At 39.1% G+C, this 144,179-nt stretch overlaps 6 protein-coding genes and 1 long non-coding RNA gene across 7 annotated transcripts in view; 4 read left to right on the plus strand and 3 right to left on the minus strand.

Annotated features, from left to right (window-relative positions):
* Positions 1 to 5,014: 5,014 nt before the first annotated feature.
* On the minus strand, positions 5,015 to 20,930 carry tes (testis derived transcript (3 LIM domains)). The gene is made up of 7 exons (XM_008410633.2): positions 20,717 to 20,930; positions 16,947 to 17,032; positions 13,762 to 14,242; positions 10,738 to 11,364; positions 8,176 to 8,391; positions 7,922 to 8,080; positions 5,015 to 5,750 (listed from the first exon to the last, which is right to left on the minus strand). Exons 1-7 carry the CDS (start codon positions 20,741 to 20,743, stop codon positions 5,559 to 5,561), a joined length of 1,788 nt encoding a protein of 595 aa, XP_008408855.2. The 5' UTR covers positions 20,744 to 20,930; the 3' UTR covers positions 5,015 to 5,558.
* Positions 20,931 to 30,346: 9,416 nt separating this feature from the next.
* On the plus strand, positions 30,347 to 44,237 carry cpa5 (carboxypeptidase A5). The gene is made up of 11 exons (XM_081607610.1): positions 30,347 to 30,499; positions 39,345 to 39,426; positions 39,539 to 39,673; positions 39,765 to 39,869; positions 39,973 to 40,074; positions 41,029 to 41,127; positions 41,212 to 41,322; positions 41,419 to 41,509; positions 42,150 to 42,349; positions 43,062 to 43,146; positions 43,914 to 44,237. The coding sequence occupies exons 1-11, from the start codon at positions 30,375 to 30,377 to the stop codon at positions 44,099 to 44,101; spliced, it is 1,323 nt and encodes a 440-aa protein (XP_081463736.1). The 5' UTR covers positions 30,347 to 30,374; the 3' UTR covers positions 44,102 to 44,237.
* Positions 44,238 to 45,198: 961 nt separating this feature from the next.
* LOC103465629 (carboxypeptidase A1-like) lies at positions 45,199 to 51,683 on the plus strand. Its single transcript, XM_008410632.3, has 11 exons — positions 45,199 to 45,540; positions 48,439 to 48,520; positions 48,612 to 48,734; positions 48,857 to 48,952; positions 49,115 to 49,216; positions 49,346 to 49,447; positions 49,531 to 49,641; positions 49,816 to 49,906; positions 50,284 to 50,483; positions 50,618 to 50,702; positions 51,408 to 51,683. The coding sequence occupies exons 1-11, from the start codon at positions 45,473 to 45,475 to the stop codon at positions 51,593 to 51,595; spliced, it is 1,248 nt and encodes a 415-aa protein (XP_008408854.2). The 5' UTR covers positions 45,199 to 45,472; the 3' UTR covers positions 51,596 to 51,683.
* Positions 51,684 to 53,397: 1,714 nt separating this feature from the next.
* cep41 (centrosomal protein 41) lies at positions 53,398 to 62,708 on the minus strand. Its single transcript, XM_008410630.3, has 11 exons — positions 62,550 to 62,708; positions 62,203 to 62,266; positions 60,574 to 60,621; positions 60,376 to 60,437; positions 60,121 to 60,196; positions 59,554 to 59,698; positions 57,050 to 57,213; positions 56,912 to 56,979; positions 56,696 to 56,810; positions 55,263 to 55,478; positions 53,398 to 54,384 (listed from the first exon to the last, which is right to left on the minus strand). Exons 1-11 carry the CDS (start codon positions 62,580 to 62,582, stop codon positions 54,266 to 54,268), a joined length of 1,110 nt encoding a protein of 369 aa, XP_008408852.2. The 5' UTR covers positions 62,583 to 62,708; the 3' UTR covers positions 53,398 to 54,265.
* A 642-nt stretch (positions 62,709 to 63,350) lies between these two features.
* poc1b (POC1 centriolar protein B) lies at positions 63,351 to 101,142 on the plus strand. Its single transcript, XM_008410629.2, has 12 exons — positions 63,351 to 63,666; positions 64,570 to 64,654; positions 65,876 to 66,047; positions 66,182 to 66,361; positions 67,914 to 68,021; positions 68,125 to 68,240; positions 68,741 to 68,874; positions 69,596 to 69,664; positions 70,397 to 70,555; positions 70,687 to 70,764; positions 99,605 to 99,850; positions 100,896 to 101,142. Exons 1-12 carry the CDS (start codon positions 63,652 to 63,654, stop codon positions 101,052 to 101,054), a joined length of 1,521 nt encoding a protein of 506 aa, XP_008408851.2. The 5' UTR covers positions 63,351 to 63,651; the 3' UTR covers positions 101,055 to 101,142.
* Positions 101,143 to 111,532: 10,390 nt separating this feature from the next.
* On the minus strand, positions 111,533 to 113,913 carry LOC103465625 (uncharacterized). The gene is made up of 2 exons (XR_014087747.1): positions 113,586 to 113,913; positions 111,533 to 111,727 (listed from the first exon to the last, which is right to left on the minus strand). It is a non-coding gene; the product is annotated as an uncharacterized LOC103465625 (long non-coding RNA).
* A 28,250-nt stretch (positions 113,914 to 142,163) lies between these two features.
* The window catches only part of dusp6 (dual specificity phosphatase 6), a 5,740-nt gene continuing 3,724 nt past the window's right edge, over positions 142,164 to 144,179 (plus strand). The window contains exons 1-2 of the mRNA XM_008410626.2: positions 142,164 to 143,284; positions 143,485 to 143,922. Of these exons, the coding sequence (XP_008408848.1) occupies positions 142,882 to 143,284; positions 143,485 to 143,922 (841 nt within the window). The 5' untranslated portion in view covers positions 142,164 to 142,881. The remainder of the gene's footprint in view (positions 143,285 to 143,484; positions 143,923 to 144,179) is intronic.

Genomic DNA, 144,179 nt, shown 5'->3' on the forward strand with positions numbered 1-144,179 from the left:
AAAGCACACAAACAAGTCCACCTGTAACTGGCTAAAAAGAGCAAAAATTATGCTTTGGAATGGTCCAGTCAAAGTCTGGAGTGAAAGAGACTCCCCTCCAGTGTTACTGTATTACATCAGTTATTCAAAGAAGAGGGGGCCTGTAGCCTCCACAGTGACGCCTGTGCTGCTCTTGGCACAAAGTTTGGGTAGAAAATATGAGAACCAGAAGAAAATCCAAACAATAAATACATGACTGAGCTACTTATGGGAGAGTGGCCAAATATAAGAACATTATCTCAATTTGACTTAATCTACTGTGGTTTTGCATGTGTGTGTGTGTGTGTGTGTGAGAGAGATACCCAAGAGGAGTGACCATGACAGATTGTAGGAAAAGGGAGAAGGCTGTAATGGGTGAAAGGAGGAGATGAGTGGATAAAGCAACAATGCTGCTCTGTGTAGGAGCTTTTGTCTTTTTCCTGACATATTGATCAAATTGGAGTTGCACCCAGATCTTCACAAAAGATAAAAGTTAGACTGAATCCTTATGTAAACCTAAACTCTTAAGAGATATGTGGAAACACACAGTCTAATTTTCCAAAATGAAGTGATTAAACAACAAAGGCTTTACTGCTTGTACCCCCATACAAGCAGTAAAGGCTGATCTGCTGGATGTTATTCTAGCTGGATTTGATTTCTGTTCAGTGTTTCAACCGTTCAGTGAAAATGGTTGGTTTTCTGAAACATGTCACCTGACTGACATATTTCCTATTCCTATTAGCATTAATGTCAAGGCTTTGGCAATTCTATTAATTCCAAATATATAAAAATATATTTAAAAAGGTTGTTGATCACCTAGGATTTAATTGTCAGTTGATTTGAGGTTAAGAATTTTGAAGCGGTTTCATTCATTAGTCCATCCACTTTGTGCAATGCAGCTGCACCACTCTTACTCACAGCCTGTCAGCTACTATCAATACCTGCTTTTGCATCAACCATATAATTGCACAAGTTGATATGTCAAGACTAAATTTGCTTAATGAATTAACAGGGAAATTTATAAAAAAAAACAAAAAACAAAGCTTTGGCACTGGGATGGTGTGTTTTTATTAACCGTATCAAAATGGGTTTATCTTGCAAAACTGCAATGAAGACACTTATTTCAGATCACATGATCAACAACCGGATACCGTCACAAAGAAGACAATGACAGGAAATGGTAGGAGGATGATGGCAAGGCATGTTTTTTAATAACTTATTGTTAAGTTCATTCATGTGCTATTTTAATTGAGTTTCTTATTTAACGGGAGTTAACGGGAGTTTCTTATTTAACACTGGAGTTGCGAAATTGCCTTTTTCAACATTAGCAGAATATTGACTAAGTGTGCCAACGGTAGCTGCATTTCCATTGACCATAAAATTGCGCACATTGGAATTCCAAAAATAAATTTGCTTTATGGAAACACTCCAATTTTGGAAAAAAAAAACAACAACTACATAACACCTTTAATAAAAATATTTTGGGTTTGGATGAGATGGAGGATGTTTTGGTTGTACCAAAATGTGCTCAACAAGCAGATGTTGACAGAGAAGACAAAGAAGATAACAGGAAGTGGATATTTTAATTGCGTTTCTTATTTAATGGAAACACTGCAATTGCGAAATTGTGTTTTCTCGTAATGTGTGTAGTGGAATATCGACAAAGTTCTGCACACATTTTTAATGTTTAAACATATGTAAACATTTGTTTAAATAGTTTTCATGGAAGACTGAAGACTTGGTGGTTCCTGTGTTATTCAAAAACATCTGAAGCTGAGGTTTGAGTCGTCTGCCACTCCAAGAATGTTGTTACACATAAAAGTTTCTCTTGTTTTTTAATATTTCCTAAGCCCTAAACTGCATCACATCTAAATTCACGCATGAAACCTAGTCACCATTTATTAGAAGAGTTAGTTTATGTCACTGGCTAAATGTTAGGAAAAAATCTCTCTAAAGTTTTTACTCACCATGTCCTACTTTTGTTGCATAGTGGTGGAACTTACTGCTGCTGTTGTTTTGCAACAAGAAGGTCCTGGATTCAAATGTCCTTCCTAGATGTTCTTCCTTCCAAACATGAAAAGATCACAATAATGTTCATCATGCATAAATGACTCAAACAACTCTGATAAAAGTTTCCATATTTACCCAACATGGTTTTGGATCTTAGTAGAACTGGTGTAAAAAACAGTTAATCTGAATGTACTTCACTAACATGTTACCTGGTGATGTAAAGCTCCACATACCAGCCTGAAAGTAGGCGGAGCCAAATTACTGTTCATCATGTTTAAGGAAATCTTGGGAGCAAAAGGGAAAACATGTTCAGTAGCTTCCTGCATGCCCTGCAGCAGATACCTGTTGGCTAACAGCAGCAGCTGCTCTCAGGTTTTACAGCTATCCCTTGCCTGAGTCAACATGTTACCTCGACTTTCCTGCAACATTTGGACTTCTGCAACATAAACCCAGACATACCTTGGGATCGGTTTTCTCAGTTCTGGAGGCCGCTGTGCTGGGCTCCAGGTATAAAATCAGGAAAGAGTTTACGTTTATTGCTGTTGTTCCACAAGAAAATGAAAATCCAAAAAAACTTACCAAATCCATTCCGGTTTATCTTATCTGTCTTCATAAGAGTCTGACTCACTGTTTCCACACTGGCTAGGGTCTGCAGAGATGCTGCCCTAAAGGCATCCTGGGATGACTTAGATTCTCCAAGTTGATTTGAGTGTTTTTGTAATCCTACTGCAGTCATAAGAGATGTGGTCAGTGAGACCCTTCACAAACCTTTCTACAAGGTTTCTATTTTTGTGTGGTTTTGGGAACTGACGGTCTGATGGGACCATCCCCCACTTCACCATGAGAGGGTTAAGAAAACCTGGAGGATTATTTTGTTTTTCAAGATTAAATCCATGTTAGAAATGTTACATTTTATGTAACCTCCAGAAACAATACAGCACCCGGCTCAACTTTAGATCATAAAGGTGGTTGAACAAAGATGCTTAGCATGATGCAAATTTCAGAAGAGTCACAATGCAAATTAAACTGCAGCTCATCGACATTCAAGCACAAAACAAATCACATGCAAATCTCAGAGTCACAAAAGCCTTTTCCCATATTCTAATGCTGATAACTATGCCAAGATCAAAGCCAACTCTTCTATTAGATCAAAACAGAGAGCGATGGTGAAAACAGTCAAACTTCCAGCAACAGGATGACGACAGGGAATGACAACAGACTGAACTCGGAGCTGGTGAGGCGACTCGCTCTCATCAACCAATGGAGCTGTGGTTGAAAGAGGGGAAATAGCAGAGCACCTTTTAGGTGGCTGCCGTTTCGGACAATGGCCTCCTGAGACATGGAGCTTCCTTGAATTGTACGCAGCTTCCACATTGTGACATTTTTTCCACCTCACCATCATGGTTACTGCTACCGTTTCCAGCAGGGAAATGTCAACACTCTCCCAGTTGTCAAAGTCAGGCTGCTGTCAAACTCTTTCACTGCATGTTGGTGCGTCGGAAAATGTGTTTTATGTGGGTTTAAACGTGAAGAAACAACGCACGTTTGAGAGACATCAACTTCCATTGCAGCTAGATACTACATCTCCTGTGGCAGACCAATAACTTGTATGTTACATGTGCATTGAGACCATGTGTGTAAAATTTCCAGGCGTCTGGCAATGAAAGTTTAATGCTCTATAAAGAGCGCCCTCAAGTGGTCAGATGGTGCTGATCCTCTTCAAATTAAACAAAACTGTTGTGAAATGTTTCTGCAGTGAAAATTGCCATTTGTGCCGCTACCATTTTAAGGATATTAATAAACATTTCCAAAGGTCAAAGGTCAACCAGTTGGTCCAAATTTACACAAAAAAAAATCAAGCAAATTTGTTACCAACCGTGCTACTAGTATTTCAGCTGCATAAACCAGCATAAACATAGCACAATTCATTTATATCAGTTTTGTTTGATAAGTTAATGTGGGGTTAGGTGAGGAAACTGTAAATTAATTTTTTTATCTCAATACTTAACAGCACAAATGACATTTTTTGCTACACAAATGTAGCACAATTATTGACATCATGTTTTGTTTGATTTTGTAAATGTGAACCGCTTTATTTCATGAACTCTGGAAAAAATATCCTTGAAATTAAAGCTGCACAAATAAAACGTTTTGCTGCACAAACGTTTGACAACTTCACTTAGGTGTCACATGTTTATTATAACTAAAGCAGGTCAGGTTAGCGTTAGTTGGACAGCCTTTTGGCTTGAGTGAATATTCATCAGTGAAGACAGAAATTCTGCACAGTGTAGCATGAGCTAAAGTACTGGTATTACTGGGTTGCTGCTGTGACATTTAAACAGCTCTTGTGTTAATTTTACATCAGTGGTGCATATGTGTATAAATGGCAAAAGTGTCACTCTCTTGTAAGACCAAATGATAAAGTATCAGTTGTATAGACCAGTGTACACACTGAAAAGGCAAGAGATACATTGAAGTGTACGGGGCATGTTAGTGGTTAAGGATGATTGAAAAAAATCCAACTTTGGCGATGAGGGCCATTCTTCAACTGAGCACAGGGAAAATGTATGTTGACAAAATCTACTGTCTGAAATGAGCTGGTTGCCTGTTATGAGTCTAAGTTTGCTGTAAATCTTAGAATGATGAGTCCTCTAATGTTAAAAGTTATAATGGAAAATCCTTACTGGTTCCATTTTGGACAAAAATTTAATTAATAAAGATTGTATTTCACTTAGCAAAGGGCCTACTTTAGTATCTAAAGGTTCACTGTTGAATTTTGGATCCCAAATGAGCCTACTGCAGTAATACTACATGGAGCCATAAAAATGTCCAAGTCAAAAGGAGTATTAAAAAAAATCCTTAAAGTTTCTATGATTTCCTTAGAATGTTCTATTCTGTTAGATTCTCAGTATGTGATTAAGAAAATATCTCTCTTCAAAGTGTTGAGGTGAGGGCTGTGTGCTGTCAGTTAAAGCTACAGGATACATGATTTTACATCATTTTTATTAATTTGGTTTGTCCAAGAATAAAAAAAATAAACAATGAAACATCTGCACAATGTGGAGTACTACAATGAGAGGCGGAGTGCGGGATGAGACAGCAGACAGGTGTTACATCAATTCTGCAGTGATTTTGTAAACCACATTCACATGTACAATGAGTGACATGAAAAACACATGTTACATGTGCATTCTAAATCAGAGATGTGGCAGTTCAGTAATGCTTAGAGCCAGAACACGATGCTATCGTCTACATTATTACCACTTTCTAGCTCAGAATTGGGAAGATAATGTAAACATATGTAATGGTCGTTTGGGGGTAGAATATGTCAAAATATGGGCCGGACTTTAGCAAAAAGTAGAAACTATAAACGAAATCAGTGCAAGTCAACCCCGATCCCTTACCCTGAATTGAAGACACTGCTGCAGTAGGTTACTATATTAAAGGGAAGAGGCACACTAATATGTTAACCCAACCTCAAGCCATCACTGTCCCCTGTTCTCTCTGCTCTGGAAGACAGATAGGACGGTCTACGCCATGACTTTCTTCTTGCACTCCACGGAGCAGAACAGGCAGTTCTTCACTGCCATGAAGCGCTGGCCAATCAGGCACTTGGTGCAACCAGAGCATTTGAAGCAGTCCGGCTCGGCGTGCCAGTGGTGCTCGCCGTAGGAAACCCTCTGAGCCTCAGGCTCCACCGCCTTCTGGCATGAGGCACATTTCTGTCAAGAGGAAGGATATCATAACGTCAAATCCCAGTCATCTTCCTTCAATATTTCACATATTTGGTCAGATCAATAAGTCACATGCAAAGGACCAATCCTAATGTTTACGAATGAGTGTAGCATGGAGGCATAGTGGAGATTCAATCAGTTATTACTGTATGCACAATCATATAAAGAGAGTTTTAAAGTTGATTCCATCTGTGCAGAAGAGTGTTAAAAAAGTATAGCAATCATTATGTTACTATTAACAGTAATTAGTTTCTCCCACCTGACAGTAAGTGGTAATTCCCTTTATGTATAAGCTCTACCTTCAATATTTCGACAGTATATAAAATAATATGTCTTATCCAGTGACATAAAATCAGCTCAATTCTGTTTAGATTATCCAATATATGTTTTTTAAAAAAACACTCTTCTGATTTGCTGAAGTGAATAAAACCCAAACAAATCAGTCAAAACCTCAGAGCTTCCATTCTGCTGAACTTGGGTTCTGATCTGGGAACAGCTACACTGGCAGCAGAAAGCATGACGTCTGTTTTGTTCATTAAACTGCCTCATACTTTAACATCTTCCTGTTTTTGTTAGTGCTAAAAGCTTCGGCTGATGATCACAGTGTTGATGTCGTCATGGTGCATGATCTTTCCTTTGATAAACACTTTCATTGATTTTCTATTTCAGCTGCCTTATACATTACTGATTTACACATGAAACCTTTACAGGTGACCACATTTGTAAACAAAATGTCAAGCAGTATACATACAAATCGATAGCTTTGTGAAGGTCAAATAATTCTGCAGGTCATCCTAAAGACATGATTCTATTTAAATCTTAACTAAAGCTGATTGGAACCATCATAATGGATCGTCTGTTTTAAACATCAACAGGCTTCATAAAGCACTTTCAGTTCAGTAAAAAATTAATTTTCTAGTTAATGGTTTATAGATTTAATTGCTGAACTAAAACAAAGTTTACATAAAGAGTCTTTTATTTTATGCTCCTTAAAACCAATTTGAATCAAAAGATCAGAATTCAAAGAAAAGCAGATTGGTATCCACCAAGAAAAACCTGACTGGTTCATTGTAGAGTTTATAGATTCCTTTCCCATCACATATTTACATTATCTTGTTTAACACATTCTAGTTCTTGGAATGGCTATTAATGGACTAGGATCTCCAGATTAAATAATTACATTTATTTAAAGAGACGGTATGTGTTTTTCAGGCATATAGTGCCATATAATAGTGCAATCTAGTAAATATGTTAACTTCACTTGTTATAAAAAGGCATGTCAATGTATGTATATCAAATTATGACTTAAAAGATATCTGATTTCATAATTTTTCATCTTAAATTGGACCTCCGTCTCAGGCCCAGTTTCGTTTTAGACTGGTGCCTTCAGGAAGTTATCACAACTCTATTGACCCTTTAACAATGTTTTACCAGTGTTTCACTGACAAGTCTCTCCTATAATGAACTCAGCAGATGCTCAGTTCCAGCAGGTTTTGCTAATTACTGCTGGCTAGTCTGAAGGAGCTGAGTGGAGGGGGAGGGAAGGCTCTGTGAGGTGGAAGTTTGGAAGCTGCAGCTCTGAGGAGGAGCTGAGTCTCCAAGCAGCTAGATCCAAGCAGGCATTTTGCACAGCTGAATGGTTGACATGGAGATTAGATGATTTCTCAAACATGCATGAAAGAATCAAGGCAACACCCCAAGTATATTTATATTGACAAAATAACATTATAACATGATGTAAAGCTAAAAAAAAGACTATTCTACATAATACTGCCCCTTTAAATAGTCATTTAATGTAAATGTTACAGCCTGTTAAAAGGTTTATAAAACGGTGCTTCAGTCACAAGGAGAAAGATTTGGAGCCGTTTAAAGATAGTAGAAAGACTATGAATATGGCTCCACTTAAAATAGCCGTTTCCTCTGGTCTCTATTACAAACCAATTTTATTTAATTAACCATCTGATGTAAATAATATCTCCAAATAACCCACCATAAAAAACACAAAACATGTTTTGAAGTCCTGCAGTGGATTGTTAGAGCAGCCATTGACTAAAACTTCCCAGAATTCCCCAGGTCTGTGTGTGTGTGTGTGTGTATGTGTGTGTTCCAGGTTAAAAATGACAACGTCTCCTGGAACAAAGTCAGGAGGCCAGACTCACCACAGCGTAGTTTTTCATGTAGCAGGGTTTGCAGATGGGCTTGTCGTTCTCCATCACATAAGTCTCTCCAGCTAGGATGCAGTCACAGTCAAAACAGCAGAAATGCTTCAGATGCCAGTTCTGTCCCTCCGCCTGGGTGTATTCATTACTGAAGATCAGCTGTGGATACACACACACACACACGCACACAGGTGTCAGCTCCTTTTTAAGCAAACATGTACGTTTCCAGACTAAGATCGACTGGTTGTCATCACCTCATCACAGCCGCCACATCGGGGCTTCTCGCTGTCTCCATAGTGACGTCCGCAGAACATCTTGCCTTTCTTCCAGAAGTAAATCATGTCTACCAGCAGTTCACTGCAGGTGCAGCACACAAAGCACGCCGGGTGCCACAGTTTGTCGTAGCCGGCCCGCTCGGCGTAGACGGCTGGCTCGCCCAGCAGCATGGGTTTCTTACAGTGATGGCAGGACTTGAAAAGGAAAGGAGAAAAACAATTGTCAAGGTGATGTAGCAGAGTGAAAAGGAAATATTTCAAAGCTCCTGTAAGTTAAACTCACAGGAGCTTTGTGAGTTTAACTCTGCATTATTTCAAATTATTAGAATTTAAATGCAAGACAATTTATTGAAACAAGCATGAATTAATTTGCTTGTTAACTTAAATGAGCTTCCTAGCAACCTAAAGTCAGTGTTATTTTTGTGAATGAGAACATTCTATTTTCGTCAATGACCTTTTACTTTGTTAACGAAAAACCAGACAAAACTGACATTTTATCTCAGAAAATTAATCAAATGAGATTTAATTGTAGTTTTTCTCTCCGAGGGTGAGACACGATGTAAAATAGATTAGACTTACTCTTCCTATCTATGAGTTTTGGCTTTTAACAAAAAAGTCAATTCAAATCAAACTGAAAAAAAAAAAACAGATGAACAAGTCTATTTATTTCAAAAAGTAGCTTCAGTTCAAAAAGTAGCGTTAGTTCACATAATAAATCTTAACTGCGAAAAGAAATGCATTTCCTTAAAGATGTAAGAAGTCAAACAGGCAGTCCTGCATGACTTCATTAGTTAGTCAACTATAACTTGAATAAATCTAAAATATTACACAAAGAAAGATTTTTTGGACTTTTAGGGTTCAGATCAAAATTAATACATTCAGGCTATTAAAAGGAGGCAGAAAAAGTTTTAAAATAATCTCATGATCCTGGAGAGCAGCATTGTCAAATTGTTTTACCAAAACTGTATAATTAAAAGATCTCCTTCTTCCACTTTTTATTTAATCAGAAATGCAAAAGAAATGAAAGCTAAAAACACGGCTAATAAAAGACAAACACATTTTACACTTAAAAATATTTCCATAGCATCATTTGACTAGGAGGGAGGGTCATATATGTACCTTTCTTGAATTCTAGTCACAGACCACACAAAATCATTCTAAGGTCACAAATGGCCCACAGACCGCTCCTTGGACATCCCTCTATAATATGTTTACATCCAGAAAAAAAAAAAAAAAAAAAAAAAAAAAAACTACAAAAAGGAAGCATGCTTATTCTAATCAATACTGCTATGACTGTGTTATTTAAACATTGTGCCTCTTATGAGTGCAGCAGCAAAATGAGCACACATTGCCCTGCTGAGCTTGTGGAACCATGAGGTTCTGACTGACTGTCCATGATGATACTGAGTATCACAAAGAACTGACTCACAGGCAGAGTCACAGCTCCCCCTAGTGTCCAATCTGGGAACAACATCAGTAGTCTCATATTACATACTGATCACACTGTGGAAAAACTGTGCAAAGGCTGTGTAGGCTTGTATTGTAGAACATAAGATGAGTGTTAATTCAAGAGTCAGAAATTGCTGAAATAGAATAGCTGCTAGCAGCAACAGTAATAATAATAATAATAATAATATTCTTGCTCAAGTTAAAGTGATGACATGATAAACTGTCAAGGTAACACCACTGCATTCTATCCAGAGTTATTTGACTTCTGTGTATTTGTTTTATTTATGCAAAATTAAATTTTAAAAAGGTATATATTTTACATCAACATATGTTTTGTGTTATAATACTTGAAACAAGTTGGAACAATTACACTAATTAAACTTAGAAGTATTTTTTTTAACCAAAATGCCTGTTATAGAGCATTTACCTTTGGAAATCATAAAATCCTGAATTTGAGTGGTAAGATTTTTTTCATACCATATAACAAACATATTTTAGTCATAAGATGAAAGGTTAGTCAAAAGACCAAAGTAAGCCTTTATTTATAGGAAATATTTTTATCTTGGATAATTTGAGGTATAACTGAGCCTGTCACAATAAGCAATAAATTGTATAACAAATTAAAACAAACTCAATAATTTCCATTTTCAGCCGTTTTTCTCCTGTTTTTCTTCCAAAAACTGGAAGATAAAAGTCTTCAACCTGCTATTTTGGTCTCAAATACACCCGTTTTTGATGGACTTTTTTTTTTTTTACAGACTTTTGAAATTTTGTTGTTTCCGCAGTTTTGTTTTGTTTTATTATTATTATGGATATTTAAATTGACTTCCTATTCCAGTGTTGAATTTTAATTAAAATTTAAAGTTTATTGATCTTTCAGAATATGTTCTTGTATTTTTATACTGTTACATTACTTGAAAATGGTCTCAAAACAGCAACATTATTGTTTATCGGAACAACGTCTGGGACAATTTATCGCCCAGGTCATTTATTACCGTAACAGGTGTTACGGTAATAAACACCTGTTTATTACCGTTTACTGTATGACACTGCTGTATGAGTAAGGGAAATTTTAAAAAACAAATTCCTTACAAAGTTCTTCTGTGGCAGTCCGGAGTTGATGGCTCCAGCACTGGCAACGGTACCCAGTGACCCTCCGGCTGGTCTCAGACCAGCAGACTGATCAGTCCCTGACCCTGGAGTGGCTCCAGCTCCGGTTCCAGCTCCGGTTCCAGCTCCGGTTCCAGCTCCGGTTCCAGCTCCGGCTCCGGTTCCGGTTCCAGCTCCAGCACCGGCTCCAGCTCCGGCAGGTCCAAATCCACCAACACCAGAACCCATAAGAACTGGTGCAGAATTGGCACCACCAGCTCCAACACCTGGTACGTTTCCAGCCCCTCCAACACCAGCTGCTCCGGGACCAAACCCAGCCCTCCCCGGTGTACCTCCAGAACCAGCCGCTGTTGCACCCGCTCCACCTGCCTGAATCTGAGCCACCTCCTCAGGCAGCAGGACATCTCCGACGCCCAAGGCCTCGTCCTTGCATTTACGGATGTACTGCTGCATCTGCTTCACCTCCGCAGGGCTCAGCTCATGGCACTTGGACGGGTCCTGGTCGTGCTCAGGCAGCTGGCGATCCATCTGCTGCCGGCGGTAAGCGGCCCCCTGCGTCCCGGCAACCGGACGCTTCTCAGGTGGGAGCAGTTCAATGTAGCGCACCGCCTGACGGAGGGGAGAGAATTCAAATCTAGTTCAAGTCCTAAATGTTTAAAGAGGGATGATTAGAAGACAGATCTGGGAGAAAAAAATGAAAGAACCAATCAGAGAGACTCTAGAGAAACTGTTCTGCCTTGCAGGACAGAAAACCACAACATGGCTCTTTCAGATACAACTCTAGACTAAACAAAGACAACTGGAGTAAAAGCTTAGTAAGAATCATAAGAACAGTCATTATATTTTATCGAAATATTTTAAAATATTTGTAAATAACACACTTCCAGACATAAATAGAGCAAAACATTTAGGACCCAAACTAGAAAGAGGTGACTTTCAACCTAAGTTTTGTGAGAAATTTACACAGAGAGAAAAAACATAAAATAAACAGACCCAGGGGAAACACTGTTTATTGAGCATAGTAAGATGTGTTTGATCAACTGATTAGAGATGTGAATATTTCAGTGATTCAAATCCAATTTGTATATATTATGTATATACATAATTCAATTCTCAAACAATTTATAATTTAAAAACAAATTTTTAGTATTGAAACTGCCGAGAGATTCTGTTTAAATTATGTGACTGACGAGAGGAAAAAGACAGTGTAAGCAGAGCTTTTATTGAAAACAATTCTATAAAGTTTCATATGTTATAAAATTCCTAATTTTTACTTAAAAATAGATTTGTGCATATTTTTTTTTAAGGTTTTATCAGCTCTAGTGGCCTTTATTTGATAGTTAGTTGACAGGAAAGTGGGTAATGAGAGAAGGGGAAGACATGCGGCAAAGGTCACCTGGCCGGGAATCGAACCTGCGACGGCCATGTCGAGTACCGAGGCCTCCATATGTGGATTGTGCTTATAGATATTTCATTTTGTTTTATAGAAATTCATTGCTGGCCCAAACATAATGATAAAGGCTTCGATCACTTGATTATTTTGCGATATATGAAAGCACAGTCCATAGTTCGATAAATGGTTACATCTTACTGATTTTATTTTTTAACAAACTCATTTGTGGGCCTGATTGAAAACAACATCCTCAGCAAGCATAATGTAGATGGTACCGATATGCCTAAGGTTGGCAGAAATGTAATCATCTGAATTATGCTGTCAATAGTAGCCTAAGCAGCTGAAAAAAAATATATATATATATATTTTTTTTTACCTCAGAATTTGTCATTTAATGAGGGTGGTCTCTTCCCTCATTCTGCTATGTCTCTATGTGGCCATCGTGGGCTACTATTGTGTAGCCCATGATGGAAAAACTCACAAAATCTGATAGGCCAATACAGCATCCTAGAGTCTATGTAGGTGTACATTTCTACTATTACTGATTAACTTTTTATAACTAACAAACTAGACACGAGTGACACGCTAAACAAACCCCAACATATACACCAGTTAAGGTTATAGCCCAAGTCTGTAACTTCAAATTACAGCTCCTATTTGCCTCTCATAGACAGACAGTGTAGACATATCATACATTTTCTGACTCCTTAGAGTCTGTTAAGTATTTTAGTCATTAACTCTTGTGTCCCTGATGTCCCTGGATACCACTGGGATGAAAGAAATGTATCTAGTTTGGTCAAAAGGTGTGGAAAAATGTGTATTTATATTTGGTTTAACAACCTCTGATGACATCTGTGTTGTTCAGAGAAACTCAAAACCTGATTCAAATGGAAGCCAAGAGTGTCCCCTTTAATATGATACCAAACATTATATTATAGATATTTGACAAATGCCCATACCATGAGCCTAAACCAGAGATACACCAGCTTAGCTGCCTGGCTATAAAAAAATGTAAAAGAAATATTTAAAATACAATTTTACAAAAAAAATTAAACTGACTAAAAACAATTTTTGAGCATTTTGATTCGATTCAGAATTCTGAGAACTGGGAATTGTGATCCGTCATAGTACTGAATTTATTCATCCCCTCAAAAACTGCTTTCCTGCACTGTAGTGAAAGAAGTATACCTCAAGAGACCACAGAGTGTCGCTGTCGTGCTGTAAAAGTTCAATTCCGAACCAACCCTACAAACCAAAAACACCATTTTAAAAAATTCCTCCAAGTCTGACTCTGACATAGTCCCTGTGACCACTAACTTTTCATGGTGTTGCTCAAAATGAACTGACACATCATTTAACTTCAAATGGAATACCTCCAAGCCAGATGAAGATGAGACACTTTAATGAGGAACCACTTTATTTACTGCTTTTAGTAAAATCTGGTTTGTAAACCATTTTAGAATGGCTAGATGGATTATTTGCTGTATTTGAAGAGGTTTTCTACCTTTCTGAAGAATGGGTTCAAGTTTCTTTAGAGACCGATAGAAAGACTTTTCTGAAACTGACCCCCTGAATCTAAACAGAGAAAATTAATGAGAGATTCAAAGTCTTACCAGATGCTTGTTGGCCACTGGTGGTGCCCACTCATAAGTGACGGATCTCATTGGAACATCTTTGGGGACTGGAACTGCATTGGCCGCTGTAACGTTAGCAGTAACCGGCACCTTGTTAGCCTTGACTGGAGTGACGGTGACATGTGTGGACAGAACCAGAGGCTTCCCCTGGGCTTGTGCTGGAGAGCCGATGGGCACCGGCCCTGGAGAGGTCACAGCAGGCTGTGCGTATGCCGCTGTGGGAGAAGGAGGTACCATCGTAGAGGAAGCCATAGGGGGCACTGTGTAAGCAGTGGTGGGGCTGGGCAGAGTGATGGTCACCATGTTGCCCTGGTAGCCTGGGATGCCATCTGTTTTCAGTTTGGCTATGAGGCCTGTGTACTTGGTGTCTTCAAACAGCTTGCCAACCTTCTTGTTCTCCTCAGAGTTCATTGACACGTCGTGTTCTGTGAGGCCGCACTTACAGTTCCTACAAATTTTCCTGCACAAGAAAATGAGTGTCTCGTCACGTTAAAATCTCCCACACACTTCAAAGTGCTGCAGTTGGCTTTCATTGATGGGTGACGAAAACTGCATCATTTTATTCGCAGAGATGAACTTGACACCAAGCCTGGATTTAACTATTTCAACAGAGATCTTTGTGAAGTGTTGTATGACTGGTCACAAAATTGTTGCTGTGTTTTATGTGGAAATGCACTAAGACAGCAAGTAGGTTTTTGTAAGAGACATGGATAATTTTGAGAAACGTATATCTGACACGGTGAGGTATTGTGTACAGTTCTGATTCTTCCCTGAATAACTACTACAGTAATTAGAGATGCACAGATCTGTATCGGTCCTGATATTGAAAAATAATTCTAGACAGGGTGTGAAGTGACAATGTGCCCAATCTCTAAGGGCAAACCTATTCAATTTAATGCTTTGTGCTCAAAGTGATTTCATGCTTTATTGTACATTATATTTAGAATTCCTAATTGCACTTTCTGAACCATTTGAAAGGTTTACTGCAGCTTATTTTACATGTTTGACCAAGGTAGTCAAACTATTGTTTTTGTCAATTTCAGTTTACATGTTTGACCAAGGTAGTCAAACTATTGTTTTTGTCAATTTCAGTTTCTAGATTATTGAAAATTGTGTGTCAATATGAACGTCCAAAAATCACGTGCCAACTGCGCGTTGACAGTTTGGGTTCTGACGCCTTCATACTACACTTCAGGGTTATCTCACATGTTTCACTTTAGATAATATGGAAAATCTTATGCTAATTTGAAATGAGGCCGCAGAGCAAACAAGTGTATTTTCCCCCAGTAATTAAGATTATTTTACTTCTAAAATATAGAAAAGCATATTTCTTGGACTTTTGAAATAGCTAACTTCACTCTATTAGTGTCTATTTAAACAGTATATAAGCATCAACTCCTCTGTGATATTGTTCAAATCACAGCCCCTTTAACAAGCCTCAACACAGATATCTTCATGCTTTTAGTCAACTCTGACATCATTTATGACAAGGCATGCTTGAGCTTGAACATACCAAACTTTAGCTGTGAAGAGGAATAATATATCAAATTGAACTGCGATAGCTTTTTAAACAGTTTGACGAGCAAGGAGACAAAAAAAAAAGAACAAACATTCTAACTTGACGAGTCTTGTGACTCAAGAAAAGTAGCTCTAGTTGCTGTGAGAAGTATGCCACAAGTCAATAGTTTTTCTGACGACAAAGTTTAGTGATCCAGCCAGGAGTGCTACAGTTTTATGAGCAGTGGTCTCACTCCATGGGAATGAGTGACTTTAATAGTCTGCACAGTCAGAAGTCCCAGCTAGCAGCCTGAAGGGCCGTTTTTAACCTCTTACTGTGGCTGATTTGTAGCTTTAAACAAAAACCCAAACCAAGCTATTGTCCAGAGTTCGAAATTTACACCAAAGCCGTCACTTTTGTTAAAGCTAAACTAAAACGACATAAATCTCTGAGGGGTGTCTGATCTCCATAGCAACGGGACACAATCAGGCTGTGAACTCCTGCTGCTGCCAGAGCATTTTAATTAAACCAAGGAGGAATGACATCACACTGACTCAGTGAATAAAGCCTTTTGTTTTCCTTTTATTACATCTATTAAGCCATGGTGAAATATGCAGCACTATACTACTGAGTGACCATAGAATCGTTGGAAAGATGTCTGTCATAAATTCCCATTTCCCACTTTAAGTTTTGCTAAGACAATAAGTGAGTTGATTTGCATTCATGACTGTAAGTGAACCACATATGAACAGACACTTTACGACTATGCTTCGTATAAAAACAAAATTGTGTTTCATGCATCAACTGCCTAGTTCAATTAGTATATGCTATAAACAATAAAAAAAAAAACAACATATGACCAGAAGTGGAAGACTTTTAGGTCGACTGGTGTGGACCAGATGCTCAGAAAATAAAAAATTCAATGAACATGCCATACTTAGACATCAACTATTCAAGCTAACAAACAACACTCTTGTGTGGAAGAGAAGAAGGCTCAAAGTCAGATATTTTCTACATTTATAAGGTCTTGGAAAGCCAACCCTGAACAACACAGAGATTAAAAAAGTCATTTAAATAGAAACTATTTTCAATTGAGACATGTTGGTTGTTCATTCAGACAAATTAAAAACGAGATAAACAAATAACAGGAAAGCTAACACGTTACAGCAACGCACAGACACCCAGCCATCTTACCTCTAGTGTCATGAACTCAAACTCTGCTTGCGGATAAAATATTTGAGCACAGTGTCAAAGATACAAAATATTTCAAAGACGGTGCTGGGGTCAACATGATGAACGTGGACAAAAAAAGTGTGACAAAAAAACCCCCTGATATTTACGTCAAAATATTTAGTATTCTTACACAGAGAAAAGTAATTCTGCTGTGTCTTACAGGTTTTCACCAACACTGAGTATAAGTAAAACCTCATTTTGCAGTGACTGTTTCACTCACGAGGTTCAACACCATTTCTGTTTCTAACCCAAATAATGAAGCAAAAAATATTTAACCAGTTAGCTGGTTAAATATTTGACCAAATCAGTCAAATTTGGTCAGAGATCAAGACATTAGAAATTGTGATTCAGTGAGGAAGCAGGACATTAAACTCCTCCGCTCACTGTGCTTGCTCTCGTCATGCATCACTGTCAACAAACAGATTGTGCAAACCTCCAGAAGTGCAGCTCGAATCCCTCGCATTTGTCCTTGCATTTTAAGCACGCCGCTCCAGCGCCAAACTCGTGGCCGAGAGTCACCTGGAAAAGAGAAGAAAAAAAAACATCATTAATATTTAGACTTCACTTGATATTAGGTGAATTTAAAATGACTCTGAATAAAGTTTTACTGGACACAGATTCCAAAATGAACACATTTCTGACATAGCTAGTAAGATTTTAAATTGCATTCCCCCCCTCCTGATAGAGGACGATGATTTATATTTCAGAGAGGTATTTTGAGATGACGTGGAAAAAGTGTCTCCTGGAGGTTGGGAGTGAACTCTTGGGAGTTTTGTTGTTTCTGGAAATGAACACAAGGTGCTAATCCTGGAAGAGAGAGGCAACTCTGCAGAGCTCGATTTGGTAGCGTCTTTTTTGACCTAAGCAACTGTTGATCATGAGCCTTACATTAATAAACAGACCTGCTACAGACTGATAACTTTATCAGTTAAATTTCCCCCCTTTCCTCCAGACTCTAGGGTCTTTGACCTACCTCAGGAAGTGACAGGGCGTTTGCAGCCAAAGAAAAAGAAAAGATCTCAACCCGACTGAAGAAAAACAATCTGAACTTTTATCCCTTTAAGCCATCTCTACTCTTACATCTGTTTTTCTTTTAGAACATGTATGTCAGCCAATGGTCATATGCACCTTAGCCCATTACTGCTGTTTACTCCCATTTATGGGTAACTATTCAATGAAGCTCAAAGCCTCATGGGAGCCCAGCAGGCACCCCTGCTGTCAAAAGGCATGTTTTGACCCAAAAGACACTTGCTGGTGAGGAATGCAGACAAGAGACTGTTTGCAGCAATGGCTTCCTCCTCATGGGAGAGTTCAAGCAACAGCTGCAGAAACTGCAATTAGATTTAAAACTGTCAAACAGACCACTGGATCTAGGAGAGACTGAATTGTACTTATGAGCTTCAGATCCAAGCAAAACTTGCAGAAGACCAAGCTAACGGGTCAAAACATGTGGTGGTCTAAATATTTATCTGAGCACAGTGAAAATGAGTAGCTGTTGGAAGGGTGTGTATGCATCTGCATCCCCGTGCTTTGTTTAATGAGTGACTCTGCATGAGGCTAGACTCACAGGGTGATTCACTCTACAAATGATTTACTCCACCTACAGTAGAAATGATGACAAAGTGTATAACTGAGGGTCACTGGTACAGTTTATACTGCTGCAGAGGAGTCACTGTTCTTCCAACAAAGCAACTTCTGCAGAAAAACGACCTATGGTTCACCCCCATCGTCATGAGTCCCACATTCTCAAGTTTTTATGTGTAAGAAATTTGAAAATATCGTCTCCTTTTCTTTCCACTTGACAATGCTGTGCTTCTTTATGTTGCTCCATCGCATGAAATCCCAACACACACACACACACACACACAACATGTGGAACAAGAACTGGGAATACTTTTGGAAGGCACTGGAAATCTCAGCTTGTGTAGCTGTGTAGTAACCGTAATGTTTAATACTCAAACTACATCATATGGTTTCTGTGTATTCAACTAGTTTCATTTAAGGATGCACAATACTTTATTTTTGGTCGCTATCCCATATACCGATGTAATAAAACTCATTTGGCCGACAACAGATGCCAACACCAATATTTTTCTTCCTATACCTTTTTACTGAAACTATATGACTTTCTCTACTGTGGAATTAAAATACTTCATTATCTTTATCAATTTGGCCTGCTGTCAAATGCAAATGGTAAGAAGAAGGCTGAAAATGATGCAACATTTTCAACTTACACAGCACAACATCAGTAAATTTGATGTTGTGCTGCAGGCATCATTGTCCCTGGTTTGTCATATAAAAACAACAATTTATCGGTGACTTATTTTGACGGAATGGCCAACGTCCGATACTAAATTTTACAGCTAATATTGGCCGATACCGATGCACAACCATAATATTGTGCATCCCTATTTCCTCATATTTCCAAACCATCTCAAGCTCTGTCTGATTGGATCTCAATAGTCAAGTCATGCAGCAGATTCTCACTTAGATTCAGGTCTGGTATTTAACTGACCTTTTTAGCATATAAATATACAGTAATGTAAATTATTCAACTGCATTTCTAGATCAGGGGTCTGCAGACTGAGGCTCTTTGGACCTTCAACAATGGTTCTTAATAATTTGGCTAGAAAAGTGCAGAATCAATACATTTTTAAAACATAGATAACTGAAGATTTTAGCTGTTTTTTTTTAAGTTTTTTTTTTTTGCATGGAGTAAATACTTTATTAACAGAATGCTAAATCTGGTGGTAGGGGCACCTGGAAGTCTGTCAGCAGCCCACAATGTTTTTGGTTTTCTGTTAATAAATTATTACAAAGATTCAGAGATGCACAAGCAGACACCATGATTAGAAAATTACAGTGTGTGAAGTCAATGAGCAGGTGGAGGGGCGGCGCAAATGGTGTGCAGCCTCTTTCACCAAATTCCATGGGTCAACTATAAACCTAAAAAAGCTATTTAAAATAAGTGTCAGTCTGGTGGGGGCCAAGTAAAGCCTGGTGACCCGTCAGGCTTATAGTACACTGGGAAACCCTGGAGTAACACAAGTATGAGTAATATTTATTGTTTTTTCACATCATTATGTTGGAAATGCATGTGTCCTCTACGTGGCTTGTGGTAAAATTTAACTGAAAGTTTAATGGCTGTATTTCAACAATGAATTTCTGCCTGTTCAGCACATCTAACTTTACTGTCTATAGATTCATTCACAAGAGTTACAACAAGCCTCTTGACTGTTTCTCTGATTCATGTTCTCCTTCCCCGTTTCAATTTTAAGATGGAATATTACTCCCTAAAAGAGACAAAACAGGAAAGTACTTCACAACCTAACTCGGCTATAAACGTCTCTGCTAGTTTTTCTCCTCTTTGTCTTGATAAAGCTGCTTCCACCAATGTTCTCTAACAAACCTCTGAAACCTTCACAGAACAGGTGGATTTACACTGGCAAATTACACACAAATTGACCTTATTTACTAATCAGATGACTTCCGAAGGTACTAAAAGATTTAGATTTTATTCTGGAGGCTACACGATAAATGGCCCAAATAGAAATGCCAAATGCATTTAATTGTATTTGTAAAACTTTTTTTTTTTACTTTGTTTTCCGATTTACTTAAAAATTGTGCAATATTTGCCTTCCGACCTAAAACGACCTGCACTGGAGTTTACTTTGTTTGTTGTACTTTTAAAGTTGGAGAAATGTGAAGTTCAATACCTTCAAATGAAAACATACGTCTTTAACAAACGGGTTAATTTACTTTTGTGACCTTTTTAAGCCTTTAAAATGTTGTTTTCATCCACACTGAAACAGGAAAGCAAGTTGAAGTGATCTGTAAACTCGCCATCAGTCACGCAGTCAGTTCCCTCACGAGCAACTTGAGCAGGAAGGGAAAGTAACCGCTTTCTGACAACTTCGAAAGTCGCTTTCCAACTCTGTGAACTTAGCCGTACGATTTTACAAACGACATTTAAACTAAGAGAAATTACTACAAAGTGGTGTTAGGTGTATCTGAGTAAGAATTTTCATTTGTTCCAGTCTCAAAGTTTGAGTCAGAAACGCCTCCTAACTAAATGAATCGTAACCCATTGGATCAGTACGGCGGGGTTTTGTCGCCACCTGTTCGGTGCTCGGCGCACCTTTCAGGGCGTTCCCAGCTGTTCTCACATGGACAGAGGAGACTCCACGGGACGGGACAACTTACCTTCTTCATTTCCTTCTCTATCTCCATCTTGCTGTCTGTGTGTACGAGGCGGGTACTCTGTCTGAAGGAGCGCTCAACCAGACAGGCGCCGATAGTAACAAACCGGGACAGAGAGATGAAACAGCTCCGCACCGGTCTCCTCTCTGGCAAGTCCTGCTCGTGCTGAGCCACACGTGTGTCAAGCGGGGCACAATCACAGGCACAACTTCCGCTCAAATGTTTCAGAGAAATAAAACAAGTCTTTTAATCAATTACGAAACAAAATTATCGAATACACGGGGTTGTTAGATATATGAATTACTAATGCCCACACACAGCGGCAGTTTGATCAAAATAAAGCAAAAGTACGTCATTTTGTGTGAAAGGTTTACATTTTGTGATAGTGTGGGAAACAGTTATCATTCATCCCAAAAGGACCAAAAAGGTTTTCTCTTCAAATTGTACAACAGAGACTCATAGTCTTAGTTCAGTCACTGATGCACACACTTTTCCATTGGTGTAACGCAACTAAAATTAAATTAAACAAAACAGCGCATAGGAAATGTTAATGATGACAAAAATAGTTTAAATATTATTTATAATAATATTATTATTGTTATTATTGCTAAGAAAAATAGTAGTGCATAATTTAGTAGACAAAGTATTTAACAAGTTTGACAAATATCTCAAAGAGTTACTATATCACACTTATTTTCTTCCCTAACTATTTTGTTTCTTATTGTGAAAGCCAGATATTTGTATTTCCGGTAGCATCTTTTTATTCTTGAATATCCTTTCTTCCAGGGGTCCCGTTCACTTTTCTTCCAGGGATTGTGAGAGGAGTGCTTCCGCTTAGCCAGATATGTATCTAAACCTATCAGGAGCAAAGACAGCCCCAGAGGGGCGTGGTCACAGCGTGACAAAAGGAAATGACTGTCCCCTGATATACGGGATACAAATTTATTTCCAAAATCTGACTTTTTAAAATAATACCAATGCATTTGTTGGCATGCTGACAGCTGATTTGCAGATTAAAACTAAACTAACTCTGTTCAAAGAATTCTACTTTTAAAATGCAGAATCAAATATTCCAAAAACCACACACCACAGCTGGTGTGTTTTGTGATGTTGCTGTTTGTGGTCGTTGTTACAGCTCACAGTCCACGATAGAAACATTCTGGGGAACAGCTGCTGGGTTGCCTCAGTGACAGGAAACAATGGTGGTTAGCAGCTTCCTGTAAGGGCTGTTTCTGGCCCTGTCAGAGGAAATGATACCGTCACGCCCTGACAGATCATACATGGTGTTATCTGTTAAGGAACTCTGTTCAATAAGGAACAAGATGCCTGGCAAAACTCAGATGAGTGTGCAATGAAGTGGAGAAAAAAACAATACAGGATTTTTCTTTTTTTCCCTTTTTTACAAAACAAGCTGAAAAGTATGTTATATACCATACACTTTACCCTGAATACAATTCCAGAGCCTTCAAAGGTCACCCAATTATGAAACAGAGTCCATCTGCGTGTGATTTCATCTGAGTATAAGTGCAACTGATCTGTGAACGTTTTGGAGATTTGTTGGAACGCATAAGGGAATTAACAGAATCCCAAAGACCAAGGAACTAATCAGGTTAGAGGTGAAGTTGTACATAAATTTAAAGTATAGACAGGTCATACAATGGTTTCCAGGTTTTCAATGACTCAGAGCATTGTTCAATTCATCATCATCTGATATGTAAGGAGTATGGCTGAGAAGTAACCAAAAGGCTAATAGAAACTTCCGAGGAGGTGTAGCAATCCAACATTCAGGCAATGTAAGCTATTGACAGGTCAACTATTGTTAAGTTTGGGGAAGAAAGGAAGGTGCACAGTCATTGTTGAAAGACTTCTGGAAGTTAGAAATCGGTGTGAAGACACGCTATCTTTATCAGCAGCCTTCTTCACTAAGCCCACTCTGTGTCATCTGAGATACAAAAGATCTTGTTAATTATTGGGTTTTATCCAGAAAGACTAAAGGAGAAACCTGCCACAGGCAGGGAAAACTGCATTAGATTAGATGTTTCGGCAGACACTCATTGTCTGGGATGTGCATGATTTATCCATCCGTGCAGAGGGGGGGAGGGGCTGGGGGTGCTTGAGCACCTGCCCTTTTTGCTCCTTGCCCCCAAGTGCCCTTTTGGTCATATATATATATACACATATATATATATTGGGGGGTATTATTATTTCCTAAGCCCTCTTCTGACACATAAAAACATGTGCTAAAATTCTTTGCTTTTTTGTTTCTTTTTTGTACAACATAATAAGCCCTCTGGTCACCTTGTTACCTTTGACCTTTTGCCCGTGACGCATGACGCAGTTGCCTCTCGCGCAGTGAGATAAGGCGGCTAACTGGAGCTCAACGTAGCGAACGTTCCAGATTACAGAACAGTTTTTGGTGAATAAAGTGGAGTAGACTTGCTACTTGTCAGATGACGGAAAACGTTGAAGTATCGTTTCTGCTTCAGCACAGAGTAGCGGTTTAAGCAGAGAGGTAATGAAATACAACAGACACTGACAGGCCTCTGCCTTTCTCTGAAGAACTACTGAGCGGGAGGAGACAGCCAGGTGAGGAGAAACTGTTCTTATCTATTGATTCACTATTTTTATTATACAGACATTAGGCTGTTGTTGTTGTGCTATTAGCTAGCTGATAGCTAACGACGTTGCTAGCAAAGCTAGATAACTAAAAAGCTTCTCTTTAGTATTTATTATGCAATAACGGCACATCGCCCGTCCAAAACCGATCATCTCCATAATGGATATATGTCCGATCTTCTAATTTCCTTTGCTGCATAACGTACATTGTATTCATTCAGGCGTTAGGTAAATGTATCTTGAAGGAAAATAACACTTAAATAAAAGTCCAACAAGGACATTAATTTAGAATTACAAATAACTCACCCTGAATTACCATGATGGATATAATGAATGTAATAAAAGTGACATTAATGAAGGGGAAAAAAACTCAATCCAGACTTTAAGTAAGTTTAGGGTCTGGTTCACAGAGTATGAAGTTAAATTTGTTTCCCAATTATTCAATGGGGGAACAAAAACTAACCTCAGTTAAGTAAAATAAAACTGTAATCAAAACTTTTGGAATTGTAATGATTCCTTTAAAAAAAGTTTTGTTTAAAATACTTTTTTTAATTAAATAACTAATTTTTTACCAAACATAAACATTTATTTGCACACATCATAAATCTTTTGTTGTGATTTTGGGCCCTGCTCAAGACGTCATGTGAGAATCACAAGCAAAACTTTGAGTCACAAACAAAACCTTAGAATAGCAAGAAAAGATTTCTGACAAGCACAAATAAGTTTGTTTTGCAAAAAAAGTTAACTTCATGAGTCAAAAATGTGTGATTAAATTTTTTTTTTAAGTTTATTTTAAGCAAAACTCAGTAGGCTTTTCTCATGGTGACATGCATTAACAATTCAATTTTTGCTTTTGTTTTTTTCTTTTTTCTGCAGTTCCATGTTAAAGTTTGCTGCAGCTCTGCTTTCCTGATTGGACCATCTTCATCTCCACTGCAAGTGCAGCAAACAGGCAGCTCTTTTATAGATTACAGTCCACTAAAAGGTTGCATTGTTCCCTTGTTTATATTTTTAATAGTGTAATTATGTAAAGACAAAATATGTCTGGTGGTCCAGCTCTGATTTACATATCTTGCTAAATTGCGGGTTTGAATATTGCAATACTTTCCTATAACAAAATAGACCTGCAGAAAGAAATTACTAATAAAATATCTTACATAGGCATAGTGTTATGCTCTATATGGAGATGTTTGTTTGGTTTGATTGCATATGTCACATTTTTGTAATTTATCATTGTTTATTAAACTCTGGAAGCTGAGTGGCTTTGTTAATATTCTGTTCTATGCGGTTAGATGTGCCCTTTATTTTGTTGTTGAGCACCTGCCCCTTTAGTGGTCTCTGCACGGCGCTGGATGGTGTGTTGCAGCTGTAGACAGCAAGAGCATTCCAGAGGGCAGGGAGTGTGACACCGAACACTCTCAGTCTGGTGTGAGGAACAGAAAGCAGTCCAGCGTCAGAAGAGAGACGTGAAGTTGAAGACAGTCACACAGATGTGTATGTTAGAAGAAGAATTATGTAATTGATCCAAAGGGAGCCTTGGACTGTTGCCATGGTGCCAGGTGGGCAAAGTTTTGTAAATATTAGAGTCGCCCAAATAAGACGCAGATAAAGGGATTCAGTGGATGGAAGCATTAAAGTGTTTCTGCCATCTGGCATTTGGAGATATGAGTAGATAAAATGTGAGTGTGGAGTCCAGGTTCAGGAACACTGATGTGGGATATTTCTAAACTTCCTGAATGCTGTGTTTATTTTCTTTTTCTTAGTTTGTCTGATCACAACCAGGAAAAAGGCTTTAATGCTCCTGCAGGTTGTCTGAAGACATGCTTCCTGTCCCGGCAGTCCAACCTTCTGGTGCTGCTGTCATATCTATTTTTCTATTATCTATCCTTCGGATTCTGTCATTGTTCAGCTTTTCCTACAGGCAGCTTTTTATTTATTTATTTATTTATTTATTTATTTATGAACACATGGAGCTAATTGCTGTCTGGTTCAGTATTCAGTCACAGGAACTATATTTTATTCTAACTATTGCATGCAATGTACATTTAATTATGTTAAAATGTTGCTTGTTGATAATATGTTTGGCACATTTACAAGGTTATTTATTTTATATTTCTTACTTTTTAACCTTTGGAAAGTGTCTTTCTTGCGCATATGAAAGTATGTTTTTTATTGTACAAGGAAACATGTTTATACTCTGCTGATGAATAAAGTTGAACTCGAATTCTTCTGGTTTTTTCCTCACTCCGGCCGTCTCCCTTCAGAAACAAGCTTACATATCCACAGTGCCTGTGTGTTTTCTTCAGCATGCTCACTACACACATCTACTCCCTGGTTCTGCATCACCACTGGATTAGAAATGTGGCTCAGAGTAACTAGACTAGTCATTTTCATACGTCCAAATAATTTTTATGACCATCTGGAACCCTGTATCATTCATGGTCCCCAGAAAGCGCAGCCTTCAGTTAGATAACCTGTAGTGTTGCAAAGTCTAAAATTAAACCCGTCTTATCAGCTTGTGACTGCAGGTCATGAGGACTTCCTGTTTTTGGCGTTTTGCTAAGCTGAAGGTGTTGATTGAGGGAAATCTTATGCCTCTGGCTTCAATTTGGTTTAGGAGAAAACTAAGCTATTCGTGCTGCAGCTTCAAACATGAACAGAACGTCAGCTCAAAGTCGAGGCCTTCAGGATTGTCTCGGTCGATCAGGTGGAACTTCGCTCTCATCTTCATCTGTGCGCAGAGACGAGGACCAAGAATACCTTCTGCTTCTCTAAGTGAATCCTGCAGCTGTTTTATTTATTTTTTTCCATCACACTATTTACCTATCGTAGCTTATCAGCTCGGCTGGCTTAGTTTGGGGAGAAAAAACGCAGGGAAAAACAGGCAAGAAGAAACCTAAGACAGATTACATTGGAAAGGATGCCATGCCAAGGATTCTCAAAGATATGTAGACATATTTTTTTTAAATTTATAAATAAAGACATCTCTGTGAGCAAATTGCATATCAGAGTCAACCGAAAGTTGACTCGGTGTTTACATGTTTTTAAAAGTTTAAATGAATATGAGGCTTAATTTAGCCAAAGAAGCAGAAGCAGAAAGACTCAGCAGAAGTTGACATGCGATATTTATAACATTAATGCTTTTTGATGAGTTATTTATTAAGATATCTGTGAAAACATGTGAGCATTAAACATGAACCCCATATGGCAAATTACTGTCTACACATCAACCCACCAAGATCTAGGACTGTGTGTGCTTTCTGATTGTACAGAAGGATTTCCAGAACCAAAGGGGCGTGGCTTCCAAGTTGCAGGATTCACCTAAATAAAATTTGTGGGATTTTCCTTTGCGATTTTCCTGCTGTGCTCCATCCTCAGCATGTTGTTACCTGTATTAGATTCACACTGATCAATATACAGTATTTTGAAATTATTTGAAATGAACCAACAATAATTCATGAGTAGTTATTCCATTTAACAGTGCGCTAAAATGTCAGAGATTTAAAGTGGGGCTGAAAATTCAAACATTTTCTCCCTTAGGATAAAACATTCCATCCTGACACTTTAAAGGAGAACACCACCTCCATCCAGAAATATCTGTATAACTCATTTTGGAACTGCCTCTGGTTCAAAACGAAAACCTAGTGGTTGAAACAGTAGGAAAGGTTTTTAGAGATTTTTGTTATGAACTGCTGTGGCTGTGAGCGCTGACTGCAGAATCAGACCAGGAGACACCGGACCGGCACCAAGAAGAAAGTTTGACTGGAACATGGCCGGTCCATCAGTTTATGAGTCGGGTGAAGTATTAACCGTTTTTACAAAATGTTTTTCTAAATAATTTAATCTTTATAGTACCATCAAAGCTTAATCTTATCTGTGTACATAGAAAGAAAACGTTGTTTTCAGGTGGATTCTTGACTCAGGTTGTTTTCTGCTGGGTCTAAGATTCAGAGACGTGACTGACCAGATCAAATTTAATATTTATTTACAGTTGAAACCATGCATTCTGTTTGCTAAATGTCAGAATGCATAGTGAGAACATTCTGTAGAAATTTAGACTTGGTATAAAAGTCTTTTCAATTTAGCATTTAGCAAATGGACATGATTTTATTAATTCCAACAAGAAAAAGAAATTCGTCTTAAAGTTCAGAAAGTGAGGAAAAGTGTCTTTGTGTCTTTTTATTTAGTCTATGTAAATGTTTTGTCTGTACCTAAAATAATGTCAAATCCTTTTGGAGTTAACCATTAATTAGTTAGATTTGATGTTCTTGTTTTCTGTGCTGTAATTAATCATTTGAATCATCAGTATAACTAGTAATATGTTAATTATGGGTTATATTAGTAAATATTTTCAATTTTTAAAAAAAATTTCTTGAAATGTCAAGATATTTTTACTATACCTAAGTCTTGACATTATCTTGAAATTCATACAATCTCCTGGAAGCCATATCAGTAGAATTAATGGTCCTAGGTTTTTGAATTGTTACTTTAATGTATAAAAGCAAACATTAATCATCAGTAGTTTTTAATGTTCATAATCAAGTGGTGAGTTATGCAATTAAAAAACACAGTTAACTAGTTCTTATCGAGTTTGCATTTCTGCTGACTCAGACTGTTTAAAACACTTTGAAGGAATTTGAGTTAAGAGCATTGATGCTGTTTCACTGAATATAAAGAGAGGAAGCTGAGAGACTGTGTACAGCAGTGATTGAATATTGAGCAACACTTTGTAGCAACTAGTGGCGCACAAAGGTCCACCGGATCGTTGCGTTGGTCCTGCGCTCTCCGCAAACAAAGTTATGCGGACATTTAAGAATGTGAAACAATGACTAAATATTTCACTGGAATATCAGATAGAAAGCAAATAAAGGTGAAAAGATAATGAAACTAAAAGTTCAACTTCTCATTGTTCAGTAAAGAAAAAAAAAACCTTTTTGATTTCTGGAAATGACTTGAGAAGCTCTTAAAAAGAATGAAGGAAGGAAACATTTTTGCTACTTCAGCTGTCGGAAAGCAGAAAATAGCTTGTTTGTTTTGTGAAAACAAACAAAAAAACTTCTCCAAAAATAGGGAGTTGAGAGCAAACGGTATCTGCAGGGAGGTTTGGGAACAGCAGCAGCCGGTGACACTCCTCTGACACAGGGCAAGGTCGAGGTGAGCACACATGATGCTTCGCCTTAAAAGGCTAGCTTTGGCCCTGACCAGTTTCACACAGTTGGTCATGATGAGGGGCCTGATCGCATTCGCCGCGCTGTTTCTTGCCGTTCTTGCCAAGGAGACCTTTGAGGGGTGAGTCTTCACAGCATCACAGGGAACAATGTATTTACCTTTAGAAGTCATTAGAAGACCTGAGCACTGGTATCTCCACTGCTGGCCAATAAAAATTTATCTGATGTAAAGGAGGTGCAGTTTACATAACATAATGATAGTGATAAGGTGCATTCCATTTCTGGGAGGTCAACTATGTGTGCCCAGCAGGTGGAGATCTTTTTAAAAGTTACAACACAGACTGCGCAGTGCACAATATTTTATTAAACAATTTCCTTAAAACATTTCTCTTTTTAAAAACGAGGCTTCATGCCCACTACTTGGTCCCTGGAACAAAAGGGAACACATAAGGTAAGGACGGACAAGTTCAATTATTCCAAAAGAAATGAACAAAACATGCAATGCAAAAGAAATTAGTAAATCAAAACAAATTAGTAACTTCAATAACACACAAATACCAACTGTAAAAGAAAACACTTCAAACAATGGAACAAATCGTTGTCGTCCAGTTCCAAATGCCCTTCAATGGTTCCAGTGGAGTAACGCCCCGCCCACACAGCCTGCCCAATCCGCAGCAGGTTTAGTTGAGAGCAGCCCAAACAAACAATGGCAAGACAAGACAAGACAAGACAAGACAAGACAAGACAAGACAAGACAAGACAAGACAAGACTTGGGATAAAAGTCTTTTCAATTTAGCATTTAGCAAATGGACATGATTTTATTCATTCCAACAAGAAAAAGATATTCGTCTTAAAGTTCAGAAAGTGAGGAAAAATGTCCTTGTGTCTTTTTATTTAGTCTATGTAAATGTTTTGTCTATACCTAAAATAATGTCAAATCCTTTTGAAGTTAACCATTAATTAGTTAGATTTGATGTTCTTGTTTTCTGTGCTGTAATTAATCATTTGAATCATCAGTATAACTAGTAATATGTTAATTATGGGTTATATTAGTAAATATTTTCAATTTTTAAAAAAAATTTCTTGAAATGTCAAGATATTTTTACTATACCTAAGTCTTGACATTATCTTGAAATTCATACAATCTCCTGGAAGCCATATCAGTAGAATTAATGGTCCTAGGTTTTTGAATTGTTACTTTAATGTATAAAAGCAAACATTAATCATCAGTAGTTTTTAATGTTCATAATCAAGTGGTGAGTTATGCAATTAAAAAACACAGTTAACTAGTTCTTATCGAGTTTGCATTTCTGCTGACTCAGACTGTTTAAAACACTTTGAAGGAATTTGAGTTAAGAGCATTGATGCTGTTTCACTGAATATAAAGAGAGGAAGCTGAGAGACTGTGTACAGCAGTGATTGAATATTGAGCAACACTTTGTAGCAACTAGTGGCGCACAAAGGTCCACCGGATCGTTGCGTTGGTCCTGCGCTCTCCGCAAACAAAGTTATGCGGACATTTAAGAATGTGAAACAATGACTAAATATTTCACTGGAATATCAGATAGAAAGCAAATAAAGGTGAAAAGATAATGAAACAAAAAGTTCAACTTCTCATTGTTCAGTAAAGAAAAAAAAAACCTTTTTGATTTCTGGAAATGACTTGAGAAGCTCTTAAAAAGAATGAAGGAAGGAAACATTTTTGCTACTTCAGCTGTCGGAAAGCAGAAAATAGCTTGTTTGTTTTGTGAAAACAAACAAAAAAAACTTCTCCAAAAATAGGGAGTTGAGAGCAAACGGTATCTGCAGGGAGGTTTGGGAACAGCAGCAGCCGGTGACACTCCTCTGATACAGGGCAAGGTCGAGGTGAGCACACATGATGCTTCGCCTTAAAAGGCTAGCTTTGGCCCTGACCAGTTTCACACAGTTGGTCATGATGAGGGGCCTGATCGCATTCGCCGCGCTGTTTCTTGCCGTTCTTGCCAAGGAGACCTTTGAGGGGTGAGTCTTCACAGCATCACAGGGAACAATGTATTTACCTTTAGAAGTCATTAGAAGACCTGAGCACTGGTATCTCCACTGGTGCCCAATAAAAATTTATCTGATGTAAAGGAGGTGCAGTTTACATAACATAATGATAGTGATAAGGTGCATTCCATTTCTGGGAGGTCAACTATGTGTGCCCAGCAGGTGGAGATCTTTTTAAAAGTTACAACACAGACTGCGCAGTGCACAATATTTTATTAAACAATTTCCTTAAAACATTTCTCTTTTTAAAAACGAGGCTTCATGCCCACTTGGTCCCTGGAACAAAAGGGAACACATAAGGTAAGGATGGACAAGTTCAATTATTCCAAAAGAAATGAACAAAACATGCAATGCAAAAGAAATTAGTAAATCAAAACAAATTAGTAACTTCAATAACACACAAATACCAACTGTAAAAGAAAACACTTCAAACAATGGAACAAATCGTTGTCGTCCAGTTCCAAATGCCCTTCGATGGTTCCAGTGGAGTAACGCCCCGCCCACACAGCCTGCCCAATCCGCAGCAGGTTTAGTTGAGAGCAGCCCAAACAAACAATGGCAAGACAAGACAAGACAAGACAAGACAAGACAAGACAAGACAAGACAGCAGAGCGTCCAAAGCGCTGCAGCTCCAAACACAATCAGGTGCCTGAAACAGAAAACCCATTAATGGTGAATCCAGATAAAAGAAATCAAAAGCTAAATAGCAGGTAGCTTACCCAGGGGTGGAAACACAACCTAACCCGGGAGGAAGCGGGTCACATATGGAACCCAAGTACATAAAAAAGTCCATGCATTGAAAGACAAAATCTTTTTCCGTTTCATAACTGTAAAGAAAATATCCTCTTGACTACCAGTAGTTAATTTTTGTCCTCTCTAAAGGACATTTCTAAACTTGAATATCTCCCACCCCCTTCATTCTACTGATTTAATTCCTTTTGGTATCTGGAGAGGACATTTAGGGCTTTTCAATGATATCACATGTGAAGTTGTGGGACTTTTGTACGTACCTTTTTCTAATTCATAAAAATGCTGTTCATCAGTAATAACACATTTTATGGGAAGAGACAAAGTAAATGCATAAAACTTTTTATTGTGCAAATTTTGGTTTAAAATTTTGTTGTAATATTCTAAATAAGTCTTTCAAAACATAAAGCATATTAAAACATTTAATAAGCATATTAAAACATTCCATGAATTATTTTGACTGTATTTATTGTAGTAGGCTACCGTATTTTCCGCACTATAAGGCACACCTTCAAGGAATGGCCTATTTTAAAGCTTTTTTCATATATAAGGCGCATAGAATAATCACTTCCATTTAGGTTGCCAATTTGTTCCGTACTCTATTATTACACATCCACATTTATAAAAGTTGTCCCCGAGTACATTATATAGTAGTCTGTCTTAGTCATTGTTTCACTCACGGTGTTGGTGTTGTGATATTGTGATATTGTGCCCAACTGCTTTCTGGGTAACACAGACCAACCGACACGCTGCCGCCACAGTCTCTGTCTCTCTTTCAATATATAATTAGAGGCATGCCATAGCAATGCATAAGTGGAGCAGTACTGACTTGCGAAGCAAGTCAGTACTGCCTCCATGCATTGCATGGCAGGCACCTATTGTTCTACACCCAATAGAACGCCTCTTTATTAGGGGCATGCCATAGCAATGCATAAGGAGAGCAGTACTGACTTGCGAAGCAAGTCAGTACTGCCTCCATGCATTGCATGGCAGGCACCTATTGTTCTACACCCAATAGAACGCCTCTTTATTATTTATTATTCTTCCATCACCGTTAATGCGGCTCGTACCGCTGCGTGCCCACCCACAAAAGTGGTATCAAATCGTGCGGCTCGAGGCCGGCATTATTGCTATTATTTTTATTGGGGATCGGAGTTAAAATGATTACATAAATTAATAAAAACGAAAAAATTTGAGATTTTGTGTCTCACAGAATCAGTAATCTTTCTCTATGAAACACACACACAGGACTGTTTATGGCTGACTCAAAAACCCTTTTTAAATCCCCCTCACAGGCATAAATATCGCCCTATTGGTCTGAAAGTTGGTCATAACATAGATACACATGCATGCTCATGTACAATGTTTACAAAAATTTGCTAGGGCTTATGCTTTTTGTCAGGGTCCTTCAGACTGACGCCTGGTGTCTCCCAAGTATAGAAACTGTGTCTGAAGAGGATTTTCCCGCTCTTTGGCTCTCACAGCTGCAGGGGATTAATTACCATAGCAACAGAAGAACACAGTGTCTGGAACTGCAGCTCCCCAGGACTGCACTGTAGGGTTTACTGGTATTTACAACTGCTTGTGTTTTCAGCATTATACTACTGATTCAAGACTATAACCATTACACATATGTCCCCCCATGTTAAAATCTGACATAAATAAGAATAAATAGTTGATTAAAAGTCTATGGACAGAAAATAACGTCGCTGCTCCTTTAAGGAACCAGCGGCACAGACGCAGCGCCTGCGATGCTACAGATCACAAACCTGACAGAGAGAGCAGAAGAGGATTCGTAGGAAAAGAGCGGTGATGCTCAGCAAGGCAGGTCATTAGCATTTGTACAAAAGTTAGCATTTCACTGTCTATGACTAGTGCACTAGCACTTTTACCTAAAGTTAGCTTTTACCTAATTTTCTCATTAATTAGACATGTTTAGTATACTGAATAGAGTAGTAAAATTAAAACAACATGGTCGTGTTGCTCCACATGCTACTGCCAGCATTTAAGCTAACATTAGCATATTGGCTAATTTTAGCTTATGCATCAATTCTAACATAATGAATGGTACAACTACAGTTTATTAAACATGCTTCTGCCTCTCCACAGGTTATTGACTACGTTGCAGCTTTCTTTAGCATTAATGCTAATTTTTAACATCATAGCGCTGCGTCAAAGCCGACGGGCACACTTTGGCATGCCCCTTTAAAATTTCTGCAGGAATTTTCTAGTTATTTATTATTCTTCCGTCACCGTTAATGCGGCTCGTACCGCTGCGTGCCCACCCACAAAAGTGGTATCAAATCGTGCGGCTCGATGCCGAGAAGGGAGCTATTACTTTTATAGGGGATCGGACTTAGAACGGCGACGTAAAAAGCGAAAAACGAGCGAAAATTCCAACTGCCGAACCCTAGAGTGTAACTAAAACCAACTGCCGCTTTTCTAGAGTGAGGAACAGGGTGGAATTTTGACCCAAAAATAATTTTGAAATCGCTCTCATGGCCGCAAAACTTGTGCTATTGGTATGAAAGTTGGTCAGGAGATAGCACCGCATGTCTGCTCTGGTAAAATGTTTTCAAAATTTTTCTAGGGCTTACGGTTTTCTTTCCAGATGCTTCAGAGCAAAGTGATGGGACATGACCAACTGACGCTCCTCCTCAGTGTTTAATATAGGCTTTTGAAAATTTACTGAGCTCACCACACACCATATTTCTCTCATCAGTGCAATTCCTGTGAATTACCTACAGATATGAATCAAAGGACTATCGGAGACGACAAGTAGCCCTCTCATACGCTTCAAACGGTTTTTGGATCGGCATAACGGTTCCTGAACTGGAAGGGGTCGTTCAGACTGCTTTTTTCATTAAAAGTGACTGGGTGTTCTCAAAGTTGCATGAAGTGTCTCTCACACACACACAGCAGTTGGCAGAGGCTTGATCGCTATGGCAACTGCTGGTTTGGCCTACAAGGTCTCTGTAGTTCTAAACATGGTGGAACACCTTAATACAGAGGGCAGAGCAGAAGGTCAGAACTACAACATGGCGGATCATTCAGTTATTACAGAGGAGGGCTGAGCTGGAATTTAGAGCTACTTGCTGTTTTGGGCATTATATTGGTGGATTAACCAAACCACTGTTACACAATGGATTAGTGTGTCTATTTAAAATGAAGCTTACTGAAAATTTCAAAATAAAAGCCCTGACATTTTTTACATCAGGTTATTGCTCTTTTGGGCTTTATGGGACTGGTTTAAACAAACCAGAGTTGCACATTGAATTAGCGTGGTCATTAAAATGAAGCTTACTGAAACTTTCAAAATAAAAGTCTGCCTATCCCTCTAGTGTTAGTGCACCGCCGAAGGCGGTGCAATAATATTAGCCTTTTTTATGTTATTTGTTCTGCCTTGCGCAGCAAGGCAGTTCATTAACATTAGCACAAACATTAGCATTTGAGCCCCCTTGACTACATGCTTCACACGGTTTTCGGATCACTCTAAAAGATCCTGAATAGGATTGAGATGTTTGGACTGCTTTGTTCAGATAAACTAACTGCTTCAAACCGTTAGAATCTGTTTATCCCTTTGTGTCTCACTCACACGATAGTTGAGCTGCTCTTTAGAACTACAATGACTGAAGGTCAGAACTACAACATGACGGAACTCTCAAATAGCACATAGTGATGAGCTGGTGTTTAGATCTGCTTGCTGTATGGGGCAGTATAGAGGTGGATTAACCAAACTACAGGTACACATTGCATTAGTGTGGCTTTTTGAAATGAAGCTTACTGAAAATTTCAAAATAAAAGCCCTGACATTTTTCACATTTTATTGCTCTTTTGGGCTTTATGGGACTGGTTTAAACAAACCACAGTTGCACATTGAATTAGCATAGTCATTAAAATGAAGCTAACTGAAAGTTTCAAAATAAAAGTCTGCATATTCCTCTCGTGTTAGTGCACCGCCGTAGGCGGTGCAATAATATTAGTGTTTTTTATGTTATTTATTTCTCAGGATAGTGAACTGCCTTGCGCAGCAAGGCAGTTCATTAGCATTAGTACAAAAGTTATCATTTCACTGTCTTTGACTAATACACTAGCATTTTTACCTAAAGTTAGCTTTTAGCTAATTTTCTCATTAATTAGACATGTTTAGTATACTGAATGGAGTAGTAAAATTAAAACAACATGGTCCTGTTGCTCCACATGCTACTGCCAGCATTTAAGCTCACATTAGCATATTGGCTAATTTTAGCTTATGCATTAATTTTAACATAATGAATGGTACAAGTACAGCTTAGTCAACATGCTTCTGCCTCTCCACAGGTTATTGACTACGTTGCAGCTTTCTTTAGCATTAACGCAAATTTTTAGCATCATAACGCTGGCTCAAAGCCGACGGGCACACTTTGGCATGCCCCTTTAAAATTTCTGCAGGAATTTTCTAGTTATTTATTATTCTTCCATCACCGTTAATGCGGCTCGTACCGCTGCGTGCCCACCCACAAAAGTGGTATCAAATCGTGCGGCTCGAGGCCGGCATTATTGCTATTATTTTTATTGGGGATCGGAGTTAAAATGATTACATAAATTAATAAAAACGAAAAAATTTGAGATTTTGTGTCTCACAGAATCAGTAATCTTTCTCTATGAAACACACACACAGGACTGTTTATGGCTGACTCAAAAACCCTTTTTAAATCCCCCTCACAGGCATAAATATCGCCCTATTGGTCTGAAAGTTGGTCATAACATAGATACACATGCATGCTCATGTACAATGTTTACAAAAATTTGCTAGGGCTTATGCTTTTTGTCAGGGTCCTTCAGACTGACGCCTGGTGTCTCCCAAGTATAGAAACTGTGTCTGAAGAGGATTTTCCCGCTCTTTGGCTCTCACAGCTGCAGGGGATTAATTACCATAGCAACAGAAGAACACAGTGTCTGGAACTGCAGCTCCCCAGGACTGCACTGTAGGGTTTACTGGTATTTACAACTGCTTGTGTTTTCAGCATTATACTACTGATTCAAGACTATAACCATTACACATATGTCCCCCCATGTTAAAATCTGACATAAATAAGAATAAATAGTTGATTAAAAGTCTATGGACAGAAAATAACGTCGCTGCTCCTTTAAGGAACCAGCGGCACAGACGCAGCGCCTGCGATGCTACAGATCACAAACCTGACAGAGAGAGCAGAAGAGGATTCGTAGGAAAAGAGCGGTGATGCTCAGCAAGGCAGGTCATTAGCATTTGTACAAAAGTTAGCATTTCACTGTCTATGACTAGTGCACTAGCACTTTTACCTAAAGTTAGCTTTTACCTAATTTTCTCATTAATTAGACATGTTTAGTATACTGAATAGAGTAGTAAAATTAAAACAACATGGTCGTGTTGCTCCACATGCTACTGCCAGCATTTAAGCTAACATTAGCATATTGGCTAATTTTAGCTTATGCATCAATTCTAACATAATGAATGGTACAACTACAGTTTATTAAACATGCTTCTGCCTCTCCACAGGTTATTGACTACGTTGCAGCTTTCTTTAGCATTAATGCTAATTTTTAACATCATAGCGCTGCGTCAAAGCCGACGGGCACACTTTGGCATGCCCCTTTAAAATTTCTGCAGGAATTTTCTAGTTTTCCAGTTAGTATCCAGGAATTCTCCATGGTGGTTAATGCTATATCTTTGGGCACCTTAATGCTGTTTAAAAACACTAATTATACTCTGTCTGTTCCACCTGGTATCCCTGATCCAGCCGAATCATCTGCGGGAAAAATCTGTTTTTCACTGGAGTTTAGGAAAAGCAATGAGAGAATACGCAGGTTGTTCCAAGAAATTATTGTTTCTCGTCTAGTTATAACATTTTACTGGAGCCGTTATATCCCATATATTCACTGGAAAACAGTTTGGATGATCCCCTATAAATACTTAATTGTAAACAAGGTGAAGGAAGTGTCATTTAAAATTCTCCATAAAATTTACCCTGCTAAGCACTATATGGTAAAATTTAAAAGAGACATTAACACTAATTGCAGTTTCTGTGAGGGCCATCCAGAAACTGTGACACATCTCTTTTGGCTCTGCCCTTTTACACAAAGGTTCTGGTCAGACTTTAGCAGGTTTATTAATGACCATATTTTAAAGAATTTTTCCTTATGCTGGGAAAATGTTCTATTTTGTTTCCATAGATTCCATAGAAAGGATGCTAAACATTTCTTTATAAGAAACCTGCTAATACTCTTTGCTAAATTTTATATTCTTAAATGCAAATTTGCTAATAAAACACCTTGTTTCTCTTTTTTCATTAAAGATATGGAACTAATATAATCAAATCAATAACAGACTCTACAAATGAAAAGGCTCTAAGGACAATTTCAATATGTACGTCTTTGCATGTTCTTATCTAATCACCCCTGGCTGTTTTGCTTGGCTGTTGTATTGTATACTTCATTATGTTGTTTTGATGTATGCCAATTTCATTTAAATAAAGTTCTTTGAAAAAAAAGTATCTGTCTGTCTTCCTCCCCCCTGGCTTTAAATGTATCATCAAGCTTTATTAACAAACCAGCGTTCTGACAACTATCCCAGCATGCACCGCGCACTTCTTCTTCTACGGGGAAAATGAAGTCGGCGGCTGCTTACCGTAGTTGTAAGACCTGTTGTGGCTCAATATCCATCCATCCATCCATCTATCCATCCATTTTCTTACACCTTTGTCCCTCAGAGGGGTCAGGAGGGGTGCTGGTGCCTATCTCCAGCTAGCGTGTTGTGGCTCAATATTTGTCCTTATATAAGGCGCACCGTCGGCTTTTGAGGAAATTGAAGATTTTCAGCTGCGCCTTATAGTGCGGTAAATACGGTATTTAAAAGTTGAAAATTTGTCCTCTGTAGTGGACACATCATATTTCAAAAATAAAAACGTTTTTTCCCCAAAAAATGTTTTCAATATTCTAATTACCTTACAAAGACTGTGGGATTTTAAAAAAATGGTGATTGGACAATATTTTGTTTCCTGGTAGTCAGGAGGATATTTCTCTCCTATGTACTTAAACCTATATACGTTGTTATATTTTACCTTTCATTTAAGCATTTTCTCCAATATTGGAGACTAGAAGTCCTAAAGAAGCTTACATTTTATTTCACTGTATGACCTGAAATGTTGGTATGAGCTGTTTCCATTCATGTTAATTTTGATTCACATTTGGACCAGTTAATCTTAAATTATGGCAGGTTATGACCTCCAACTTCTTGATTATAGGTGTGATTTACTGTCGTCATATAACCAGATTTTCTTACAGTAGGTGAAGCTTATAGTGCATGTGAAATTTTCTCATCTGGGAATGATTGATTAGTGGTTGTTAATCTTTTTGTCCTTATTCAGAAACCAGGAAAACTTAGAAATATTTCATAGGCTACATTGAATTTAAATGTTGAGGATCAATTAGTATTTGGATTGATTGAGGATACCAGTTGGGGTTGATCAAATGACCCTGCCAAAGCTGAATTTCTAAGTTTTTGTTTCAACAAAATTTAAATATGCCAATAGGAGTTATGATGTCCCATTTTCAATGTATATTTTGGGCTAGAAAAAGAGAAGACTGGTTGACCTTATTAAAAAAAAAACAGATACCAACTGTTCAGTAGGCAGGATTTTGTTCAATTAAGCATTTTTCTTTCCATACCTAAAGTTTGCTCAGCAATGCAGGACTCTATGCCGTTTGAAAAGAATGTAATCACTGCACATACTAAAACACAACTGTCCCTGGTATTTCACATGCCTTCTCCTAGATCAGAAGTTGAGTATAAACCTTTTTAAAGTTTGAGAATGCTTGCGATTGCAGGGAAAAATAAAAACCCTCACAAGTCAAAGTGCATTAAAGGCATCCAAAACTTCAATTTTCTTGTAATAGTGGAGGACCAAGAAGACTCTATTTCATGCAAATGCCATCACTCCATACAGAGAATAACTGAAACATACATCTAAATGGTTGTTTACACTGAACTGTAGCTCAGTTTTGTGATTATGTTTTAGTAATATTTCTGTTTTTCTGCTCTCATTTATAGACACCAGGTGCTTCGCATCGTCCCAAAGAATGAGCTCCAGCTGGCTCTTCTTAAGAACCTGGAGGAGTTAGTGGAGTTTGAGGTTATTTATGTTCTATTGATATTAGCTAGACATCATATTTTTGGTAAAGAGTATCCATATATATTCTGTGTCTTCAAACTGTATTTGTACTTCTTCTAATGTTTCATTCCAGCTGGACGTCTGGATGGGGGTGAGTGGTGTGTCCTACCCTGTAGATGTTAGAGTTCCTCCTCACACCCTGGAGTCTTTCAAGAGGTACCTGGACAGCCATGACCTTGAGTACTCTACCATGATTCAAGATGTCCAGGTACAAGACCTTGATCACTGATCACTAATCTAGGATCACTGAATCATTTTTTTAGATGTAACGTAAACATGAGTTGTATTTGCTCTCTAAGGCCGTCTTGGACATGGAGAGGGAAGAGATGGAGTCTGCTGCTCGCTTCGTTCAACCAAGGAACACTGACAGCTTTGACTATGCCAACTATCACACTCTTAGTGAGGTTAGTGCGCACATTTTGCACTAAGACGATCGTCATCTAGAGAAGCCAGTACTCAGTGTTTTGAGCTGATACATGGAGATTGAATATTTTTCCATTCCTTCAGATCTACAGTTTCCAGGACATGCTGGTTGCTGAGAATCCCAACTTGGTCAGCAAGTTAGTGATCGGTCAGAGCTACGAGGGCCGTCCTCTTAATGTGCTCAAGGTAAAGAATCATCTAGGGGATTTACCTAGAAATGTTTAACATCTCCTCATGAAAGGTTCTCAGAAAGTGAAGTAAAAGTGGTTGAACCGAAGTAGCTGATAGACTGGCTTGTAAAATAATATTTACTCCTTGAACTGTTTCACACAATGCCATGTTACCCCAAAAACTTTCATTGGAATTTTGTGTGATAGACTAACTAAAAGCAACAGTTAATTTTGAAATTGAAAATATTACATCCAGATATTCAATGAGTGCACCAACTAGAGGGGCTGCTGCCTATCTCCAGCATTTAATGTGCAAAACACAATCTTAGACACGTTGCCTCTTTATCCTAGGGTAACACTGACACACACAGATTAAAAGACTATTAATGTTGACTCTCCAGCCTAAGAGCAAGTGATGTTCATTTATGTAACAAGCATCAATTTGGACTGTTGGAGAACAACTTAAGCATGCACAAAGAAAAGTTGAAACTTCATGCAGACAAATTCTTGGTGCAAGACAACACTGCTGAAAGCTCTGCCGCAAGTCATTGAATTCCTGTGAACTGTAGTTTGCCTGTAGTTTTAGCAATAGTAGCTGTGGAAGTGAATGATTCAGTGCCTGTTGGCCACGTTTCCAATTTTTGGATTGACATCATTAGCCACTTCATTCAACTCAGAGACGCAGAGATCCTGTGTTCAGAGGAGGGCATCTGCCTACAGGACAACTATTGGTCAAATACTTAAAAAATCTGGTCTTGAGAGTGAAAAGATGAAAGATCAGTCTAAGTCCAGATCCAAGTCTAATTGAGATTCTGTCACACGGCTTGAAACTGATGTTCACAGACACATCCTCGACAATCTAATTTAGTTTAGGTTTTAGTTTTCCAGGAATTGTAATGTTCATCTTCTGAAGTTTCAAAACAAATATTCTAAAATGACTGCTACTCTCCCTGTCTTCCCATGGCTTTAGTTCAGCACTGGAAGCAATCGTCCTGCCATCTGGATCGACACTGGAATCCACTCCAGGGAGTGGGTCACTCAAGCCAGTGGGCTGTGGTTCGCCAAGAAGGTGCTTCATTTTTGTCCCTATGGTTACCGAACACCTGAATGTCAGTGTTTTCATTGACAGTGTCCCCCTGGCTTTTGCCACTAGATTGTGACAGATTATGGAAAAGACTCCGCCCTCACTGCCATCCTGAACAACATGGATATCTTCCTGGAAATTGCAACCAACCCTGATGGCTACTACTTTACCCACACCTCTGTAAACCAGTCAATTTTATTTACCATGACATCTTGAGAGAAACCTTAGTCATGGACACCAAAAATCCCAAAACTCCAACCATCCATATGTTTTCAGGACCGTATGTGGCGAAAGACAAGGAAGCCCAATCCTGGAAGTTCTTGCTATGGAGTTGATCCCAACAGGAACTGGGATACTGGATTTGGACGTAACGTCTCTCTGTTCTATCCATGTCAACTCAATGCATTGTACAAAAAGTTATGGTAACTCTTTATTTGACAGGGTGTGCATAAGACTGACATAACACTGTCAAGAACATGAAGGAGTCTTTATGAATGTTTATGACAGTTGTCATGAAGTATCATTTGGTAAATAATGACACTTTTAATGCAAAGTTGCTCTAAAAGTTGCATTGAAAGCCCATTAAAATTGACAACGTTGCATTAAATTGTCATTATTTACAAAATCCTGCAAAGTTGGCGCTTTTAATGGACTTTTAATGCAACTTTGCATTAAAAGTGTCATTATTTACCAAATGAGACTTCATGACAACTGTCATAAACATCATAAGGACTCGTTCATGTTCATGACAGATGTCATGTCCTGTTTATGACAGTGTTATGTCAGTCTTATGCACACCCCTTCAAATGAAGTGTCACCAAAGTTATTTGTCACAGGTCATTTGCCAATGCTACCACCAGGGGGTACCCAACAACAATATTTTTCACATCTGCATTGTTGAACTGTTCCTCCTGTTCAGCTGGTTGCCATCACAAATAGAGAATCAGCTAATTTGATAATGACTTAAGGTATCATCAAATTGTTTGTGTTTGTCATGTTCCTCCTAGTACCTGGAGCCAGCAGCAACCCCTGCTCAGAGACGTACCATGGCCCCAGCGCTCACTCTGAGTCTGAGGTTAAGTCCATCGTGGACTTTGTGAGGTCACATGGCAACATCAAGCTCTTCATCTCCATCCATTCATACTCTCAGATGCTCTTGTACCCCTACGGCTACACCACAACTCCAGCGAAGGACCAGGCTGAACTGGTATTATTGGTTTTATTTTCCACAGAATATGGATGTAAATTATGCTGTAGAGTCATCCACAACAATTAGTAGAATTGGAAAAAAATGCCTAAAAATGGTCTTGGAGTACAATAATCTCACACTAATATAAACTTTAATACATTTAACTTTCATCTAATTATTTCATTTGGTATGAAAAAAAAACCCCTTCACTTATACTTTTAAGTAGTTCAATACGTTTCTAACAATTCCTATGAAGTGCATACAAAAAAAGTCTTATTTTAAACTCATTGGTATGCCTAGAAAGTTTTAACTAGCAAACTTTGACTCCTTTTTCTCTGCAGCATAAATATAACCTAAAACAACAAGCAATTTTGACTAGCAAGTGACAAGAGAAACGTGTTATTCCACGCAAATGTGTGTAGATCTTCATAAGTCTGGAAACGGTGACAATAAAGTTTTGATTTTCCCAAATCAAACAAATCTACTGACTGGCTCTTTACCATGAATGATCAGGAACCAAGAGGCAGTTGCACAGAAGCACACAAAAGTGCTTTCTGTTATTCACTCCACTCAGTGAGAAGGAGAACAGGCATAAGGGGTGGCGGGCCTCACTCACATTGTCTGGGTCCACAAATAATTTGCCTCTCCACTTAAACAGCTCAAAATGTAACTTGATTATTCTTTCCTGTATATTTATGTTAGTAAGAATCCAAACAATTTGTTTTTGCAGCACTCTCTGGCAGAGAAAGCAATCACCGACCTGGCCTCCCTGTACGGCACTCGCTACAGATATGGCAGCATCATCAACGTCATCTGTAAGTTTTAGCATCACAAAAAACAGATACGGACTTTTATCAGTCAATTTTTGATTTTTTTTTTCATTTAAACATATAAACAGTAGGTTAAAGATATACATTTTATGAAAGATAAGCAAAAAAAACCCATAAATCTACCGTATTAAATTCCATTTTTATGTATTTAGTAATAGGAAGAAGCTGCTCCTTTACGTTGGTTTTACTTAAAGTATTATGTAAAATCAACATTTTTTGAACTTTACATCATGTTGAAATGTTATCAAGAACATTCCTGGGGCGCTGCCTTGATCCTTTCGTGGATGCTTGAGAAATTCTTTAATCTCCCGTGGCAACCACTCAGCTGTGCAAAATGCCTGTTTGCATCTAACATGCCAATAATGGCGCAGCTCCTTCTCTGAACCGCAGTTTCCAAGATTCTGAGCTTCTGCCTCACAGAACACCCATCCCCTTTCAATTCTTCCCTCAGCTCCTTCAGACTAGTCAGTAGCAACTAGCAAACACCTGGTGGAACTCCTCCGGGTGTTCCACCAGGTGTTCCTGAAGGTAGTCATCACAACTCAGGTAGAGTTTCAGAAAGAGCAGGCGTTTCTTAAAGAGACAGAGCACCATTTCATAGTCATAAGTACAAAGTCAAATTTCTTCTAAGTCATATTAGATCTGTATAGTATTTTTTATAAAATCTGAAGTTAACATAGCTACTGGTTTGTGGTACTATGCCTGGAAAATACATAATACTGCCCTTTTTAACGTCTTTATTTTAATCCCAGACCAAGCCAGTGGGTCTACTGTAGATTGGACGTATGAACAGGGCATCAAGTACTCCTACACCTTTGAGCTGAGGGACACCGGTTTCTACGGCTTCCTGCTGCCTGCCAAGCAGATCATCCCCACGGCTGAGGAGACCTGGCTGGCTCTGATGGCCCTCATGGATCACACCTACAAGAATCCATATTAATGTGCCAGTTTGTTCAGGACAGGACGGAATTCCAGCTGCTGTCTCTTTTTCAGTGTAATCTTTGAGGTGAAAACAAAATCTTAACTATATTAAAATAGAGAGATAAAAATAAAAGATCACAACAAAAACAAACAAATCTGTGTTTCTTTCCAATGCATCTTAGTTTAAAACTTGAGTTTGAGGTTATCAAAGTGTTTTGTTATCAAAGTGTAATCCTTAGTAGATGATGGCATGGTCTTGTCTTATCAGTCTACAGGCCAGATTCCAGAATCTTTAGAACAAATTGCGATAAAATGCATTCAAAAACAGGTTTTGTGTCAAATGACAAGAAGCTATTGAAACAACATAGCACTGAGTGATTTATTTAAAAATAATTTGGAATCCTTATTGACTAAAGTAACATTTCTGTAAATTATGACATGCAAAGTTCACTTTCGGAAGGACTGTTTGAGTTAGATTAGATGAATTGTTGGCGCGCCACTAAGATCATAATCCGCCAACAGGATAATAGTTGGGCTAATTTTCAGCTTAGTGCTTGTCATTTAGCGTTTTTGCTAACATTGTAAATATTTAGCACACTAAGCTTGCTCTATTTTAATTTTCAGAATTAATTAATAAAATTATCAGCTGCTTAGAATTTTAATCTCCTAAATCTGACTTCAGTTTTCTGAGACCAAAAGTCAGAATTCTGAGGAAAAAAAGTCAAAATTCTTTCTTATTTTTCAGTGGCCCTGATCTGCTTCCATACTATGCAGTTTTCTTATAATTTCATTCATGTAAAACATTTAGGTCTACATGTTCAGTTTCAGTTGTACTCGCCATTTAGCTTGGTTGATGATAAATATGTATCAGACTGGGATGAAAAACAGCAAGGTTGCTGTGATATCTGCATATCTCACAAAATTTATTTTGAGTTTTATGAAATAAATTCTAAACACACGACCACTGTTAAGAGACCCATCAAAACAAGTAAGACAATAACTCATAAATGGAACACTTTTCATGCGATTAATAGCTATTATTTATTTCTTTATAATACAGCACCTTCATATAACTCCCAAGCTTATATATTTTATATAAATATGAAAAAAATAACGCAAAGGGGAAACAACATTCAGACCACATTTCTTACAGAATATGCAGATGCACCTAGGAAGGAAGTATGTTATGTTGCTCTTTGAACTAGCTTCCTCTTTCATGGGAAACTGGACGCAACATATGCTTGTCTAAAAGCTTAAACTTCAAACAGCGTGGTGCAATTCCCACTGGCGAAACTCAGATGTATTCCTGAATATGGACTGAGGACGGATCTGACCCACCACAGTCTTTAAAAAGCTGTTTGGTCCGAGAGTGTGTTTGAGTTATTCCATCATGATGAAGCAGCTCGTTGCGTTTGCTGCTCTGCTTGTTGCTGTTCTCAGCAAAGAAAACTTCCATGGGTAAGTGAGCCAGGAAACCTTCTTCTGACCATTGACTACACTGAGTCAGACGCAATCTTGTTATTTTTGCTTTATTGTTACTAATGTGCAAGAAAGAAGGAACCCAGAGCAAAGTCTGCTTTGTAATAATTACATATGAATGTGGACAATGCTGACAACATACAAGTAATCAGTAATATTGCTTCAAAATGAGAAACATGTATTAAGCAACCATCAGTGATGTTCTAGATTTTTTAACTCCTCTGTTTGCCTCAATTAAGTGATAATTTCAAGTAATTTAAATGAAGAAAAAAAAAAGAAAAGAAAAATGGGTTTTAAATTTTTAAGTGAATTATGATAAAAAGAAAAAAATCAGTGTCTGGGTTGATTGGAATACCCCACTTTTATTAAAATTGCCAAAAATATGCATAAACATATTGAGTCGGAAGCACCTTATTAGAACCTCATGACTCAGCATTTTGAAGGAGGTTTGAACTGTTGACAATTATTTTGGTCTGCACCTGAAGAAATGTACTCCAAGACCCCTAAAATCTCACCAAGGGGCCTACAGCTGACTCATACTGCTGGTTATATGAAAGTCCATGTCTGCACAGTCAGAAACAGACTTTACAAGGAGGAGAAAACTTTTGCTTTGTAGGAAAAACATGAAGCCAGAAAATAATCACAAAAACTGTAGAAAAAGACTCCTACTGGAATAACGTTCATTGGTCAGATGAGTCTAAAACTGAATTATTTTCACACAGAAACAGAAGACATGTTTGGTGGACATATTTACTGCTGATGGTAACCACGTCAGTTGGTTACCATTTAAAAGTGTAAATGGTAACCAACTGCAGGAGAAAAATGACTTGCAGGTGTACATCGTGCATCCATCCCATAGCTGTAAATAACTCATCCTGTGGTCCAAGACATGAAAGGCAGAATGACTGAACGGTGGTGCTACTGTTTCACTTCTTACTCTCTAGCTGCACTTCCAATCTGTGTGCACAGCACTTTGTCAATATTCCACTAACATAAAACCCCCCAATAATTTTGCAATCGCAATGTTTCCATTGAATAAAAGACAATTACAATCATGCATGAATAAGTTTGTTCAAGCAATCACCTCATCCTACCAGCAAAACCTTTTTAAAAATTGGTGTTTCGATGAAGCAAACTTATTTTCAAAATGTCAAATTGAGTAACTAATATCATATGGTCAATGGAAACACAGCTTCTGTCTCCAAGCACAGTCATTTGTCCAACTCCTGGCAGTTGGTCAGGCATTTGTCCTAATATTTAAAAAATATCAATTACTACTCATTGAGAAAAAAAATCTATCTTAGTCTTCATTAGAAGCTTTAAAAAAATGCTGCACCATAATTCATGGAGGAAAAGTAAAACTGTTTTCCCAAAGCAAAATTTCCAGCTGTGATCTTGCATGCTTGCAATTCACAAATAAAGACAAAGATTAAAATGATCATTTCATAAGTTCTATTACTCTCTACTTCAAAATGAGAAATGTACATTATTAACCTTTGTGAAAAATAATATACTAAGTATATATACTAAGTATGTTAGCATACTTGACCTAGACTAATCATCAGTATACTTCAAGTTAGTTCAGGACTAATTAACTTGAAACATGTAATATTTGTGATCAAATTACATTTAAAATATACTTAGAATGTCTTCTAAGTATATAAGCATTACATATTTTATATATTAGTACTGTGATCACAGTATGCTCCAATTAAAGTTTCTGTTTATTATAATTGTTAATTAAGTTAACTTTTTACTTATCCATGTATTATTATTCTGTTTTAACACTTTGTACATTATATGCTTCATACACACTACAGTCCTACAAACATATCAGGCTACCAGTATACAAAAGGATCAAAAAAGTTTTTTTCCCCTTTCCGATTGAAAAAAATTACTTTGTGTATTCAATATATTCACATTTTTTCAAGAGTACAAAACTTAAAAAGATTATCAGAAAGTTGATCATGAACTCTGTCAAGAGACGTAGGTACTCCAACATACAACGAGATGCAAAAATGTCAATTAAAGTATTAACTCTCTATTAAACCAACATTACTATTACTGTTTTATGTATTGCCTGTGATCTATGTAGCCAGACAAAGAGCTTTCCTTCCAAAGAAAACATGCAAGCGTTGGTAGAGTTTGCAAAACTCTGCCACAAGAATGTGGAAACATGGTTTGGTCTGATGAAACCTACGTTGAACTTTATGAAAATAATCCTAAAAGCTATATTAAGCACAAAACACAGCTGCACACACAAAATGCTGGTTCAAAGTCTTCAGGCTTATGGTAGAAAGCTGATGATGAAGAGGGACCTGGTATTTTAGTAAAAAATGAGAAATTGGTGTGTTTTGATGAAGCAAATTTATTTTCAAAATGTCAGATTGAGGAAATACAGCTTCTATCTCCACACACACCGTACTCTTTGCATCCTGCAAGATGTTAGTTGTTAGGCTAATTCCTGGCAGTTAGTCATGCATTTGTCCTAATGTTTAAAAAAGTATCAATTACAACTCAAAAAATGTATCTTAGTTTTCATTAATGGCTTTAGAAAAAGATCCTGCACCATAATTCATGGAGGAAAAGTAAAACAAAGAAAAATTTCCAGCTGTGATCTTACGTGCTTGCAATTCACAAATAAAGACAAAGTAAAGACAAAGATTAAAATGTTCATTTCATAAGTTCTATTACTCTCTAAGAGTGATACATAGCTTTTCAGGTAGTAAAAACCCAATGTCAGAGCAGCTTGATGAAGGTAAATGTTTTTTCAGTGTCCAACATCTGCAAAAGCAGAGGCACACAACTTATCTTTTTTATGTGCTTCCACCTCAGTAAGTAACTTGCTGGAATAATATCACTGTGTTTCTTTTGTAGGCATCAGGTTTTCCGGATTGTGCCGAAAGATGATGTCCAGTTGGCCCTTGTCAGAGTTATGGAAGACATATTGGACTTGGAGGTTATTTTGCAACTGAAACTATTAATTTGACAGTACAAGTAAACACAACACAGATTTATGCAGCATGTGAAACATCCGTGTGTTTTTACAGCTGGACTTCTGGAGATGGGTGATGCCTGTGGACGTCAGAGTTCCCTCTCACAGCCTGCAGGTTGTCAAGAGCTACCTGGAGAGTCACAGCATCAAGTACTTCGCCATGATTAAAGACCTACAGGTACGCAACAAAACTCGGCATTATGTAGTGTAACCTTCTATAGGGCGAGGTTTGTGAAACCGCGTTGGTGTTCCATCACACTCTTTCTTTCTGAGGCATCATTTAACCAGGTTACATTGCAGGCTTTGCTGGATGAGGAGCGGAGGCAGATGAAGTCTGTCGCTGCTGCTGGAAACACTGACAGCTTTGACTACACCAACTACCACACCCTCAGTGAGGTTAGTTTAAGTTCATTATCAGTGTATACGTAAAGCTGAATATTAGACGGAAAATGTTTATTATTATAACATCTGGTTTTGTATTACATCATAAAATTGTAATGTCAAACATTCCAAAATTCAACTTCAGAGTCAGGGTTAATCTTTTTGACTTCCCTTCAGATCTACAGTTTCCAGGACATGCTAGTGGCTGAGAATCCAAAGTTGGTCAGCAAGACGGTGATCGGTCAGAGCTTTGAGGGCCGTCCACTTAATGTTCTCAAGGTAGAAGACGTTTCAGAAAATCTAGTCTCTTTCTAAACCAAACCATGACTTCAAATGGAAATGGAAATCACAAATTATCATTTGCACTTTGTTGTTCCTGAGTTCTTCTTCTGCTTCTTGTCTCTACAGTTCAGCACCGGTGGAAGCAACCGTCCAGCTATCTGGATCGACACTGGAATCCATGCCAGAGAGTGGGTCACTCAGGCCAGTGGCATTGTTTTCGCTCAGAAGGTGGTTTGATCATTTCAGTACCTGTTGCCTCTGAGCAGAAAAAAAACGCTGTAATATTTATTACTGTTGCTTTTTGTTCGCAGATTGTGACCGAATATGGAATGGACTCTGCTCTCACTGAAATCCTTAACGAAATGGATATTTTCTTAGAGATGGTGGTGAACCCTGATGGATACCACTTCACCCACACCAACGTGAGGCGGGCACACTTAGACATAAACTATAGGACCCTGTTGTTCTTTAGACAACTGAAAATATGCTTCTTTTTCGGAACTTTATCATTTCACTAACATGTCAGATCAGGTACACATAATCAGAGAACAACTGAAAAAAAAGAGAATATCAAACAGTTTCTCTGTTGTTTCCAGAACCGAATGTGGCGTAAGAACAGGAAGCAGAATCAGGACTCCAGCTGTGTTGGTGTGGACCTGAACCGGAACTGGAATGCAGGGTTTGGAGGTAGAACTTTTTGTCCATAAGGAAAATTCAAACAATTGGTTATGAGCAAAACTAAAAATTTTGTTGCACTAAAGCCAAACTATTACAATCAGCATAAGAGATGGAAAATGGTGGTTAGTAAATTAACTTAACTTTCATTTTAAAGACCTACAGGTTATTTATTTTATATAAATTATAAATTATTCTTCTAACCCTGGGCAGCACTTTGATCAGCGTTAATGTTATGTAGTGTCTTGTTAATAAATTGGTGTGACATTCCTTTCGATCTCATAAATTCCATGGTGCATTTTTAACTTAATTCAAATTAATCTGCATAAAAAAATAATCTCAAACTTTTTGTCTTTCCTTTTTTGTTCTCTGATGCTTAAAACATTTAGGACGTGGTTCCAGCAACAATCCATGCACAGAGATCTATCATGGTACCAGGGCTCATTCTGAGCCTGAAGTCGAGTCCATTGTAAAATTTGTGGAGTCACATGGCAACATCAAGGCCTTCATCTCCATCCATTCCTACTCACAGATGCTCTTATACCCCTACGGTTACACCAGGAAACCTGCCAAAGACCAGGCTGAGCTGGTACAAACACTTCTGCTCTAGTCCTTTGCACAGAAATCTGTTATTCTTAATCAAAACAAGAACATTTATATGAGACATCTTGCATACCTTTGAAGCTCGTTTGTTTGGTAACTATGGTCAATTTCAATCTGCAGGACCAAGTTGCTCAAAAGGCCGTCACTGCTCTGGCCTCCTTGTACGGCACCAGCTTCAGATATGGGAGCATCATCAAGACTATCTGTGAGTCCCCAAGACATTTGGCCACAGTAAATTTTATTGTGCATTTGCCAAAGCTTATGTAGTTTTTAAATATAAGAGATTATGTCCTCTTTAGCATGAGGTGCTGTTTGTAAAGTTACACAGTAAAAAATTAACAGCAATTTCTAGGTTTGGGGAAAAAAAGTAGGAGTTCATGTTTCAAAGTCATATTTTCACTAAATATTTAACTCAGAAGGTAAATATTTAGTATGAAAACCTAGTTTTTAAATTAATTATATAGTTATAAAGATAAATATTTAATTTGCAAACCAGATATTCAGTTTCATACTAAACATTTAAGTCTGCGGTAAACATTTGGCTACCGATCTAAATATTTAGTTAGTAAGCTAAGTATTTAGTTTGTAAAAAAAGAAAAAAAAGTTTGGCTTGGAAATTAAATATTTAGTTTGGAGAATAAGCATTTTGTTTGCAAAATAAATAATTTGGAACCAAATATTTAGTTTACAAAATAAATATTTAGCTCAGACTTAAACATTCAATTGGGAATTCAATACTTAATTTGGAAACTAAGTACTTAGCTTCCTAACTAAATATTTGCAAACTAAATATAATTTCAAAGTTAAATATAGTTGAGAAACATAACTAGATTTGGGGAGCCAGAGTGACATATTCTGGTTCCAGGAAATCAGACAACAATTGTGTAAAGTACCTTTGTTTTCACTGCAGACCAATCTAGTGGGGGCTCCATCGACTGGACCTACAACAGGGGAATCAAGTACTCCTACACCTTTGAACTGAGGGACACCGGTCACTTTGGCTTCATCCTCCCTGCCAATCAAATTGTTCCCACTGCCAATGAGACATGGCTGGCTCTGAAGGTCATTATGGATCACACCTTCAAGAACCCGTACTAAAAGAACAGAATGGAAGCCTTGAGGCCTCCATGATGTTTTATTTGCAAATATAAGACAAAGACAATAAAAATGCATATCAGAAAATGAAGGATCATTGTCGTTTTACTTGTGCAAGAAGTACTGTGAAAATGATTCTGCATTTTAGATCCGGTTTAGTTAAAAATATATAGCGACATGGTGTTAGTAAATGTGTCATAATAAAAAAGTCGGTCTTCTATCACCTCAAGAACATTTCCAGGATTGAAAGAGCAATGCCCCATAAAGATCTTGTGCGATTCATCCATGCATTTACCTTCAGATAAAAATGGAAAATCGTAAAGTGTATTTCTAATGCCATCATGGTACGAATTTGACCTCAAAAGACTGGTTATAGTAAAATAGCATTCACCTTGGCCACCAGTATAAACCTTTATCTTTTAACCAAGCTGCTCTGACCAGAAATACTTTCAATATCTTTCACAGGGCAAACATCCCCATCTTCATTTCTGGCCTAAGTTATAGATATTTCTGCAAATAATCATATAAATTGTTCAGTTTTATAAACATTTTAGCTGACGGTTAGCTTTAGCCACCAAGACATGCTACGCTTGATTTCTAATAAACAAGATGAGCATCGACTACAGGATGTTTTCCCCCAGTAACATTTATATGTATAAAATGTCACCAAAATCACTCTGTCCCTCTAAAATCTTTCAGAAAATCGCAAAAGTGTATTGAATTGTATCGTTTGCTGAATATCACAATATATATCATATCGTAAACAGAACATCGCGTATCGTGAGATTATTGTATCACTACAGCCCTAGTAGCCAGAGTGACATATTCGCGTTCCAGGAAATCAGACAATTGTGTAAAGTACCAGGTTGTTTTTGTCAGTTTATTCATGGCTTCTTCTGGTTCAGTCAAGCTAATTTATCTTTGAGCGTAACACACCTGGTTTAGGCTCATAGACGGCGGTATTTACAGAAGCTTGAAACAGCTTCTGTAAAGGGGTCGGCTTAGAAACCGACCCCTACTTCTTCCCTCCTGACGTGTTGATAAAATTACCCACTTTGCTTGACTTCACACTACATGATTTATATCACTATGCCACAGCGTCTCCCTTTAAACCGGAGCAATATTAAAAACGTACAGAAGACGAGACACCAGTCATTTGTCACCTGCTAGTCATTATGTCTTTCCTCGTTAAAAATTATACAATAAAATGACAAGTTTGGTTTTCACTCTTGTCTGTTTGTGCAGCCGACCGCGCAGCACCCTGTGACCTTTTTTTTTTTTTACTGCGAAATCAATTAAATAAAAGCAATTTTATTTTATAAGCAACCACATGTGCGTTTTTGACACGCTTTACTGGAGCTCAGACTTTTTTTACGTCCGTCATTTTGGAGCGGGGGGAGTTTCGGAGAGTGACGTCACGTGCAAAGGGTCTCCGTTTGTTCGGTATTCTTTCTGTGTACTCCGGTAGCCAAGCAACGACATTTCGTTGTCAATACATTTGTGCCTTAGTGCAATGACAATATAGTAAGTCTAATAAATAAATCCAAGTTGTAAGAGATTAACTTTTGATTTCACTTACAAAAAAATTATAATTCAAACCTATCCTTATGAGGAGTAATGTCAACGTCAAAGCAGATAGTCTGCTCAATGCTGAAATAAGATTCTTAAAGATTTTTTTTCACATTGTGTTTATTATGCAATGAAACAATTATGTACCAGGAAGAAAATAAGTCAAATTCATTATTCATGAATAAAATTATGCAACGACTTCATTTAAGTTAAACATCACTTGTTGCAACAAAGGCTTCAAGAAATTCAGATTTTTAATAAAATGTGCTCTGCAAAGAATGAATGTGAATGTATTTACAGAGAATAGAACTAAAGACAAAAGTGAACAAACGCACAAAGGCCCCAGATAATGAATACTGCATGACGGAAAAGGCCTTTTGTCAACCTGATTCTCAGTCAGTCAGTCAGTGTTACTCCAACCACAAAAACAGCTGCAGCTATTGCACATCACGGCTAGTGGTGTATGTTTATGGAAGTGTGCTACAAACCACTAAAAGAACAGCTAAATGTTTCTAAGCAACCAAGTCAGGCTCTATTAAAACATATATACAGCTCATATGATACAGTAATTCACAGCATTTTCCTAATTCCCTTCAACACTCGTTAATGAAACCGTTTTAGAAAGGCCAAATCTGAACAAAGAAAAAAAAAACTGTTAGAATCTTTACAGATTAGAACTAGAGTGCAGAATTAGAATTAGAGTGCAAACACGCCTTTTTCATAGATGAGGCACAATGCAAAAAATAAAATAATTAAATTCAGAATAGTAATTTAAACAGGTAAAAGACACCGTGGAACATTTTGATTATATTTTTACAGCAAATTTCATTTTTAAGTCTATATATGAGTACTCTACCTTATCAGTTGTGGTTGGGATGGTTTGTTCCAAAATTGCAAAAAAGCTAATTTATTTGAGGAAAAAAAGGAGCAGTAGTGATGAAAATGCAGGAACATTGGAAGCCAATGTCCGCCTCTTGGAATCGGTTTGCTCACTGCAGCCAGAAGCGTCAACACAAATTCTGAGGAGGATTTCTGATGGAGGTATGCTTGTTGTTTGAGGAGGAGAGGCGGGGCAGAGGGGCAGAGGGGCAGAGGGGTGGACGGTCATTTCCAGGGTCTGGTTTTCTGAACTCTGGAGCTCTTTCTCTCGGCTGTGGAGGAACTCTGATGGCTGGAGGCCGTGGACCGGCCGCTGCTGGATGATGTGCGACTGGACAGCTGACCTGCAGGATAAAAAAACAAAACAAAACATTAATTGAAGTTCCTTTAGGCAAAAAGTTGTTTAATGCCAAATAAGTTTTTAAGTTGGCATTAAACCAACTTTTTTAAGTTGGATAAAAAAGTTAAACATTAAAGTTGTTTAATGTTTAATGAATTTGACCTTTAATTTGAATTTTATAGAGAACCTGTTGCAAATTTTACAGTAGACAAGGCTTTTTACATTTTGGCAAATTAATAAATGCACAGGTTCGTTTTTATCCGACCATTATAGATAGGGGTGCGTCAATAAATCAGTTGGAAAAGAAATTGGTCCCAATTTCAGTCATTTGGGGAGATTGGTTGATGCTTACATGAGAAACTGATCTTATACACTGACCTTATCTACACATAGTCACCATCCTAAAATAATGGCTAAAATCAATTTATGCTAAAAGTAATTTTGGCAAAAAAAACCAAAACAAACAAAACTACACTTTTGGCAAAAATGACTTGGGCCATTTGTTTTAGGAAGGTGACAATATGCAATGGCTGCATTCAACAACATTTTAACCTGAAACAGCAAAAATAATTCATAATAATATGAATTGGTACCAGGTAAAATTGGAATGGGTACACACCTAATTAATGGCTCAAAAACTTAAAATAAATTGATACTCTGCATAAGAAATTATAATTGTACTGGAGACCTTAACCCTTGTGCGTGCGAGGACTGAGGCAACTGATACAAGTGATATGGGTGAGGGGTCGGTTGGACCCCATTTGTAAATACAAGGGTTAAGTAAGTCTTTCTAAATGCTTTCCGCTAATTCACATTTCTAATTGTACCTTCAGTTTCTTTATTTCATTTTATTTTTTAGTTTCTGACTGGTTTCATTCTTACTGGTTGAGTAACTGGAGATGATCAGCTCCTCCATCTGCTCCTGGATCTTATCCAGCTCGTCCAGCGTAAACCTCCAGCGTTTCTCGGCATCCTGCACCGACTGCCGGGCCACAGACGATTTCCTCGTCTTGGAGGATTTGGAAGCGGACAGGCACGACTCTGGGAAGGAGCCGGTTGTCATTCCACTTGGAAACTTCTGGGCGATTACCTTGAGACCTTGGAGAGGAAGAAAGAGAAAAGCAATGGCACTTGAACATGAACATTGCTCAACTAAAATATTGGTTTAGGATCGGGGGAATCCGATAATTAGATGAAGGAGGTGCAAACTGAGAAATGGAATGAAAAACAATAATACTTTAAGGAAATGCCTGCTCATGAATCGCTCAATGCTGCATGTTTATGAAAACAGGAACTTGAGAAACAGCTGCTGGTTATTGGTCATATTACGCAAAGTCAAGCTAAAGAACAATGTGTTTTACAGCATAAGAGATGATGCAGAGATAAATCTTTTTTTGCTTGGTAATTATTCATATTTAGGTCTAACTCACTAGTGTCAGGCAGCCTGACACTGATAGTGCAGCAGGATCTCACATGAACAGCCGTCACATGTCTGTGCAATGTCTTTAGTAAAGATTGTTATTTACCAAGAGACTAAATGTGCTTCTGCTTGGTTGGGAAAACTGCACGATCATTTCCTGAAAAGCTGCGTTTGCAAAGTCACTGTTCAGTGATAAAAATGTGTAAAAAAAATTACAGAATGTCTGCTATTTAATGTGTAACTGGACATGCAGGTAGAAAAAATGATTAAGACTGCTAAGGTTGTGTGTGTGTCTTTGGATTTGATACATTGTAAGGACTATTTTCCTAACACATACCATGTTGTGGGGCCCACCAGCTCATTGTGGGTTGTAACAATTGGTATTTCGGGGTTAGCAGTTAGTTTCTGGACTAAGTTGAGTGGATTAGGTTAGGCTTAGGGCTAGGCTATAGAAATAAATGAAAAATGAATGGAAATCAAAGTCCTGATGAAGAAGTATAAAGACATGTGTGCAAGATGTAGCCCCCTGACACACTCCCAGAAAAGAACCATCATTACTGAAACTGATTCAAAAGTTGCTTTTATAACTGGGAAAGTTCTAGTTCCACTGGCAGACTATTTGACTTATAACAAGACATTTTTCTCTATATCATAAGTGAAATGATCTGCCAGTGGAACTAGAACTTTTTCATCAATATTACAGAATTAATGACTTCAAACAAGCTCCTATATCTTGCTGACAAGTTACTTGTAAGTTAGCTTAGTCATATCTCCAATGTGGTAGGACATTTGCACATGAAATTAAACCACAAGACTTGGTAAGATTTTGCAGTGTGCCAGTAATTCTGAGACTAAATTTGGTTTTGTGACAGATAAAAAGATTGCCAGCTCTTACCCCCACAGAGCATGAAGAGATTCTCAAAGCCTCGCTCACACATGGTGGTAGCCGCCAGGCTGGCTATTCTCTCATCATCATCATAGACGATGATGATTTTCCCCAGAGAATTTTTCTACAAACTCTGTTAAGGTGTCAAAACGGAAATACATCATAACATAGAGAGGAAAATAAAAATAAATATGCAGTCCTGTTTTTTTTTCTTTTGAAGGATACATATTCCAACACTTCCTTGGTGAAGGGATTCATAGTTCGAGACAGCATGGCGATGGGAAAACTGTGAGCTGTAGGAAAGGCAGATGATCAGAAATAGAAAAGGTTTTATTGAACAGAGGGGATGTTTCCACCACCCACCACTGATGATGTGGCAGCGGTCGTACTGGTCGCGGTCGCGTACGTCCAGCAGCAGGTAGGGGCAGTCTGGGTAGGGCATGTCGGCAGGGGAGGGGCTGGACACGGACTCTGCCGTCTTCTGATTGGCCCCCTCCACGTTCAGCTCTCCAATGCCGCTGATAACGCTGAGAGGAAACAACACAGGCAGAAGCTTTTCAGGTTCAGACCAGAGAATGTTCAGGTGTTGGAACAGCCCAGGTAGAAATGTCTTTCAGGTATTTTCCAGGTTATCCGACAGAACGTCAGCTATATTTTCCTCCCACTTCTCCATTATTATGCACTTCATGTCAGTCTATCACAGAAAATCCCAATAAAACACATTGATGGTTGTGGTTATAACATGATTAAATGTGGAAAATTTGAAGTAAAAAAAAAAAAATATATATAATAATAATAAATTATATTATATATTATTATTATTATTATTTTTTTATTTGCGACAGACTGGCGATCTGTCCAGGGTGACCCCGCCTCTCGCCTGAAACGTCAGCTGGAGATAGGCACCAGCAACTCTCCCGACCCCACTAAGAGACAAGAGTATACAGAAAATGGATGGATGGATATTTTTTATAACAATTTTTGAAGGACGAAAGATTGTCCCAAAAGTTATTGCGATAATATTGTTTTTTGAGATGATTTTCCATGGCATAACAATGTCAGGACATTCTCAAAGATCATCCATCCATCCATGTTCTTTACACCCTTGTCCCTAGTGGGGTTGGGAGGGTTGCTGGTGCCTATCTCCAGCTAAAGTTTCGGGGGGGGAGCCGGGGGTCACTCTGGACAGGTCACCAGTCTGTTGCAGGGCAACACAGAGACAAACGACCATGCACACACACACTCACACCTAGGGAGAATTTAGAGAAACCAATTAACCTGACAGTCATGTTTTTGGACTGTGGGAGGAAACTGGAGTACCCGAAGAGAACCCACCATGCACAGGGAGAACATGCAAACTCCATGCAGAAAGACCCCGGGCCGGGAATTGAACCCAGAACCTTTGTTACAAGGCAACAGTGCTACCAACTGCACCAGTATGTATCCCTCTCAAAGATCAATACATTTTAAATTCTAATGAACAACAGAAATATCCAAAATAAGCAAACAGCAGAAACAGCAAATAAAATGAATTAGGAAGTCTCTATCAACATAATTGTCCTTAAAAAAATGGTTTCTAGTGGAGACCAAAGCTCCACACTGAAGACTTTTGTCGTCATGTCTTTGGTAGAAAGAGAGAGAAAAGAAGAAATTATGCAAATGGAGAATTATTGTGCTTGTTTTAAATAATAATGCAATTAATTTATTTATTGCGACAGACCTAAAAAAAGTTGCATAAAACCCAAAGAAAAGCTTTGATCTTCCACGTTTGCACCATTCCTTACAGATTAGTATTTTAACGATAGAATCTGCTTCCCATATAAATTCTAGCCAGCAGAGGGCACCGTTTAGAGAGTGCACGCAGGTGTTATTGTACCTTTTGAAACTTTGTTGTAGAAGTGAGTCATGGGATGAAACAGAAGGTCACCCTGCCTCCCCCTTTATGTATGTTTACCTCTTAATGGCTCTACATCCTGTCTCCATCTGTTCTCCCCACAAGGTGACGCTGACCTAGCAGCTCTAGCATTACAGCGTCACCCTCTGTCACCCTCTCAGGTGTCAGATAGAGTTACTCTCCTGGGACACAGTCTCTAGCTGAATGGGGTAGGTGAGGAAGCTTCTGAGAAAGGTTTATGTCTGCCCACTGGGGAATTCTGTTGTTGAAAGAGAGCTGCACGAAAGCTACAGACATATGGTGGCTTAGACTGAGGTTGACAGGTTAGGGTCAACCTCAACCACACAGGGGAGGCTGTGTGACACTGAATATTTGGGTTTTATGGCAATGTCTGCCCACTTTGAAGACATGATACTAGTAGGACTTTTAATCATCTTTTCCAAAATGTAGCCAAACCTAAAAGATATGTTTACTAAAGGGGCAATATCATATATATTCCAGCCACATGGTATAATTTTATATCACAATAACGTAAATGTGTTACCTTCAGTTGTTATAAATGCTGTACACATAAAACATTACATAAAATAAATTTTACTTTGTAATTTACCACCTTGAAATTGGGTCTCTGTCTCTTTAAAAACTCTTTTTTTTTTTTTCCCCAAATACGCTTTTTCTGAAACTACAAAACTCCACTCTCAGGAAGTCGGTACAACATGGCTCCTGTATTAGCCCTTTAACAAAGTTTTTACATCATTTCACTGAGAAGTAGCTCCTATAATGAGCTCGGCAGATGCACAGTTCCACCAGGTGTTTGCTAATTTCTGCTGGTTAGTCTGAAGGAGCTGATTGGGGGAGCAGCAGGACAGAGCTGCTCTGCGAGGAGGAAGTTGGGAAAACCTGTGGGTCTGCCGTGGGCCGACCAATCACAGTAGGGTTTGGTAAAGTCCTATCCCTATAGGCCGCTCATTACCTGAGGAGTGTTGACCTAGCGGTGTGGCAGCTGTCCCTGCGGTCTCCTGTTTCATGTTGTTGCGACAGCGGCAGCTCCAGTGACAAGCCGTTGACTCGTTCAGACTCACACTCCAGGTCTTCCTCAGAGACGACTGACAGACCGTCTGCAAGGCAGTTTGAGACATCATGGCGCTAAATTAGGGGTGGCCGATGTGGACTAATAATCTAACTTGTGGTACTATTGTGATGATAATAAAAATAATGTTTGAATTTACGTCTTTGTTAGGGGGTTATTATTCACAGCAGCACAAACAAGAACTGTTCAAGAAAAATATTTCCATTTGAAACAGGCTTCTTGAGGACAGTGTTTAATTAAAGTAGTGTGATTTATTTATTTCATCAGATTTCCAAATTTACTGATGCTCTTACGGGTAATAGTATCAGTTTTGTTTTGTTTCTTTATGTCATTCATTGAAATTTATCGAGACAACAATAAATCATCATTTGTATCGTGATAAGAATTTTTTCACGATAAGTGATAATAAGATTAAATGCTCATCCTTACGCAGGTAGCCTGAAGCGTTACCTTGTTGGGTGTTGATTGATGATTCATCATTGACCTCGCTTTGATTCCCGTCTGAAACAGAAGCCACCTGAAGTACCTAGGTGGAAAACACACACGCACACACACTAGATCATGCCTGATCATCAACTGATCTGATCAATTATGAAGGTCCAAAAATACAAATCAATTCAATGTTTTAATTCTATCACCTCAATAAAAAAACACAAACAGCCTCTGCTGAGTTTGTATGCCAGCTGTTGTTGCATTGATACTCACCAGCTGAGCAAAGGTCGTCACCTTTAACCTCTTGAAGATTTCGCCTTTTCGATACCTGTAGTCTTAGAGGACAAAGAAACATAAAAAAAAAAATTATCTAGTAAATTGCAGAGATTTAATGACTCAGCTTTAATGTAAACATAAACCCCCCCCCCAAAAAAACATCATGTTTTTGGATATCAATGTGTGGTTTCTTACTCTTTCTCATCTCCTCCAGTCTTTCCATGTACTTCGTTTTGCTCCATCCTACAGATGACAGCAGCATCATGGAGAGAATAAAAGAAGAAAGCCATCAATGTTTCTGAGAGGAGAAGCAACAGAAATACAGGGTTGCTTTACAAAAAAGCATCTCTTTCAATTCTTGGGTGTAATACGAAAGCTCATTCCTGCCATGAAAGAAAAAATAAGAAAGTCATAATTGCAAGAAAAAAAAAGTCACAATCAACTTTCAATGTCTTAAATATCTCATACAAAGCTATAATTTTGAGAAAGAAATAATTATGACATTCAAAATCAAAATTACAGAAACTCATTATAATGAGATTGAACATCATTATGAGATTTAAAGTAATAATTATGAAATCCAACATAATGATTTTGAGACAGAAAGTCATAACTATGAGATAGAAAGTCGTAAGATTCAGCATCATTACATAATTATAGTGATATTTATGTGATGATGATGATGATGATGATGATGCATTTCTGTTGGAAATTATTTCAAACTTAAATAATTTAGAATTGTTTCTTTCTGAAATAAATCTAAATTATGATTTAATTCATTTTGATATATAAAGTACATCGTAATAAATTAAATGAAATATTATTGTTATTTATTGTTATTATGACTTTAAAGCTTTAACTTTGGACTTTCCGTTGGACTTTTATTTTTTCCTTCATGACAGAAACAGGCTTCCACAGTTTTATATATGAGGAAATGATGATGATCTGGTCTTTATCGGGTTCACAATCTCTTTTCAATTTAACCATAAGAGCCAGAACCACACCACAAATTTGTGACACTTCTTTTAATCAAATAAAATAAAGACAGAAAGTTAAATTAAGTACATCCTTGGTTCCATACAAGTGGGAAAGTAGCAGCAAGGCATTGCTAAAGAAATACAGCAGATTATTGATCATCAATGTGTGTGACAACCCCATTATAAGGAGACGTTTGACGGTCTGGAGAAAGCAGGTGTGTTAACACAGGGAAGAACGTCTAGGCAGATTCACTACAGAGACAGAAGGGGCTGTGCTCAAAATATAGCAAAAACGGACAAGAGGTACATACGAAAAATATAAAAACGAGCAGATCAGAGGCAATCTGCCTAAAAACTGAATTGTGACCAAAACTGCTTTTATTACAAAGCCAATAATTCCAAGTATAGCACCATAGTCACACCATGACGCCTAAAAAAAAAGAATCAGGGGTTCACAGCGGTCCAGTCAAAGTAAAGGACTAATATGACAGAAATAAAGTTGAGGGATGAAATGAATCCGCAAACTGCAAAGACAGAAAAATCCCAAAATTCTGCCAGAATACCGAACACCATCTAGTTAGTGTTGTTGCACTGAAGATTAATAATTTTGTTTGTTTTGTCAAGTAAAAAAATATAATGCGGATATGTTGTGTTAATTAACATATCTGTGTTAATTAACACAACATATCCGCATTATATTATAAATTATTATTATAAAGTTGGAGTACAAAAATTCAAAAGTATCTAATAAATACATTTTTATGTTGTCCTTATTCATTTGATAGCGAATTAGACTTTTTACCACAACATGTCATTGTGCATTCTGCATCTGAAATGGTCAACATACCTGTGTCCAGCCTGGTTTTGACATGGGCATACTTTTCATTTCTGGGTATCCTTTTCTTCATGTACTGTGTAAAGGAGAGAAGTGAGCTGTTCAATGCCTTATATTAGCTACAAATCAGAGCATTTTGGGGAGAAACCCAGCTGCCTATTAAATATGATCAAGCTAACGGTGAGCTACCGTTGATATGGAAACATAACCTAGCTAACTTGTTAGCATGCTTGCTTCGCTACGTTATGCTTTTTCCAGTTCGCCGCTATATTTGCAGTGTGGGCGAGAGATTTAACTGAGAGGTCTATGCTTGTTTGTTTAATTAAAAAAAACAAGTAACCTGCATTTACTGACTTTACCTCGTTTTTGCCGATGCCCCGAGTCAGCGACATATTTTCAAATCGAAATACTAGACAGCAGCTTCCACCTTCAGTAAAGCCAATGTTGATTCGCTACAAATCTTTCAGAAGCCAATCACAGCATTGCTTTCTCCGCCGAGCAGTCTGACCAGTTGCTAAGCAGCGAAAGACGCTCCACCTTTATGACGTGCGGCATTCAAGTCGCCTCGGTCTCTAAGGTTCATAATTTTCAGCAATGATTTTACACAATTCATATGTTCAAAACTAGTTAATTAACTTTGTAACTTGGTACCATGATAAAATCAATACAAATAGTATCATAACATTATATATCACTTATTTCAACCAAAGAACACGAAGCGTTAGGAAGACAGGGCGCCTGTTTTTTTCTCTTTTAGATAACTCATTTTTGATTGTATATTTTATTTAATGAGTGACACAATATTAATTTCAGGTGCGTGTATTCTAGTTAAATCACCAGAGAACTAAAAATATCAATTAAATACATCTTTTGATATATCTTAATATGTCTTTCGATCTTCAATAACTATTTGAAGAATCTAAATTAATGAGTTAAAATTTAATTTCCCTTTGAATAAAGTAGGCTTTATTTGAATTGAATTGATATTTTTTTTATTGAAAGAACCTAATAAACAGTGTTAAAAATATTAGTACAATTAACTGACAATACAAGGGCTGTCAAAGTATTTTTAAGTAAAACTAAAGACTTCAGTTTTGTGCAATTAAATGTTTTGCTCGGGCACGGAAATGTCCCACTTTCAAATGGATACTGCGAACGAATCTTTTCAACTAAATCGACATAAAGCAGCCCAGTGCCAGGCCGCTTATTTTGGATTTAAATCTATGATTTGAGAGGGAAAACAAGAATTTTGTAACACATGGAAATTCTTTACACTCTACATGTGTCAGTGCGGAGATTCCTTGACTCGTCTTTAAAAGCATCACGTTTCTCCTTCTCTGGGCTCGACCTGTCAGGTCTGACGCGGTCATTGTGGGCGCTGCGTTGACAGTCATGGAGGAGCAGTGCAGCGGGTCTGTTCAAATCGCCAGATAACGTCTGTTCGCTCTGTTATTGTCTAAAATGGGATCTGTTCTGGTGAGTGGCCCTATTTGGATGTGTTTTTGTCAGGTTAGTGAGCAGTTGGCGCAGACACGGAGAACTCTCGCCGGTGGCGGGCAGGAAGTTTGCTAGCTCTGTCAACGCTAAGAGGATTTCCAGAAAGGAGTTGTCAGGAACATCTTTATAAGTCCATGGAACTCCGCTTTTACTTTCTCATGCATGACAGTCACTTTAATGTGACCGATATTATGTATTCAAATAGAAACAAACACCATGTTATGAATTAAAATAGTGGTAACACAAGAAGGCTGAACAGCACAGCTGGGTGGGAAGTAAAGCAAACTATAATTGGCTTATATTTGGCCTGACGGTTTAACTATGAGCTGCAGATATTCTATCAATCCTTGAATAACACATTCTCTATAGATTTAATATCTATACATAAAGCTGACAGGTGTTCAGAATATTTTAATGGGAAGAATGCCAATTACAGAGTATGATGCCACCACCGCCATGCTTCAGTGAGAGCAGGGTGTTCACACATTGGTGTTTCTGCTGTGCCAAACATACATTTTGGAATTGTAGGCTAGAAGTTTAAATCCGTAACACGTTTTTAAACAAAGTTTTGGGAGATCCTAGCCAGGTCTGGACTCAGTATTGGTTTAAAGTTGTGAATACTTACCCAATCAGATTATTGCTGTTTTAGAATTAAGATTTCTGTTTGTTTGTTTGTTTTTCTGTTGATACTAAGAAAATCTGGGCCAAAGTAAAAAATGTTATGTTGTCATTCTTTAAGTCCCTGAAACTTGATTTTGAACACCGGCGTGTACACTTTTGAGTGAAACAGTACAACGCTGAACCGGGGAAATGCAAATTTTAAGAAAGAAAGGAAAAAAAGTCAGAATTTGATATTTCTGTCCCTGGTCTTTGTCTTCACAGGACGATCCGTTTCTAGAGAGACACTTCAGTGGACATAAAGATGTTGTCACCTGTGTAGACTTCAATCCAAACCAAAACCAGCTGGGTAAATGCTAATGCTAATGGACTTGCAAACCATTACATGCTTTACTGTATTCAAGTTTAATTAATTTTTTTATCTCTGTCTATAGTCTGGTTGATGTAAAATAACTTGCCACAGGATAGCACAGTACTGAAGTGGTGTTCAATGAATCTAATTATATTATGTTCAAGTACTATTCAATAGTATTTTACATAAGGGTTGTCCAAAGTGTGGCACAGGGCCATTTGTGTCCCTAGGAATGATTTTGTGTGGCCGTCAACCACAGTTCAAGAATGGCATAAATTTGATATGGCAGCTCCGACAGCTTATGGAAACGCAAAAATGTTAAGGTGCAGTTTTAAGGATGGGAGACTTTTCAAGAAAAGATAGATGCATTTAAAAATTCCTAAAATGTGAAATGTAAATTGTAGTCTATTACCAATCACATTTGTCCTTTCAATGTAATTTGACAATTTTTCATTGTTCTGATGACTTACAGATACATTTTCTACAGAAATCAGATTGCTTTGTTTTGTTAAAATATAATGTTTTTAGTTTAATGTTGAGAAGGTAAGAAAAATAGGTTTCTGCAATGTTACAAATGAGTATTATAATTCAGTTTTTACTTTCAGCTTGAAATCTTCGTCCCCCATGACAAATAATCTGGACATCACCGCTCTATGTTGCAAACTGTCCATGGTTGACCACATTCTGAAATGCTTTAATGCATCTTCATGTGTGGAATGGAACGATGGTGAGAAATCGTTTAGAAAAAAAAAAAAAATCTAAACTTTAAAAACTCCCCCACTCACCTCCTTCAGACTAGCCAGCAGCATATTTTAAAGTCACATTTTATATATGCAATATTTTTATAACAACTGAAGGTAACAGTTATTTGATTGTGCTACAATGTAGCACTGTAAGCCTGGAAAATACTTAATACTGCTCACCTGTATAAATGATGGAGTTTTTCTACATTTCCCACAAAGTTCTGGATATTCTGGAAACGTGTACAATTTGCTTTCATCAGTTTGCAGGTCTGAAGTGGCCCCCTGATGTCTGTGGTTAATTTGTTTTGTCAGCTTTATCTTATATTTTTACAGCATAGTTAAATTCCCCAGGTTGGGTTAATTTTCCATGAACTCTCAAAACATATCCAGGTTATAACGCTGACTGTTTTCTTCAAAGCTTTGTATATATGTGCGAGTGTTCTCCTGATTTCAATTTCTGTTGTTCTTCCTCTAGCTACAGGATCAGTGGATAGGACCCTGATGATCTGGAACCTGGCCCCGAAGGCGAGGGCCTTTCGTTTTGTCGGGCACCAGGACACCGTCACGGGGCTGCAGTTCTCCCCGTTTGGGCGTCTACTGGCTTCTTCGTCCAAAGACAGAACGGTTCGATTGTGGACACTTTCCTTGTAAGCCAGACGATTTTATCTGCACAGTTTTTGTTTCTCACATTTAGAATGGGGGATCTAAAATCTTGGTACATGAATGTTCAATTTGGACTTCAAAGCAGATTTGACTTGAACTGTGTGTGTGTTTGGGATAGAAAAGGAGAGTCCTCGGTGTTGAAAGGCCACACCGCCGCGGTACGCAGTGTGTCTTTCTCCCATGATGGCTACAGCCTGGTCACTGCGTCTGATGACAAGTCGGTTATAGTGTGGAGCGTCCCACGGCGGTGTTATGTCTACTCCCTCAGCCAGCACACCAACTGGGTCCGCTGTGCCAGGTATGGAAGTGTCGACCTCTTAAGCCCCTTCTTCGTTGTTCATGCCTGGTTGGGTTTTAGCCGAGTTGAGTGTGTCTCCTTTGACGGTGTGTTCCTCACTTTTCATAGCTGTGTTTCCATCACAAATGTGCGCAACTTTGTCATTATTTTGCTAATGTTGAACAAAACAAAACCCAACTATTTTACAATTGCGTAGTTAAAATCGCATGTGAATAAGTTGTTAAAAAAGACATGCTGTGCCATCATCCTCCTACCACTTCCTGTTTTCTTCTTCGTTGTTCCCACCAGCAGTAACATCTAGTTATTGACTCATGTGATGTAAAAAAAGTGTTTCCATTGCAGTTTTGCAAAATCTATTTGATACGGCTGAAAAACCTGCCTCAGCCCAGCACAAAAACCTGAGACTTTTTTTAAATTGCCATGTTTCCATTCAGAGAATTTCCTTTCGTAATTCCAGCTTTTGACGGCCAATGGAAACGCAGGTTGTGCATGCAGGAGTTGAGGTTGACACATCGAAGATGTGATTTTGTGGATGTTGCCCTGGGCGACGTGGTTTTTCCTAAATCTATTAATATATTGCTCGTTGTGGGTTTCCCTGTCCAGTTGACGCTCTTCTGCCGAAATTGAAAAAAAAACAAAAAACTGTTTGGACTTCAGGACTTATCAATCTACATTTTGCCTATTACTACGGTCTCTTTGTAGATTCCATGGGTCAATCAACGAATCAGGCTGCTGCCAATCAAATTCAGTAATTCTTGATGCGCAGATGGTTCCAAAATCCAGACAGAATCTGCAAATGGAGACGAATTTGGCCGGGCTGACAGGCAAAGAACTGGCTAAAGCCACGCCTGTGGAGAAAGGGCTTTACAGTGCCTTCCAAAAGTATTTACACCCCCTGTAAGAGTACTGATATCGTACTCTTACACTTGAATGGCCTTTAGAGGAGAATGGAAGGAATACCAGTTTTGTTTTTCATGCCTCATTTTTCTTCCATTTCATGGTTGCACACTACTTTGGGTTGGTCTGGGTAAAAATCCACATAAAATCCTAATTTTTAAACTTAAAGTTTGTGTGTTGTACTGTTAGAAAATGCAAAAAAATCTGTAATAATTGGGTAAATTGCTGTACAGAAAACCCACAAGGACACATAAAAGCACTGGACTCCCAGCTACTTTAAAGTAATGTTTAGTAGAGGCAGGTAGAAACAGTTTAATTAGGTTTTAGTCTGTGTGTTGAACACATTACATGCTAACTCTAGTTTATTTGTGTAGCACATTTTAGCACCAAGGTAGTACAAAGCGCTTTACCCCTTAAAAACATGATATGCTTACTGTATATGGAACAAGCAATAAACATTACACTTAGTCAAATTTCATCATAAAAATAATGAAATATATTGATTAAAAATCCAGTTATTATGACTCAAAGGTAACTCTAAACAGGTGGAGGTGGGGGTGGCCGACCTTGATTTAAGGAATATTGCAATTTTTCAGTTTTCTGGAAGTTTGTTCCTGAATAGTGGAGCATAAACTTTTTGTTTGCTTCTGTTCAGATTTTCTCCAGACGGGAGGCTCATAGCGTCCTGCGGGGACGACTGCTCCGTCCGTCTCTGGGACACGTCCACCAAATGCTGCATCAACACTTTCACCAACTGCGGAGGGTAATTCTGTCGGCCTGTTTCCAGCCGAAACGCGGTTACTTGTCAGTGGGTGGAGTTGGCAGAGTAATTGGTTTCGGTGGAATAATCATTGCATCTGTTCCAGCTCGGTCACGTTTGTCGACTTCAACGCCAGCGGCACCTGCATCGCCTCGTCAGGAGATGACAGTTGTCTTAAAATCTGGGATTTGCGAACCAATAAGCTGATTCAGCACTATCAAGGTATGGAAGGACCACTCAGCCGGGGCTGAAGAGGCTCCGCGTCTCCTCTCCAACTAATTTTCAAACATGTTTCTGCACATTTAGTGAGATTTTCATACACCACCCTGCATGAACATCACGCTAATTTTGGGCTTTTGAAGCAAATTTTACATTCAGACTTGCACACCGGCACAAATTCAAATTTTTGGCTAAATGTTTTTGGCAAATTGCAGAGAAAACAAACTCTTTTTGTAGTCATGAACAAGCTTCTGTCAAACCTCTGGCTGGATATTTGAGCACTCTTACCAAATGTCATGCAGTTTGTTTCTGTTTGTTCTGGTACCGACTCAGCTTTGAATTGTAATCCTTGAATTTTCCTCTTGCTGAGATAGGATGCTGTTCCAGAAGCTCATTATGCCATCGTGTTTCAATAGCCGTGGGCCAATTACCTTGTCGTTATAATACAGTGTTTTGCTTTGAGCTTTATTCCTATTTTTTAGTTTGTTTTGCTGCGTTTTCAGTCCACAGTGGAAGATGCAATAGTTTGTCCTTCCACCCGTCCAATAACTACCTAATCAGTGGCTCCAGTGACCGGACGGTAAAGATCCTGGACCTGCTGGAGGGCCGGCTCATCTATACCCTGCATGGACACAAGGTAGTGTTGCAGCAGAGGGGAAAACAATCTTCCCTTGTCCTTTTCTTTTGCTTTTTAAAAAAAAAAAAAAAATCCTTCTGCTCTTTTTTTACTCTTTTGTTTGCCTTCTCGCTTTCACTCTTTTTTCTTTTGCTCTTTTATCCTTTTTTGTTTTCTTTTACCTTTTCTCTTTCACTCTCTCTTCTTTCTCTTCTTCTCTTTCACTTCTCCTTCCTGTTTGTTTCTTCCAAGTTCCATTTCATCATGTTTCTAAGATAATGGCCTGAGTCATTTTTTTCCAAAGCTTTTTTTTGCCTAAAACATTATTTTACTAAGGTGACGATGTCCTAACACCACCCGCTTTACAAATCTCTTGGTAATCTCTCATAGGATTGTGGAGCATATTGGGACGAGAACTCTTTAAAAGTCTTGTTTTATTTACATGACAAATGTGTCGTAACCATGGTGACAGTATTAATCCATCCATCCATCCATTTTCTTACACCCTTGTCCCTCAGTGGGGTCGGGAGGGTTGTTGGTGCCCATCTCCAACTAGCGTACCGGGCGAGAGGCGGGGTCACCCTGGACAGGTCGCCAGTCTGTCGCAGGGCAACACAATATGTGCACACTTGGCTGTTCTAATTTAATGAGGACATTTTGAACATTAAGTTATTTTCATTTCTTTGTGACATTTATTTGATTTATGGTTTATGACGTTTATTTGAATTATCTTCATGCTCAGGGAGCTGTAATCGCTGTGGCCTTTTCCAGGCTTGGAGATCACTTTGCCTCAGGCGGAACTGATTGCCAGGTTGGTGTGATGCGACTTTCTTTCCTAATAGTTTGATAGTTGTTCTCCACAATGTTACTAATTTATGCAGTTGATCAACACTTACCAATATATATCTTTTAACTTCAAAATGTAAATATTTTTTATAAAATAGAATATTGTCTTGCAGTTGAATTTGTAACTTCTCAATTTTCCAAATTTTTTTTCCTGCTTTCTGACTACAAACCTTATTTCAGGAGACAGAAAGTGAATTCTTGATTTCATTATGTGCTTTGACTAGGCTATTCTGACATATGAACATGCTAACAGACGTAAACCATTTTATTGTAGCTCTGGCTGGATCTTCCGGATAATTTATTTGCAATCTTTGGTAGTGATTTCTTGCAAGTGACGTCAGTTTGGCGGAAAACAATAATGACAGAATATTTTTCTTATGTAGAAACTGTTGCTAACATGGGAGGATAATAATTTCTGTCACATCTGTCTCTCTGTTGCAAGGCTTACTTCAATCTACAGTGATTGCAGTTGCATCTGTTCTGATGTTAACAGAGTATTCTTAAAACTAGCTGAAAAATAAATACATTTGTCAAACAACAACATTGATGTTGCTGGCAAAACGATGGCAACAGGTTTGTGCTTTCAGCTTAATGTAATCTGTTATACAATAATGAACACACACACACAAAAACAGCTGTTAGACCGTCTCTAAACGTTTTAAACTTTGGGTTCCATGCATTGGGTTTCCCTCCTCAGGTTCTGCTGTGGAGGACCAATTTTGACCGTAAACGTTACCGGGACGTTCTGCTACAACACAGCCGGAGGTCCACCCCCGATCCTCTGCCCCACCTGTCTGACATTCACCCCAGGGCACCCCACACCCACCTCCACGGCTCACAGCCTATGGGCATTCAGGTATCACCTGCTTCACCTCCCAGAATCGAAAATCGATGAATTGTTTCTGTTTTAAATAAAAAAAAAACAAACATGCAGTTTCATTCCAGGCTGTTGGTTTTCCCATCATACCGATTCTTTTTTGTTCACAGATCAATCCAGTCGTGACAAACACGTTGTCCTCCGATCCTCAGGTCGTAGAGGTCAGCCGATATCACCATTTCAACAAGGTAAGGCGACCAGCAAGAGGAAATCTGCACAATTACAGCAAAACGGGAAATCATCACTGCCTCTGATCTACTTATTGCTTCTTCTTTCTCTGCCAACTCTATGAAGTGCCTCAAATTGTAACATAGTAAAGCAGGGCATGCCAATTCTGCCACTAGGTGGCAGTGCAGGCCAGTGTAGAGTAATGGTGTATGTCTTATGTCAGTGTGACTTGTTTTAATTCACACAGAACGATGCACGTTTTGTCTACACGTCGACCTGTCTACAGCGACCAATCAAAGGCAGCTGGTCAGTGTGTCCTGACTTTGACTTGCAGAAAGCAGTTTCTCACAGTTTTGCCAGCTCTAAAATTCTGGATGTGAATCGGTCTTATCCGCTTACTCTGCAAATGTTGATCCCGGATAAAGCTTGGAAACATGAGGAGGATGTGGTTTAGTCAGAATGTTCAGGTTGAACGAGTATTAGTGTAAACGCTGCAGTTTCTTAGAAGAGCTGGCTGCTTGGTTTAGTGGAAGTTGTAGGTAAGAGGTTCCATCCAATCCGGGGCTAAAGTTTATTTAAGTTCAGAAGATCTGTCATGGCTGCCGAGTCCCGATCCAAGGAAAGAGTTTCAGATTTATTGTATGCAACAATGATTGCAACAACTGAAAACAGAGAAGCAATGTCAGCAACATGGTCATTTGAGAATATATGACATTGGTTTATATTGGTTATTGGCCATAATATCAATATTAATAAAGGATAATGTAAATCGGCCACAAATATTCATATATTCATATTTTTTATAGGTTTTTTTTTTAGCTCTAGTGGCCTTTATTTGAGAGTGCTCAGACAGGAAAGTGGGTAATGAGAGAGGGAGAGAAGACATGCAGGAAAGGTCATCAGGGCGGGACTTGAACCTGTGACGACCACATCGCATCCCCACCGCAGTACCCCATATTGGTGCAATCCTAATGCTATTTTAATAGCTGTATAGATGCACATATCAAAGGGTTTCATTTTATTTTTTATAGAAGTCTTCTTCCTACAGCAGTTGTATGTGGGGAGTCAGTTAAAGACCATTTTATCAAAGATCATATTTCTCCAAGTTTAAAATACCTGTTTTATTGCAACTATCTTCTCATAAATATGAGACCAGTTAGAGTATTTTTACTGACTATTCAGTAAAAAGCCAAGTTGCTTCATGCTTTCATAGCACTGTATGTGAAATGGATAAGAATGAAGTGTTCATTTCTTGCTTTGACTTGAGAGAAATGGATGCCACCAGCAATTCCACATCATCTCTCCGTCTTCATGGGCTCAAAAGTGATCAGAGATTAGTCGCTCTTTTTATCCAGGTCTTGGATCCAAACCTAACATTTACAGTCATGTCGGTTTGTTCACTTAGGAGCAGTGTGTTGCCCTACATCTAATTGTAACTTGTTCCCTGCAATTACCTCCTGTGTGGGAGGAAAATGGTGAATGAACCGAGCCAAGTGGAAGTCATTTATGATGAGGACGGCCAAGTCGGATATGTGGTTTTACTTCAAGCCTCCATTAAGGACACAACTGTAAATCAGCCGCTCACGATTTGGACAGCTGTGAGGTTGAGGAGAACTCTGAGCAGTGCATGAATGAGCCAACGAAGACGTGAGTTTTAAGATACGAGTTCTGTTTGTTTGCAGATGTCAGTTCTAAGGAAACGATCCACTCACATCACGTCTTAATCTTTTTGTGTCAGTGGACAGTCATAGTTTTATGCTATCTGGTTATCACCCGTTTCTTAAGTTGTTAAAAATTTGCCTCAAATGTACAATAGATTCCACACTGTTGTTGTTTATGAAAGCAAAGCAAGAAAGGGAAAACTGTGTGTGAATGCAGTTTTGTATTGGCTGTTGGATCGTGCAATATTCATTTGCCACTTTTAGGTAAAATAACTCTTTGACATCTGACTGTGTTAACTTCAGATAATTGAGTTTAGATCTGGACTCTGACGCCATTGAGACGCGTCTAGTTTCAGCCATTCTTCTATTGACCTTTTGCAACTACGTCACATCGAGGAGCTATGGTGAACATTGGAAGTGGGGATGTGAGCATTAAACGCCACGACTGTGATTGTTTTCCAAAGTTATTTATGCCAGTATAGCCATGGTTCCTTCTTGTTCATGTCCAGCTAATTTGTCTGTGGAAGTAGCACATCTAGTTGGGGCTCATAGACGGGGATATTTGCAAAACATAGAAACAACTAGATTAGAAACTGACCCAAACCTCCCCCTCCTGACATGTTTGTTGGTATGATTAAAATATTGACTTTGCCTGACTTCACGCCACATGGTTTATACCACTATGTCATAATGGGTGATCCCATTACAACAGAGCAGACCCAAACGCATATTAAAGTCTAGATGTTTACAAGTTCTTGTCGTGCATGGTAGGCTACATGACGATGGGGAATTTTCTCCATGGTTGTCGGTAATTAGAAATGTACCTTCTCCATAATATAATGGAGAAGGTACATTTGTCTACTGGAGTAGACACTCCAGTCTACTGGACTGGAGTGTAAACAGTCATTAAAGGGTGTGCATAAGGGGTTATGCACACCCCTTATTTGAAGGGGTGTGCACAAGTCTGACATGACACTGTCGTAAACATGACATCTATCATGAACATGAATAAGTCTTTATAAATGTTTATGACAGTTGTCATGAAGTGTCATATTTTTTTACAGTGAAATCGACTAAATAAAAGTGATTTTAGGAGAACCAGGCGTTTTCGTTTTTTTTTGACAAGTTTTACAAGAGTCATTTTGACGTTTGTCTTAGCGGAGTTGGCCGCTTTCTGAAGAGTGTGATGTCACTTATGCTGTATGGCATAATTGTCTGACAGCTGAAGTTTGACTAAAATGGGATCATAAAACTTATCAGATGGTCTCAGACTTGACTGTAGAATATTTGGCATAGAAAGGATGAAGATGTCCTTAAGTCCTTCTTCCCAAGTCCAGGTCTATTCTGTAACAGCTGAAACAAACATTTGTCACCAAATGCATGCCCTCTATTCTGTGTGTGATGCTTCAAATCATTGAGAAAATAAGACAGTTGCCATCTCTGAGCGTTGGTTAGGGAGCATCTGTAGTTTAGGTTATTTTGTGTTTCAGTTAGTTATTTCTCTTCTCTTTGTGTCTAAAAAAAACCCTGTTTCTTTTCCCATCCATGGGATGGAAGGGTAGAAATCCACGTGCCAGCTCCTGGGCCCCCAGGGGCCCTTCACAGCGAGCAGCGGTTCTAAAAATAGTGGAGCAGGAGAGTTGCCTTCTCGCTTAGCTCAGTTGCTGCACATGCATCAGTTTTCTCTTTGCTAAAAATAGCAGCAGAATGTTGGTCGCTTTAGGGTAGCGTGTTCTAACTCAGAGTACCTCAATGAACTATGGTGATGTTAAAGCATTTATCACCTTTAGCTTATTACTAATATGTTTTGTCTGCATTTTCTCCGTTTATGCTGATGATCGTCATGATATTTTCTATGCAATCTACTAGAGACAGAGGGACGGTGAGTTTATGAAAATGCCAGTCCTAATGGAGGATAGTATCTGCGTTTCCACAGGCCATAAAATTGCACAAATTGGATTTACGAAAATAAATTCGCTCAGTGGAGAAATGGCTGTTTGGAAAATACCCAGGTTTTTAGATAAAAAAAAAAGTTTTTGTGCCAGGATGAGATGGTTTTCCTGCTGTAAAAACTGCAGTGGAAACACATTTTTTCGGATCACGTTTTTTTTTTTTTTTCAAACCGGAGAAAAACAACGAAGAAAATGATAGGAAGTGGAAGGAGGACGATGTTTTTAATGACTTGTCGCATGAACAAACTTAATTAATGGAAACGCCGCAACTACAAAATTGTGTTTTTTTTGTTTTTAGACATCAGTGGAATATTGACAAAGTTTTACTCATCTTCTATTCAGATAGCTGAATTGAACAGCTGTTGACTGACTTCCAACTTAATGACACATTGTTGCCACCTACTGGACTGGAGTATAAACAGCATGTTAGCTGGGTCAGGGAAAAAAAACAATGTGATTTTAATTGCACTTCTTATTTAATAGAAACATCGTAATTGCTAAATTGTGTTTTTTCAGCATTAACGGAATATCAATAAAGTTTTAAGCACATTTGTAATTGAAAAGCAGCTACTGTCATATTTTAACTGAACACAAAGACCTGAAGTCACTTCAGTGTCTTAATTCAGATAAAAAATGTGCGATGTGTGTGTGTGTACATGGTGTGTACATTTGGGCATGACTCATCGGGTATGGGTGTGAATGTGAGCGACGGTCATTCATGTTCAGATTGGTTCTGAGCGGGGAGCCCCCAGCCCCTCCAGTCAGCTCCTATCAGGTGAAATCCATCATCAGGGAATGTTCCATCCTCTCCCTCTCTTTCGTCCTCGTCCTTCCCTCTGGTCTTTCCTTACCCCCTCCCACCGTTCTTCATGTACTCAGAGTGCTTTCCCTTCCGCTCGGCATCCTTGTTCCCCTACTCCCCACAAACACCCTCCCCATATCACCCTAATGGGTTCATGCGTAGGCATGAAGATGAGAGAGAGAGAGAGGGAGAGGGATTGCAGAAAGTCCTGAGGTGGTTGTGTGGGTGGTTAGTCTGGGATGTTCCTGTCTAAGGAAATTCTCCAAACATCAGTGACCTCTTGAGCAAAACACATGATTCTTTTTTGGGGGATTTTCCCTTCACTTTAGCGCATGAAATGTTTTTATGCATAAAATTTCATTACGTTCTGGAACTCAAACACCACATTAAAGGAAAAAATACTTCTCTTGAACCGACTGAATCATCCCATTGTGTAGGGAGGCAAAGAACTCACTGACTTGAGACGGATGATAAAATGTTCTTAAAAATATCCAGGAAGGACAGCTTTTTTTATTTATTTTTTTTACCATAAATGGTGCTTCACCAAAGTGTAACTTGGTCTTTACACCAACCTTGTTTAGTCCGTTTCCATCAAACTCTAGTTCGTTTGTCTAGAAAGTCTGGTTCATTTGTGCAAAGTGAACTCTGGTCCGCCTAAAAACCAAAGTCTCAGTTTGGCTAAAGTGAACTCTGGCGCGGTTCAACTGCATATGTGCACACCAGAGACTGCTCCAAAAGCAGGAAGCGAAGTAGAACAGGGCATTCTGGGTAAATGCAACTAAAACAAACTCATGAGTCTAGTGCCAGTGGGAGAATTGGCTCATGGTCTTTTACCAACAATCAGAGAATTCCTGCAATCGCCAAAATTTGATGCCACTAAATGTTTGTTTACATTTTATGAAGAAGGAAGTTGTGCTCATTATCTTCTTCAGAGGTTTTCATGTGCTCATTGTCTTCTTCAGAGGTTTTCATGTCGTTTCCTTCAGTGGTTCTTGGTGCAGCGCCGCCACAGGCAAGGAGGGGGATCAGGTTATGGGCAACACAGAGTGTGGTTGGTTCGACACAACCAAGCACTGAACAGCTGTCTTCCCTTCTTAATATAATAACACTTGACACATTAAATTTAACAGTAAATCAAACACATTAGATTTTACTTGCACCTTGTTTTTCTTTTTCTGAGCATTGCATAGAAATGCTCATATAGGGGTCTAATGCAAAGCATAAAGACCTCTTTATGCTTTGTATTATATATTCAGATCTAGCACAGTTAGCATCACTCTAACCCTATTAGGTGATATATAAACATTTCACCAAAACCCACTGAAGTACATTTGTACTTATTGTATCCCTTGTTGATAAGTAGCTTGTGCTTCGACTTAAAATAGTTTTTCAAACAGTACTTTCTCTTTTATATTAACATTTTTCTTATATTACTGATGACCAAATGTTCCTAAAGCAAATATTTGTGTGTGTTCATGTGTGTGTTTAAGAGGTGATTAGATGGCAGACGGTTAGATTTGGTTACTTGTGCCGTCTCTTATGTCCTTGCAGACGTTAGCAGTGACGCCAGTTAGACCAGACAAGATATTCTCTACCAATGCGCTTCTTATCGACCTTTGTGTGTGTGTGTGTGTGTGTGTGTGTAAAATGTTATCACTTACCCCATAAATGTGATTATTGCACATTCCTAATTGTAACACAAGTTTAGGGTAAATAACCTGTTTGCTCATGCTTAATGACTGCACTCAGGTGTATCATCAAATGTGAGATTAAGCTAATGCATGTGTGTATGCGTGTGTGTGGTGCTACATTAGCACGGATGACCCTGCTCCTCTCAAGCTTCCTGTGCAGGGGAAGTATTGGATACTTGACGACTGAGAGGTTGAGACGCCAGATTTAAGTGCTGTGGAGGGTATCATGAGTGAGAAGACACGACGGAAACGAGATAAAGATAGCAACAGCTACAGGGGAGAGGGAGGGCTCACTTTCCACCAGGACACAAACTCCCAGAGGCTGCATAACACCCTCACACACACGCACACACATCCATGCTGTGGCGCACTCACCGCTTTCATTCATGCAAAAAAAAAAAAACCCAAAATAAACAAAATGCCTACAGTGTTGCACATTTATTCTCACTATATTTTCTTGTATTCTCTTAATCTCACTGTCGCTTATACGCACACACACACACACACACACACACACAGCCTGCTGTGCATTTTTTATTTTTAGCAGTTTAAAAATAGATGGGAACATGTAGGCACTTCACATGATGTTTTACTGCGTTACATGTGAAATGTGATGTTATAATAGGAGTGAGTCGGATGATTTCATATCTAAATGTGGAATGTTTTGAAATAAACACAAAAGGCTGTGATTCTGTTGTTGGAGCTGTTGTCTGCAAAAATAACAGTTGAATTTTTTTTATAATTCAAGTTCCAGTACAGTACTGTGTTAACTTCTTCTCACACCCTAACAGAGGGCTGGCCAATAAATCAAAAACGCAATAGACACATAGATAATATGATTGATGGAGTATTCAGTAATTTCACTGAATTCTGATCAAGAACCTCTAATGGTAACTGCTCGAATTGGGACCAAAACTGCAATATTTGTTACATGTTCAGCTGGTGCGATTTGCTTTCACACTGCATTGTGCCAAATGAAACAAACCCTTTGGACAACCTGTATACCTCCTTGCCTGTGGTGGCGCTACACCGAGAACCATTGAAGGAAATTGCATGAAAAACCTCTGAAGAAGACGATGAGCACAAATTCTTTAGGAAATGTAAACATGGAAACCACCAGGTACTTGGAAAGTGAAAGAAAAGTGAAACATTTCACAAATGCATACCTAAAAAATGTGGCATGCATTGCCACATAAGTCTCCATTAATATCTTGACATTCCTCTCAGTGTCCTCGAGCCGGCTGACCCTCATGGACAACCACGTGCTTCTCTTCATGCTATTTTGAGCTCAGCTGAATACCTGGTCAGATATATGTTTTTTAATGCACTGGTTCATAGGCATCTACTCAAAAGAATCAGAGGAAAAGCATTGGAAAGAAAGACTAAAGTGTTTTTCTCACCAGAATACCAATGCAGTTTCTGTGTCCTTGTTTTCTGTGAGGGATAAATTATTCACAGAAGGAAATCAACACATCTCTGCCCACTTGTATTTCTTCTTCGTCAGCTTACGTTCTGACTGGACGTTTTCTGTTGTATCGCGTGTGGTGTGTGTGTGTGTGTGTGTGTGTGTGTGTGCACATGCGTTTGTGTGTGTGTGTGAGAATTTTGACTAATGGTAAATTGCTAATAGTTAAATAGATTCCGTTACCTTGTGCAACGTTGCTGTTGGAGAAACTGAAATGGTACTGAGCCTTTTAATGGCTAATAAACGACTTTAAGATGCTAACTGTTCCATAAACGCAGGCATCTACATTTTTTGGCTTTTCCTTTTTGTCAGTCTCATAGGTAAAAAAAACAAAAAAAACTAGCATCAGTAGCTGTTGAACGTTATTTTAGCAACAGACATGTTGTAGCTTGTTGTTTTATGACGGTGTTACCTTTTTAAAAGGATGATAAGTGGCCCTTCTTTTGCTTGCAAGTCATGGCTGTCCTTGTGCTTCCAAGAGGAAATGTTTTTGGCGAATTTCCTTCACGCTTTCATAATTTCAAGTTGACTGACAGCTGGAGAAAACCCTGGGCCGCCCAGCAACACATTAAAGACTTAAGTGGTACGAGCCAAACCAGTTGAGAAACAGTTTTTGGCACATTACTCCAACATGAAGCTGAGGATTGAAACACATTTTTACAGTTTTCCTGCTTTATAGCTGCAAGAGTATTAAATGGATATTCCAGTCGCATTTTGGGAAATTTTCAGAATTGTCTCAATACAGGAGTTGTTGTAGTGCAGGTTCATTCAGTCGGTTTCTGAAAATGTGAAATCAAGTGTAAAGCGTTTTGTTTTGAGACGCTTATGCTCATTTCTTATATTTATTCTTATGTCTGTAACTTTATTTTCTTTATCCAATCACTCTTCTCATTTTACACATAGTAGTTTTTCTCTGCTTTGTTTGAGATGCTTCCATTCTGACCAATAAATGCTACTTTTCTAAACTTTAAGTTTTCTCCACAGATGCATCTGCTTGTAATTGTAATAGAAAAATGTAATGCATTTCTAGAGAAAACTATTTTTCTTTTAAACAAGTTCTCACTTGTCAAAAGCAGATAAGAATGTTCCTTATAATTAATTTGGTTACTAATATTGCTGATCCTCTTGTCATCTGCCATGGCTGTCCATGCCATCAGCCACAAGGATCTTGTGCTTTCTCAAGGGTACAGCGTGTATCCTAGGGGACTTGTGGGGGGAACGTGCTGACAGTCAGTACATGCACAGGGCTAAAAATAGGCAGGCAGGTTTATTTACAGGTATTACCGGGACACCTGAAAGGCAAGCCATGTTGTGTCGCTTTTCCTCTTTTTGCTCAGGGACGTGGTTTTGGTTCGGCGTCGAGGGATGAAAATAGACCTGGGATGGGATGTTTTCATCGCTTCGCCTGTATTTTTCTGGCAAGATGAAATATAGCTAAACACAAGATTCCTGATCTTTTTGATTTCTATTTTAATCTTTCCTTAAAACTGTCAGGAAAAGAGTGAAGTTCAGGCAGTTTGGCAAAGACACTGAGTGGCTGAAACTGAAGCTTAACCAGCAGAAAACAGGAAGTCAGTCACTTAGACTACTGAGCAGGAATTATGCCATGAACACGGGATGGTGCTTTGGGTCAACTACATTTATATTAACAAAATTAAACAAATTTATTTGGTAATGAAGCCATCCAGCTCACACCATACTCTGATACTGTGCTGTTCATTAGAATCGTACATTAAACCAGGCCACAATCCTGTTGCATTTTTTTTAACATTATTAATTGAAATTTATCTGAACAAATTTCAGATAAATTTGTTCAGATAAATTCCAGTCGCATTTTGGGAAGAGGTAGGATAAGAGGTAGGATAAATGCCTACCTCTGATCCCAAATTACCCAAACCTAATTTAGAGAATTTATTTTTATTCATTTCATTTTTGTACATTTTAGGGTGGAAAAAACAAATAGAGTTTAGTTGCAGTTCAAAAAGCGGCTTATTTTTACATATTTCTACAGGTAGGAGGTCTATTGATAACCTCCACAGAATGACTTTGGAAGGCTGCTGCTAAAGCCAGTGTTAGAGAAACTGTGTGTGTGTGTGTGTGTGTGTGTGTGTGTGTGCGTGTGTGTGTGTGTGTGTGCGTGTGTGTGTGTGTGTGCTGCCTGTGGAAATAACAGACTACCTTAATGTCTGGCAGGGCTGCTGGCTGATGCTATTTTCTGCCTTAGTGGAGGCAGAGAGGATGTGGCCCGGTGAACCGCGTAGGCAGATCAGACGCCTCATGGCTCCGCTGCTTGCTGGGTTTATTTCTGTACGCCTCATCTAGGTTTGCAGAAAAAATAAGCCATTGATTTTTCTGAGCTCTCCATTTTTTCCCCCCAACATTGAGAGGGATTTACCTGTAATTCTGTGGACAAAGGGAAGCAGAGGTGTGCTGTACCTTTAATCAACTTGTAGAAATTTATTTTTTATTTTCCTCCACTGGCATTTTGGACTTGTTTGCATAGAGAATAATCATCTGTGTTAGGTTCATTTTTCTGTCTCTTGAAGACTCTTGCTGTAAACTGCCATGTTTAGATGAGGATAGAATGTAATGTCTAATTCTTTACCAGGAATTCTAAGAAAGAACTGAGAAAACAAATATCATGGGAGCAGAGAAAACCTTCTTTCAAATTGTACCAACACTGAGCTCCAGATTAACCACAAACTCAACCTCATGTTATCCTCTGTAAATTAAGCTCTGAAATCTGTAGAGAGGAGAATTTTACTGAGTGATATTAGCCAAAATATTAGAAGATGATCTGCTTTTTTTCTTCCTGCGGAGTGGATGTAGTAAACTACATTCCAGTTAAAGTGCCATATTTTGTCAAGTAAAAATTAAGACTAAGATGTTTAAAATAAAATAAAGAAAAATTACAGTTCAAAAACTTGTTTGTAAGTTTGTCCTTTTTGAACCATTTTATGATCTAATTTCAGAACTTAGGCTTCTTGCGTAGAAGTCAGTCAGCACACCTCAGCACATCTTTTTGACTTTTTGCTCCGCAAAGTTTCTAAATATATCAGATTGTGAAAGTATTTCTAGTTTATCCCTAATTTCATTTCAGGTCCCCCCACAGATATTTTCATATTTACTTCTCTGAACTGTGATTTTCTTCTGGTCAAGCCAGACTTTTGTTGACTTGGATGAATCCATCTCTTCACTATTATTGTTAATCTTAAAATTCTTCTTGATCTTCAGCTTTCTTGTTGAAGGTTTTTTTTTTTTTTGTCAGTATTGTCCAGTATTTGGAATTTTTCAGTAAACCAAATTCCAATCCATAATCTAATATTGCTACTGTGCTGGCATGCTACATAAGTAATGAAAGGACAACAGAATACAGTGACTGACTGGTGACTATGTGAAGATTTATCAAATGAAAACAATCAAATTCTGATATTAACAGATTGAAACGGGCTTACATTCAAATACAAGTTCAAGTTTAAGTAAGACTGTTGTACTCTTTCCGTTACCACTTCTTATAGCCTCTGCACCCAGGCTGCCCTCTGTCATGATCAACAGGATTCTCTGACTGTATTCCTCTGGTGAAAAGTTTGTCTGATTGGATGAAACTACTTCTGAATCCAAACTGGAACTTGTTACAAGCGGCTGTGTTTAGTTCACCAACTGAAACCGTGACACTTGGCTGTTAAACCATCAACTTTCAGAGCGTTTGAACCCCATCTGATCTGTAAGTTTGCTTCTATGTTTTTATGGAATCTTTGTCAATTTTTAAAATATATTTTGGTTAGACTTTACTTTAGTATCTTTTTGCATTCTGTTAATCTTGTGTAGTAGCTGATTGACCTCTTGACCTTAGGCTGTTATTGTTCATGTACTCTTCCCTGTACACACACTGCGTTCTGTGGATTGTGTGCTGGCATACCCACTTTATGAAATACTTAAGGATTATATTACAGCTTCCACCAAACATGTTTTGTCACATTTTTTGCTCTGAAGTTTCAGGGCTTTTGAATATCTCACGTTCGGCTTTAATCAGATCTAAAATCAATTCAGCCAAGAAATGCTGACGTTTCCGCCAAAAGCTGTGATTATGTCCACCACCCTGTGTTCCAGGTCTGGAGCACAGGGACGTTTTTGTTGGGTGATTATGAGTTTTGTTTGATTGTTTGTTTTTCAAGGTTCAGAAGTAAGGACGTTGGCTAAAAGACGCCTGAAGAGCTTTGGGGTGGCCTTTAGTGCGGTCTCCGTGGGAACGGAAAGCTTGGGTTGTTAGCATAGTGCGAGAGCTTATGTGGTTTTAAAACTCGACTGCTGGCAATTAAGAAAAAGTTGTTCTCAATGGCGAATGAGTTTCCCACAGGTTCTTTGCAGACTCATTGGTATTAGCTTGAATGCCAGAAGCGATTAGCAGGCATGTGCGGCGGAGCAGCTCATCCCAATAACTCTCATAGATACAATTACTTTTGGCTTTAATAAAACGGTATTATTTGAGTAGATTTTTCATGTTTTATTGGATTTTTTAATAATTTTTTTTGGCTTGATTGTCCGTGAAGAAGGTACAAGATTGCTTACATTGTAACTGCAGGAAGTGAAAATCTAATATTTACATATTTTCTCTGATTTTCCTCAGCATGGGCATGCTTCCTGTTGACACTCTTTCGTCTTGATCTCCCTGTGAGTTGTTTATCTGCCCAGCAGTCTGATGCTTGGCTTCCTCTCAGGTTGAAGGGTACGAGTCACGATGATTGTTGGATATGTGTGAAGAAGATTACATAGGATTTCCTTCCTGCTGTCTTCCATGTGCAACATTCACTAAAGTTCACAATATAGTTACGTATGCCATGCTGGTCTGATTTGGATTCAGTTTTTTTCAGAGTAATGTGACATTTCAACAAAAAATCAAACATTCATCGTTAATGACTTATTCCTGCTATGTCAATTTCTTTCTTTGTATTCCAGCAGTTGTTTGATTTTTAATTTTTGTTCTTAGTTACAAAACAGCCATTGAATGATTTGCTTTAAATTACATAACTATTCTTAAGAGAAAAAGTACTAATATAATCATTGGAGGCAGAAAATTATAGCCTTTTACATTTTTTTCTCTTTCATTAATGTAATGTACCACACCATGTATTTCCAGTTTGACATTAAATATATATATATATATATATATATTTAAAAAGATAGAAAATAATAGCTTTACATACATGCATACATTTTTTTAATGTTGTTTAGTCATCTGAGACTGTAATGTAGGCACCAGTGTGGTTCACATAATAATAAATTCAGCTTAAATGTTACCAAATGTGGCTAACAAAGCAAGGGACATAGCTGATCTTTAAAAAAAAAAAAAAAAAAAACGAGAATAAAAAGGAAATGATAAAAGTAAATGCTAAAATTACTACTTTAATTTGAAAAAAGTTTTCCACATTTGTTGATTTTATGCATTTCTCTTCAGACATTTTACTTTATGGTTTAAAAAATGTAGCTAGGACAAGATCTTTAACTTTTGCCTATTCTTTGAAACTGAGACAGATCTCGGTCAAAAATATGTTTGAAACAAAAAGTGGATTGCAACATTTTTTGCCTTTCAACATATTTTTTTCCGTCAGCCACACCAATTGGTTGAAGAAAGTTTTAATGTCCACAAGTGCTTTGTGATGGATTCCACTGCAGGTTTCAGTGGAAAGTTTCAGTCTGTTTCGGCTGTGTGTGCCATTCTGCTGTCCGGCAGCCTGCAACACTGAATGACCACATACTGAAGATTTAAGGTCCTTTCCGTAAACTTTCTAACATTTATCTTAAAACAAAAGAATTGAGCTAAGGTTGCTAAAATGCATCGTACTCACTTAAAATGAGTAAAATATTTAACCATCTTTAATATAGTTCTGTGCCTTTGTACAAAAATAAAGAGAACTATGAATGTGAAGGCGAACGTCCCTCGTGACCAACTGCATTCGATCACTTCAGAAGGCCTAATGAAAGGAAGTCTGATACCTAATGTAATGAAAGGAAGTCACCCATTCATTTCTTTCTCTGCAGTAAAGCACTTTAGAAAATCCCTGCGCTGCTTTAATAAAATTATTACACTTCTTCAGAAGCCTCAGTCTGAACTGACATCGATGTCCTGCGTTAGAAAACTCTGATCTTGTGACACACAGCAGCTGCTATGTTTGGAACAGCTCATGTGAGGGCGATTGAAACAAGCCTGGCCAACAAGGGATCTCTGAATTTTGCACGGGCAAAATGGATTAGGGAGCAGAATGTAATTACTGCGACTTTCCGTTTGGTTCATTTGGTTTCATTTGTTGGTTAAATAAGACCAACATCTGGTTGACATTATGCCTTTTGGGCCTTAACCTGTTTTCATTGGGCGGTCTACGAACCGAATGCGTCAGGGTCATCTCGGTTTTTGTGTAAGAGAAATCCTTGCACAAAAACAACAACATGAATCACTTTCAGTTTGACACGGCTGGCCTTTGTAAGGAGACTGTTGCTGCATTTACCAGTGAAGCCGCTGTGGCACCATAGGAAAAGGGAAAGTTGTGAGTTTGATTCCAGTTTACTCTCACCAATTTAGAGACGCACCAATCCGATATTAATATCTCTAACGGTCCTTATATTTTGACAGAAATTGTAGATGAGGTATCAGTGACAATGAGACCAGATCTATTCAGACTAATTCTATGCTTTGTGCTCTGAGCGACACCATGCTTTCTTATTTATTTCATATTATACTTAGAATTCCCAATTGCACTTTCTGAACCATTTGAAAGAAGGTTTGTTGCTGTTGCAGTTTATTTTTACAAGTTTGACCTAGGTAGTCAAAATATTGTTTTTATCAGTTTCTCTTTATTTTTTATGTTAAATTGGCTGTTCTTACTCGTAACTGCACTGACTGAACAAATTCAAGTTGGGTGTTTGTACATGGGTTGACCAAGCTTGTGAATCTATTGTTGTATTTAAATGTGCTGTGCTGTTATCAAATAATTCAGAATTCAGTACAGTACTCAGCAGTGTTTTTCTATATCGGATCGGTATCGGCCAATACTAAACCTCATATATCTGTATTGGTATCAAAAATGAAAAAAAAAAGTAGATCTGCTCTTATGGATCAGGAGCACTGCTACTGATATCCAATCTAGAATTTCTTTAAATATCGGTCCTGATACAGGTATTAATATCAGATTGGTGCTTCTCTAATAAAATACACCCATTAGCATAGTTTCAACAACAGATGAATAAATGTTCTCATTTTAGTATGTCTTAAATAGGTTACTTAACTTCAGCAAGGTTATTAAAATCTATTTGTCTGCAGCAGAAGATAGAAAGCAGATAATATATTTTAGCAGCACACATTGGATCTAACATTAAAAATCTTTGTGCTGGTTAGGCTGAACGCCTACATTAATGTGAACGCCTGTCTTATGTGTGAGGAGTTGTTGGCGTGGGTATTTCACTAGGGTTACCAAATCAACACCCCATCTGCCAACTAATCCTGTTTAAAAAAAAAAAGCTGAAGTAGATTTTTTTTTTTTTTTATTCACCCACATATCCAACACCCACTCCAGGCTCTGTTTGCTTTAAACTTATCCATAGACATTCTTGGTGTACAATATCACAGTGCTATTGAAACTTATGAATCATCAGTACATGTCCCAGATGGAAAGCATGAGTTATCCGTCAGTGCAACATGGATTGCTGAGTCCCCAGTGCGGATGGTGGGAATTATGTTGGACAAATTTTCTACTTTAGATGGACAGTAAAGCATAGTTGAGCACAGTCAACTTAATTGTTAATCTTTGTTTTTGGCAGCATTGTAAAACACACAGCTTACAGGTTGGTAGACAGGGATTAGTGTCCAACTGCAGAGAAGCTAATTAGGAAAATAACTTTGACCTTATCTAACCTTTGTGAAGCTGAGATTTGATTTTAATAGAGAGGCACATTATGTCTCAAATTGAGCATCCTTTGCATATGAATGGATATCCATTTATATTTCTTCTTTTTAGTGTTTATTACATTGTGTTATTTAAAAGTCCTTTCCTCTGATTCCACCAGACCGTTTTCCTGTTGCTCCTTTCTGCTACTTAATGCATAATGTTGGCATATTGACCGTCTACACCGTTGCAAAAGTTGTCGATTGTACAAACACAATAGTGAAGATAACATCAAGAAAGGGCACATGCATAAAAAAAAAAGTTAGCTTCTTGCTTGTGAAATGGCGGAATCTTGGCGGCACAGAACGCATGATGACAGACCACAAAGCCCACCTGTGGCTGCTGGGGCCTGGAGCAGCTTTCTCAGCTCCCTCCTGCCTGCAAAGAGAAGGGCAAAGGCTCAGCATGACCTCCGACCCCCCCCGCCGCCAGTACTGTCAATCAAGCAGACAACCTTTAGCAATTCCTTTAGTCTTTCGCTCTGTGATTGCGCTCAATGATGTATGCACTAATTGCATCCTGTTTAACCCTGTCAGACGTTGTTCCAGCCACCTGCTGCCACTTAGCTCTGTGTATTGCTGGGGACATTTGAGTTTGCGAGGTCAGTTTAAAAACTGTTGCTGCTTACATGAAGAAAAAAGGTGTATTTAGTTGCAGCATTACCTACTGTGCTAATCTGAAACGGCTCTCGTGAGGTGGACCAGCATACTAATTAAAACGCTCAGAATTACTACAGTAATTTGTTAAAATGATTGTGAAGCTTAACTTCCCCAACGAGCCTGTGACAATAACAAGTTTTGCTGGATGATAAATTGTTCCATAAGTTATTGTAATATTGTTTTGTGACCATCTCCATGTAATATAATGCTATTGGAATAATAATAATGCAGGGACACATCCTCAAAGATGAATAAACTTTAAATTTGAATGAACATTTAACACCGGAAATGGAAGACATTTTAAATTTTCAAAAATAAATTGGCCAGAGTGTTTCCTGGGGTCCATTTGTGGCCACTGGACTGATGTGTGTGTGGCCCTTAACTTCAATTCAAGAATGATACAATTTGCCCAAAATACATCAAATACAAATTGAAACTTTCTATTTCTAATTATAGCAAAATTAGCATAGACAAAGTAAAATCTTCTTGCAACTGAAAATGTTGTCAACAGCACTAATTATTCATATTTAAATAACCAGGCTTCATGCTTTTTCTTGCTAGGACCTCATCACTGATGGATGAGTTTGAGTCAAAAGCTGTATTTTCTGCACCCATATATGTTTTAATTACTTTATTAAACTTGGTTAAATACAGTAAGCATTAAAAAAAAAAAAAAGAGTAACCTAAATCCTAATTTTATAGCTCAAAATTGACAATATTTTGTTTTTTGTTTTTTGGGGGTTTTTCTTTTGGGGGGGGGGGTTGCAGTAGATACCTAAAAAATTAGCAAAATTTCTTGGTGGACCATGTGACCGTTTGGACACCCCTGCTTTAGGTCAGTTCTGTTCCCTTATTGTTTCCATTTCCCAACACTTAAACTTGAGCGAGGCCAACCACTTTTGAAATGTTCTCCAGCTTAAGATTTATTCCTTATTTCATGGCTCAAGGTTTTCGATTTTACCCCGGGTGTGTAGGTGTAGGTGAGAATGTCTAATAAAATGTGAATAATGTCAGCAAATCTTTGTAAGGGGCTTTAAAATAGGTTAATCCCTCTCAAAGCCACAATGACGCCCATTCACTTCCTCACTGTGAAGGGATTTGCCTTGACTTGAGGTGTTGGTGGGAAAGAAACGGCTGAAAAAGAGGCCTTTGAAAATTAAAGTAAAATCCTAATTTCCTCTCTAGAAGAAACGTGTTTTACGAAACCCTGCTGCAGGACATTAATCCATTCAAAGCATATTTCACATAGCAATCATGCAGAGTTGTAGACATTTTGCCTGTTGAAATTTTTGTCAAGTGGTTTCTGTCTGCATTTAGCAATAAGCTCTGCTGGCACATTTGTCTGTCTATTCATTCATTCATTCAATATGGTGACTCAAAAGTGCAAACCACTTCGACAAATCACTAAGCACAACTACAAATTAATAAAACACGACATTAAATAAGCCACAACTACATATTTAAAAAAACAGAAGAAGTAGGTCACAGTGTAACCTAATGGTGTGTTCATACACCAAACGTCTTGCGTGCATCAAAAAAGCATCCGACACTTCAAGTTTGACACATAGCACTTTAAATGCTGATGATGTTTAAATGTTGATGGTGTGTTCACATCAAACTTGTTTTGAGCGTCAGGAGCATCTGGTTTACATTCAAAGTCTATGTGGAAATGCGTCGCGGGCACATCAGACGTGCAAAAATTTCTCTAGACGTGGTTTTTCAGTGCCGGCCTGTTTGTCAGACATGTTTTGAGCATTTGAGTCAAACACTTCAAATCACACACAGACTTTGAATGTAAACCAGACGCGCCCGACACTCAAAACGTGTTTGGTGTGAACGCATAAGACATCGCTGATTGGACATTTTCACTTTTGGCTTTAGAACAAGAACTTATTCTGGCTTTAGCACAGTTTTTGGTTATATGAACATTGACGATATTGCGATTTAAAATTTGTAATTGTTTAATGATTTGTTGAAGTGGTTTGCACTTCAGGGCCACCATAATCCATCCATACATACATTGACCTTTTTATATAAGAAAGTTAATTTCTCTCTAACATGGCATGAAGATGTTGTAAAAACCTTTTTACTATAGTTGGCAATAACTGGCCTTGTGAGCTGTATTTGTGTGTGGGCGTATTTGCAGTGGGGTTATCATGTCTAAGTGTGTTCACCGATGCTTAGGTCTAAGTGACGGGGGTTTTATTACTCCCATATGCTCACTCCACAGTAATTGTATTTGTCATGTGGACGGCTGGTAAATTATAGCCCACGGAGGTAAACGTGTTCCTTACATCGAAGATTAAAGTGAAGACTGAATATGATGAGGTTTTTGCCCATAAGAGAATCAATATGTAGAACTTTGTCTTTTCTAATCAACTACTCAGTTGACCCTAACCTTTGGTGTAAAACCTTAATCCCGGTGGCTGCAGGTTACCTTTTATTTGCTCTCTTATCTTTTGTTTGGAGAAAACCTTGACAGGACCTTGGTATGTTCCATGTTAATGATTCACAAGTTTTCTCATGCAATATGTAATTGGAACCATTGAGAGATGTACGTACCGCTGAAGAACTTCTTCAAAGTACAGAGACACACAATGAATACACATTTTCCCTAACTAGTTTAACCCAAACAATGCCATCCTCTAAGTGATGCATGTACGTCTACTTGGTTCATTGGTCTGCAAAGCAGACTTGCAATCAAATAATTGCTCAACCTTTTATAGGGCACAATAAAATTGAAATTTCTGATCATCCGTGGAGGATATCAGAATAAATTTTTTTTTTCTCTTTTGCTGGAATTTTTCTTTTGTTTTTATATTTTTCATTAAGAAAATCTTATAAAGTATACTTTTTGTGTCATTTTCCTCATTGGAATTTTAGAAGCCTGTCGAGGTATTGTTGGTCTAGTAGACAAAGCATCTGTTCAATAGCAAACATGCAGAAAGCCATTTATTTTACAAATATTATGTAACAGTTACTAAATTGTGGGTTTGCTTACAGGGGCTGTATTATGTATTTTCCAGCCATATAGTATCATAGCACAATCAAGTGACTATGTTACCTTCAGTATATTAAATATGACTTAAAAGAAATTTGACTTTGTAATTTAGCGCCTTGAAATTGGGGCTCTTTCTGAAACTCCATCTTCATCACAACATGGATCCTCTATTAACTTTTTAACAAAGTATTTGCCAGCATTGCACTGAGAAGTAGCTTCTATAATGAGGTCAGCAGATTCGCAGTTCATGTTTGCTAATTGCTGCTGGCTAGTCTGAAAGAGCCAGTGGGGGAGTCACAAAGACGGTGCTAAGTTCAACCAAACGTTTTGCACAGATGATTGGTTGCTGCGGGAGATTAAAGGATTTCTCAAGCATGCATGAAAGAATCAAAGCAACACTCCAGATATGTTTTATGAGGAAATATAACATGATGTAAAGCTCACAAAAGTCCGTCTTACATAATATTGCCCCTTTAAGTCAGACAGAAACTTTTGTCTGAAATGAAAATTATACATGGCTGAATGTAAATATCATACTCTAAGATATTCAAGTGGGTTGTCAGCCCACTCTGTTTCAGATTCCAAACAAACCTGACAACCTGAGCTGTTGGTTTCTGTTGGTAGCAGTCAGTCTTTCATAGTCACAGTAATTTTGTTTTCCTTTCATCTTGTCCAGGTTAGACGAGGACATGTTAACTTTTGCATCTGGGCAGCAGGTGAGCACATGACATCCTGGGAGTAAATTATAGGGCTAAAACAAAGAGACACACAGTTTATTTAGAATCTCCACTTAGCTTTAAATGCTCTTCAAGCAACGCTATCTTTGTTTAGTCATTTGCCGCTGCTGTTGACGTTGGATCAGACTAATATTAGCTTGTACCTTGTTTTTTGTGGACATTAGACCGTTGCTTTTAAACCACACAATGGATAATGATAATAGGGTTCTTTTTTGCCAGTTCATGACTTTTTTTTTTTTTTTCGTTGTTCACTGTGACTCATCCTCTTTGAAGAAGTGGATGAATTGAATGTGTTTCCAGATTACAGGACGGTGATAATTCCACTTCATGACCAACAACGCACCTACGCACTAAGGGCCTTGTGAAAGCAGTGAATGCTGAACGACCTCCTTTTGGAGTGTGCTCTCATCCAGGCCCTTTGTGGCCCAAATTGCCTCTACTTTTAGCATAAATGGTAACCTGTAACCCTGTCGATGCAGGTATTGTGTGCTTATCGTTAATAGTCCACCTCCACAGTTCAAATTAGCACATGTACAACAAATAGTGTGGTTATATATGTTTGCCTCAACCTAATATTGTTCATTTAGCAGAGAAGTGTTTTTTTTATTTTTTTGTACCACAAAACATCTATTTTTGCTACCATCTGATTCACCAAACACAGCCGTACAGTATATTAAAAAAAAATTTACCTTTGCCAAAACCTCAGTTTTTTTGGGGTTTTTTTTTTTTTAAATTTTTTTTTTACATCCGATAATTAACCCTTGTTAGCTCGAATGTGTTACATTATGACTGTTGCTGTTGCTTCATTATTAAGGGCATTATCATGAATAGGAGAATCTTAAATTTTTAACATTGAAAAGTAGCTAAAATATAATCTCTATTTTTTTATTTTTCATTAGAATTCTTCCTGCAGCTTTTTGGATCAAATCAAGGCTTTTTTTGTCGACTTATACTAGTCTATACTTATACTAGTCTATAAGTCCAAACTTATAGACTAGTATAAGTTTGGACTTATACTAGTCCAAACTTGTGGTAACAAATGTATGAACTAATTTTTCAGGGTCACTCCTGGACAGGACACTTATAATTTTGGCAATATTCTGATGAAAGAAGAAAATTCTAGAAACTTGTTTGATATGGCAGTTGGGTTTGGGGATTTCAACATGGTGACTTGGTGCCCAACATGGAACATCACTTTAAGCAAACACCACTTTTAATTTGTTCAGTTTAAAGTTGCAGGCGCATCATGTAACATTTTAGACGTCCTCTCACAAGTGTGTCTTGTAAAATAAACATGTTTCCACCACAACTTGTGGATTCAAGGAGTGGCCATACTGTTGGCCCTAAGAAAAATCTTCAACTTCCCGAGAGAAATCCGACTTCGGGGGAGCATTCCAGATAATTATCCCCCCCTCCCAAATAGAATCCATCATAAGTACAATTTTTATTGTAGATACATAACATCATTACTTCTCCACTAGATCTGACTGTACAACTTTAGCTTAGAGGTATGTAATATGTTTAACATATACCCTTTATATGATCGAAATGTCTCCCTTCCTCTTGCGCACTCGCATCGTCTTTCCCCATCTGCCATGCTTCACACATCTTTCAGGCCTGCCATCCGGGTCAGTTCCTCACTTTGAGGCAGAAGCAGCATTTTTGCATAAATTCTCAAACAGAAGCTGACGCTGTTATGCAACAGCTGAGCCAGTGTGGAACACTGTTGCAATAGGTCTCAGCGTGAGGAGCGTTTGGGTGGGTGGCGTTAGTCACTGTGTGTGCATGCGAGCTTATGTGTGTACCGATGATAGAAAGCCAGTGGACCACTTGAGTGATGTCTGGTTGCTGGATGCTGTGCATGTGGTCTCTAAACAGAATTTTGTGAATTGAAATCAGAGCATCTGGGCCTGAGTTTCAAACCCCAGTTGTTGGTGATTTTTTTTGTTTTGTTTTTTTAATCCTAAAACACAAACTTGCACAAAGTAATAGTTTTTTCCCAAGAACACCAAGTTACAGCTGGTACTGGCTGCCAGTTTTAATCAGCAGGCAGAAACTCACAGGCACACATATCTGAGTCCTCACTCAGCAACTACCACTGACAACCCAAACTCACTTCACCCAGCTGGAAGCTCTCTCAACAAATCCTCCCTTGATGAGTAACAGTACCCAGTGTTCTAATTAATGCTTGTGATATACTAGCTGTTCCCCCACCCCCATCTGTTGGTACATGGCATGTATGAACCAAACCTTTGTTTAGTCATTTTGTAGAAAATATGCAGCAGCCTTTTGTCTGGACTGTGTTGTAGCAAATACGTAAAGCAAATCAAATTAATTTGTCCCTCAAGCCTGTCTTAAGGAACTTAGGTGTCTTGTAGGTTATTCAATACATCTTACCCGAAACAGTTTTTATCATTTGTGAATATATCCAGATGTATTCGGGTTTTTGTTTCTTCTCATGAAGGCTCTTTTCTCATGAGAACACCATCACCCTACAGCAAGACTTAACTGGACCACACCAGTCGTGTTTTTAATGTTGTAATCCTCACTTTAACTTTTTGCTGCTGAATGGTCCAGCTTCTTCCTGCATTATTGAGTTGTTATAAGTAGCTGCATTTCCATTACAAATGCGAGCAAAACTCTGTCAATATTCCACTAATGTCGAAAAAATACAATTGATGTGAATGAGTATATTTAAGCAATAAGTCTTTAAAAAACTTGCCGCACCATGATCCTCCAGCTACTTCCTGTCGTCTTCTTCTTCGTGGTTTGTGTCGGTGGCAACATCCGGTTGTTGCTCACGTGACCCATGTGATTCAAAAAAAGTGTTTCCATTGCAGTTTTCTCAAAATAAACCAATTTTGTTACGGCCTAAACCTTTTATCAAAAAATTTGTTTTTTCAAAATTTCCGTTTTCCCATTACGCAAATTTATTTTTAAGATGTTAAATTGTCCAATTATATGTTCAATGGAAACGCAACTAGAGTTGCACTTTGATTGCATGTATATCTGAGTATCATCAGCATGGCTTTGAAGAAAGTGATAAACATTTGGCTGCGTATCAGGTCCAGAGAGCAAGACAAGGTTTATTAAACACATTTTTAGGAATGGGTTCTAAAGAATCTGTAATTGTTGAACAGTTTCTTCCATGTTTGACTCGTGGTTTTCATGTGTGCCTGAGTCTAATGTGGCTCCCATATTACATTTATCCACACGCAATCAACTGGATTGGCAAAGAGAAGCTGTCCTGAACATACCTGTAAATCTGTAATTATGATTTACTCATTCTTGTAGAGCTTGCATGGGGGAAAAACGTAGCTGCATAAAGAGTAAATATCCCTCCCCTGCAATCCAGAGCAGGACAAAGCAGGTGTTTAAAATGGATGAATAAAAGATCCTTAAAAGGAAGTCAGATGGAAGGTTGGGGTGAGATCTAAAGCTTCCATTTCCTCCCAGTCCCACCAAAACACCACATCAGAGGATTTGTCTTTCACTCCTCTGTGCCACACCTAATTGTTATCTACCAGTACACAGTATCTGCTCCTGCAGCTGATTATACAAGGAAGCTTGAACCCATATCTAAAGATTTTTTTTTTTTGTCAGTGGTGAAGCAGCACTGTTGTTTTTCAATGGCAAGAGCTCAGAGAGTGTTGGCGAGCAGAGAGGAGGTTCATGTGGTTTTGAGGAAGTGAATACATCCACTTCTGTTGCCACCCGCCTTCATTCTCCCCTATCTGTCTGCTTCTCACATCCGCATGATAGCCACCCACACGGTAAAATCAAAATGTCCTGCTCAGCAGTGGACTGCCATTAAGTGTTTTTTTTCCTACTGACTGCAGCAAACACACAGTTTGCTGTAGCCAAATACAAATCCATAGATTTGTCATCTAATTAAAACAAAAACATTTTGTCTTCATGCTATATCACTTACATTTAAAATGGTTTAATATTTTCCCATCTATCTTATAACAGGGTGTCTGCACGTCCTAAAAAAGTCTTAGTGCTATTTTTATGTACCTAAGAATAAGGTCTTAAAATGTCTTAAATTTATTCTGAAAAGTAAGTTAGCCTTTAAAATTGTTACCTTTAGAAAATAATGACCGAAGTATTTATTTATTTATTTTTTTGATTAATTCATCTTTTGGCAAAAAATTATGTAAAGAGGTGACGATATGTTAATCACAGGTCTTAGATCTTGTCTTGACAAGATTATTTAATTCTGTATATTATGTTTTTTTATTTTGTTTTTTTGTCCTTGCAGGATTTTATCAGGCAAAAGTTTGAGTCACACTCGGACACTTCATTCATTGTTTTCTATGACTTGAGCAGTTGAGGCCACTAGTAACTCACCACTAACATACCATGGCTAGCTTGCTGGCTTTTTTTACATGTATCAAATTTATCACCAGTTGACTGGACTAAGTTTGCAGATTTCTGTGAAGATTTAGGTCTTTATTTCTATTCATAACGATCTTAAATGTGCATCACTGTAGAAATACCGAGCATCATAAGGCTGAATAATGCTGGGTTCATTTTGTTTAATCAGGTGTTTATCGGAGAGTCTCAGTGGTAATTATCCACCATATTTTAAGGTTGCAGCCATTTCAGAGATTATTCGGGAAGTTGTGTTCAATTATTCAAATTGACATGTTATGAGTAATAGTATTAAGCATCACAATATAGATTTTCATTGAGAACAACAAGATTGTAAATTTGTTGTGGTTGAGGCATCAGGTTAGTGAGAGGAGGTGCTGCATTTACAAACCTCCTCACTTAAGATCAAAGACCTTTTTCGAGGAGTCAGAGTACCGGAGGTTTCAGCTAAATCTCCTTCTCATGGTAATCATGTTTTTGATCGGACAGCTGCGACATAATTTAGGCTCGGAGGGCAAGCTATTCACAATTCTCTTGATCATAAAACATTCAAACAGTCCCTGTTAATGTTCTAACATGAACAGGCCTTTTGACAGCCATTCCATTTTAGGTAATACTGCTGCAGTCGAGCTTTTAACGGCATCAGCGCAACACTGATTAGCATTTAACTGCCGCTGGTTTGTTGGTGGATATTCGGCCTTTGTTGACTGCAGCAAAGTGTGTGAACTTATATTGGAGGTACATTATGCCACAGTTTATGTCAAGTTTGCTAACATTTTTTCACCCCCACTTTTTGATGGTGTGTTTCAGAGCTTTGAGGATCTGAAACACACCATCAGCTCTGCATACTTACAAATTCTCCCTGATAAGGAATTAAATTAAAGACTAAATGATTGGTCGAACCAACATCAATCAAAGTCAACAAAGTCTTATGCAAACTCTCATTGGAGTCAGAGCAGACAAATTAAGGATGGGTGATGTTGCTGAATCGCTGATATGTATTCATAAGAGATGCTTATATCAATTCATATACGCATTTTATATTATCACAATATGTCTTGTTGGGGTTAATGCTTTCTTGTGAGCACTAGCCAGTTACGGTCACTGTGGCTTTGCCTGAAGAAATTGAAATGGAAGATACTCCAGCTACACTTATATCATTTCTTTGTTGCATTTAAAGTTCCAAGTGGAACCCCGAAATTGTGACAGTGCGACATACGAGACACTGAAATTGTGTAAGTACTCCATGTTGTTTAGATGCAAAACATGGCAGAAAGAATCGTTATGACAACCACTGAATGGATGTCTAATGGTACGTTAGGCTACACTACAATCACAGCTCACTCTATCAGTAGCAACTGGGAAACTTCGTACAGCAGACCATGCATAGTGAGAAACCTGTCCTAAGAGATGAAAACAAATCAGAAAATGAAAGATTAGTTTGTTAAATTTGTGGCAAAATCTGTAAAAATGCAGATTTTTACAGATTTATACTTCTTTTTGAACTATAAATGTTATCTTTGAAGTAATATTAAAATCTCGTCCCGTTTCGTTCTTGTAAAATCAGTATCGTGTCTCGTCTCATAAGTAGTGAAGCGTACTGATTGTCTACATTTCTCATGATAAGTTCTTTCATTTCCCATGATCAGAATAAGTACTAGCAAGTTTGATGAGCTAATCTTCTTCTCCGCAAGGGCAGCCACCGCACAACTGTCAGCGCCGCACAGTGAGAGTAGCAGTTACACTGCTTACCCTTACAACCGGTTGCATTGATTCCCAACGTGAGCAGAGTCTAGATTTATGACCTGACTAAAAAATGCCCCTCTACAAGTTGGTGCCACACGTTTTTAGAGTTTTAGTTGTAAACAATTATGAGGACCAGGTATTCTTTCCTTCCTCTTAAGAATCATGCACTGCTTTGGGTTGGTCTGCCACATGACATTACACTGAGGTTTGTGGTTACAACGTGACAAAATGTGAAAAAAGGTTTCTGCGACTGGAACCCTTTTACAAGGCACTGTACATGGCAGCGTTTAAACCTACACAGATGCCACAGAGGGTGTTTTTTTTACATTTCTCATATTTATCATCTAACCAGACTTCTGTGATAATCTTTGTTGTACATTTAAACAAAATATCAGTGTTGGGGATTCTAAAAGGGAAAATAGATTGGCTAGGTGTCAAACCACCATTCCTCTAATTATAAACTGATTCCCCTGTTGAGCTTCTCAGTCTATTTCTTATTAATTCATTTGAAAACTTGCGATTTTTCCCTGTTGCACCAGAACGAGTGTCGAAACTGTTGGTTCTGCATGTCACTCCCACTTCCTTCCCCCTTTGAAATTACAGCAGCTCCTTCCACCCACCTTTGCATTTGAAACCTGACTTGCAGCAACGCCAACACGACATTCCTGCCACGATTAAGTGCAGTTACAGCAAACCATGACTCCGGACTTCCTGCGGAGCCTCGAAGGCACAATTCTTACCTCCCCTAAAACCTTTAGGGTTCTGTCAACGTCAGGCTTGAGCTCGGTTGAGTGCGCAGTAAGGTGGTATTTGCTTCATGTTGTTGCTGTGGTGCATCCCATCCACTGTGTCCCCCCCAATTAGTTCCCGATGTGTTTTTTAATTCAGATGTTCTTTTGACAAATTTGCATGTCAGTTGCGTGCATTTTCCACCGCCCGTTTAATACCGCATACACAGATTGTCTACATGTGTTTGAACATTGGCGTGTTTTTTTTTTTTTTGCATCAATTGACACAAAAACCAGCTGGGGTGCCTTGCCTTGCCTGTTAAACGTTTGATTACACCCAAACTTCCTGGCAGAGGGAGGGGGGAGTGAGGGTATGAGGGCCTGGGTCTGCTAGGCATAAATGAGCAGAGCAGATGTTGGCCAGATGTGGCCAAGGAGAGAAGAGGGGGAGGGAGTTCATGAAGGATGAAGAGAAGAAATGGGGGAAAAGGAGGAAAAAATGAACTGAGATAGCAAAGAAGACTGTCTGCCACACACGGACAGCTTTGTTCTCCTCTTCTCACTTTAGTGTAGCCTTCCGCCTCTTCCTTTCTTTAAAACACATTCCTCCTGCCTTCTTCTCCTCCCTCCATCGGCCTCCTTCTCCTGCCTCCTCACAAGTCTCCCTTTGAAGTGAGGACAGCGTGCAGGAAGCAAGCTGGAATCGATTGCTCCGTGCATTAGGCCAGGAATGTGTGACACCCCCTCCTCCTCCTCTTCCTTCCTCTCCCATCCCTCAGACACATCCCTCATTAATTTTCCCCCTTCTGTTCCTCCTGTTGCACCACCAGAAGTCTCTACTATCGCCCAATGTCGTTTCACTTTCTGGAGTTTAAACACGGATGACCGTGTTTAAACTTGCTTTTGTAAGCAAGTGTTATATAAAGATGGCATCAGATATTCAGTTTTGCTCTGTGATCCAGCAACATTTAACATGCAATCACTCCAGTCTATCAGATTGCAATGAGCTCCAGGTCTCTTGCATGTCGAGACAGGAAGCAGTTTTTATCACCAGTGTGTGTGGCATATTAAAAAATGTTTTTGCCCCCTCTTGTGTATATCTATGAAGGAAAACGCAAGATTTTAAATAGTCCACTAGATCAGTTAAAAGTCTCTTAACTAGTACTGGTGGCCAACAGAGTGAACAGCGTGGTAAAATGTCCCACCTTTGCTGAAGGATGCAGGTTTGTTTTCTGGCCGTTTCCAACTTGTGCTGGATGGCGGCCCAGAGTAGAGATGAACTGATCTGATATTAATATCTCTATCATTTTCTTTATTATTTCTTTTACATTGGCTGCTATTCTCTTAATTGCGCTGACTGAAGAAATAAAGGTTGTGTTTGCTATTACATGTTTGACCAAGCTTGTAATGGCAAGCTTGGTCTTGCTATTACAAGACTTGAATACACACTTGCATTTAAGTGTGTGGCACTGGTGTAGAGTTACCAAGTTTACAATTCAGGACATTTGTCCGTGTTTAAAAAACAAAATGTTTTAAGTCAATGGAGCGCTGATTTTCTATATCGGATTGGTATTGGCTGATACTGAACCAAAGACATTTGTGTATTGTATTGGAAGTGAAAAAACGTGGATCAGTGCAGCCCTAATCCGGATGAGAAAGGTGTGATTGATTTGGTAATTATACTAGTATGAAAGAAGATAACAGCTGCTGAAGGCATATTGGCTTCTTGAAAGGAAGCCAATATGCCTTCCTTTCAAACCATCAAATCATGGTTTGATTTTTTTTTTCTCCTCAGTAATAAACAACTTTAATTTAAAAATTGCATTTGGGGTTTACTTGTGTTGTCTTTGACTAATATTTAAATTGATTTGAAGTTCTGAAACACTTAAGTATGACAAGCATGCAAAAAAAAGGAAATCAGGAAGAGTGCAAACACTTCTTCACACTTCTGTAAATGTCCAAGTACTGATTGCTGGAAAAAGTGTCTTAGATGAGTTGATTCTGAGACACAAGAAAGCTAAACACCCACCAATGTCTCTACAAAAAGTGTTTTTATCCTTGAATAGTTGAAAACTTTTAGTTTTTCCCGCTTTTGACGCCCACACAGGCAGACTTCCTGGCACGTCGTGTCACCGGACCGAGAGTGGAAGCGTGGACCCGAGGTGAAAGTGCCAGCAGGGCAGGGTCGACTTCTGGGAACCAGACCGGCTCAGACGGCCCGAGAAGAGGAAAAGGAAGGACGGTGGAAGAGGACACGACGCAGAGCCGCCCACTGGACGTTCTCCCCGGTCGTCCATCAAGTCTGGACTTCACCCTGCAGCACATTGTTCGACAGCTGGATGTTCTCACGCAGGTCAGCTGGAGGGGAAATCTGAAAGCTGCTGAGAAGCAGCTTCTTGGCTACATTTGTGACTCATTTCAGTGGAAGGGTTTTTTTTTTGTTTTTCCAAATTTAGCTGTATTATTACTAATCGGGTAGAAATGAATCAGAAATTATGTACCCCACTAAAGCAGTTGGTATATCTGTGCAATCTTTTGCCGTTAATTAAATGAGCGTCTTTCTATTTCATCTCATATTTTCTCATATGTAGTTTTTTTTTTCCTTTTTTTTTTTGGGGACTTTTCTGTCAGGCAAAATTTGAGTCGTGTGTAGACATCTTCATTGCGTTCTGTGACTCGAAGCAGTTGAGGATACTGATAATTAGCTGCCAATATACCTTTGCTTACTAGCTAGCTTCTTCTAAGCTAAGCATAAGAGAACCACAAACAGACCTCAGAAGTTTCCATTTTTGCTGTTGTAATACAGTAGGATCTCCCAGCCATCAGCCATACTTGTAGCTTTCGCAGTCTTACATTTTATTCAAGGTGGCTTTAAAAAGTCTTAAATTTGACTTGTTCAAACCTAAAAATGCCCCATGATAACTTTTTTAACCTTTTCACGCTTTGTCACGTTTCAGCCACGTGATTTGTTAGGGTTCAAAGTGATAGATCAGCACAAAGTGAAAGGAAAATGATGCACAACTTTTCAAACTTTTTCACAAATAAAATCTGGAAAAAGTGTAAAGTCAGTTAAGTTTCGCCTCTGCTTTTCTGTATGAGATGAATATCAGTCTGTGTTAAACCTCAGATATCTGTATCGGAAGTGAAAAAAGCGGATTGGTGCATCCCTAAACTCATTGCATTAAAAATGCTGCCGACAAAAGTAAAAGTAATTGTTCAGAAAGGTAAACCAGGTCATCCATCCACAGAGCCTCTTCTGCATCTCCTGCCTTTGCTTTGTTTCCAGAGCAATGATGGTACCGATTCCACAGGCCGTCCGACTTGCTTCTGCCTTTGTGATTATTCTGCGACTGCTGTATAATTATCGTACTCCCTAATCCCCCCTGCTCTCCGCGCAGACCGTTTCCGTGCTGGAGGAGCGCCTCACCCTAACAGAGGACAAGATGAAGGAGTGTCTCCTGCATCAGTCTCAAATCCTGAAGGACCTGAAGACATCGGGACAGAGATCTAGGACGGCGAGCGAAGAGACGGATGAGTCCCTTTTTCATTTCACTTAAGGATCCCCATCTGCCCCCTCATCTCTCAAGCATAAACAGCCAGAGTGTCTCTCTGGCTTCTCTCATATCTATTAAGAATGTATGGGTATGTGTGTGAGTGATTTATTTGTTTTTTTTGTTTTGTTTTTTTTAAACCAACACGATGGTGGTCCTTTTCTGGGGTCAGAGGGTTAATCAGGATTCTGGCAGCAGTCAGTGATTTATGGTGCATCTCCTTGTGCGTATGAGCGATCGACATGTTTCCCTGTGTTTCTTTCATCACCTCTGACTGACATCAGCTGTACGACCCAGCATCCATCTGTGTCTGAGCCGACATGCTGAGGTGTAACCTGCTGTGACAACAGGCCATCTGCCGCAGCGCCTCCAAGCATTTACATGTGGTGACTTGTAAATAAGCCGGTGCTTTTTACAGTTTGGTGCTGCAAAAAGTTTTATTATTTATTTTTATATATATCAATATGTTTTGTGTCTGTTGTAAAATTCTGATTTATAGAAACATCAAACTTGGCACATTTTGCCTCAAATTAACCTTTGATGATTATGTTGACAGATAAAATACTACCTTGCACTTTTTTAAGGCTATTAAGACCAAAATAGACTTTGGTTTTGCATAATATTTTTATTTTGCAAACTTGTTTCCTCTAACTGGTCGTAATATTATCATGTTTCATGAAGTTGTGACTCGATTCTCATGTAGAGTCTTTGGAGAAAACTAAAGATTTGGGTGACTGCATGCCAGAGGTGTTGACACCGGCCTTCAGTTTATCTGTATTGTTGGGTGTGGTGTCTCTCATCTTCTCATTGACGGTACTAGTCTATAGTGTCTCTGTGGGGTTCAGGTCAGGCTAGTTTGCTGGCCAATCAAGTGCAGGAACACCACAGAAAGTGAACGAGTCATTTTGGTGCCTTTGGCAGCGTGGGAAATACCAAGTCCTGCTGGAAAATGAAATCATGATCTCCATAAAGCAGGAAGCATGAAGTGCTCTAAGATTTCCTGCTAGACGGCTGAAAACCCAGTGAACCAATAACAGCAGATGAAATGGAACATGTGTTTTTTATCATCTGTAAAACATAATCACCAAATTACATGAAATAAAGACTTGGAATATTTCAATATGTGTAATTAATCTACATTATTTTCACTTTCTAAAATAAGTAAGAACAAATATTGGTATTTTACAATATAGGTTTTTTTTTTTTAAAAGCTCTTACTCAACAGTGAGTTTTAAGAAGATAAGTCCTTTGTAAGTGTACACTCTTCAGATCTGACACCAATTCTAATTCACAAAGCAGATGCTAACTGTACTGCTAGCCGTTAATGATTAGCCAGTGTCTTCACAGTGCTAACAAATTGTTTGCCGTTATCTGCTAATGGTAACCCAGTATTTTCACAATGCGAACAAATTGTTTTCCGTTAGCCACTAGTAGTTAGCCGTTGTATTCAGGGTGCTAACAAATCATTTCTATTAGCTTTTCACTAATAGTTAGCCAGTATTCCCAGAGTGCTAACGAATCATTTGCTATTAGCTGCTAGTAATTAGCCAGTATTTTCACAGCGCTAACAAATCACGTGCTGTTAGCGGTTAATGGTGAGCCAGTACATTCACACTGCTAGCAAATTGTTTGCTGTTACTAATAGTTAGCCAGTATGTTCCCAATGCTAACAAGTCATTTGTATCGTGTCACATTTGAACACAAATTGTGGAGGCTTGTTTAGTGCTGTTGTAACAATATTATCAGCCAGACTAACATGGTTCATTTCAGGAGCTACATCCTGTCTTAGAAATGCAACATAAAATAACATTAGCGCATACCTTCGTATCCCTGGATCTTAATAAGAATTTACTCTTATTTCACCAGATGGAGTCACATTCTGGCAGCTACTAGGTCACACTTAGCTATTTTTAGCCATTGACAAAAACTGTGACGTTTTAATGCTGCGAGAAGTAATCACAAATCATCAATTTGTTCCTTTTACTGGTAGTGGACCACCATGCTTCCACTGTGCATAGCTCCGTTTTATATTGGGCCAAATCTCTTCATTTGGTTTGCTATATAACGCCCTTCACACTTTGACATGTTCCTTCTTGCTTTATATCAAAGACTCCATCTTTGAGATGTTTATGTTTTCCGGCGGCTGAGGTGTGGTGAGCTGTGTGGCTGAAGCGGGAGGAAGCTGTAAAAACAAAAGCCACACGAACGGAGAGCTCTCCACCGACTGCTGCTTATCTTCCCCACCACATCCTTCATGTCCTCCCTGACTTTGCTGTTTTTCCTTTTGCACGTTCCTTCTTTTTCTTTTTTTTCCCGCCAGATGAAAGTTCTTCAGCCAGCTGAGAAAAGCTCAGAGTTCAACTCTACCAAAGCAACAAGAGCACATTTGCAGAAATGGGTCAAAGGAACTGCGATACACTCTTATTCTTACAGTGTTTGGAACAATATGGAATTGGATAAAAGCATGTTCAGACACATGTCACATGTCCACAGTTGGACATGTGGAAAAAAACCCCAATATGGTAAAATATGCTTGTGTTTTCAGGCTCTGTCCTGGTGGTGTGCATCCATTCGTCCATTTAATTGATTTCCATGAGCCATTCGCTTTTCATCTGCTCAATTCATGTCATGGTAAGACTGCACAATATATCACAATACATTGTCATTGCAATATCAGTTTGTCAACGGACTGTTTACTAACATATTCCAATTGTTATAAACCTACATGTCATTGTAATATGTAGCCAGTTGGACCAAGTCTCATAGCAGCAGATGCTCAAACTGGACTCAATGACGGTGCTTAAATCGCATATGGAAGCATGGATGAGAAAGAGAGGAAGAAATGAATCAGGCAGATATTGTACCTGATATCGTCAACACAACATTCAGCATGTTCAACAACATGCAGCATGCAGGCCTTTGTCACAGTCACACAAAACTACTCTGGGCAGATGAGACAACAGTTGAGGTTCTTGGCCTTTATGGAAAACTGTGTGTGCCATCATTAGCTGCCTGCGTTTCCATTACAAATGAGCACAAAATTATGTAAATATTCCGCCAATGTCGAAAAAACATAATTTTCACAATTGTGGTATTTCCGTAAAAAAAAAAAAACACGATTAAAATCACATGTGATCAAGTTTGTTCTTGCAAAAAGTCATTAAAAGTGATCATCCTCCTACCACTTTCTGTTATCTTCATCATTTTTGATGGTAACATCCGGTTGTTGATCATGACTCGTGTGATACAATGAGGTATGCGAAAATATGTACATTTCAATACAGCCCAGAAACCACCTCATCCTATCACAAAAAACGTTTTACATAAAGAATTTTTTTTGTTATTTTAAATTGGCATCTTTCCATTAAGCAAATGTATTTATTTTGGTTATCATTGTCATCTGTGAGGTTTGGAATGACACGTGAAAAGCAGCGACATGTTAGATTCAAATCTGTTTTCATTCTATATGAGATATTGTTTTCTTTGATACTTTGTATCCCTTTAGGGTTCCAGCCTCTAATAGTTAAAAAACCCACCATTATTGAGGGCAAGTTGAAAAATAACACTGCATTACAAAGGCACTTGTAGGATTGGTTTGTAGGATTTGTAAAACATCATTTTGGCCATTCATCAGAAGCATGGATTAAGAAGAGATGCACTTCGAAGTGCAAAACTCTTTTTTTTTTTTTGTATGCGTCACGTTGGTGAAGGTTGTGCTACCATTACTGCAAAATTAACTTTTCAGCTTCATATGATGTCCTCTTGCTGCAGTATAGTTTTCCCTTATCAAAAACATACCTGTGGAGTGAAGAAACATTGCTGTGATGGCGTCCTGAAAGAAGAATGTCAGGAAGAGCAGGAGCTTCTTAAAGAGACAGAGGCCAATTTCAAGGTGTCAGCTGCAACTACAACAGGAAGTCAAATGTATTTTAAGTTAATTTTAATACATACAGCATTGTCATCATTACTAAAGGTAACAGTTACTTGACTCTGACATAAAATGGCATCATGTGCTTGGAAAGTACATAATAACCTCCCATTTATGGACTACGAAATAGTGTAATGTTCACAAGTTAAAATTGTAATTTAAACTTAAATTAGAACATACTGCCTGTCGATATGATCAGATTTTCTTAGCCTTTCACTGTTGGCCAATGCGATTTCACCAGGCAGACGTTTTTCTTCTGGAGGCCCTCACACTCACTCACTGCGAACGAGTGCACACACAAACATTAGTCACAAAACTTTGTGTATCCAGAAGCAGGAGAGCCACAAGCAGATGGTTAATGACCAATTTCCACCTTCACTTCCACTCAGATCTCATTAAGAGCATGTAGGTCTTGCTTTACTGCAAACACAAGTGCAGTGTGTGTGTGTGTGTGTGTGTGTGTGTGGGTGTGTGTGTGTCTGTGTGTGTGTGTGTGTATGGTTCTACCTTAAGTGCATCGTGAACATGACCCGATAACATGTTAATAACTTCCTCGAGGAGGGGTTCCCTGTTAGACGAGTTAGTGGGCTTGTGCATGGTGGCAGTTTAGTGCTGAGTTGTGTGTGTGTTTGTTTTTCTGTTATAAGTTGTGGAAGTATTTAGGAAACTGTTTTTCTCAGTGCTTGTTAGATCAGCCAGATAAGGTGACTAACAGAATTATTAAACTTTTCCTAATTTTGTGACATTACAACCGCAGCCTCGATTATATTTTATTGGGATTTTCTGTAATAGATGAAAGTAGTGCATCAATATAAAGTGGGAGGATTGTTTTTTTTTTTTAAATTGCAATTTTGAACAGCAGAGATTTTCAATAAGATTTAAGTCTAACCTTTGACTGGTGATTTTACAAAAGAAAACCATTATTTTCTTTCCTAGTCCTAATGATCTTATTTAATAAAAAATAAATAACTAAACTGAAATGTGTAGCTGCGAAGTGACGAAATGTAAAAAAAGTAAAATTTTTTGCAACTTTTCAAAAGTTCGCTCAGACTTCACATGACAAGTGGTTGATAACATATCTTGTGTGGAAAGAAGCCACCATAAATTCCCAATGTTGAAAACAACATGGACCAAAGAAGTTACAGTTTGCCGAAGAACACATTAACTAAAAACAGATTGTTCTTATTGGGCCTCTGGACCAGCCAGTTTGTCAGACGATGCCAAAGAACTGGATTAGGGCCAGTTGCACTGTGAAGCAATTGGCTCAAGCCTATTTTATCACACTCCATGGATCAGATTGAATTAGGGATGCAAATCATTAACCGACTTATGATTGTCAATTAATGGTTTGCTAGGTTAAAATTATTTCTGATCTATTAACTAATCACGACTGCTTAGACCGTCTTTCAGTGTTGTAGTGTGCCGACCAACCAGAAGAGGGGTGCCACTGGTCATTCTCACCTGGACACAGTTGATAAAGGAAGAAAGATGGCGGGACAGTTCCAGAATGGGACAGAGAAAAAAGTCAATATAGAATCTGGCATGGGCTGCAAAATATACACTGCTCAAAAAAATAAAGGGAACACTTAAACAACACAATATAACTCCAAGTAAATCAAACTTCTGTGAAATCAAACTGTCCACTTAGGAAGCAACACTGATTGACAACGGGGACCCTAGTCGGGTCAATCAGTGTTGCTTCCTAAGTGGACAGTTTGATTTCACAGAAGTTTGATGTACTTGGAGTTATATTGTGTTGTTTAAGTGTTCCCTTTATTTTTTTGAGCAGTATACTTCATGCAATTCTGTTTAGAAATATAAACACTCGACAAGCTCCTTAAGTTTTAACAGCACTCATTCAGCCGTCAACAGCATCAACTTTCCATTCAAAAACGATTGGTGTGCAATGAAGACGAGGATGTGATGACAGAAAAGTAGACGCAATATGGAGATAAATTATAGACTGATGGGAAAAAAATGGTAAGCGCTAAAGCACTTTATGGAACAAAGTTTTAATATTTTTTCAAGAGCAAACACAGATGAGGACAACTTCAATATGCTGGTTGTCTTTTACACTGGGACAATTTTCAAGCTGGAAGGTCAGATTTTGGCTTAAAATTTAAGACTCATATCTGGACTCGTTCTGACATGGAATGAAGGTGATTTGGTAGATTTGGCTAATTAAGAATCAAACGCATATCTAGTAAGAGTAAAGCTAAAACCTAATAAAAGTTAAGCAAAAAGCTAATACGAGTTATGCTAACAGCTAGTAGTGTCACGCCCAGCTCAAAGGCGAGGACAAAAAAGGGAGACAGACGAGCGGACCTATAGAAACAATTTATTTGATAACCCAAACGACGCTCCAGGAGATCAAGCCAGCCAGCCAGAGAGAAGTGTGGCCCAATGCTGCTCGTTCCGGTCTTGTCCGGAGGGCCAACAAGCAGACAGTGACTGGCTAGACGTCAGTATTTATCATCTGCCGATGAGTGCAATTAACGGCCCATCTCCCTGCTTCCTGAAAAAAACCAGAACACAGGACTAGAGACCCCTACTGGAAAGGAGGGGATCGTCACACTCCCCCCCATAAAAATGGAGTCCCAACGGGAACTAAAAAAAACACATCAATTCAGCCCAACACTTAGGTGACAATTACAATTAATAATGGACTTTGCAGTCTTACCACAATCACCCATTCAATCCCCACCTCAACAGCTCAGCAACCCCAGCCACTGGAAAAACCCACAAGAAACTGGAGAAAAAGGGACTGAAAAATTAACTACATAGTGCATCAGAATTTTTCAGCCTGCCAGTCAACAAACTCTCATTAGGTGGAATCACCCCATCGTTTTCCAGTGCAGATAAGAAACCCAAACCACTCACTGTAGCTACAGAGACAGTTTTCTCAACCTGCACCTCTTTATCTTTGATAGATACCTGTGACTCCCAAGTGTAGTAGGGTTTTAACAAATTCACATGGCAAAGCTGTGTTGACTTCCTACGCCTCGGCGTCGACAGCAGATAGTTGTGATCTGACAGCTTGCGCAGAACTGTAAATGGGCCTGTAAATCTAGCCTGAAAGGGGGAACTGACAGTTGGCAATAATGCAAGTACCTGGTCACCAGGACTAAAACACCGACGTTCCACCTTACGGTTATAGATGCGCTTCATCTTCTCCTGAGAAGAGGTCAACTTCTCCCTAGCCATTTCCACCCCCACATACAAACGATGTTTAAAGCCATTGACATAGTCAATCAACTTACTCGGGTAAGTTGATTGACTATGTCAATGGCTTTAAACATCGTTTGTATGTGGGGGTGGAAATGGCTAGGGAGAAGTTGACCTCTTCTGAAGGATTCACAGCCTCATGTAATAGTTTAAGCGGCCCACGCACCGGATGTCCAAAAACAAGCTCGTTTGGACTAAAACCAGTGCTCTCTTGCACCACCTCACGAGCAGCTAACAGAAGCCATGGTAAGCCATCCTCCCAATCCTGGTTTAACTCCACACAGTAGGTACGCAACAAAGACTTGAGGGTCTGGTGGAACCTCTCCAGAGCACCTTGACTCTGAGCGTGATATGCAGAAGCCTGATTATGCTTGACCTGCAACAGTTTCAACACTTGAGCAAACAAATGAGAAGATAAATTTGAGCCTTGAACAGACTGGATAACTTTTGGAATACCAAAAATAGAAATAAATTGGGTCAGAGCCTTCACCACAGACCTAGCAGTAATAGCACGCAGTGGATATGCAGCAGGATATCTTGTTGTCTGACACATTACAGTCAACAAGTAATTACTCCCTACCTTAGAACGAGGTAAAGGACCAACGCAGTCGATAATGAGGTGTTCAAAGGGTTGCATAAGCACCGGAATTGGACACAAGGGAACTGGCTTGATGCTCTGGTTTGGCTTCCCTGCCATCTGACATGTATGGCAGGTTTTGATATATTCAGACACATCCCTTTTTAACCGAGGCCAAAAGAAATAACGCCGGATATAATTATAAGTCTTGTGGACCCCCAAATGACCTGATTGGTCATGGGAAGTCCGCAACACTTCACTGCGATATTTGGAGGGAACAACAGTCTGACAAAGTGAACCCCCAACAAAATCCTTCCCATGTACCAACCATTTCCGCGCCAACAATCCATCCTTCAACACATACCCACAGGCCACACTCTCTTCATCAGTGACAACCTGATCAAAAAGATGGTGAAGAGAAGAATCTGCTCTCTGCTCTGCCACCAGGTCACTGCGAGAAACAGACAGAGAATCAGGGACATAAAGAGAAAAAAATCACCATCTTCTGCACCTCCACCTTCATGGTCAGGGACAGATGCAGACTCAGCACGGCACTTAGCTCGCGTCACTGCACAAGCTGTAAAAACCCCAGGGAAACACTGAGCACTCTCATCCAACTTTCCTAGAACAGGGGAAGAAGTTACCATGGGAGCAGGTAGTGGACCATCAGGCCACACCCGACCACCAGCAAGATCATTGCCCAAGATTACATCCACTCCCTCCAAAGGAAGTGCAGGGCGCACCCCCATGATAACCTCTCCCTGAACCAATCCACAAGTCAATGTCAACCTATGCAGTGGAACTGGTTCCACCATAAGTCCCATTCCCCGCATCAAAACATGGTCTCCAGTGTTGGTTTCCTCAGAAAAGGGTAATACAGAGCTGAGAATATATGAATTAAAAGCCCCAGTATCCCTCAAAATTTTTACCGGTACCATAGCATCACTCCCCAGCATGGACACATGGCCGTCAGAAACAAAAGGTGAAAAATCCCCCTGGTGCAAGGTGTAGTTCCGGCCTACATCCACCTGTTTAGAGGAAACAAAACCATCGTGTTTTTCAGAGACAGCAAAAGCAACCGATTTCACTTGAGCACTTCGTTTAGGGCATTCCCGCTTCCAGTGGCCTCTGGCTTTGCAATAATGACATACATCAGATGGATCCACATACACATGCCCACTGGAAATCCGTTCTGACCTACTGTTCATATCAGAACTAATGCCGTCCTCCTCTGCATGACTGCTCACAAAAGATTTTCCACTCCTGTAACCAAAATCCCAGCGAGGTTGATAGTCACGGCCACCTCTGTGTATGAGAACATATTCATCTGCCAGCTTAGCAGCTTCAGCAGCTGTTTTCACGTTATGTTCACTGATATATACCGCAATGTGACTTGGGACAGAGTTTTTAAACTGTTCCAGGACAACCAGATTACAGAGATCAACAAAAGTGCTAATTTTTAAGGAAGTACACCACCTATTGAAATGGATTCCCAGCTCCCTGGCAAACTCAACATGGGTTTGTCTCCCAGCCTTCTCCCATGTCCGAAACCTTTGTCGGTAAGCCTCTGGTACCAACTCATAAGCGGTTAAAACGGCCTTCTTCACAGTGGCATAGACTTTACTTTCACCCTCTGTGAGGGCAGAATATGCTTCTTGTGCTTTGCCTGTGAACACACACTGTAAAAGGAGTGTCCTGTCCAAATCAGACCAACCTCGACCATCAGCAACACGCTCAAACCGGGAGAAAAAGGTGTCTGGATCCCATTCAGAAAACTGAGGAACTAAACGCAGATTATTCCCAACATCAAACGAGCTAGACGTTCCCCTACCGGAAGCATCAAGAGGGGCGTTGCCCGCACTACTTGAACTCAATCTACGTTCTTCCAACTCCAGTTTTTTCACATCCAACCTTTTCTGTTCTATCCCAGCCTGCAGCAAAAGTAGCTCCCGCTTTTGTTCAAAAGTCAATCTAGTGTCAAAAACGTCAGTGTCTAACCACGTCGCGCCAGCTTGCAACTTAGATGGTCTTAGCACACTGGAGTCAGTTAAATTAGCTTTAATGATGGCTTTAATACTCTCCTTAGACCGCTTATCACTGATCTCCAACTTAAAATGTTCAGCGATCTTTAGCAATTGGTCGCGTGTGCAGCACTCCAACCCCTCCTCAGACGGATCCCGCAAAAAATCCTCAACAGCAGCCATAACACCTGAATTCCAACCAGTAGCACTGAGCTCCCACAATCCCAAAACAACCACAACGTCACAGCGACCCCGTCCCTCTAACTGCCTAACCAGAATCTAACTAATCTCCCCCGCTAGTCTTCGGGTGTTACTTGTGATGGGTTTTTATGCACTGACGCCCGAGAGTCCGAAAAAGCAACCAATAAATGGCGACTCCCTGCAACTCCGGATGTGCTCCCGAGACAACCGCTCTACCCACGTTCACACCACACTAAAATCCCCCCACAACAACCTCCATAAGGGAAATTGTTGTTAAGCCTAACAGGGACAGAACCACCGCGACCTACTATGAAGGAGCGATCACTCAAACCGCTACACAAACACAGTCTCTCAGAACAGATGTACAACGGCTGCTTCACTCACCAAACCCAGCACGCTCGTCAACGTCCCCCGACAAGACAGAGTTCACAACTCCAAACACACTGACGTCCAATCCGGATTCAAACTGACGAGCCCCCATTTGTCACGCCCAGCTCAAAGGCGAGGACAAAAAAGGGAGACAGACGAGCGGACCTATAGAAACAATAATTTATTTGATAACCCAAACGACGCTCCAGGAGATCAAGCCAGCCAGCCAGAGAGAAGTGTGGACCAATGCTGCTCGTTCCGGTCTTGTCCGGAGGGCCAACAAGCAGACAGTGACTGGCTAGACGTCAGTATTTATCATCTGCCGATGAGTGCAATTAACGGCCCATCTCCCTGCTTCCTGAAAAAAACCAGAAAACACAGGACTAGAGACCCCTACTGGAAAGGAGGGGATCGTCACAGTAGTTAATGATGGTCAAGATAATATCTTTTGGTTATTAGGATTTGGTATGACGTTTATTAGCTTTGGTTAGGATTAACTATTAGTTTGATCCTTATTAGGATTTAGCTATACTCTTGTCAGCTATTAGTTTAACCATCAATATCTATAAGATTAAACTTTTTTTTCACTTTTTCGCTTTTGGTTTGATTTTCATTAGATTTTAGCTGCACTATTGGCTATTAGCTAGACTCTTAATAGCATTGGTTTTAGTCTTGCTAACTATTAGCTTGTCCATGAGTTTGATCATTTTTAGTTCTTGGCTCAATTCTTATTTGCTTTTAACTTGATCATCATTAACTATTAGGTTAGACATTTTTAGAATTTGATTTGACTTATTAGCTGTTAGCTTGACTCATTTTTACTTTTGGTTTTACTTTTATATGATTTTAGCTTGACTGTTATTATCCAAGAAATGGTTGAACTATTATCCAAGGATGGCCAAGCTAATAAATAACAAGCGTAAACCAAATGCTAATAAGGGCCAAGAAGCTAATGAGTCACGCTAGCATCTAATAAGAGTCAAACTAATCGTAAACAAAAGTGTAAACAAAACCTATTAATGTTTAATCTAATAGTTAATGTGGTGAAGCTAATTGCTAATTAGTGTTACCTTGTCACTTATTAACTAACAGCTGATAAGAGTTAATAGTCAATAATAGTTTTGGTTTACCTCTTACTAGCTGTTTTATTAGACTGACTTAAATTAGGATTTGTCTTGACTTTAATTAGCTTAGTCATATTTTATTAGCTTTGGCTTGACTTTTATGAGATGTTAGCTTGACCCTATTAGCTTTTGGTTTGACTCTTGTTTGCCATTAGTTTGGTCAACTAGTAATCATTAATTAATGATCACTGTTAATGATTAATAATCATTCATTATTAATGAGAAATGGTTTTCAACCATAAATTAGTAAAAGTTAATTCTAATCACAATTAATATTAATTAATGCTTAATTAATATTAGTCATTAATATTAATTAATATTAGTTATTAATATTAAGATTAATCATTAATATGATTAATATTAATTGTATTAATATTAATTAATATGCATTAGATTAACATATTAATATATCTAGTAAGGTTTGTGTTGTTTTACGAGCCTAGGTGCAGGGTAAATTATGTAAAATGTTGATAGCTGGTGGTGTGAATGGGGATATGGGTATTACGCTTTTATTTGAGTCCAGAATCACTTTTATGATTTTGGACCCAAATAGCAAGGTACTTTCAGGCAACGTCCTTTGAACGTAGTCCTGAAATCAAACACCATAAAGCATTGAGAGGACTAGGATTATGTACTTCCTTATCATTCCAGATCCTCCAAAACAAGATCACTTTTGTGATTTTTGGACCAAGTGGGGGAAGCCAGAGCACCTGGAGGGAACCCACTCATGCACAGGGGACAAAATGCACACTTAATGCAAAAAGACCCCACTGTGCAGCCATTCTTTTTTTTTTTTTTTTTTTTTTATTCTTGCAAGAAGAATTTAGATTAATCAACTGAACTCATGTTCATAATTTTGGTCCCTGCTAGCAACGAACGTTCAGACAACATCCCTTGCTAGCAAGGACGTTATCATTGTAAATTAAAATCATTAAACATTCAGAGGATTAGGATGGTATGCTTCCTCATCATTCCAGATCTTCCAAAACAAGATCATCTTTGTTCACATATATAGGGTTTTCATATTTGTACTGGCCTTCAGAGTCGAGTGATTCAAGGTTTTCTAAAACAATATCACCTTCATTCACGTACATAAAGTCTTCATTTATGTCCTGGCCTTCAGAGTTGACTGATTCAAGGTCTTCTGAAGCAGGATCACCAAGGTTCACATTTGAAGCATCTTGTTTTGTGTTCTGTTGACTTTCGGGGGTTTCTTGTTCGGGATCTTCCAAAACAGGCTTATACGGACGCACCTGTATGAAAATCGGACGACACTCGCTCATTGACGAAGCATGGTCGGGATACATTCTGCACACAGTCCCAGAGATGACACTTTCTATGAGTGTTTGGTTTTCACACTCCACTGTTGTTATGCGTACGTTTTGAGGCTTTGGGGAATCCTCAAAGCCTCTGCTTCTATTGTAACTTACAGGAGATTCAGTTGTGTTCTGGTTTTCAGGATTGACTGATTCAAGATCTTTCAAAAGAAGATCACAAGGGACCACATCTGTGGCTTCACCTTTGTCCTTGCTTTTACAGTTGGTTGAGCTTCCCAGGCTTGGATGAACTTGTTTATGACAGAACATAACAGAATTGTCATCTTTACAGGTGCTTTTCAGAGCACTTTTCAGATAGCTTTTTGGGAGATGAACTTTTCTGGGATGTGTCATGGTTCTTTTGAAGCAAGCTATGAGCTTGTAGTCAACAATTGGGTGGCTCATTTTCATGAGATGGAAAAGCCTATCTTTTACCACATCCTCGTTTCCACTTAGAAGTTGGAAGATGTCTGAGCCAATTTTTCTGTCCATGTCTGGGAAAATGATAAAATCTAGATCTTTCAGTTCTTCCCACAGAACTCCAGAAAGCCTCTCATAGACGGAGATGATGTCCTTCCGTCCATAATTTGTGGTAGATCTGTAACTAGCCTTACGAATCAGTTTCCAAAGAACTAGATTTATCATTTTTCTCCGTTCATCTGCTCCGTGTCTCATTCCCATCTCTCTGTCATTTTCCACCAATCTTTTCCCTTTAGGATAAGTGGACTTCAAACAATTGTTACTCAGGCAGTTCTCTTCTGCATACAAACTTTCTGCATCAAACAAAGTGTCTTTGAGCTTTGTTATTACAGATGGTAAAAATTTCTTTGTGTTGGTGGGTTCTTGAGGAACGGGATTCTCCAGGTGATGCTTGAATTCTTGTACTATCCTTGGATATGACACTGGATAGAAAAGGATTGCAAACAAATGCAATTCGCTTGCGAGGTGGAAGGAATCACTGGCGATGCTCTGAAAGATTCTTTCACTTAGCTCTTCTGACATTCCTGACAGGATGTCCAGATCTAACTTCCCAGTTTCCGCCATGATTTGGCGTAAGAGCTTACCCTGGGCGTTCTCAAAGGTTTCTCTGACGAGGGGCAGGGTTGGTTCATCTGCAACTTTCTCAATCACCTGCCACAGAAGGTCACTGAGAAAGTCCCTCTTCAAATAATCAGGATTCCTTGTGGGACAAATCTTTTGGAATTGATTTGTGCATATTTCCCTAAAGGACATCCACTTCTTTGGCTTCGTCTCCATTTCGAGCTTGCTAACTACAGACACGTCTGCTACTCACAAAAAATATTTGCGAATGAGTTCTATACTAGAATTGTACTGTATATAATGATGTCATGGACTCTGTGACATCATCAATCATTCTCTGAAGGGCCTCATGACACAGAGTTCAAAGGAAAAATAATTTCAACATTCTGGATAACCTCAGTGTCAGCAGCATGGTAACTGTTGCTAGGGGTAATCGTGCACAATGAGCATGCTCTGTGGAAAATAAAAATAAAAAGGAGGTGATGGTTCTGACCAATTTTGCGCCATATTGTGAGGGGAATCATTCAGAATATGGACAGTATAGGCTGCCGAGGATTTAAAGGGGCACACGTAGGGCTTTTATTTTCTTTTTACTAAGAGTCTACAACTCTGTGACTGTATACACTGTTATTTTATAATATACTCTTTTTAAAGCACAATGCTATTTTTTGACCACTTGTGTCTCAATAATTGCATATATATATATATATATATATATATATATAGGTATGAAAATAGTTGGCTGCAAACTCAAAATATCATCCTTATACAAAGCCAGTACAGAACAGAAAGCAAACATCATCCTCACCTTCCAGCTGAGCTGACAAAACCTTCTACTTCTTCATTTTTTTTTCTCATAGAATCCCACCCATCTTTGGAAAACAACAGGATTATCTTTTTGGAATTTCCCCCTCTGCCCCCTGCAGGGTCTGAGGCACAAATGCGAGTCAGGCACAAAGGAGCAGAGGGTGGAAAGAGAAAGAAGGAAGACAGGAGAGGAGTTCAGTTGTCTGTATTGGGTTACAGCGAGGCTCGTTATGAACCCAGGACTCCAGTTTATTGAATGTGCACATCTATTTGCACACAACATCTGTTCTGAGGGCTGCATAGGCAAACAGTGAAATCCACCCAGTCAGTGTTTCCTTCGCAACTGGATCACCTGAAAATGGAAAAGGTTGCTAAAATTGATTATTAATCAAAGATGTTTCTGTGGATGTAATATTATCTTTTGAAATGCATTAGTTAATTGGCAATATTCCAAGAGGAAATATCCATCCATCCATTTTCGATATACCCTTGTCCCAAGAGGGACAAAGGTGTATAACTGCTTATTGTATAACTGCTTATTATTACCCTAATAAGCAGTTATCCATGGGTTCCAAGCCCCTCCCTGCACACTATGCTCTCTACATCCCACCAGGCTTTGTTGTGTCTCTTAGCATGTCGACAAAGTTGGTTGGTAGTTTGAAGGACAGTGCTTACTCCTTGAATTATTGCAGTGCATTTACCCTATTTGTGGTAAAGTACAAGCTAGTGTGTCGTTGGCCCCGCTCCCTCCTGGCACATTCTCCTCTACACTTCCAGTTAGCTTGGCGCCCCTGGGTCCCTTCGCATGTCAACCAAGAGTTGGGACTCCTTTAAGTTACTCCTTAAAGATGCTGCCATTACAAGGCCTCTTGTTTATGTGTGACACAGTTTCAAAATTTCAATATAAATTTATTCTGTATCATCAATTCCCCAAATTATTTGCACACAATGATGTCTGTAGCTGGAACAATAATAAACAATTCCAGGTAAATATGTGTATGTACATATTTAAAGAAAAACTGTAATTTGCAATCACAACATTTTCTCAATGAGTACTTTAATTAAAAAATGTATATAAAATTTATAGTTGTTCATAAATATGCCAAAATATTTGCTGACGACTGTGTCTATATCTAAAATAATATTCAAATATTATGTCCATGTCCCCGGATTCCATCGTGTTATCTGCCATTTACATACCCAAATTATTAAAAAAAATAAAAATAAATGAAAAATTCATAGTTTAAAAAAAAAAGAATAAAAAAAATCTATATATGTGGCAAGAGTAAAAAGAAATATAAATAGTCAGAAATGCTAACACATTTCACAACATGTTCATCGGCCGCGATGCAAAAATCGGAATTCTTAGACTAATATTTATTTTATTGTCGTTGCACAAAGACACAACAGTGAAACTGGCAATGAAACGTCATTGCTTGGCCATCGCAGTACACAGAAAAAAAAACCCTACAGAAATTACAAGTGTGTCCATAAATACGTGAATATACAAGTAATAATAATATATTGCTAAATATATGTAACTTAGTATTTTCAAACAGTCTTCGTGATGACTGGTATTGATCTACCTGATGGCCAGTGAGAGGCAGCTATTCCTGAGTCTGGCTGTTCTACAGCGGAGTCTCCTGCCAGACGCCAACCAGATGAGCAGACCATGGAGAGGATGGGTGGAATCAGAGAGGATCTGGTTTGCTGTGGCTTAGCAGCGTCTTTGTGCCATGTTCTGGATAGAGAGGACTACTGGGACGTCCCAGTGGTCCCACACGTCCCAGTGGTCCTCTGTCCTCTTCGCAGCGACTTCCAGTCTGAGACGAGATGGAGATACTTCGGCTAACTCCGACTTTTCGAGTCAATATTGTTACTATTTTTGACATGGAACTTAGAAAACGCAACTTACAAAACGTACAAAGGGAAAACAAGATGGTGGACTCCGCTAACTCTGCGAGGGATGGGGCTAAGAATTGGGTCAGACACACCATTTTCCAAGATGGTGCCCTCTGAAGGGCAAAAAAAAGTGACACTATCAAATTTACAACTAAATATTTTGTCCATGTTCAAAACATAGACAAAATATGCTTATTTTACAGCTATAATATTGCGCACATAATACTGTTTGTGTTTCTGTGTGCAGTTTGGATGGAAAGTGCAGTAAGTTTTTCAGACACAGATTGAATTCTAGTCTGCAATAACACTTTTGAATCCTAGTTAAACTTTCAACCCCGCAGCTTTGCATGTGTTTGTTCACTGTATGCTAAACTCTGCTTTACTAGGACGTTCAATGAAAACAAGTCTGGGTCACAGAACAAAAGAAGCACATGAGGCACATGGTCCTGAGCAGCAGCAGCAGCGTCATGCAGCATATTAAAACAACAGACTTTTGCAGACTGGTGTCAGTGTAAACACTCGTGGCCTGTTTTTTCAGGGCTTAGTCCGTTGAAAGCTTATCTCTGGTGGACGGGGAGGCAGAGTGAATCGGCGCGAGTGAAAAGGGGAAGAAAGATCGACTCCCTCGACGCGTAGACTGAAAGGGACATCCGTCCAACTGCATAATATGTTTGTTTTCATTTGATCTGTGGGCTGATTTTTTTTGTCTCCATTTTTGTTTAATCCTTCCTGTTCCTCTCTCCTGTTCACAGGAAACAGACATGCTTGTCCCCTTGGCCTCTGACCACATGTTCAACCTTTTCTCATCTGACCTGAAAGGTTTTTTTTCTTCAAGCAATCCTCTATGCTGTGCAGCAGAGTCTGGTGAAGTATAAAGACAACCCTCCACATTTCTAGGCTCCCCCATCAGAAAAGCATAGAAAAGCAAAATCCAGATTTTTTATTTGAATAATTTTATGTAATAAAAATTATGAAATGCCATGTCCAGAGCAAATGACTTTTTTCAATTTCTACTTTACTTTTTGTTATCCTAGTGTTGACAAATTTCTAACCCATATTGTCTCGTCTCAATCTATAAATCAATTATCATTCATGTTTATTGTTGTTGTTATAGTTACAGCGAACATTTGGGCATCATCTGACATAGACGTAGCAAATAAAATCTCAAAAGTACAAATTGAAGTGCAATCCCATAAAGTGCAATGACAATAATAATAATAATAATTAATAATAATAATAATAGTTATCCAAAGTTCCATATATTTATATGGAATGGCAAAGAAAATAGGCTCGATCCCTAATCGAAATCCTTGCAAATATAAATGATTTCGGGGGGGGGGGGGAGTTCCTTCTGTCTATTTTTGATGCATGTCCATCAAAACAGATGCATTTTAAAGTTAGCATTTTAAAATGCTAACTATTTTAAAAACTTCAGATATGAATCCTATACAGCAGAGGCATCTGAGAAGGCTGTAGCTTACAACTCCTGTCTGTAAAAAAAAACTCTTGCCATGAGAATAACCTCCCAGTTTTTAATCATCCTGCGTGTTCTGATCTAAAAATCTCATTGGAAACATTTAAATATGAATTGGATTGAAATGGATGCCAATTCTGAACTGAAGATGTTTCACTAAGTCACGTTAACCACATGGAGTCTGTTGGAAACACATCAAGTATGTATAAATATTGTTTTTTAGTAGACCAAACTCATTGACTCTTTCAGTTCTGTTTTAGGGTTAATTTAACCAGCTGGTGAATAACGTGTCTGTATTTAAATATTGTATTGAATGAATTACCCGTCTTGGTAACACTTTATTTGAAGGGGTGTGCATAAGACTGACATGACACTGTCATAAACATGACATAACATCTGTCATGAACATGAAGAAGTCTTTATGAATGTTTATGACAGTTGTCATGAAGTGTCAATTGGTAAATAATGACACTTTTAATGCAAAGTTGCTCTAAAAGTTGCATTAAAAGTCCATTAAAAGTGCCAACTTTGCATGATTTTGTAAATTATGATAATTTAATGCAAAGTTGGCATTTTTAATTGGCTTTCAATGCAACCTTTAGAGCAACTTTGCATTAAAAGTGTCATTATTTACCAAATGACACTTCATGACAACTGTCATAAACATTCATAAAGACTTCTTCATGTTCATGACAGGTGTTATGTCATGTTTTTGAAAGTGACCTGTCTATGCACACCCCTTCAAATAAAGTGTTACCCCCGTCTTCCTTCTTTTATTGCATTTGGAAGCTCTATGTAGAACCTCATTGCAATCTAGCAGCAAAAACTTCTAGAACTTTTTCCTGGTCTTAGAATCTTAATAATGAGTGTAACCGTGAACTATTTTTCGTTGTCAGGACTAGAGGTTCAATAAATGTATTAACAAGGCACAACAGGTTATTTAAAGGGATTAGTACAAACAGGAAGCACTATGAAATGTTCCAGTACTCTGAAAGTTTCATGGTCAGCGTTGCAGAAGCCTGTTTGCTGACTTGCATTGACCCATAAAAGCTGATCTGTTGCCCATATGCTGAAAAGCTGAAACAAGTGTAGACACCACACACACGCGCACACACACACGCACGCACACACACAGTGCCACTAACAGTTTTCTGCTTCCTATGGGACTTTGCTTACGGATCTTGCATCCGGTTCCTTTTTCAGTGGAATAAGGGGCCAAACATCTTGGCAGGTCATCTCTTTTCTTTAGTTGAGGAAGCAGTGGACTTCCTGACATCCTGGACTGTTAGTGGCCCATGTCAGTCAAGGGTCACCCATCCTTCCTGGCTGCTATCCTTCCTTTAGTGAGTTAATATTTAGCATATCAACATCTGGCATAAATTTATTTGGTTTTTAAACTGCATCTAAACATTGATCAAATTACAATATTTTTGTTTTCTACAATATTTTAATAAATCTCAAAGTTTCAAAAGTCAAACTAACAAAAACAAAAAAAAAGACTGTTGTGAAAATCACTACAAGCCCTCCAACAGAACACTGGCACCAGAAGAAACCTCTAGCTTGTTATTCTATGGCAAGTAAAGACTCAGCAGCTGCTATGACACCGGGGTGTCAAATCAGTACACCAGATTATGAATATGTGAACCATCTATTGCTAAACAGTTTATTATTATTATGCTGGACCTATAGACATGATAACTGTTCTTTTTAATGTAACATTATTTTATGTTTTTCCTCCTGCTAAAATAATTTTTAAATAAATGAATAATAAATGATTGAGTCTTTTCCACACAAAAAACTGTGCATTATTATCAAAATTAGAAATGAATAGAAAAAATATTAAAATCTCATAAAATGTCAACAAGCATGCTGATTAAAAACAATGTTGTGTTTTCAACAGTCTTACACTCAGTAGAATACCTATGTGTGAGCTGAAACAATAGAGAATATTTAAGAACATAAGATTTGGTTTAGTATTGTATAATACTAAAGAGAGGATACGACCTGTCTTACTGGTAGAAGGACGTATGTAAAGCATTGAAAGCAGGAGTAAAAGTAATGTTCCACTGTTAATTTGATAAAAAATCTATTGTTTACTTTTTCCGAAGTAATCTCCCTCCTTTATAGAAAGATTCCTCTCATATACCAGGGGTTCGTGCCAGTGTGGCCATTACTGTACATACTGAATGGAGGATGAGAAGAATCACATGGAACGAGTGATTCACAGATCTGGGAATACTTTCTTTAAGATGGTTTGACTAAGTGGCTTACAGAGTCAGGTAAACATGCTTATCAGCTTAAACTCAGGGTTCACGGAGAAATTGCTGTTTGTCTTCAACAACATTAAAGACAACCCTTCCAGGCTGGCTGAGGTTCTAAACTACTTCATAGTCTCAGTTGGTTTCTTGCTTGATGTCCGGTGTAAACCCTCTCACACTCCAGCCGGGTGTCTTGACAGGCGGCCCGACTCATCCAGAGAGAACACGACTCCCTCTAAGAAATGAGTCACTGAGTCATTGGCTCCGTCTCTCACCAGGTCTCCATGTGTGCATACAGTCATGTGTTTGGCTCCAAACCCCAGGAGCTTCTGGTTAATAGTTTTCCCCGTAAGCCTGTTGTCACAGCCGGTCTCGTAGGATGCCAGGACATCACACATGGCCTGTTGTAACAGGCTATGCCTTCTCACACAGCAGACTCCTCAAACGTACCTATAAGCCAGTTGCTTTCTTCCAGTACGGCTGTGTGCCGAAGAAGTTGTAAAGATCCGACTTCAGTCACACTTGTCTCATGTGTGATGTTCAGCGCAGAGTGAAAGTGAATGAGATGGAAGGCGTCTCAATCAAAGTCCAATGAGGACAAAACTAAATCATAATGGCAGGACATCGTATGCTGCCTGTGATATTTTTCTACCCACTATGAAAAGTCGTTTGCTTGATTTATATCAACACACCTGGTTCAAATTATTGCTTGACCTCCTCTGCAGCCACCAAATGCCACAGAAGCCTGTTTATCTCCTATCCATTTAAGTCGGATGTTTGGAAGTAAGGAGACGCCTGAAACATGACAGGCTGGGGCACTTGACCTGAGGACCAGGTTTGAGAACCAGTAATGTAGAGGAAATCCACCAATCAGATGGACATTACCTCTAAAACTTTGGGTATGTTGTAGTTGGATCAAGTGTGTTCTTGGTCTTTAACACGTAAAGAAAGATATCAGCATGTAGAATATGTTAATCTTGGTTCATGGGGAAATAGCATGGACTACTCAAAGAACTTGATTCACCAAAGCTGTCAATCTGCGCTGTTGAATCTTCTCTGACCAGTGAGTTCAGGTATGAGTGAACAGCTGTTTTGTGGACAATGTTGGTTGAAATATTTTCAGCGATGGCATTTCGGCAAACATTTCTTTATTGATAAATCACATCTCTGACTGTAGTTTGGCGGCTGCGCCTTTAATAACTTTGCTTTGTATTCCGACCTCTATTTATGTGGGTCAAGTAAAAATGCATCTTCATTGTTATTGTCCTCAGAGGGCAATCCTTCTGAATGGTTGCTGCACCATTCAAGAACCTTCAGTCTCTGTTTAGTGTTTTTGGTGTCTGGGTCAGCTGCATCAAGCCGCCCTTAGTGAAGCCCACTTCCTACTACAGCAGCGTCTTCCTGACGTCTGCTCTCTGACCTTTCATCTCTTTCACCGTCTTTTATCCCATCATCCTCTTAAAGTGGAATTAAGTGAATCTCCGAGACACCTGTTAGCTCTCACTCTGCTGATGGGCTTTTTGTTTGACTTTTAAAAACTTCTTCCAGAGTAAGTTCTTAAATATTTTAGTAAATCAGTACACTGATGAATTAAGATTTAAAAATATCTTGCATTTTCTTGTTTTTAGAAATGTGCTTCCCTTAAAGCCAGGATCTTCGATTGCATTAGACTAGCGGTTCTCAACGTGGGCGGTACCGCCCCCCAGGGAGCGTTCAGAGGACGGCAGGGGGCATTGGCGGACACATTTTTACAAAAGGGGGGGCGCTGGGATGCCTTTGGGGGGCGTTTGGTCGAAGGTAAACTTTGCACCTTAAATGAACAACAATACCAGTTTAGACTTTGAGCAATTTGGTAAAACTGTATTGTATAACATTAAATCATGCTTGGCTGCAACTGTATCAATGGCAGCTCCTCTTCTATTCAGTGTTTGTTAGCTTCTGTTAGTTTCTTGGCGCAGCTCCGTTCTCCTGCTACTGGTAGCTAAAATCACGACACCCTCACTGTGTATCCCTCTGAAAAATGAACCCATTTAAATAAAGAAATCCCTCCATGGGTGATGCCACGATAGAAAGCATTCATTTTAGACTTTGAGATAGAAAGCATTCATTTTATAGCGTTAACACCGGTGTGCTGTAAGTGGTCCGGTATGAAACGGGGTTGATAGAATAACACAGTACTTTTAAATTTCAATAATCAGAATGCAGAAATTGTTTCCGTTGTTTGAAAAGGTTTATGTCAGTCTGCTTTTCCCCATCGATACGCTTCCCGACCGCCCTGCACTTTAGGGGCTTAAAAAAAAAAAAGAGGTGCACATTGCAAAAAACTCTGAAACATGAGAAGCGGGACATAAAACGGAGCGACGAACTGGATGTGAATTATGGCATAAAAACAGAGAATCCGATGCTGAACAGTGAAAAATCATCACATGATGTGAAACACATGATGATTAGGCGCCGCAGCAGGTGATGAGTGAAGATTACTGATGGTCAATAAACTAAATGGAAATGAATGAAGAACAAAATGCAAGAATAAACTAAGAAACTAAAGTAAATACAGAGGAATAAACTGGTATGGCAAGACCTTTCAAGCAATAATTAATACAGAGGACTGTATGGCAAGAATAAACAGACACTATTTCCAGATAAAAGGTAAAATAATATTGTTGAAATGTTATGGGTTTGTTGAGACCACATCTAGTACTGAGAATAAATATATCTTACAGACCATAACAGTAAAGAACTGATCACTGGCCCGAAAAAGGTTGAGAAAAACTGCATTAGACCTTAATCTGCAATGTGTCAAAGGCAGTTATCAACAGTCGGAATGTCTTAGTCTGCAACAACACAAAAAACATTTTCTGTTTTGCAATAATTCTTTCTTGCCTTTCTTCCCTTGAGGTTTACGTCTTCACATCTTCTTCGCACTCCTTTCACTTTCCCTGCTGCTACTTCCAAATGTTCGAGCCTCATCTGTGAGCATTCTTGTTCCCCAGACAGAGGAAAAGGAGGGAAGGGAGACGGACGATAAGGTGACAGACAAAAGACGGCAAGAGCAGTGTCTGGGTCAGTCCACCCTATCCAATGAGCTTCCTGGAAAGATAAATTATGGGTTTTCTTTAAAACTCATGATGTGAGTACGGAGCAGAATTAGGGCCACTGAAAAAAAATTCTGACTTAAATCACAGAAATCAGATTTTTTTTTTCTCTCAGAATTTAACTGACTTTAACCCTCTGAGATCATAAGTGAGAATTCTGAGAAAAAAGTCTGAACTGTTTTTTGTTGCTGTTTCAATGGCCCTAATCCTCTTCCATACGTGAGCCTGTTTTCTTTTTTTTTAAGAAGACTCAACTTCATTTTTTTTCTGTCTCTGTTAATCAGCTTTTTCAGATGTCAACATTTTTGTAGCATTAGGGAAAAGCAAAACTTCTCACGTGAAGCCGACTGTCTGTCTACTCCTGTTTTCCTCCATTTTACGCATCATCAATCGTGACCTGTGTAACCCAACAGGAGCCCTTTGTTCTCCACATGAAAGAAATCCCGAGACCAGAGATCAATCAGCGACTGATGGAGAAAACGGTTTCCATGCACTCGGGTATCCATCGATACCGTGTCTAAAGTAGGGGAATCCCTGGACTGGATTTCAGTTTTTCATTTCTGAGTTTTAAGACAGCTATTTTCTCCCTCTGCTATTCACTAATCCACGTGGCCACCGAAATATCTGTTTTTTGTACATACATATGTAGGATGTACTGGTTCCTACAAATACAAGTACATCTCCAGAAATTAAAATATTACAAAAAACTTCAGCAATATGTGAAAGTGAGTAGCAATTTACAAAGTGAAACTTCTCTGTTTCGACAAAGGAGCATGGAGCTCCAACTTAAAAATTTTAAGTAATTTGTTTCATATAATCAAATTAGGTTAATCAAACTTAATTTATTTACATTTGTTTAACATGACAACTTAATAAACTTAACATATTTCCTTGGATAAACTTAACTTGGCTCCTTGTAGCAAAACTTGGGTCACCTGTTTCCTTTTTTCAGAGTAGATTCAATATTCATAAAGGGAAATATTCCAAGTCTCTATATCTTATGTGGATGATTATGACTCTCACATAATGAAATATAAAAGCAATAAATATGGCTTCCCAGAATAACGACACTCAACACAACACTGAGTGTGAGTTTCCACCTGTATACAGAAGGCTAGTCTGCATGATCCTGGAAGTTGTCAGGTTATTTTCCTCAATGAATAGGCGAAAGTGAAGAATTATCTCGTTTTTGCTTTCCAGTTAGAATAATTAAAAATCTCTCTGGCTATCTTAATACCGATGCAAAAGATTCTAAAAAGTTATTAAAGCAGATAAAAAGGCTCCTATGCTGTAAACTAAAGAGTCAATAAGGGATGGGTCGAGGAAACGTCAGCATAAACCAGGTGTTGCTCTTGCCTTTGATGTAGTGGAGGACTTATTAGCTAAACAGGTTGTAGCCCGAAGACGCTGTCGCCAGGCTTCCTGAACACAAAGGATGGGAAATGGGAAGGAGGGCTTTTGTTTTGGCTAAGTCACATTCAGGCGCCATGAAGGCAGGAAGTGAATTTTTCACATAATACACGACAAGCTCAGTATTTTTGATGGAAGTTGCACAACAGGTGGTTCACATAAAACTCATGAGATGATAACAGCCAGTCAAGTTAGCGAAGGGCTGTTTTGTAAAGGCAAAAATGTATAAGACAAAATGAACTGATCAATCCTTTTGCTTCTAATAAACACAAGTTAGGTCGTGTTCATTAGAACTTTCAGTTGTTGCTGCAATAAGTGAATACTGTCACCCAACCGCTCCATCTTAAAGGGGTGGATTTTATGCAAAATCTACTTTTTGGGGGATTTATGTCTTGTGTTGTTCCTTCATCAAAAGCGTAGCTTTAGTGTTGCTTTGACTCATTCTTGCATGTTTGGTAAATCCTTGAATCTCTGGGATGCCTCAATGTCTGCCTCACACAGCTCCACCAGACTAGTGGCAGCAACATTTAGCAAACACCTGGCAAAAATACATCTCTGCTGAGATTACCTTACAAACTACATGACTCCTAACAATCACTGGTAAGCAACATCATGGAGAAGTACACAGAGACCAGACCCCATGAGTCAAACAGGCCAACACCAACCACTCTGACCCGCATCGTTTACTGCCAGAGGTGCCCAAAGTCGCTTCTCAAGGCATCATGCATGTTTTAGTTCTCTCCCTGGTCTTTTCAGCATGTCATTGTTCTTCTTAGGCCTCCTAACAAGCCTTCATTTGATCTGGATGCGTTAAACCAGGGAGAGAACTAAAACATGCAGAATGCCAACTTTGGGCACCACTGGTTAACTCTATCCAACTCCACCTACTGGTCACTGCTGGTTTCAAAATAGACAGCATTCTTGATTTTTTATTTTTTTTTGTATTATTTAAAGGTAAACACTGGATTTTCCAAACAGAAATAAACAGTGAGTAGAAAAAAAACTCTACAGGCCTTTAATCTCCATCTAAACTCTTAAACATTTTATAAAAACTTGCTATCGGACAGAAACCCCCGCAACACTTCTCCAATCCATCCTGACGTATTAGTCTTCTGCTACCTTTAAGGCCAGCAAGCATCTGTCTGTGCGATGGTAATGTCTGATCTTCAGTGGAAGATATCGTCAGCACTGAGCCTTCCGCACCGCAAGAGCTTTGTGCTTAAGCGGCATTAGTGCGACTAAGGCTGTGCAGCCAGGCACGAGACCCGTTGGCACCTGGCCCTCTGCAGGGCTGATTGGATTGTAGAAGCCAGGAAATGTCAACCAAGGCTACAGGTAGATGGATAGTGGGGGAGGGGGGTGGGCAGATGGAAATAAGGAAGGTCGAGAAGGTCAGAGAATGGGGTCTGAGGTGGGTGGGATCCACTGACAAGACCAACTCTGAGCTGATTGGGTCCTGTGATGTCTCTAGCTATATTTCCATTAATTATAAAATTGAGCAAATTGAAAGTACAAAAATGCATTTGCTTAATGGAAACAAGCCAATTTATTCTTTTTTTTAATTTAATAGAAATGTACTTAATATCAAAGTAGAAAATGCCTGGTGTTGGTACATTACATTGATGAAAGAAATAAAAATAAAAGAATTGTGTTTTAAAGAATGAGTATTATTAACCATATGTGCGAGTGAGAATGCATGAGCAAAGATAGTGATATGAATGACATCATCGGTATGTGGTGCAATTAACCACCCCCCCAAAAATATAAATCAAGTAGCAAGACAATTTAAAAAAAAAAAAAAAAGCTGACATTTTTTCGATAAAAACTTTCTGTGCTGGGATGAGGTGGTTTTTCAGCAATATCAAAAATTTCAACGTAAACACTTTTTTGCAACATTGCAGTCACGTGATCAAAAGCCAGACGTCATCACTGCCAAAAACATTGAAGAAGATGAGAGGAAGTGGTAGGAGGCTGATGTTTGGTTTGGTTTTTTCAGACGATGTCCAGTTGGCTCCACCAGAGCTCTCACAGCATCACACAGTTAATAAAAAGTTGTTTCATTCCAACAATCCATGGATGTTGAATCCATAACTCTTCTGTAAAATCACATCAATTTCCCCAAAACGTCACATACGTAGCCGCTCCCATCTCCTCTGATGGCTGATAGACGATGTGCGCTGGCGCCATTGCTGAATTATGAATATATCTGTTTACATACGTGGCTGCCATTTGTTTTTGGTTTTTAATGACTTATTGAGTGAACAAGATTATTCACATGTGAATTTCATTTCTTATTTAACAGAAACACTACAATTGTGAAATTCTGACATTGGCAGAATATAGGCCAAGATTTGCGGCCATTTGTACTCGAAGCACAGCCATTGATAGACTAGAGGTAGTCGCATATAGACGTTTTTCATTTCAAATGTTTAATATGAAGCTGACAAGAGCTCAGTAAATATTTCCAGTGTCCCTCCTGGAATGCTTGCAGAACATATTTTTTGCTTGTCCTGCTGTCGCTCCATCATATGGGACGTGGACAAGTGCGGTGACAGTTGGTGGTGCAGGTTGCGGGGCGGTGACGGTGATAATCGCTGCGTCTCAGGCAGTTGGCTCGCGGCCGGCGACTCTTAGTGTACCGCGGCCGTCTGCTCACTGTCACAGTGTGTCAGTGTCACAGCTGCTGAAGAGCTGAAGGAAAATCTGGCTGTGGATTTAAACACGGCATACATTCGCTGGGTGAGGCTTTAACTAATGAAAGTGACAAGAAGGGGATTTGTTGAAGGTCATGAAAATTTCAATTTAAGACCTTGAAAAACGGGTGAAAATAACGTAGGAATGAATAATATAATCTGTTTTTGGACTAACCTTTACAATGAAAGGAATCTCATGTTTCTTGGGGTCTTTTGGTTGTTTGTTTTAATTCCCTATACCTCTAGGCATTGTTGGCGCCCTTGCACTATGCACTACTCTAGTTTCGTTTGACAAAACTGGAATACAGAGAAATGGATCTTTGATCATTCTTTGCAGGGAATTGGAATATTTTCTCCAGAAATATTCTAATTTCTGGAGATGTACTGGTATTTGTAAGAGCCGGTCTCCTGAATGTTCTAGTTTTCTTCCTGGTTCAACACAGCTAAATCAAATATTGGCTCATCAGCAGGCCTGTTGAGCCTGCTGATGGCATGCTGAGGAAGCAGCAGGATGAACCAGGCCCAGTTCTCTTGAGCCCTGTGTCTTCTCATGTTTTCCTCTTCAATAGGGTTTCTTTTGAAATCAATAGATTTAAATCGCAGTTGGAAAAGGTTGATTTTGTGTCTGGTGAAGCAAGATGTGTCTAATTCATCTTTTAATTCGTTCCAGGCCCATCTGGAATGTTTGTTGTCAAAAAGGTCATTTTATTCTCATCGGACCAATCCAGAGTCCCAGTAGTGGTTAGCAAATTCTTTTAGCCTTTCTCTGGTATGCCTTACAATCAACTGGTAGGCATTTAGATATTGTAAAGTGGTTGCTATGGAAACAAACTGAAGTCAGTCCAGTTTGCTAACAGTGAGCTTTGGGTATTATTTAAACTCCCTTGGTATTTTACTTTAGTGTACATACTTATCTTGTCAATTAACACGGTGGATGCTATAAAAAGGAGCCAAAAGCATGAGAGCTGGACTGTAGAGCAAAAAATAAAGAAATAAAAATAGGTGACCTGGTTAGATGAAGGATGTTTTCTTCTGAATCAAACAGCTGGCTGAGCAGTGACATACATCAGTGGTTAAAAATGTATTTGAACAGAAGCAAACAGTAACTCCATGTTCTCAGAATCCATTACTGCTGCTCATCAAGACAGAGATGTCTGCATCATGGAGAAACTACGATGCATTTTATGACATTAGTATATTATTGTTGAATATTGTGATGACTATTAAATTACTATTAACCACATTTCCTTCACTACGCCACTTTGGCATTTTGGTCATATGGCTAATGATTTCCTGGTAGAGTTTGAATGAACAGTACAGGAAATATAACATCCAAGCAGTTCTTTGCGTTTATACACTGTTATTGAAATGATGATTGCAATTCATTGTTGTGCAGCTCTGTAATTAATAAGAACTTCAACTAACTGTTGAAAACCTTGTAGTTATTTATGAAGAACCATACAAATTCCTCACCGTGTCAGACAAACACTCCTCAAAAGGCATACATGTCTTCTGCAGCCACAAAAACCGGATAGTGGACCAGTTCAGGGGAGATGTCGATGTTTCCGTCCAAGGAAATTTCAGCTTAAAAAAACGGCGACAAACTTCTGACGAATCACACAACACTTTGCACAGCGCTCTGTGGAAATGGGTCCACCCGGGCCTGGTGTCACGAAGGAGCGAGTCTAATTGACAACAAAATGATGCAATATTTGTTCAGAGAGCTGAGATCAATGAGAGCTCAGATGCAGTATGAGGGAACCTCTACAATAAACAGGTCAGGAGTGGCAGTAAGAGAGGGACCCACTAACATATGGCAGTGATGTCATTGTTCTGATCTTTGTAACATCTACTTTTAAGAACAGAAACAAAACCTCCCAATGATTAATGAATGTTGTCAAATACATTCATTAATCAATATACATTAATATTTATTCGCCAAAGGATAACCTTGACCATGTTTTATACAGAAACCAGTACTTCGCTCAGTTGTCTGGTTCAATAATAAAACTCTTGTGGCTCCATGTTAAAGATTACAGGAGTTTTTGTGAAGCCACAGGCAAATTCAAGACCATGAATGAATTCCAACAACAGAGTTCCACTTTGTTTGAAAGGCGCTAATAAAAAGGTTTATGATTAAACTGCCAGCTCATAAAGGCGGGTGTTGGAGGACATGCAGTGGTTTATAACAGGATTTCCTTCACCAGGTTGTTCCAAAGGCTGGCTGGACTGACTGATCCCGGCGTTGGAACAGCTAAACGGAAACCAGCCGTTGGCTTTGCTGAAGCTAATTAACCACTCTCTTTAAAAGCACGCTCATTGTTCGCTTTTAGGAGGGTGGAAGACTTCTCGCTTTGTGTCGTCTGAATTCCTTGAAGTTCATTTCTTCCCCTCCGCTCAGTCGGTCAAAGGTCATCCCTTGTGCTGACTGTCTTATTCTCCTGGATTGACTCCAGACGTCAGAACAATAGTGGGCCACTGTGTGTTCCTGTGCGACTGAGTGACAACCTGGGTGGTCCGTAGCTGCCCTACGCCGGGGCTGCCGGGGTTAAACCCAATGCAGACAGTTCTTGTTTTGGTGTACAGAGCAAATCCTTAACCTTTTCCTAACATTTGGAGAGTACTAGAAATACTCAGATCCATGTCAAGCACACTAGAGAGATATTTGGATAGCCTCTGTTTGCAGAGCAAAGACAGGTGAAAACATAAACTAGGACAAGTAGACACTCAGGATAACTTCCAGGAACCAGAATTTAGACAGAAGCTACCAAATAAATCTGTTTTCAATTTGTTATAATTATGAGGCTTTGTCTTTTAGTTAGCTTCCGAAAATAAATTTGCTTAATGGAACACACCAATTTTGAAGACGGCTGCCGTTTTTCAATAAAAGTTTTTTTGCACTGAGACGCAGTTGTTTTTCAGCCTTATGGGAATAGAAGACAACAGGAAGTGGTAGGAAGGAGGATGATGAGGTGTTTTTGTTTTTGTTTTTTTTTTTACAGATAATGTCCAGTTGACTCCACCAGAGCTCTCACAGCATCACACAGTTCAGGGAAAGTTGCTTCATTCCAACATGTTGAATCCATAGTTCGGAAAAATCACCATCCACAATTTCCCAAAGAAATATGTAGCCGCTCCCAAGTAGGCGGGGCTTGTTGCTACAACGACTGAATTAGACGTCAAAGTCTCCTCCAATTGGCTGATAGATGATGAGCAGTAGCGCCATATCTGAATTATGAATATATGTCATTTAACTATTTACATCCATCACTTATATGATTTTTAATGACTTATCACCTGAAAAAAGCGATTTTGATTTTATTTGTTATTTAAGGGAAACACAGCTGCGTTTTTTAAACATATATACAAATATTTGAGCGCATTTGTAGTAGAAACACATTTATAGTCTGCTGATCTATACAGAGGATGGGCAAACAGGTGAGTTATTAGGACACTGATCAGTCAGAAAGACCACTCTCTTGTGGATTGAGGTGAGTCCAGGCTGATCTGATCAGGCAGCGCTTGGAGGACTTGAGAATATCTCTGGTGAAAGCCAGCATTGAAAACTTTTCACTTAGAGTCTTATTCTCCAAACTAATGTTCCCCTAGTGCCCCAAATCAGGTGTTAGGGTTGAATTCTCTTGGTCCTTTTTGATTGGTGCCAGCCAGGTCGGGGTTTTCTAAACATTGCTTATCTGCAAGGCAGATTTCTGTACGAATTCATCCACACACGCAGTAGCTTTTATCTCTACCCAGAGTTCATAAAAGTTTGCTCCTTGTGGTTTATGCCAGCAACCAGATGCCGATAGTAATAACTGCAATAGTGGCTTAATTACAAAGGGGGGGCCTCCACGCTTCACACAACAGCCAGCAAATCTCCAACAAACAACCACATAATTACCCTCATCCTGCTTGATATCCCATCATCTCCGGCCCCTGGAAGAGGGGTGTCATTACCCAGGATGCTTCTGGGCCTCTTTCCTTTCCCAGCGCTTTACCACATTCCTTTAATTCTTCAGCCCTCCTCGCATGGGGAGCTCCAGACCCCAATCATGGGTGACTGCATGTCTCTCTTGGGATGCAGGACCGAAACAGCTGCAGCCGAGTGAAAGGGTCGTGCCTGAACATGCACGCCTGGACTGCTTTTCTCGTTGAGGGTTTTCAAGGAGAACAGTTCACTGCCATGTTAAGGAGCTGAATGTTTGCCCTCACGACTTTTACAGCAAGAAAATCTTCCGCAAGTAGGTTTGGTCGACGACAAATTGTCAATTTTTTGGGAACATCTCAGTGTTTCAGTAGAAATTAAAGGCCGATTACATAGTGAGCGTTAGATCAGGAGTATATTTACCAGAACCAGCTGGGTTTAATGAGTCTTCAACCTTCTGTTTAAGAAGATTTTTGCTCATTCCAAACACACAAACAGGAAGTCATAAAAACACCAATACAGTCCTGTCAGTATGTCGGAGCTTTCAGGGAGGATGTTTTGGCCTCTTGGGATTTGAGAGACAAGCCCTTCAGCAACAGTGTTCCTGTGTTTATGTCTTCCTGAATGTTTTTCAGGAAGCCTAGAGACTAATACAATGACCTCACACTGCTGTTGAACATTGTTTGTGCTGCAGAATGCTCCAGTTTTCCCCTTTCACCACTTCCTTTCCTTCACTCTGCAGCCACGTGACAGTGTGCAAGTCTCCTAACTTTTTGCCTAAATGTTCTTTTTTTTATTTTAACTACTCAACCAACTTTTTTTAATGAAGCTTGTATATATATCATTACAGATCCAAAACATAAAAAGGTGTTTCAAACTGTTGTGTTATTTAAAGAAATGTTTAGTTCAATAATTAACCAATTAATCAATTAATTGCATGATAAATTAAAGCAAACTCAATAAATTATTTTTGCATGATTTATCATTTTTCTCTTTTCTCTCTCTTTCTACCAAAACATGGATGATAAAATTCTCCAGGGTGGTTTATTGGCCTCAACTAGTCCCTGTTTTTAAAGACAATTTTGTTTGAGACTTCATTACTCATTTTATCTGTTGTTATTGTTTATGTTGATTTTGTATTTATTTTTATTTATATTCAAAATGTCTTCCAGTTCCAGTGTTAAATGCCCATTGGAACTGAAAGTTCCTTAATCTTTCAGAATGTGTTCCTGCATTATTATACCATTACTTAAATGGTTTTGAACCAACAATATTATCATTTAATAACTTAAGTTTTTGTACAGCAAATTTGTTTATTGCTACAGTCCTGGTTGCTGTAGCTTTGCAGAGTAAAAATACCCCAACAGAAATGAATGGATACTAACAACACTGAGGCACAACGATGGGGCCCCATCATTGTGAAACTGTCTCCATCCGTGTCCTCCCCACCAGCGTTTCCTGTTTTCTTCAGGCTTGGACTCATGTGCTTCTGTTTGTTTGCGGAGCTGCTCTCTAAGGACGCCCGTCAGTGTGACACTTCCTGTTTTCACTCGCCTCGGAATTTGAAAGTGCAAGACGGCAGGAATTCTCTGTTTGCTTCGTGTGGCTAAACTCTTTGACATTTCCCTCTTCTGCTCTTCCATGTCAGTTATTAGTTATTCACCAGTTTGCTGAGAACATAGTTTCAAACGGGATACATCCACTAAACGTCTCATGGAAAATATTCTTAACTGCAGGTACTCAAGTTTTCTTTTTGGACCTGTTGAGCCGGTCTCTGCAATCAGCCCCTCGATGCAGAAAAAACTTTTCTCAGACATTTCCAAGGCGGCCTGCGGATGGGGTTATGTAACTCAGGAGGATCATTGTTCACATTCCAAACATCCGATTCTGTTTTATAACAGCACTGAGTGATGGGTTGACACGCCTCTGTTACCAAAACACGTTGAGGATTGTTGTTGGTGTCGCTACCTGTTGCCTGTCAAACAACAGATTCTGTCACAGACTTGCGAAAGCGCTACTTTGTTAACCTTTAAACGGTTGTCATGTTTGTTTTTGGGGCAGTTTAAAGTAAAGCCCTTAATTATTCAAAAAGGAAATGACTTTCTGTGTGAACCTGCTGGATAATAACAAGATACGTGAAGCAGTTTCGGTTGGGTTAACTGTTACTGTCTGATCCACTTTTTTCATTTTACACCACTTTACTCTGACATTGACTCTGTCTTCTGTGTCCTGGTGGATGCAGAGTCAGTTGGACAAGAGAATGTTAGACTGACCAGAGACACACAGAACCTTAAAAGAAGCTGCACATCTAATATCCAGAGAAGTCCAATCCACAGAAACCTGATTGAGCTGGATTTATTCATAATAAAAGCACTGGTCAAAGGCCAAAAAACCTGTCTGGAGTTTTTCAACCGTTTTAGGGTCATTTTAATGTGTTGAATCCAAAAATCACATTGGTTTTGCTCAGTCAGGCCAAGTTTCTGAACTATGGAGCAACATGAGCATCAAATGAATGACTTGTTCTCACATCTGGATCGGTTTCCTGAGAATCTGATCAATGAGTGATGAGCAGGAGGAGAGATTCCATCAGGACAGAAAAGAGACGGAGAATTTTACACAGTGAGAACGTGATGATCAATTCACATGTACTTACCCTTATCAGTGTTTATTATTCAATTTACAGAAATCCAAGTTTGTGACATTTAATTAATACATTCTGTTAGAAAACTTTTTTTCTCCTGAAACCTTTTTTGGATGAGAAATATTGAATGGAAATAGTCACAAAAATGTCATCAATTTACTCAGAAGATCATATTTCTCTAAATCAAATTAGATTAAAAACCTAACTGAGAAAAATTGATGCCGCTTTTGGGTTCAGCGGTGCAAAATACCCCTAATTCAGTTGAAAAAAACATTACTTCCAAAAAGTATTATTTTGCAACCCAGTGTTATCTTCCAGCAGGATATTTTTTGTTGCCTCTAAATTCCAAAGAGAGGAATAGTCTAACCTCCACCAGGCTTAAGTCCCTTCTTTACTGTCAAGTCCAATTCTAGCTGGTTAATGTCTGGTTTGATATTCTAGCCACACTGGTTGTGTCTGCGTTGGCCGTGTGATCCTCACCGAATATGACTGAATATGACCAGGAACATGGGAGGGAATGTGCGAACATGCTCTTCTGCCACAATTGGTAAAAAGGTTTGGATCTCAAGGTTTGACCACGAAGTGATACATTTCCAACTTGCCATCTTATCTACAAGAAAACAACTCTCTCAAGTTATTTTAAACAAAAGGGTTTCTAGGGAGTAGGATGTTCTTACCTTTCGCCTAATCACAACACGCATACCTTACCTATATCAATAACTGTTGTTTCTATATCTATCAATAACTGTTGTTTAACACTTAAAATAATGTTATTTTTATCTTTGGGTGTATTTAAATCCATTTCTCTTTCAAAGACACACAGATGTGATGCACAGTGGTGACGCTGCCTTGCTGCTGGGGTCTCAAACTGCATTCTTCATCGTCCGGTTGTCCTGCACCTTTTAGATGTCTCTGCTTCAACACACCTGTACGCGCTCATGACCAGAGCTCTGTAGAGGCTGACTGCATGATGGTGGGGCAGTTTTACCAATAAATTCAAGTGGGTAGGACAAGGAACACATCTAAAAGTTGCAGGGCTCTGGCCAGGAATGCGTTGAGACTACTATCTTGCAGCAAGAAGGTCTTGAGTTTGAATCCTGGCATGGTGTCTTCACACATGATGTTTGCAAATTCTCCCCACGCCTGGGAGGCTTTTCTCTGGATGCTCTGGCTTCTTCCCCCAGTCCAACAATTTCACTCTTAATTGAATACTCGAAATTGTCCTTGGGTGTGAGTCTATGTCGCTGGTTGCTGGTCCTGTGTGTCTCAGTGTTATATGATGGACTGGAGACCAGTCGAGTGTGTTCCCTGCCTTTTGACCAGTGACTGCAAGACCCATCAAGGAAGGACTTTTCAGATGACTATATGTTAACAATGACATCCTGAGAGTTAAACATACTTAAAAGAGTATGAACAGAGACATGTGTGTGCGTGTGTGTTGGTGTGTGCGTGCGTGTGTGTGTGTGTTGGTGCGTGCGTGTGTGTGTGTGTTGGAGGAATGTGGACACCCTGTGAGGAAGGGGAAGTCCTCTTAGTGGGTGTCACACAGATGAAGAATGCCTGTGTGGCGCTTTAATGAAGCTGAGTGAGCCGTCGTCGCCCCTGGCCCCTCCTGTCTGCTCCAGGACTCCCACACACACAGATACGGTGGCAGGCTCACAGTGAGCAGATCCAGAGCAGAGACAAAGCGATGGACTTGATAACACTGGAGCCGCCATTGTCTCTACAGAGCCGAGTCTGGTTTTTGTGTGTGTGCGTGTGTGTGTGTGTGTGTGTGTGTGTGTGTGTGTGTGTGTGTGTGTGTGTGTGTGTGTGTGTGTGTGTGTGTGTGTGTGCGTGTGTGTGTGTGTGTGTGCGTGCGCGTGTGAGTGTGCGTGTGTGTGCTTCTCCTTCCAATTCAATCAGTGGAGCGCTGTTTGTAGGTTCACGGTACAACAATCCCAACATGGACATTCTGCTTTCTGTTTCCGCATGTGTTTGTGCGCTGACCTCCAAACGAAAACCCGAGGCTAAGGAATGAGCCATCACGGGACCAGTGCTGCTGAGTGTGTGTTGCTGTGGTGCCCTGTCCAGATAAAATCAATGTGATAAAGAAGCATCCATGCACTTGTTATCTGGAAGCTGCTTCTGCTTTGTCCCTGTTGATTCAAGACTTTAAATAATTTCTCTCTATCTGTCTCCTTTAAATGCTTAAAGGGGCAATGTTATATAGAATTGACATTTTTGAAAACCTGCGGTGTTGTCTTCATTCTTTCATGCATGTTTGGCAAATCCTTTAATCTCCATGGCAACCATTCAACTGTCCAAAACACTTGAGTGGACCTAGCACCGGCTTTGAGACGTAGTTCCTCCTCGGAGCTCCAGTTTCCTCTCTTCCAAACTTCCCCCTCACAGGGCCCCCACTCAGCTCCTTCAGACTAGCCAGTAGCAATTAGCAAACACCTGGTGGAACTGAGCATCTGCTGAGCTCGTTATATGAGCTACTTCTCAGCGCAACACTTGTAAAAGCATCGCTAAGAGGTTTATAGAGGAGCCATGTTGTGATGACTTCCTGAACACGGAGTTTCAGGAAGAGCAAGAGTTTCTTAGAGACAAAAGCCCAATTTCAAGGCACTAAATCATGAAGTCAAATTTTTTTAAAGTCATATTTGATTTGTACAACATTTTCATAACAACTGAAGGTAACATAGCTACTTGATTATGCTATAAAATGGCATGATGTGCCTGAAAAACGCATACTGTCCCTTTAAAACTGAGATCATGGTAGGTACTTTTTTAGGTAATTCAATTGTGATGTATGCTTACAATACTTCAATATTGTACGTATTTACACAAATATGATGTATTCCTATAAATAATTATGATGAATGAATTCATTACATAAGCATTCAGTGGCATAAAAAAGTTAAAACTCAAGAAATTCAAAGCTTGAACTGTCATTAGCTTGAAGCAGTGGTCAGTCGTGTTCTCGATACTCTGATTCGGTGTTTCGGTCTATGAGTGCGCTTATTGTTCCTGCAGATCCAAGTGACTTTTCCAAAAAGCCGGCTCAGGTTCTGCCTGCGCCTTTAGCGTGGGTGTTGCGCCATCGCTTTTCCATCTTCTTCTTTTGACTTGCAAGTACATTTAATACCTAGTTCCTCTTTCAAGTGCAAACACAGACTTCCTGTGCATCGTGTGTCTGACTTTTAATGTTTTGAAACCTGTCCACGTATCCAGGCGCTCTCTCATTGTCCGCCTCTGTCTGTCTGAGACGAGGAACACCATGAGAAGCCACATCCACTTCCTGAGTGTGTGTCATGTGCATCATGACACAGACACACACACGCACACACTTCCACTGGAAGGCCTCGCTCCAGACCATGATTAGTGCATGTTTGGGAGTCTTTGTTTGAGGACAAAGGCTTTTCCCATCTGAAATGAGCAGCTGGTAGTAAGGAAGCAAGGACAAGAGAGGGTGGGGGGGTCAAAGGGCTCTTTGTGGGGAAAGTGTGGGGCAGATCAGTGATGGAAAAAGATGGACTAAAGGAGAAACGGTATTCATATGAGGCTACAACATATGACAACAGCAGAGATTTGTTAACTTCAACTTTTGTCACACTTTGACCACAACCCTCAGTGTAGTTTATTGGGATTTTCTGTGATGAACCAACACAAAGTGGTGCATAATTAGGAACTGGAAGGAAAGCTGTATCTCTCAGAATCACTCTGAGATTCTGTTAATCTCAGACGGAAATGCAAATTCAAAGCTTGTAAGAACAGAGTCACATGAAGAAGTTTTTGCGATTCCGGATGTGGTGTGGAACTACGGAACAGTCTGACTGTGGAATTAAAGCAATGTCCAAACATAAAGTAATTCAGAACCAGAATTCCTTTACTGTCAATGTGCAAGAAAGCACAACAAAATTTAAAAAATATCATTAAAAGACAAAGAAGACAACAGTGGTAGGAGGAGTATGGTGTGGCATACTTATTAAACTTATTCATGCGCAAATTACGAGTCTTAATTAAAGGAAACCAACCAATTGAGAAATTTTTTCCGATTCTTTTGGTTGGTATTGAGTTTTTGACAGGTTTTGACAACTATTGACAAAGTTCATAATGGAAATGCAGTTAGTGATGCACTGCTTTGTGTTGTGTGACAAAAAAGTCTGAAGGAATTCCTTTAAATGTATGACCTCACATCATAAATTCAGTTTAGAGTACAACACAAAGGTATGAGAACCAATTGAGTTACCCACCAATATTTCACACAACCTTCATGTAAAAACAACTGATCTTTACATTAGGAAATATTTAGGTAACATTGGTGGAAATGTTTAGTTTGAACTCTTTCAGTTGCTCTTCACACATTCGTTTCACAGCTTGAGATTTTGTTCTGGACAAGTTGTTTCACAGCTGGTGCTGTGACGAGGGGCGGGGGCGGCGCGGGGTGAGAGACATCGGGAGTTCACGGGAAGCAGAACAATATGCCAAAAAGTACACGGTGAAAATAGATGTGCTTTGTTAAAACCGCTGAGCAAAGATTTTTTTTTTAACTATTACCATCGCGGCAGCACATAGTCTGAACGTGACGTGTCTTTTTTTGTTTTGCCTTTTCCAAAAAATGTATCAACGTTCAAAAGCACACGGTAATACTGAGTTGCTACCAGACAATGGAAGAGTTTTTATTATCCTCTGTTTCCAATTATTCTCATGGAATATAATAAATTATGGCTGCTGATATTATCCACAATAACTCTGATTAACTTCATGTTGATGGGGAATGTTTCTCAGAGCCACATAACCAGACTTCCCTAAAGAAAAAAAACACAAACAAGCTTTGAGTCATCAGTTGTCATAGCAGATTCAAAATATCCCCTGATGGGTACAAGTTTCTTCAGGTCAGCACCAAAAGTTCTGAGGCATACCGGTATGTTTTTGTATGCAGAGTTTTGGGGAAATTGTAGTCAATGACTTTACAGAAGAGCGATGAATTCAACATGTTGGAATGAAACACAAGTTTTTATGAACTGTGTGATGCTGTGGGAGCTCAGGTGGAGCCATAACCCCCGCGCCCCACAAAAACATTCCATCGTCCTCCAACTACTTCCTGTCGTCTTCTTTGTCGTTTTCACCAGTTGTAACATCAGGTTGTTGATCACGTGACTCACATGATGCAAAGCAAGTGTTTCTGTTGCAGTTTTGTGAAATATATCTATTATACCCCCCAAAAAATGCACCTCAACCTAATGCAAAAAATTTGATTTTTCAAAATTGGCATTTTTCAATTTGCGCAATTTTATGGCTCAAGGTTAAACGCAGCTAGTGATCTATACAACATGGCAGGTGTTGTATTTGGACAGCATCAGACTTCCATGGTGAATTTTCAGGCACCAGATTTCTCAGCAGAGGCCCAGAGGACAGGGGGTGGTGAGGGTGTGGGGATGAGAAACAAAGAATGAAAGGACAAGAAAGAGGGGGCAGAGGGCAAAACAAGACGGGCAGACGTAGAAGAATAGGGTGAGCGGCAGAGAGGAGGGAGAAGGTAGAGATGAGAGTGAAAGGCAGAGAGTGAGCGGGAGCCATGGGGGCTGAGAGAGACCAGAATTCATTTAAAGGTGAATAGAAGCAGCTTGGTTTCATTCAGAGCGACTTCTGTCATGCCTGAGGAGATGGAGGTGGAGGGGGCAACGAGAGGGGGGCCAGAGGCCAATGTTAACTCTGGAGCCGCTGCACACTTCATATGCTAACGAATGGCTAAGCCTCCAGCCAGGATGCACAACATAGCAGTTACACCTCAGTTCAGAAACCGCTGAATGTGTCTGGATATGGCAGAGCTGGTTTTAGACTTTTAACATTTAGAATTGGCCTCTTAGTTCATATTTTGTCCAACTTTTTTTTTTTTTGTAGTTGTCACTGAAAAACCTAACAGTTCAGATGATTGCATTTCTTCATTCTTTATTTTGTTCCTAAACTGTTTGCTTCACTTTTCACACTCACACATTCACATTGCCATACAAAGCTAAAATGTAAATATGTATGTAAAATGGGGGGGGGGGGGGGGGGGAGTACGTACACCTATTGATTGTGTCACATATAGACACCTTGGGCAGCATGCCACTTACTTGAATTGATCTTTTTGGGGTTTGTGTATATGGATTTGTCAGTCTCTCACATTGTCATGGTAATTTTTTGCCAACTCTTTCTAACATTGTTTCAGTACATTGAGATTTGGGCTGTTCATTTTTGAACAGGTCTGAAGTCCTCTATGGTATTTCAATTCATCTTGATTCTTTTTCAGCCACTCTGTTGGGAATTTTCTGCTGTTTTTGAGCTAATTGTACTGTTTGACTCACGGCTCAGCTGTTGGACAGATTTCCTTAAACAGGCTGTATATGTATTTTCCATGTTAACATAGTTACTTAACAGTAATCAAGTATTTTTTGTGTTAACTTCCTTTGTTATATATCAAATATGACTTAAACACCATTTGGCCTCTGTCTCTTTAAGAAACTTCAGCTCTTTCTGAAACTCCACCATTATGAGCAACCAATCTGCCCCAAGTCAAGCTTTTACAGAGCTGGTCTCACTTGCTGATAATCAGATTGATGTTTTGTTTTGAAACCTGTTCATGTCCCAGACAGTCAACAGAAACGGCACACAACAGCAACATAAAGCTGCAATCTGTATAGCTATAGCAATTTGGAGTCTGTGATATTTCAGTTTTTCTTTTATAATAAATGTACAAAAATTTCTACATTTCAGTTTTTTTTTCTGTCAAGATAATGCACATGCACAAGAAATAATATGAACTGTTTTTTATTTTTAGCAAATGGCTGCAATGAAACAGAAAGTGAAAATTGTTAAAAAATAAAATAAAAGTATTTTTATTTATTTTGTACCGGTCTGGTTAACCCTGGAAAAAAATTAGATTCGTCGGGGTAAGGCTGTAGCTCTGCATTACCACTATAATGACCGCACTATTTTGTAGTCTTCCTCCCCTCCCCTCCCCTCCCCTCCCCTTCCCCTCCCCTCCCCTCCCCTCCCTGCAGTTCTGCTGTTTGTTTGTATTCGCTCCATCCGGAGCCGAAATTCCTCTCCGTTTTTGTGAATGACAAACTCATTAACAATTCATCAACACCGGGCCGCTCCATCCGGCCCCCGTTTCCAAGGCGACCGCTGCTGAGCCTCCTCCGATTGGTCGGCCGGCGCAGCGTATCCAATGAGGACGCTCGGTGTGTGTAGCCATTCAGAAGCCGAGTGCCGCAGAGAGAGCTCAGCCAGCCCCGGAGTGTGAGCAGCGTCGATTCACACCGAGCTGAGGCAGCAGCAGAGGAGAAAGGAAGGAAGGAAGGAAGGAAGGAAGGAAGGGAAACGAGCCGCATCCGCCAAGCGACTTGGAGCTGACCGTATGCTCACAGCTCCTCCACATCAACCGCAGTTTAGACTGGATCTCAGCAAAGAAAGACATCTGTGGAGAAGCTGCTGCGCCGGGGACGGTGGAGTTATATAAGCGCAGAGGAAGCGTCGGGCTCGCTGCAGGGCCGCTGTGACTCATTGAGAAATAACTCTGGCTCTCCAGGCTGATGCATGAATGAGCGCCACTGAAGACAACCCGCAGTCAGGAAAGACGGACTGATCGTTTTCCGCAAGTCAAGCAGGGATATCTCCGTGGGGAGAATATTATTCTTTTAAACTATTTTTTCTTTTTTACATCACATTCATTTATTCCATTGAACAGCGATTTGGACCCAAAAAAAAATAATAAAGATTTTCTTCTTTTTACAACTAAACTTCCCTCTTATTTCCCCCTTCAAAACCGGCGTTTCCACTCCTGCTTATAAATGCTCGACAAGCTGAAACCCGTCGTCCAGCTCGACTCGGTCATGGCGATCAGTAAGACGGTGGGCTGGCTCCGGGAGCAGCTGGAGACGCGCAGGGACGGCCTGCTGGTGATGGACTGTCGGGCCCAGGAGCTGTACGAGTCGTCGCACGTCGATACGGCGATCAACGTGGCCATCCCGAGCCTGATGCTGCGGCGGCTCAAGAAGGGCAACCTGCCCGTGCGCTCGCTGCTCTCCGACGGGGAGGATCGCGAGAGCTTCGTGCGCCGCTGCAAGACGGACACCATCGTGCTGTACGACGAGTACAGCCGGGAGTGGAACGAGAACGTGGACGGGGGGTCGGTGTTGGGGCTCCTGCTGAGGAAGATGAAGGACGAAGGGTACAAGGCTTTCTACCTGGAGGGTGAGTTGAGCTTCATTCATTCACATTTCCACACTCATCCACACCCAGTTGTGCTGATTTGTTTGTGTAAACACCGGGAAACTCTGTAAGTTTTTCAATGCATGGACATTTTTGTGCATGTTTTTGCATTTTTGCAAGCGTGCCAAACATGCAAATATGAATACTTGAAGCTGGTATTCATTGCGACTCCTTTTCTCCAGGCGGCTTCAGCAAATTCCAGGCAGAGTTTCCAGCCCTGTGCGAAACCAACCTGGACGGCTCCTCTAACAGCAGCAGCAGCTCTCCCACCACGGCCCAGGTGCTGGGCCTCGGCGGCCTGCGCATCAGCTCGGACTCCTCCGACATCGAGTCGGACATCGACCCGAGCAGCGCCACGGACTCGGACGGCAGCCCGCTGTCCAACCCGCAGCCCTCCTTCCCCGTGGAGATCCTGCCGCACCTCTACTTGGGCTGCGCCAAAGACTCCACGAACCTGGACGTGCTGGAGGAGTACGGCATCAAGTACATCCTCAACGTGACGCCCAACCTGCCCAATCTGTTCGAGAACGCGGGGGAGTTTAAGTACAAGCAGATCCCCATCTCCGATCACTGGAGCCAGAACCTCTCGCAGTTCTTCCCGGAGGCCATCAGCTTTATCGGTAGGTTAATACCGGCGGACATCTGGCTTGTCGGGTTGTTTACATACCGGTGGTGGGGCTCGGGTTAACGACTTTAATCGAGTATATATTGCAGGGTATGTAATAAATCCCAATTAATCGACTTGAATGGAAAACTGCATACTGAAAAAATAATCAACATTTTTCAAATCAAAATACGAACTATTTAGAGATATGTATTGTTTTCAGACTGTCATTTAGGTAAAAAAAAAACACACACAAAAAAACACCTATTGGTG

This window comes from Poecilia reticulata, chromosome 6, assembly GCF_904066995.2.
Source record: "Poecilia reticulata chromosome 6, P_reticulata-male-v2, whole genome shotgun sequence".
Taxonomy (NCBI): Eukaryota; Metazoa; Chordata; class Actinopteri; order Cyprinodontiformes; family Poeciliidae; genus Poecilia; species Poecilia reticulata.

Excerpts from the sequence above, each read along its gene's own strand:
- tes (XM_008410633.2), bottom strand. The coding sequence starts at position 20,743 with ATGGAGATAGAGAAGGAAATGAAGAAG. Across the intron at positions 8,081-8,175 it reads GATGTGGCGGCTGTGATGAG|CTGATCTTCAGTAATGAATA; the intron begins GTGATGACAACC and ends GTGTATCCACAG. Across the intron at positions 5,751-7,921 it reads ACATGAAAAACTACGCTGTG|AAATGTGCCTCATGCCAGAA; the intron begins GTGAGTCTGGCC and ends TCCTCTTGACAG.
- poc1b (XM_008410629.2), top strand. Across the intron at positions 64,655-65,875 it reads TCCAAACCAAAACCAGCTGG|CTACAGGATCAGTGGATAGG; the intron begins GTAAATGCTAAT and ends TTCTTCCTCTAG. Across the intron at positions 99,851-100,895 it reads AGCTGGATGTTCTCACGCAG|ACCGTTTCCGTGCTGGAGGA; the intron begins GTCAGCTGGAGG and ends CTCTCCGCGCAG.
- cep41 (XM_008410630.3), bottom strand. The coding sequence starts at position 62,582 with ATGTCGCTGACTCGGGGCATCGGCAAAAACGAG. Across the intron at positions 60,197-60,375 it reads TGACGACCTTTGCTCAGCTG|GTACTTCAGGTGGCTTCTGT; the intron begins GTGAGTATCAAT and ends TTTTCCACCTAG. Across the intron at positions 56,980-57,049 it reads CCGCTGCCACATCATCAGTG|CTCACAGTTTTCCCATCGCC; the intron begins GTGGGTGGTGGA and ends CCTTTCCTACAG.
- LOC103465629 (XM_008410632.3), top strand. The coding sequence starts at position 45,473 with ATGATGAAGCAGCTCGTTGCGTTTGCTGCTCTGCTTGTTGCTGTTCTC. Across the intron at positions 45,541-48,438 it reads AGCAAAGAAAACTTCCATGG|GCATCAGGTTTTCCGGATTG; the intron begins GTAAGTGAGCCA and ends TTTCTTTTGTAG. Across the intron at positions 48,521-48,611 it reads AAGACATATTGGACTTGGAG|CTGGACTTCTGGAGATGGGT; the intron begins GTTATTTTGCAA and ends GTGTTTTTACAG.
- cpa5 (XM_081607610.1), top strand. The coding sequence starts at position 30,375 with ATGATGCTTCGCCTTAAAAGGCTAGCTTTGGCCCTGACCAGTTTCACA. Across the intron at positions 39,870-39,972 it reads ACTATCACACTCTTAGTGAG|ATCTACAGTTTCCAGGACAT; the intron begins GTTAGTGCGCAC and ends CCATTCCTTCAG. Across the intron at positions 43,147-43,913 it reads CAGCATCATCAACGTCATCT|ACCAAGCCAGTGGGTCTACT; the intron begins GTAAGTTTTAGC and ends TTTTAATCCCAG.